Here is a 144179-nt window from a genome sequence, read left to right as displayed (position 1 = left end):
ACAGTGTTACAGTATTTACTTTGGAGCTGATGTCATCAATATTCTCTGGGGGTGTGATGCTAACTATAGGCACTGCTCAGTCTGAGGCTTTGTCAGACTTTCATCAGAGCTTTGTTTTAACGCAGTCTGAACAGAAAGAGCTGGTCAGACTCGTGTTAAACAAGTCCCTCTCAAACAACATTACAGGCACAAGCTAGCTAGCATTAGCCAACAGCTTTTCACTTAGTCACTCTCACCTTTTAGCTAAAAATCAAACTCCAGGACCATGAACGCTCGGATTGATCACAGGCTCCTGAAAATCTGCTGTTTAAATCCATTTTGTATTTCTTCTTGAGTTTTACACTTTTTAAAACTGTTTTTTTCAACGTTTGCTAATTTTGTGTCACCATGGTAACTGCTGAACATTTGGCTAATAGAGATACACCCCCAGCATGATGTCACTGCAAAGTATCAATGCAAAATATTGACTTAAAAGTCTCGAGTAGTTTGAGCCCAAATATGAGTGAAATCAATCAGAGAATGGAGTGAAGATGTGGAGTGTGGTGACCTCTAAAGGTCAGAGCCAAAACACCACAAAACATCAATATTTCACAGTGTCAATATGAACCAAATGCCATTTTGAACCATGATGTAGGATATAATGAACTCTAACATCTACTTGAGACGTGCAGATGCAGTTCTGGAAGAATACTTTGAAAAGTATTTAGTGACAGAATACTGAATATCTGCTTTAAAGTGCATTTTGTAAGTATTGCGTCAATGGTCCAATCAGAGTACTGCATTCTGAATACTTAGAATACTTTTACATTAAGTTGCATTATATTATAGTGAAAATTCCAGCTTGATTTTTGTTGTTCTGTTTGTTATGGATACATTTATGACATTTTAGAGAGTTTAAAAGTAGTAAAAGTGCTATACTTAAGTAAAAGTATTATGTATCTGTAATTTACTTAAATACATTTTAAAGTGGATACTTTTTACTTTTACTTCACTATATTTAAGAGGAGTATTTGTACTTTCTACTCCACTACATTTTTGAACTGGACTAAAAAGTTAAAGTATTTTTTATTATTGTCTGAGAGCTGCTGAAAAGTCTGAAGGTTTATTATAATAAAAACGACTGATTCAATTGTTTCTGTTGAATATTATTCAGCATCTTCTTCATCAAAATCACCACATTTGAAGCTTATAAGACTCAAAATATACAAGAAATACTTTTACTTTTTACTCTTTATGTACATTTCTAAACCTGATGCTCATACTTTTGCTTTTACTTGAGTATGTTTGTGCTCCTTTATCTGTACTTTTACTTAAGTAACACAATTGAGTACATCTTCCACCACTGTCAATACCTTGCAGTTCAAAGCCAAAACTGCGTGATCAAGTACTGCCAAGTATTTCTTTGATTTAAGTAAGTAACTGTACTCCAAATACCGCCAAAAGAAAAAGTAACTGTACCAGAATACAAGTACTCAAAATTAGTATTCTGAATATGTATTTTGGGTCTATTCAGTTACTTCCCAACCCCGTCAGAGTGATTCATGGCGTTGGCTCGTTGTGATGTGTGGCTCTTGTCTTACACAGTCGTTAACTCCCACAGCAGCAGACATAAGGACCCTGGCTCTCGTTCAAGGATCTCACAGCTCGCATCAGTCTGCAGCACATTTATATTCACTCATAAACAGGGACATGAAACCAAGAGCCAAAAAAGTCAAACGCATCACGGACAAGCTATCTGTCAGCGCCACAGACTGTATAAAGAAGTGGACTAAGTGAGTGTGACCCACAGCGTTCGGCTCCAGTCAAATGAAGCTCATCGAGGCTAGAGCAGTTATAGCGGCCGATTTGGAGCAGAGGTACGTATTTAAAATTCTGACCATTAGTATCAAAGCAACCAAAGAGCCAATCCGGAGCGATGCTGTTGAAGGTAACGCCCCCTCCCACCCGCACTACTGGTTTAGCAGGGAGCGCTCACTTAGCAACACCTTCAATCAAACCTGTTGCTGACGCTAGCGGGAGCAACCTCAGGGAAAGATGGCACCTGATTTGTCTGTTAAAAATTACACAATAGTGAAATAAAAACACCAGGATCATGTAGAGCGGGTTAATATGAACATCTTAAGACCGAAATGATGAATCTGACAGCAGCAGTTACAGACAGAGGGGGCACAGTTTTTCAGTGTAAAGTGAATTGGAGCCAGAGTCGATGAGCCGGAAGTGCGCCCATGATCACTTCCTGTTTGGAACACAGCGGCAAATGGGTTAGCTATGTCCATTTGTATATACAGTCTATGGTTTCACACCCTCTTATTCAGTTTTTTTTTTTTTTTTTTTTACTACTTTCTTCATTTTATATACACACAGAAGACATCAAATATATGACGCAAGATATACATGAAATAATATAGTAAAGAAAAAAATGTAAATAAAATATTTTTCGACAAAGCAAAGGGTGGATACTTTGAGGATTTTACCAGGGGTGTAGCAACGAATAAATGATGTCTGACAGCAGCAGTTCCAGAGAGAGGCGACAGCGCTTCTATCTGCTTCATTCAGTTGTGTCATGTCCAGTTAAAGACCTGAAACTGCCCACTGTTGTTTTTCCGACTCTCACAGTGCATCGTGGTCTATATTGACCAGTTTAATGACCATCAGTGCCCACTACTTTTCAAAGTGCATAGTGGGAAACTTTGAGTGCACTACTTTTTCATTCAGACACCACTAAAAATAGCATGACCCTTAAATAGCTCCCCCTGTAGGGAGTAGTGTGCACATTCGGAAACAGCCCCCATTTCCGCAGTTACTAAACAGAAAGAACAAACAAATAACAGAATTTCCGTTTTAATTATTTTCGATTTTTTGTGGCCATGCAATTTAAATTCTGCTTGTTCCATTGATTTGGTTTAAAAAAATATTAGATCCAACATTTGATTCATTTCTTTATTTTATGAAGAGAATGACGTCATACTTATTTTGAACTTTTTACACAGCGTTCCCTCTTTGTGTTTTCGAAATTGCATTGCATTGTTTGCGTTTAATTTGCGAAAGCGGATTCATTTGAAGGACACAATTTTCCTTATTTTTCCTCAATGACTTGGACCAACTAGAAGCAGAACTATCTGTTTTCCTGACAGAGCCGGAGCAGAGCGACCTCAAAGCTGCAGGTCGTGTTTTTCCCTCGTCCGTTTCCCCAAATGAGACTGCCTCTGGTCATTAGCGAAACCCACATTTACAAAATACAGAAAAACAAGGAGCTACGGGGCCATTAAAGATGCCATCGACTTTTTAATTAAGTCTCATAAAGGAGCCATCAGCGCCGGGGAGGTAATGTACGGCACCCAAAGCCAATTCAAATCTCGTGTTCTTTAACTGATCTGTTCTCATTTCACACTATTAAACCAGGTCTGCAAAGCTTCACGTCTTAAAGCCACGGCGACGCCAGGACCAATCTCTCATCTTGTTCCGTAATCCAGTTTCCATTTTATACAGCCCATTTTGTGCATTAATCAGCCTAAAGGAACAAGGGATGAAGTCTATGAGGTTAGTTTAAAGTACTTTGAATTAATAAGGGTCAAGCCGGAGTCATCAAGGCCTAAGTCCACCACCTAAAAGACGATCAAGGGGTGGAGTCACTATGTTTTTTATATATTGCATGTGTTATGTTATATGCACTACCTGTCAAAGGTTTGGACACGCCCTCTTATTCAATTTAATTCTACCTCAATAACATACTTGTCCCTCGAGGTCACACAATTCACCGTATAAAGAAGTGGACTAAGTGAATGTGACGTCACCCACAGCGTTCGGCTCCAATCAAATGAATCTCATCGAGGCTAGAGCAGTTATAGGAGCCAATTTAGTACAGAGTTCCATATTTGGAATTCCGACTGCGAGTATCATAGCAACCAAAGAGCCAATCTGGAGTGAGGCTGTTGAATATAATGGCCCTTGCCACGGGCACTTAGCAACGCCATTAATCAAATCTGTTGCTAACACTAGCAGGTGCCATCCTGGGTAAAGAAGGCGTCTGATTTGTCTGTTATTAATGTTCATATCTTGATTTACAGACACAAAAATAGCAAAATAAAAAACACAGGATAATGTAGAGCAGGTTAATACAAACATTTAAGACCAAAATGACGAGTTTGACAGCAACAGTTACAGAGAGAGGGGACACAGTTTTTCAATGTAAAGTGAATTGAAGTCAGAATCGATGGAGATGGAAGTGCACTCATGATCACTTCTTGTTTGGAGTGCAGCCACTAGCAGGTTAGCTATGTCCATTTATATATACAGTCTGTGATTTAAACACACCCTCTCATTCAATGTTTTTTGTCTCATTCAGTCTGAAGCCCTTGGATTTGAACATAAAATATAGGGGGAAAAAATTGTAGTTACTTACCTTTTTTTCTTTGCTATATGATTCCATGTCTTTCTTCATATATTTGATATCTTCTGTGTGCATAAAATATAGAAAGTAGTAAAAATAAAGCCAAAAACAAGCATTGAACGAGAGGGAGTGTCCAAACTTTTGACTGGTAGCATATATCTAAATAAACAGGCATTCAGTATTGAACAGCACAAGCTCTCGGTTTAAAATATCCTTTAACTGTCAGGTTTTGTGCGCGATAACACACTCGGTTTCACAGATCTATGTCTGTCGAGGTCACACGCCGCTGAGTCCAGTCACCTTCACCCAAAAGAAGATTTGAAAACTTCCCTCCAGTTCAAATTATAATATGTTGCCAGTGGTGGACGGTAATGAAGTACAAGTACTGTACTTAAGTAGACTTTTTAGGTATTTAGGTATTTTAGGTATTTCAGTAAGTGGATACTTTTTACTTTTACTTCACTACATTTGAGAGCAGTATCTGTACTTTCTAATCTAAAGAAAACATTTAAAGGTTCAATATTACACAAAACTGACTCTTGTGAGATTTAATCCATGTTATAATGTTGTTCCCTCCTCAAAAACAGACCTGGAGTTGTGTTTTGTTTCATTCACACATGTTTGAGTAACACTTTATTATTAGTCCGTCTATATCTCCAAAGCTCAAAATGCTCTGTTCCACCTTGTGATGTCATGAAGTGGTAGTTTTCAAGTTAACAGCTCCTTTTACCCTTTAGTTCAGTAGAGATTGACAAATTCAAAAGCTGAAATGATCCAAAAGATTCTAGTGAAGGTGTGTGGAGTTTAAAAACACAATGGAGCACTTCCTGTATTACCACATGATGACATCACAAGGTGGAACAGAGTGTTTTCAGTTTGAGAGAAGAACTCAGCCTAAATATGCAGGTTTGTGTGTTAAACATGTGTGAATGAAACAAAACACAACTCCAGGTCTGTTTGTGACGAGGAAACATTATAACATAGATCAGAAAATAACGAAATACAGCCCCTTTAAAACAATAATATTTAAATTTGCCGTGACCTGAAAGAGTTCATCATCTTAGCCGTACTTTTTTTCGTTTCACAGTGGTGACTATACAAGGATAAGACACATAAATATAAGCAAGAGGAAGGTCAAAAATGTATGATCTGGCCCAAGTCCTTAAGAGCAGACTGCGGCCCAATAGAGTCCTTTGAATCCCACTGTAAAAGAACCGGAGGAATCTGGAGCCGCTTCACTGCCCGGCCACACGGGGCAGGACACACTGACCCAAAAAACACACAAGTTATGAGCAGAAGAAGATGAAGAACCAACTACTCTCAGTACTTTTACGGTAAGTAACTGAATACATGTTCACAAAATATGAATACTACTTGAGTAACTGTATTCTGGTACAGTTACTCTTTCATTTAGTTGTTCTCAGATTACGGTTACCTTTCTAAAATCTAAGGGATATTTTGCAGTATTTGATTACATAATTTAGGCTTCAAACTGCACAGAATCAGTGAGAAAAGCTCTTGTGGTGAGTCTGGTGTGATTTTTACTGTAGTGTTGGAAATGCAGAACAAACAGTGAAACAAGCATTAAACTGTTTTTGATCCTATGTTGCGTCTTTACCATAGACTGTATATATAAATGGACATAGCTAACCTGCTAGCCGCTGTGTTCCAAATAGGAAGTGAACATGGGTGCACTTCCTGCTCCATCGACTCTGGCTCCAATTCACTTTCTAGTTTGGAGATTTGTTGCATAAACAGTTACTCTGTCGTAGAGTCTGGCTCCTGCCCTTAAACTGAAGCGAGTAAAAGTTCGACAGGCAGAATGTTACTTCACACCTCAGGTAATGGCACAAAGACGAGAATATCCGGTGTAAACGTGCTGTTGACGCGCTAAACGAAATGAAAGCTGCTCATGTGATTCAGTGACAGTATTTATAAAAAGAAGCAGCAGATGTCCCTCGGCGAGGGGGTAACTCACGGGAGCAGCTAAAGGAGACAGGCTTCTACAGAAATCGGCTTGAATAGTTTCATTCATAAAAGTACATTGTTTTAAGCATAGTTTCAAGGTGTCCAGAGAGTATGGATGAACATTTACCTTGTGGTGAAATATGGTGCATTTTCAAACAAATAAATTCATGAATAAAGACTTTTTTTTTTTTTTTTTAATGGTCCAATTCGCCTCTCAGGTTCTGGACATAAAATGGGCGACAGTGGCTCAATTGGTGGAGTGTTATCATTGCGATTCCAGCTCTCACAGATGATTACTGTCGTTGTGTCCTCTGGCAAGACACTTAACTAAGCTCTATGTAAAAATAGGACCATCAAAGTGTATTTCTGAAAGTTTAGTTACAACATTAACCCCATTTTTCATTGATTGACTTGATAAAAATGCAGATTTTTGTTGCAGTTCAGCAGGTTTTGGGTCTTATCAATATTAATACATAAATGTCATGAAAATATAATGTAATCAATAGGACAGCTCCCGTCCCCGATCTGGGATTATGACATCATCACAGTTTTCTGAAAAATATTCTTCACACAAACAACCCGAGTATCACTGGTCTCATCCTGGTGTTCACTGAAGGTCCTGTATTACACAAAATGAACTCCCGTGAGCTTTAAGTCATGTTCTAACGCTGTTCCCTTCTCAAAAACAGGCCTGGAGTTGTGTTTTGTTTCATTCACACATGTTTGAGTAACACTTTATTATTAGTCTGTCTACATCTCCAAAGCTCAAAATGCTCTGTTCCACCTAGTGATGTCATAAAGTGGTAGTTTTCATGTTCACAGCTACCTTTTACCTTTTGTTCAGTAAAGATTGGCAATTCCAGGGCTACATTTATCCACATTGGTCTAGTGAAGGTGTATGGAGTTTAAAAACACACTGGAGCACTTCCTATATTACCACATGATGACATCACAAGATGGAACAGAGTGTTTTATGAGAGTTTGAGAGAAGAACTAAGCCTAAATATGCAGGGTTGGTGTGTTAAACATGATTGAAACAAAACACAACTCCAGGTCTGAAGTGTGTTTGTGATGAGGAAACAACATTATAACAGCTCAGAGAATAGCGTGATATGGCCCCTTTAATTAATGCTAATGAACTTTCCAGTAAACACGGTGATTGTGGCACACGCGTCGCTTTGCATACGATTCACATGTATGTGGGCTACCGCACAGAATACATCATTTTCAAAAGCATAAATTTAAAAACTCGGTCATGACCTTTGACCTCTCTGCTTTTAATTAGATGCTGTTTTCCTGCAAAATACTGTGCAATTACTATGCAAATACATGTGAGGTGCTTTGATAGCGACGTACACTTCGCCTTAACATTAGCCAGGAGAGAGCTGATGTGTTTAAAGAGATTTGTAGAGGCTCCTTTTTCAACAATCTGTGCTCTCATCAAAGACTTCCAAGTTATTATCTCTAACCAATTGCGAAACAGACCCAAGGAAGGAGGTAATGAGGTTAGCCATATAAATCAGCGCTGAAGCAACTCTATTATTGGTAAAGTAATGGGGAACGACGCTGTTTGTAAGCTTCAGCTGTTTGCCTCATTCAAGATCTACTAGCAACATTGCTTTTCATTTAAATATGCAAATGTGCTGCGGGCCGACAGAGCTGTTCTTGGCAGCGCTCGTGTTTGCCTGCAGCGGGAGTGAGAAAAAAAGTGTGGAGAAGAAGACGGAGAAAAGATAAACAAACAGATGGAAGCTGAAATGGAAAAAGGGAGATGGTTTGAGAAGAAGAGATGAGCTGAGACACGAGCAGAGCGCTGGGGTGAAGTGGAGCCCTGGTCGGAGTCAAAAGCAAATGTCAAAAAGTAGTTGTAGACGGACGAGAATAAGCGCTTTTCAAGGGGTCAGAGCGGTCACCTCACAGCAAGAAGGTACTGGATTTAAAGGGCCCATGTCACGCCGTTTTCTGATCTATGTTCTAATGTTGTTTCTGCGTCACAAACAGACCTGGAGTTATGTGTTGCTTCATTCACATGTTTGAGTGACACTTTATTATTAGTCTGTCTACATCTCCAAAGCTCAAAATGCTCTGTTCCACCTTATGATGTCATGAAGTGGTAGTTTCCAAGTGAACAGCTCCTTTTACCTTTAGTTCAGTAAAGATTGCAAATTCAAGGTGTATGGAGTTTAAAAACACAGTGGAGCACTTCCTGTATTATCACATGATGACATCACAAGGTGGTACAGAGTGTTTTCAGTTTGAGAGAAGAACTCAGCCTAAATATACAGGGTTTGTCCGTTAAACATGTGTGAATGAAACAAAACACAACTCCAGGTCTGTTTGTGATGAGGAAACAAAATAGTCTAATATGGGCACATTAAAGATTACAAGTGGAAGAGTCTTTTCTGATTTTAGTTTTGAAAAACCTTTAGATTTTTTGCAGAGCTACTGAGCAAAAACCATGGTAACAGGTTACAGCACATGATTAGCTTCATTGTTGGTCAGTCTGCAAACATTTCCCTTGACTGTGTTTAAGATTACATCACAACGTTCTATAGTGTTTTACAGGACAAGAGAGACGTTAAAATCACAATACAACAAATCAAAACATAAATAATCATCATAAAATGAACATTAAAAGAGAAGAGACAAAATGAAAACCTTTCAGTCACATACACAGCTAAACAGAACCATTTTGAGCCTGGATTTACACATTGTCAATGTAGAGGCCTGTCTCACATCTTCAGGAAGACTGTTCCAGGTTTTAACTGCACAAAACTGAAACACTGATTCTCCATGTTTAGTCCTGGTTTAGTCCTGGTTTAGTCCTGGTTCAGTCCTGGTTTAGTCCTGGTTTAGTCCTCAGAGTGTGAGATGGTTCTTGTGGCTCTAACATGTGGGAGATGTTCTTTGGTGCTGGTCCATGGAGAGACTTGTCTCAAGCAGAGCTGCTTTAAAGTCTATTCTCTGAGCCACAGGAGCCAGAGACCTGAGCACAGGACACATGTGTGAAGTACTTCCTGGTTCTAGTCAGGACCTGAGCAGCAGTGTTCTGGATGTACTGCAGCTGTATTAAGGCTCGTTTGGAGAGGCCAGTGAGCAGGTTGTTACAGTGGTTTATGTGGATATTTCATGCCAAAACACCCGTCTGGGAGTATGACATCATCACATTGCAGAATCTGAAAACCACCAATCGTCAACTGTAAAATCATTTCTTGTGCTTACAACAAAGATTTAATCAGTTTTGTTCAGATTTAGGGAAAATTATATTGACTAAAGACGAGTGTACATTCCTTTACCTGATTTTGATTTTCGAGTTTACTGCACTGTCTTTGTAATAAACCAAAATCTGCCACATGGACCAGATTAAAAACACTGGATTACTAAATTAGCTGTCAATAAAATTAATAATCATTCATTGTGAGTGAGAGTACGGTGATGCCAGTGGGTTAAACCAGTTTGCTGGAGGACAGGTGCACGTCCCCTTAGGGTTCATTTCTGCTACTTTGAAGGACTCACACCCCCTCCACAGTCTAGAGCGCAGATGTTCCAGTGCCAGAGACGGTAATGTGCTGGCATTAGTGGCGCTGCGTGTTACTAATTCACATAGACAGGTAGAGACAGGAGGAGCATCTCCCTAGTGCTTTGGCTCCTCCTGACGCTGTGTCATGAGCTAGCGTGGAAACTGGGTATGCACCGCAAAAATGGCATGTTTAGACGGGTTTACGTGAGTTACACAGCACACACCCTGGATATTCATTTCTGAAGTTTTCACTATTGTAGATTTATTTAGTTCAAGATATTTCTGAATGGTTTTGATATATTTAGAGTCAAGTTATTTGCCATTGGGGCATAGACTGTGTATCTGTATATATAAATGGACATAGCTAACCTGCTAGCCACTGTGTTCCAAACAGGAAGTGATCATGGGCGCACTTCAGGCTCCATCAACTCTGGCTCTAATTCACTTTCTATTGTAAAACTGTCCCCTCTCTCTATGTAACTGCTGTTGTCAGACTCGTCATTTTGGTCTTAAAATGTTCATATTAACCCCCTCTTTCCAGTCTGTGCTCTGGAGTGAGTAAAATTTGACTTCCCCCATCTGCAAATATTTTAAACTAAAGTCTACTAAAGTCAGCATATGAAAATAAAGCACATCTTGCATTTCATTAGTGTTTTTATTGCTCAAAAATATCTTAAAAACACACATGAGCTCACATCTCCACTGATCTGACCTGTAACCAGTGGAGTTCCCTGCAGTCTCCATGGTGATAGATAAGTTTAACGCTATACTGCCAAAGAATCTAGCTCCCATTAGAAAGTTACAAAGTGCACTATTAAATATAACCAGTGGTGGAAGTGAAAGTATTAAAGTACCTGTTTAAAAATGGACTTAAAGAGTAAAAATTAAAAGTATTTCACACAGATTTTGACTTTATTACTACTACCAAACCAGACTGCCCTACTGAAATCAGGCCGTTTTAAACAAAGCCTTAGGAGTATAAATATTTGCCGTGTAGTGGCACGAGAGCCCAAAACGAGAGACGGGATTAAATCCAGACATGGTTTGATCTGAGAAAGACGGTAAACACTGGAACAAGCTAACACGGGAACAGGGAGACAAGAACAGGGTCAAAGTTCAAATTAACCAACGGAAAATATTGTTGGGAGAAAAAAAACAAACTATGTGGAGTCTCCATTTGTCCAATTATATCAATGAAGGAGCTGCAAGAGACAACATTTAAGTGAGTCTATTCCCAGGCCATGAATATACATCAGCCAGAGCAATCACTCACAGTCTCTGCTTTACACGCACCACTCCGGGCCTGGGTCTGTGCAAATTTACTGCACAGATACACACCAACAATGAATGAAAGAATAAACAGAGGAGTGGAATCATGATGGCGCCTAAATGTGTTTAAAACGGCGGTGATGCAAAGACTTGGTGAGGCCACAGTTTAAAGCAGCTGCAGATCTGATTTACTGCATTTGACAGATATTATGTTGTTTTCTGTGGTTACTCTGATGTTTTTACTTTTATCTTGAATCATATGTGCCACGATTTTACATGTTGATCATAAATTGTACGTTATTTTAAATTTAAACCATAAAACTGAGCTGGAAATAACATAAATTGGTTATGTGGCCTGATCTCGTCAGACCTCACAAGCTAAACAGGGCTGGGTCTGGTTAGGACTTGGATGGGAGACTGCTGGGAATACCAGGTGCCACAGGGGGGCGCTAGTGGCAAAAACTGTTGTTGTGTCCTTAGGCAAGACACTTTACCCACATTGTCTAGAATGGTGTAATCGTCCAGATAGGAACCTTTGTGGTTTTACGAGGAACAGAACAGAGCTGAGACGATTTGTCCAGTTCAGACCCAAGTGCATTTATTTCTAAACAAAGATGAATATTTACAAAAATAACAACAAAATTTAAATGAAGCATGCACATAACAGCCTGCGCACGTAACAGCCCGCGCACACAAACAAAAGCCCGTGCACACAAACAACAGCCCACGCAACACAACAGCCCGTGCAACACAACAGCCCATGCACACAAACAACAGCCCATGCACACAAACAACAGCCCGCGCACACAAACAACAGCCCGTGCACACAAACAACAGCCCACGCAACACAACAGCCCGCACAACACAACAGCCCGCGCAACACAACAGCCCACGCACACAAACAACAACCCGCGCACAACAGCCTCACTTTGAGTTGATTGAGGTTGGCTCCTTTTATACAGCTCCTCTCACAATCGGTTACTCCCACACTGCAGCACAGGTAAATTCCAGCAAATCCAATAGTATCATTAAAAGTTATCTTTAGCAAAACAGTGTTAATCTTTATTCAATCAAATCTGTTCTTAAAATAGAGCTTTATATTAATTTATCAGTCTTAACTGTAGAAAATGAAGTAGACACAAAAAGCTAAAATATCTGGACACCCCTCCTCCTCAGCACACAGTGGACTGCCCCAGAAACTTCTTTAGGTGCTCCAGCTGCCCGGGGGACTCACTGGCCAGAACACCTAAGATGGCAGACAACAGAGGTAAGTAGAAATTCAAACAATTCAATTTCAATTAATTAGCTGATGCACTTACTTATGTTTTTTGTTTGCGTACTGTCATTTTTACCTGTTAGCTTTAAATTTAGTCTATGTAATGGACGAGTCACGTGACAGATGGAGTGCTGGGGATGATCAGAGGCGCTGATGGTGCAGATTGGCAGCATAGTTTCTGTCAGGCTGTCCCAGGGCATCTGTGGCTACACTTTAAAGCACCTTCGAGTGTCCAGAAAAGCTCTATATAAATCCAATGTGTTATTTGTATTGTTACTATTTAACTTCTGGTCCAAAACTACAGAATATATGTTTAGTATATGCTTATGTTTTGCATCAGATGCCCTCCCTGACATGCCTCTTCATATATCCTCACATGACTACACGCAGTAATAGCTCTCCCTCTGGCTTGATTCCCCGTCAAATCGTTTACAGGTATCACGAGCAGCCCTCCCTCCATCTGTAGTACTGCGTGTGAATATAAACATGTTCAAGTGCAAATGGATTTACAGTAAAAAACTAAACCTGAGGGTATGTTAATTTTTATCAGTGAATTCATTATAAGCCCTAAACCTGCTGTGTGGGCTCCATATTATGAAACAATGCATTTGTAAAACAGCAAGAAGACATGAGTCACTATAACTCTACCAAAAAACAAAGATATAGATACAAAATACAAGAAATAAAAAACAAAATACAAGTTTGATAATGAGACGTTGAACATTAAGAGGCATATATTAGCTCAGTATTGTACGCACAATTTAACTTTGTGAGGAAGAGTTTGGAAACAGTACAAGGCCTTTGAACTGAACTGGACTAATCAGCTTGTTCGGTAACTTAACAGAACAATGTGGTAATGGTAAAGGGTCACATTTTTATATAGTGCGGTGGTTTGTTTTCGTTTTATGTGTCCCTTAGTTTTGTTACTCATTTTAATAGGCCTACTGTACGTGACCAGTTATTTGTTAGACTTCTTTTTTGGTTTCTTAGTTTAGGTTCTTTTGTTTTATATATTTACCTACATATTTTAATCTACTTTTGTTACTTTGCCCTTTTACAACCCCGTACACTAAATTACTACTTTATTTTAACATTTTTACATCTTGTTTTTTTGTTATCTCCCTAACCCTAGACAAGCTGGGTCGTAACAAGCACTTTAACATGTTCAAGGTCTAACTAGCAACCTCGCTTCAGATTGGCTCTTTGGTTGCTATGATACTCGAGGTCGGAATTCTAAATATGGATCTCGGCTCTAAATTGTCCGCTATAATTGCTCTATCCTCGATGAGCTTCATTTGACTGGAGCTGAACGCTGTGGGTGACGTCTGTGGTGTACACCGACACTGGGGGAGAGGTGGGTAAAGTGTTTTGCCTAAAGACACAACAGTCGTGTCCCAATTCAAGGACTGCACCGAGCCCGGCCGATGAAGGGTGCTCCTCCATGCAGCCTCCGTGGACTGCAAAGGCCATGCCGAAATGGGAGTGTACGTCAACCGCTGTCTGTGCACTTACGCTACGTCATCTAGCAACCGTGACGACTGTTTTTTATTCAAATTTTAACAGTTTCATGTAGCGCTGCTGTAGGTGACGTAAACCAGTACTTACATTTAAAAGTGTGTTTACCGCAGTGTCCGCAGATTCCATTTTCTCCCGTAAAAGACGTGACACACAGTGCATGATGGGATATAGAAGGGCGTGAAGTCTGCTTGGATGTACTCTTCGTTCACGGCCGATCTCCATGGAAACGCAGGGCACATTTGTTGGCCGCATTCGTCGGCTGCGTGAAACGGGACAGGCTTTGTCGCACCGAAAGTGATGTAATTGCTCTTCAAACGCAGCTGACGAAGTGTGCAACCGTTGAAGTAGGACACGGTTAACGGCAGCAATCTTTTGTGGGAGCAGGAATCGCGTCGCCAACCTGTGGGTCACTGCTTGGATCTGACCGCTCAACCGATGATGTCTATGTCGAATGAGGGTTTCGAATCGCCAACCTTCAGATCAGTGGGCAAATGCTCTACCAGCTGAGCCACCATCACTCCAATATAACTTTTGGAGCTGGTTTATACCGTTATCTACCGTCCTACAGCTAAATGTGCGAATCTATATAGAGTGTGCCGCCGTGTGCCACAGTGATCCTGCCATACTTGTATAAAAAGGCCTAATCCCATTGCAGCTTATTGCCTCCATTTGTCTGCAGTATTATCATTAACGGGGGTGATTGGCAGTCCCACGAGACGTTTTTGGCAAGGTCCTCTAGTTTTTGAACAAGAAAAGCGTGAAGCGAGAGCCTTTTTAGCACCAATACGTTCTGATCATCTGTTATCTCCCCGTGAACATATTTGATTTTTGATTAGTAGCGCATGGCTTTTTCAGGCATTCAAAGACCATGCAGCCCCGATGTTACCTGGGAGAATGAAAACGGAGCATTTTTAGCAACGCAGCATATGGCAACATGATCTATTTTGTAATTACTGTAATGTAAATAAAGAATTATAGTTATGATTTGGAGCAGTGGCGTGTTACTGATGATAAAGTCTTCTATGGTGGAGTTGTGTAAGTGTCTGATGCAGATGTGTGGACCTGGTTTAGAGTTAATATCTCTGTAGTTACTGGGCCTATCCACATGACCCAAAAACTGGCACAAGCTAATCTAATGATGGTTCTAATGATGTATAAAATGTACTACTTGATAAACTGCCTGAATATGTCACTTGTTTGTAAATGGTAAACGGTCACATTTTTATATAGCGCTTTTTCAACTTCAAGAAACTCAAACCGCTTTAGATCAAGGGACACCTCACCCATTTGCACACACATTCATACACCAGTGTACATAGAGGTGTTGTCTTGCCCAAGGACACTACGACAGCATTCATCTGTGGGAGCTGGAATCGCACCGCCAACCTGTGGGTCAGACCAACTGAGCCACTGTCGCCCCAATACAAGGTAAAAGTTCTCATGATTGTCTCCGTCTAAAAACTGGACGCACTAGAACTGAAATGGGGGAAAAAAAGCTTTTAGTTATTTTGCCTTCCAAAAAATAAAAAAACATTTCAAGGACATGTAAAACTGGATAGATTGGTGCCACTGCAGCACTTTAATAATGTGGAGATAAACATTTATTATCACACCTGCTCCTGTTTTTAATATTTTAAATGGACCTACGCAGTTGTTTTTGTTTGTATTGTTCTGTATTTTAACCATATACTGTATACAATAATGGGCATAGCTAACCTGCTAGTCACTGCGTGCCAGACAAGCATGGACACGCTTCCGGCTCCATCAACTCTGGCTCCAATTCACTTTCTATTGAAAAACTGTGTCCCCTCTCTCTGTACCTGCTGCTGTCAGACTCGTCATTTTGGTCTTAAATGTCCGTATTAACCCACTGTACATGATCCTGCTGTTTTTATTTTGCTATTTTGTCTATGATTCAAGATGTGAACATTAATAACAGACAAATCAGGCGCCATCTTTCCCCAGGTTGATCTCATTGGCGTTAGCAACAGGTTTGATTGACAGCGTTGCTAAGCGTCCGGTCAGTCCACTTCTGTATACAGTCTATGGTTTTGCTCTCATTGGGCTCTGTGTAGAAATAAAGACAAATGAAATGAAAATGAACAAATGAAACAGTATTTTGCATCACTAAATCTTTTGCATGAAGGACCTACAAAGAGTGTTACTTCTAATTTCCATGAGACCACTCCATGCCAACTCATAGGCAGTTAGATCCAAGATACTTAAAACATTACAAAACAATGAGCCAACAAACTCGCACATATATAAAACTATAGAGACTTGTACAAACACAAGGGACTGACGTGAAGAGAAACGTGAGGCGTAATGGAGCCATCAGAACTTTTATGGCTCCTCCACAGAGCAGAGGAATACAGCCAGGAGAATGCTCTCTGCAGGCCCATACACACATCAACAACAGCTCTATGTGTTTCAATGTGTATTTGATTATTTTTTCCATCATTTGGCAAATAAATCCACCTACTTTCCTCACGGGGGACTTGGCAGAAATGGCAACATGAAGGAGGGGAGAGAGAGTTGATTTATATAATTGGCCTTAAAGGAGATTGGTTTGGTTGAGAGGCGGAGAGTGACAGGTTGAAATGACACATTCATAAACTTAGACTGTATAAAGAAGTGGACTGAGTGAGTGTGACGTCACCCACAGCGTTCGGCTCCAGTCAAATGAAGCTCATCGATGCTAGCAGTTATAGCGGACAATTTGGAGCTGAGTTCCGTATTTGGAATTCTGACCGCGAGCATCATAGCAACCAAAGAGCCAATCTGGAGCGAGGCTGTTGAAGGTAATGCCCCTTCCTGCCCACACCACTGGTTTAGCAGGGAATGGGCGCTTAGCAATGCTGTCAATCACCTGTTGTTAATGCTAGCAGGAGCGACCTCGGGGGAAGAAAGCACCTGATTTGTCTGTTATTAATGTTCATATCTTGATTCACGGACAAAATAGCAAAATAAAAATACCAGGATCATGTAGAGTGGGTTAATATGAACATTTTAAGACAAAAATGACGAGCCTGACAGCAGCAGTTAGAGAAAGGAGTGACAGTTTTTCAATAGAAAGTGAATTGGAGCCAGAGTCAATAGAGGTGGAAGTGCGCACATCACTTCTTATTTGGGATGCGGTGGCCAGCAGGTTAGCTATGTCCATTTATATAAACAGTCTATACACACAACTGACACTGAGAGCGATGCTATCTGAATGGATTTGATTGAATTCAAATAAATATTTTTCTTGTTAAACACGTAAAGAACAAACATTATGGATTGTTTGTCTTTTTATTGGCCTTTAAATGTGGTCTGCAGTATCTTTACTTTGGAGTTTCATGGAACTTGAAACAATGCCTAATTAAGAAGAAAAAATAAATAATTTCACAGCCTCAGCGCTAGGTATACTCTCATATGGTGCAGCATGCCATCTACTGGCAGCAGAGGGAATTAGCACAGCGAAAACACCACCACCAACACCAGCTTCAAGGCACTGAGAGCACTTTACATCAATTCACACACACATTCATACACCAGTGTATACAGACAGGTTAAGGACACAACGACAGCATTCATCTGTGGGAGCTGGAATTGCACCACCAACCTGTGGATCAGTGAATCCGACCACTCAACTAATGATGTTTATGTCGAGAATGGGACTCAAACAGCCAATATCAAGACATTATGGGTTTGCTAAGTACTTGCTGACCAAAGTGATAATGTAACTCTAACTGTAAATGGCAGCTGGAGATAGTCCTGGACACATCTGCAGCTGCCTGTCCTGATTTAGTCCTGGTTTAGTCCTGATTTAGTCCTGGTTTAGTCCTGATTTAGTCCTGGTTTTAATCCTGATTTTAGTCCTGCTTTAGTTTTATTTATTTTTTTATTTTTTTATTTTTGAGTTTTTCCTTACAGAGAAGGCAGGTCTAAGGTCAGAGGATGTTCTCGGACACTTCTCCATTTCCTTGTTTTCTGCTGATTAATTTGTTTGTCTGTTTCTGTTTCATTTCTCATGTTCAGCCCTTAGAGGCGACTGCTGTTGTGATTTTAGGCTTTACAAAAATACACTGAATTGAACTGAAATATGAAGCCTTTGATTAGAGATTAAATATAACCACTTATAAATCCCACTATAATTTCAGAACATGAAACATCTAGAGTTGGCTGGTCAGTCCCGTGGTCCTGAGGGGCCTCTCCTCTTTGACAGAACAATAATAATCCTTTGGTGATCTATGCGCCACAATCAAAGGGTCAGATAAGCCGAGCGCTGGACCATCGCTGTGACCTTTCCTTCACCGTTTCACTGATAAATCCATGTGTGCTGCTTTTAAAGAGCCACCAGGACCTCATTAAGGACGTGTATAACGACTGCAGCCGCCCACTCCTGCAGTCCGGCCTATTAACCTACGGCTCACTGTTTATCACTGTGCTCTTAAACTGAGAGAACACTGTTTATTTTATTTTATATTTTTATTTTATATTTTTATTTCTTCTTTATTTACCAGGTAGTATACATAGCTACATGGGGCGACAGTAGCAAGTGATTTCAGTGTTTGTCCTCTGATCTGAAGGTTGGTGTGGTCCGAATCCAGATCTTGACATAAAGGTCTGATCCACTGACCCACAAGTTGCGAGTGTGGCGTCACCCACAGCGCTCGGCTCTAGTCAAATGTAGCTCCTCGAGGCTAGAGCAGTTATACGAACATTTTAAGACCAAAATGACGACTCTGACAGCAGCAGTTACAGAGAGAGGGGACACAGTTTTTCAATGGAAAGTGAATTGGAGTCAAAGTCGAAAGTGCACCCATGATCACCTATTTGGAAAGTGGGGGCTAGCAGGTTAGCTATGTCCATTTATAAATACAGTCTATGGCTTAATTTACAGTTACATTACTAGATTAATTTAGCTTATTAAGATGCACATTACACAAGATGATTTCCTAAAAATACCCGCAAGTTCATACAAATATTTAAAAAACTTATGTGCTAGTTTATACAGTGAATATTACAAAAATTTCACTTCACTGGAGTTGTGTTTTGTTTCATTCACACGTTTAACACACAAACCCTGCATATTTAGGCTGAGTTCTTCTTTCAAACTGAAAACACTCTGTTCCACCTTGTGATGTCATCATGTGGTAATACAGGAAGTGCTCCACTGTGTTTTTTTAAACTCCACACACCTTCATTAGAATCATCTGGATGATTTCACCTCTGGAATTGTCAATATCTACTGAACTAAAATTAAAAGGAGCTGTTAACTTGAAAACTTCCCACTTCATGACATCACAAGGTGGAACAGAGCATTTTGAGCTTTAGAAATGTAGACAGACTAATTACAAGGTGTTACTCAAAATGTGTGAATGAAACAAAACACAACTCCATGTCTGTTTTTGAGGTGGAAACAACATTAGAACATGGATTAAAGCTACAAGAGTCTGTTTCGTGTAATATAGGACCTTTAAGTGCAACAACTGTTTTTAGTTCCTCTGTTTTGCCCGTCATTTTCCCAAAGGAACATTTAGACACATTAATGGACCTTTTCACAATGGAAATTTATCCTCGTAGCACAACGCAGGCTGTGTTCTGTTATAACCCTGTTCCCAAAGTGGATATTGATTTGAACTGGAGACGGTTGTAAACAGTGACATTGGTCTGGAGACAAATGGATTGGATTATTAAAAATGAATTAGACATGAACAAAGACATTAACTTACGTACTTATGTAGCAACAGTGGAACAGTGTTTTAAATAAACGATTGTATAGTGTTACAACTGTAGCTGGAAGAGGGAAAGTTCATGTTAATACTAAAATACAATCATTTTGCTGAATTGTCAAAAATCACAGAAAATATTTGTTTTTTTATTCATATGAATTACCATATTTCAGAGTGTTATATCATTGCCGCAATAATAATAATAATTAGCATCATAATCATAATATTTGTCTTATACAGTGTCTTTCCAGATACTCAAAATCACGTTACAGTTTGGTGCATTATTTATTCATTCCACACTTGATGGTGGTACGATACTAATGTAGCTACAGCTGCCCTGGGACAGACGGACAGGAGTGAGGCCGCCAATCTCTGACCACCACCAACACCAAGCCCCTGGGCCTAAACATGCTGCTAGTTTAGCCTGTAGTGGCTAGGTACATCTGCTCCTGACCATGGACACTGCGCATTTGAGCTACGCCCCATGAGACTTTGAGCGACGATAATATTTAAATTATAAATGCTAATGTTTGTGCTTCCAGGAGCTTCTAAGCCACGTTCTAAACCTGCAGCTCGTTCATGACAGTTGGGCTCGTTCACGTCGCTCACATGCTCGATCATGTCATACCATGTGACCGCTCTAACCAATCAGAGCTTGAGCTTAGCTAGAGCCGACGTAGAGCATAGCAATTAAAAAGTGGTGGATTTTGAGCTGAAAAAAAGTTTATGATCTGAAAATAGGTCAAAATCGCCACAAAATTCAACCTTTGTGAAGCTGTAGATTCCCTGTCAGTCCCTGTCAGCCGAACATCAACAGTTTGTGATTACATTGCACTTCATGAGAAAGGAGTTTGTTTGTTTTTTTCGTTGTGATACCAATGAGTGGCCACTAGTCCAACTCAAGACAGCTCTAAGCAGCAATATCGTGTCCAGTGATTCACGTACCACAGTCATACTACACAATTTGGATGAAGCGTCTTGCCTCAGGACACAACAACGGTCTCTAATCCAAGTCCTAACCAGGCCCTGCTTAGCTTCTGAGATTTGACCAGACTTGGACAGGGTTATGTTAATATTCTTCTGCCCCATGTTTTTGTAAAATGCAAATAACTGGTGGACATTTGCCCGCAGCTGAGACAGACAGGACTCTCCCATTATGACCAAACATGAAATGAATCTATTGGGACCAATTTTGTGCCAAATAATCAAGACATTTTCATTCATAGCTCAGTTGGAAGTCTGGAGGTCTGAGCGTGTGGAGACGTCGTAATGAAACAGGGTGATAGGGGGCGCACAGGAGCAGTTGGAGGCTCTGCTGGGATCTGCGCTCAACTGCGTCACTGGGACCAATATGGCCACTCCAAAATTAAACCTGCCATCCCCCCTCAAGTAAAACTGGAAATGTTTGTAAGAACGTCAATAAAGTTTTGTTTTTTTGTTTTTTTTACGTGTCACATTTATCGACTTTATGACAAAAAGTATACGCTGTTTTTTGTGTTTTTCATAAAAACCAAATGGCATATTGAGTCCAAAAGTATTGACTTTATGACTAAAGGGACATGTTTTGTGATACTGGGACTTTATTTTTTTTGTAGAAGTAGCAACAAGAAAGTAATATATTCTTTTTTCTTTCTTTTTTTATCTTTCAAAATATTAATATCACTGTATACTGTCAAGTCCATGTATTTATTATTATTATTATTATTATTATTATTATTATTATTATTATTATTATTATTATTATTATTATTATTATTATTATTATGAGTGATGTAGGGCTGCGGTGGGGTAGAAGTGGAGTCAGGGTGGGGTGAGGTGGGGTCAGGGTGGGGTGAGGTGGGGTCAGTAGAGGTGAAGTAGTGATGGAGTCGGGGTGTGGTGAGGTAGGGTAGTGGTGGGGTAGTGGTGGGGGTGGGGTCGAGGTGGGGTAGAGGTGGAGTCGGGGTGGGGTGAGGTGGGGTAGAGGGGGTAGTGGTGGGGTCGGGGTGGTGGGGGATCGGGGTGGGATGAGGTGGGGTAGAGGTGGGATAGTGGTGGAGGGTCGGGGTGGGGTGAGGTGGTGTAGAGGTAGGGTAGAGGTGGGGTCAGGGTGAGGTCACGGTGCGGTGAGGTAGTGGTGGAGTCATGGAGAGGTCGGGGTGGGGTGAGGTGAGATGGAGTAGAGGTGGGGTGGGGTAGGAGTGAGCTGAGGTGGGGCAGTGGTGAAGTGGGATAATGGTGGAGTGGGGTAGGGTAGTGGTGGGGGTGGAGTAGGGGTGGGGTAGTGGTGACGTAGTGGTGGGGGACGCAACATTTACTTTATATCCAGACTCATTTTAAATATATAAATTATGTAAATGTGATTGATAATCATGATTTATTTATTTATTTGATTGGGACAGTCCATGTTAATGAACAGACATGATACAGCATGAATGTAAACACCCCAGATTACAGCTAAAGGATCATTTACATCTGTTGTCCCAAAGGGCTGGGGTCACAAAAGGGCCAAAATAAAACTTTCACATTCCACTCATTGCACTGTCCCCATTATTATTATTATTATTATTATTATTATTATTATTATTATTATTATTATTATTATTATTATTATTATTATTATTATTATTATTATTAGCGTTCTTATCAGAGGCTGTTTTTTAAAATCATTTATTTATGTATTTTTATGTTTTATTATATTAAAGCACAATTTCATATTTCATTCTTTTACACATTTAAATAAAAATGTGATAGTTTCAATATAAATAAGAAAAAATAAATTGTCTTGTAAAACACAGAGACTATTTTAACTTATAAAATCATTTAAATTATGTCTCTTATGCTGCATTCTGCTCATCTCCATGTAATTGATAATATTTCTTTGCATTTAATATTCCAAAGTATGGCATTTAAGTTATTTATCCAGAGACAATAGTTGACATCGCCAGGCAGATCTGTGGAGAGACAACCCAGCTCACAGAAACAATCTCCATGGAGACAGTATCTTACACAGTGCACCTTTAATGTCATGTCTGTTGGTTCATGTTTAGTGTCATTTCTTCCGTGTTTTTCCGCCGTGTGTTTTTCTCGTTTGCAGCAGAGATGGGTCTCGTCTCTCGTCTCCGCTCTCGTCAGCCGTTGGCGGAGGGGCGGGTCCTTTTGGTTTGAAGTTTAATGATGCCAGCTGCAGCTACACCGGCCCGCCACCTTTTTGTGCATCTGCCGCAAATGGCACTTTGTCATCGCAAGTGAGCCGGCTCAAGGATCAGTGTGGTTTTGTGAGAACAGAAGTTTGGCGACAGCTCTCTTAAAAATATCAGCCCTTGAAGAATGAAATGGGAGCAGAATCAGAGCTGGAGGAGGAAGAGTACATAGCCCAAAATGTTTCTCAATATTGTTACTTCAAAATGGCATCTTTCCTACACTGGTGGATTGCAAGAAGTCTATGGTAGTGTCACGATAGTAAAATTTCAAACTTGATTTCGATTCAAAGGACTAGACTCGTATAGTTAAAGAAAACCTGGCCAAAAATAAAAGTCGCTACCTGGATTTAACTAAGCAAATATGTTGTGGTTGCTGCAGTTGGTCAGGTCTAGGTTCAGCAACAGTCTGTGTTCAAAGAATGAGGTCAGCTGACACCTGAATATACTGAATGACCAGGTTATTCCATCAATGCATTTTTTCTTCCCTGATGGCACGAGTATATTCCAAAATGACAATGCCAGGATTCATCAAGCTCAAATTGTGACAGAGTGGATCAGGGAGAATAAGACGTCATTTTCACACATGGATTGTCCACCACAGAGTCCAGACCTTAACCCCATTGAGAATCTTTGGGATGCGCTGGAGAAGCTTTGTGCAGCGTCAGACTCTAACATCATCAATGCAAGATCTGGGTGAAAAATGAATGCAACAATGGATGGAAATAAGTCTTGTGACGTTGCAGAAGCGAAATCGAAACAATGCCACAGCAAATGAGTGCTGTAATCAAAGATAAAGGTGGAACAACAAAATATTAGAGTGTGTGACCTTTTTTGGTGGCAACTTTTGTTACAATTTGCACAGTTTAAATCACAATATTCATCTAAAACGACATAATAAAAGAAACATGTCTGCTGATGGTGCCCAGTGGGAGCTGACGTTGCCGTAAACATCATAACAAAGTGCCGCATGCTGTCGACGCCCCCTATGCTGCACATCACACTAGCAGGTAACTGATTTTTAAAAACCTGTACCAAAATGACGACGCGATTAAGAAAATAAAACTGGAGAAGGAAGTGTGTACGTCACAGTGGGAGAGTCCTGTGAGGAGAGGAAGGAGGGATGAGGGAGAAGAGAAGGTAAAGGTAAAGTTGAGAGAGAGGAGGAAAGATGAGAGGAAAGAGATGAGAGAGCAAGACGGAGGAGGGGAAAGAGAAAGGGGAGGTATACTGAGAGAGGAAGGAGGTAAAAGAATCGGGAGAAAGAGAAAGGAGGGAGGAAAAAGAAAGGAAAGAGGAGGAATAGAGGCAAGATGAGGAGAGGGGGAGGAAAGAATGAGTGTGAAGGAATGTAAGGAGAGAAATGAGAGCGATTGGAGGGGAAGAGAGGAAAGAGAAAGGAGAAAAGTGCTCGGTGGTCCAGGTTGGTTCCATAGTGGTCCATGGCTGTATACTAGTCTATGTGAGGAGAGGAAGGAGGGATGAGGATGGAGAGAGAGGAGGAAAAATGAGATGAGAGAAAGAGTGATGGAGGAAGAGAAGAGAGAGAAAGGGGAGGTAAACTAGGAGAGGAAGGAGGTGAAAGAATGGGGAGAAAGAGAGTGGAGGTGGGTTCCATAGCGGTCCATGGGAGTACACTCTGGTCTTACTGGAGTCTGGATGTAATTTTCCCTCCGCTGTGTGCTTTTCTGTGTGTTTTTCTGTGTGTTTTTCTTGTTTGCGCAGCAGAGATGGGTCTCGTCTCAGCTCTCGTCAGCTGTTGGCAGAGGGGCGAGCGCTCCGTCCTGTGGCGATACCCCGAGTCCTTTTGGTGTTTGAAGTTTAATGATGCCAGCTGCAGCTACACCAGCCTGCGCACGCTAACGAGCTGGCACCCGCACGTACGGGACCACCGCAGCACCTGCCAATGTAGCACACGTTTGGGGGGCGGGGCTCCGTGGAGACTGGCAGGCCTGTATGTACTCAGGACAGTACCGCCAGGCCTCTGTCTCTTTGAAGAACGTCCCAATTTCCATTTTTCATTACGCATTGCTGACTGACAAGACCCAGCCAGATGTTCTATTTTCAGCTATTTAAATTTTGACCTGCTTTGCTAACGTGACTGCAATGAAAAACAAAAAAAACACACAAGACAGATGCCAATGCTGAGGGGAGAAGCAGACATGTCACCTATGTTATGTATTATATCTCACCATAGACTGTGTAAAGAAGTGGACTAAGTGAGTGCGACGTCACCCTCAGCGTTCAGCTCCAGTCAAATGAAGCTCATCGATGCTAACAGTTATAGCGGCTAATTTGGAGCAGAGTTCCATATTTTGAATTCCAACTTCGAGTGCCATATCATAGCATAGAGCGAGGCTGTTGAAGGTAACGCCTTTTCCTGCTCACACCACTGGTTCAGCATGGAGCAGGCGCTTAGTAACACTCAGTCAAACCTGTTGCTAACGCTAGCAGAAGCGACCTCGGGGAAAGAAGGCACCTGATTTGTCTATTATTAATGTTCATATCTTGATTTACAGACACAATAGTGAAATAAAAACACCAGGATCATGTAAAGTAGGTTAATACGAACATTTAAGACCAAAATGACGAGCCTGATGTGGGGTGAGGGGTGACAATTTTTCAATGTAAAGTGAATTAGAGACAAAATGAATGGAGAGCCCATGATCAAGATATGAACATTAATAACAGACAAATCAGGTGCCTTCTTTACTCAAGGTCGCTCCTGCTAGATTTGTTTGACAGCGTTGCTAAGCACCTGCAACACTGGTTTACCAAGGAGCTGGAAGCCTCGCTCTGGATTGGCTCTTTGGTTGCTATGATACTTGCAGAATTCCAAATATGGAACTCAGCTCAAGATTGACCGCTATAACTGCTCTAGCCTCGATGAGCTTCATTTGGAGCTGAGCGCTGTGAGCGACATCACACTCACTTAGTCGACTTCTTTACACAGTCTGTGGTTTCCACCCTTCTTTCTGGCATCTATGGCATCTAAAATAATGTCATGTAATGGAGGTGTGTTATTTTTGTTCCCCTTTGAAACTCAAATGCACCTCAATCTGCTCCGCACCGGGGCCTGTACTGAGGTAATGACCTACAGTAAAGAAAAGAATGACATCACACAACCCTCTGGGGCACTAAATGCTTCTTCATACAGATGAGGCCAGGTGAAATAAATACTGTTCAAATGCAGATTTTTGTTATAATCCTGGGATCAACTCAGTAATAAAATTTAGGGATATCGGCTTCAAAATTTCAATTTGGTCGATATCCTGGTTGAACCATAGAATTTATAAGGAAGTGGTCTAAGTGAGTGTGACGTCACCCACAGTGTTTGGCTCCAGCCAAATGAAGCTCATCAATGCTAACGGTTTTAGGGGCTAATTTAGAGCAGAGTTCCATATTTGGAATTTCGACCATGAGTATCATAGCAACCAAAGAGCCAATCCGGAGGGAGGCTGTTGAAGGTACAGAGCAGGTGCTTAGCAACACTGTCAATCAAAGCTGTTGCTAACACTGGAGGGACTATGTCTCTCAGCTGGGAGAGAGACCAAAGGAGCTGGAGGAAGTGTCTGGGGTGAGGTAGGTCTGGGAGGATGGATGAATGAATGGAACTTTCAAATACAATAGAAGGCTCAGACTCACTACTACAGTCACTTCACCTCAATACAACACATTAAAGAGACTCACTGCAGAAGTATGTTAGAAATGTCAGGCTGCTTATTTAATTTTTGCTTGAAGGAAATAAATCCTGGTTTCAGTCTCTTCTCTAGTCCCCGTCGATATCCGGTATCGGCAGACACTCCAAGCTGCAGCATTGAAATCAGTATCGGAACTGAAAAAGCCGGATCACTGCATCCCTGATATAAACGATCAGGCTCATTTTGCAAATTTACCGTTTCGATAATACGAAGTAATCAAGAGGAAACACTGTCTCTTGCCCCCCCTTCTGGCAGCATCATTCATCACATTCTAAAATCAGAAAAATAAAAAAAAACACCACTACCGTCATTTCGTCAAACTTCAAAGCTTCAAACATTTCCCCGACAGTGTAACGGCGCCGGGCAGAAGGACACTTTCATCAGACGCTTGTTTTTGGGCTCCGAGCTGTGGACCTTGTATTTATGACGGCGGGCCTCTGAGTTTCCGCCGCTCAATGGGCTCCTAACTGACTGATGCACGGCCCCGAACGCCACATAAAGCACCTCTCCGCCGTACCGTCCCTGAGCCTTCTCCCATGATTCATTCGGGCGGTATTCCTGCTGAAACGCTTGCTAAATTGCCACGATCCAGCTCAATCTCTCATGCAAAAACACATCGACAACCGTGACCTTTTTGTGCATCTGCCGCAAATGGCACTTTGTCATCGCAAGTGAGCCGGCTCAAGGATCAGAGTGGTTTTGTGAGGACGAAACTTTGGCGACAACTCTCTTTTCGTGGCCGAGTGCATCAGTTCATGTCTGGCCTTCATGGGAAATAAAAATATCAGACCTTGAAGAATGAGATGGGAACGAAATCGGAGACGGAGGAGGGAGAGAGCGTGAGACAAAATGTTTCTACATATTGTTACTTCCAAATGTCCTGTTTCTCAGACTTTTCGATTTGAAGGACTTGTAGTAGACTTGATAATGATTCCGATGCCACGATCATCATAAAAAAACACAATGTATTTAGACGATATGTGAATGAATGTGATTTTCCACATTAAATGTTTGATTTCTGCTCCCATGTGGCCTTATATCTGTGGAGAGAGGAGGAGAAAGGAGGAAAGATGAGAGGAAAGAAGAGATGAGAGCGACAGGGAGAAAGGGGAGGTATAGTGGGAGAGGAAGGAGGTTAAAAATGGGGGGGGGGGGGGGGAGAGAAGGGAGGGAGAAGAGAGGAAAGAGGAGGAATAGAGGTTTAGTCCTGCGTTAGTCCTGGTTTGGTCCTGGTTTGGTCCTGGTTTAACTCTGCTTTAGTCCTGGTTTAGCCCTGCCTTACTCCTGTTTTAGTCCTATTTTAGCCCTGGTTTAGTCCTGGTTTAGTCCTAGTTTAGTCCTACTTACTCCTATTTTAGTCCTGGTTTGGTCCTGGTTTAGTCCTGCTTTAGTCCCGTAGGTTCAATAGTGGTCCATGGGCGTATACTAGTCTGTGTCTTATACTTGTTCTGATACAGCTCAAGATCATTCTAAAGATGTTCAGGAAAGGTCCATGTTTGTCCTGTGAATGTGACTTTCAGTATCGATACTTGCGAAAAATGAGTGTGTAGTTTTGATATGAGTTTTTGCATCGATTAGTATATGATTTTCGATACTTTTTTAAAAGTACAGGGCAGAGAGTAACAGAGCTGAGGACATGTCTTTATAGAAATTAACAGACCTGGAGTTGTGTTTTGTTTCATTCACACATGTTTAAAGAGCTGTTAACTTGAAAACTGCCACTTCATGACATCACAAGGTGGAACAGAGCATTTTGAGCTTTGGAGATGTAGACAGACTAATAACAAAGAGTTACTCAGATTTAGGCTGAGTTCTTCTCAGATTTTGTGTGTTAAACATGTGTGAATGAAACAAAACACAGCTCCAGGTCTGTTTGTGACGAGGAAACATTAGAACAGATCAGAAAACTGTGTAGCATGGGCCCTTTAAAACAACACCATGTAACTTTCTGGAAGGGGTAACTCCTGATTACATGGAAATTGAATATTAGAGCCAAAAGAACAAAATGTCCATGGAAAAAAGTTGGAACAGACTCTCAGACAGAGTCAGGTTTGTGGAGATATGAGATGCTGTAAAAACATTTTCTTTTGGCTCAGTTGGTAGAGCGTTTGTCCACTGATCTGAAGGTTGCTGGTTCAAACCCCGCTCTCGACATAAACATCATTGGCTCAGCGGTGTATCGGTGAGTAGTTCCTTCAGGTAAACCGTGAGCATTTTCCCTTTGCCATTTTTTTTAGCTCAAAAGTTACACAGTGGAGCTTTAAAATAACTAGATATTTACAGTTTAGGAGCATTAGTGATAATAACACTGGTATAATGTTGCCAGGTTGTAATTATGTTTTTCTCAATAATGTTCGACATATTCTGCCCGACTGCGACACGTTCTCCTCCACTACCACCTCCTCCTCCTGCCTCTCCTCTTCCTCCTCCTCCCTCTCTTCCTCTTCCTCCTCAGTCTTCTTCTCCTCTTCCTCCTACACCTTCTTCTTGTCCCCTTCCCCATCCTCTTCTTCCTCCTCCTCCCTCTTCTCCTCTTCCCCCTCCTTCTTCACTTCCTCCTCCTTCTTCTTCACCTCTTCCTCCTACTCCACCTCCTTCTTTTTCTCCTCTTTCTCCTCCTCTTCCTTCTCCTCCTCCTCCACCTCCACCTCTTCCTCATCCTCCCCCACGTCTTCCTCCTCCCCTCCCTCCTAATCCTTCTCCTCCTCCTCTTTAGTGCATTTTAATATGATCCATGTGCTCTTGAAACTTAAGCAGTGTGATTATTATTACCTCCTCCTCCCTCTCCTCCTCCCTCCCCTCCTCCTCCTCCTCCTCCTCCTCCTCCTCTTCATCCACCTCCTCCTCTTCCTCTTTAGTGCATTTTAATGTGATCCGTGTGAGACTTGAGCAGTGTGATTATGCAGCAGTACGGATGACATTTAGCTCCGTGGATTTATCGCTTTTAATCATTTGTGAAATTCTAGCTTTCGGCGCAGCATTTTTATGGAACTGCTCCCCCCTCGAGTGATGTTAGCGGCTTTAAGCTCAGGCTCGGCAGCTTTGGGGGACATTTGGTGCGTTTAAGAGTAAGAGTACATCAGCTATGAGAGAAAGGTACTCGCGAGGTTCTAAGTCTTCTATTAATTTGCCATATGACCTTTTATGACTGCCCTGTTTTACTCCTGGAAATATAAAGAAAATACAGAACACGACCAGGTAAAAGTTTGGACACGCCCTCTCATTCATACAAACAGAAGACATCAAATATATGAAGTAAGATATATGTAAGGAATTATGTAGTATTTGTATTACTTACATTTGCAGCTGAACAATTTGCTCACATGGAACAGGCTGTATCGAAATGAGATATATTTGTTGTAATTCGTGTTTTAAAGGGCCCATATTACGCTATTTTCTGTTCTAGTGTTTGCTCATCACAAACAGACCTGGAGTTGTGTTTTGTTTCATTCACAAATGTTCGAGTAACACTTTATTATTAGTCTGTCTACATCTCCAAATCTCAAAATGCTCCATTCCACCTTGTGATGTCATGAAGTGGTAGTTTTCAAGTTAACAGCTCCTTTTACCTTTAGTTCAGTAGAAATCAGCAATTCTAGGACTGAAATGATCCAAATGATTCTCGTGAAGGTGTGTGGAGTTTAAAAACACAGTGGAGCACTTCCTGTATTACCACACGATGACATCACAAGGTGGAACAGAGTGTTTTGAGAGAAGAACTGAGCCTAAAATCTCAATTATATAGAGTCTATTCCAGGTTAATTATTCAGTGTCAAATATACGTAAAGAAAAAAAAATCTGTCAAAAGTCTGAACACATCGTCTCATTCAGTTTTTTAACATTGCGATATCTTGCTGAACGAGATCTGGTCCAAAACTTGAATTTTGACCAGAAGAATCTTGTAATAAGCTTCATAAGACTGTGGACTTTGACTCGGCGGCCCAGCATGTTTGTGATGTTGTGCGTTTTGTCTGTTTGAATAGCGTAGCATCATTTGTACTCTCCTGTTTGACCTTTGCCATGACCTTCACGAGGCAATTTGCGGCAGCGGCAATCACGTCGCGCCGCACCTCCCGTCATTCCCACCCTCATTATTTTTGTGTGGTACCTTTAGTGTTGAGGCTGGAAGAGGCCTGGGGTCAAAGGTCAGACAGAGGAGGCTAAAGACGCAGGTCAGATTGGCTTTACCGTCGCATCTTGTTTTGTCCCTGGAGGATTGAACTCTGGATGCCCTCGCTGTCCATCAGAAAACGACCCACGCTCGCGGCTTGGCACCTGGGCTGGAATTGGATCATAAATAAAGTGGCAAAGTAGCATTATTTTGACCTGCGTTAGCTTGTGTTGCGCTAGTTTAGGTTGATGTTAACATGGACTTATCACGTGTGATTTGTAAATATTTTAAAACTGATATTATCTTAAATATTCAACCTGCTTTTTTCATGCAAATAAAATATAAAGTTAAGCTCCAGTGGAACTTGAGAGATGCAACTTATAAATTGGCTGTGTGTAGACAACAGCGCCCTCTACCTCACTGTTAGCATCACTACTTCCTGTCCAGTTTTGTCTCTGTGGTTTTTACTGAACCATGCTCGGTATTTAAAGATTAGGCAGGGGACAGGGAGCTGCAGGTGTGTTAGGGGTCAGAGGTCAGAGGTTAGGATGGTAGGGTCAGACGATGGACAGGGAGAGGTGGGTGGAGGTCACTGACAACATGTTAATCACAAATAAAATGAATACTTCACCATAGACACTTCTGCGTCTCAATGCTAATGCTAATGCTAATTTTGAAGTATTCTATAAATAAAATAATTAGGTCGTCTTTATTTTAATTAATTTGGATTTTAATAGGTTGTTTATTTTATGTTTTCCAATTTTTGATAAAAGTGGATATTAGTTTAGAGAGTTAGCTAACAGTGAGTTAGCTAACACAGAGCATAGACTGAGTAAAGAGGTGGACTAAGTGAGTGTGACGTCACATACAGTGTTCAGCTCCAGTCATAACACTGTCAGTCAAACCTGTTGCTAACGCTATCAGGAGTGAGCTTGGGGAAAGAAGGCGCCTGATTGGTCTGTTTTTAATGTTCATATCTTGATTTACAGTCACAAAAGTGAAATAAAAACCTCAGGATCATGTAGAGCAGGTTAATATGAACATTTAAGACCAAAATGACAAGTCTGACAGCAGCAGTTACAGAGAGAAGGGACACAGTTTTTCAGCGTAAAGTGAATTAGAGGCAGTGTCAAAAGAGCCGGAAGTGCACACATGATCACTTCCTATTTGTAACGCAGAGGCTAGCAGGTTAGGTATGTTCATTTATATAGTCTATGGCACAGAAAATCCTTGTTATAACAAAGCTGTATCTGAACTACACTGAGCCCTAAGACGATATCACAAATATGAAGTAATTTATAGAGCTCAAAATAAATCTACAAAAAGATTCCACAATGAAACTTTAATTTTACACGAGTCCACCATTTAGAGGGCATTTCATGATGTATTTTATGTATAATGTTTTATGTCCTTCTTGTTTTCAGTAAACATAAGAGTCTGCGTGCGGTGTAAACAGTAGACCTGCCAACTTTTGACAAATTACATTCATTTTACATATTAAACACTTCATTACTGATGTATAAAAGACTCAAAAAAGAACGCACATCCATCTGAGTAATTGTCAAGTTGTTTTATTTCAGGTTTAGAGCTACAAAACCAACAAGAGGTTAGAAAAAAGGCTTGTTTTTAATCAGAAAATAGGTAGAAAGTCTCTGGGAATACCGTGATTTAACAGTCTATGCTACGTTATAAAGGCCTTAAAGTTGTAAACAGACGGATTTCACATTCAGAGTAGTGCTACTTCACTGATTCACTAAAACAGAAACCTGTTATGGCTAGGACTTCACTGTAGTACATTTGCATTGGTTTTCTGCTGTATATGTTTCCAGTATCTGTGTCTTGTGTCAGTGTTTCCTCTTGAACTCAGCCTCACAATGGGTCAACTACTTTCTGATTGTTCCCAATGGAGAAAATGGCAGGTTTCACAGCAAACTTTGTGAAATGGGCATTGTTCAGGCTGAACGCTGTCATTTTGTTGTGGTAAAAACAGTGCTACGATGCCAAAGGAGTGACATCAAGAACGACTGAAAACCAGAGGTGGAAGGTGAGGAAATACAAGTATCTGATACCTGAAAATTGTACTTAAGTAAATTTTAGAGTGGATACTTTTAACTTTTACTTCACTACATTTGAGAGCAGTATCTGTACTTTCTACTCCACTATATTTTTGAGATCAGCTGAAAAGTAAAAAGTACTTTTCATTTGATTTGAGGGGTTATTTTTACAATGTTCGTGGAAACATCCTGACTAAAGTTTTCGATTTCAAGCTTCGACTTTGAGCAAAAAAATAAATACACAAAATTCATAAGAAAAATGAAAAAAAAAAAATCTGTATCATTTTATACATATAGCTTTAAAACAAAATCTCTGAGAAATACTTTAAAAATTGACATAAAGAGTAAAAAATTAAACAGTTAAATACTTTTAAGTAGATTTTTCCATATGCTACTTTTACTTGAGTATTTTCTCCTTCTGTATCTGTACTTTTACTTAATCAACTAAAACTCTGAGAAATACTTAAACTTTTTACTCTTTAAGTGCATTTTAACTGGTACTTTAATACTTTTACTTAAGCAGATTTTTTCATGTGATACTTTTACTTGAGTATTTTTTCCCCTCTGTATCTGTACTTTTACTTCAGCAACAAAATCTCATCTCTCAACTTCTTCCACTGCTCAAAACACAGTCCCAGTGATGTAACGTCTTGTGACAACAGCAGTAGTTCATTTTGAGTTCTCAGGGCTGAACCATATGAAAGTGTGTACTCTGGTTGTAGAGGGCTATTTAAGACGTGAGCTTCTATTCAAATACGCCGGTCTCCTTGACATTTGCAGCACGGTGGCGGCGGCGGCTCGTCACATTCCTCCGAGCAGCACAAGGGAAGCGGAGCCCTGTTGACATTTACAACACTATCTCTGTGAGAGCAATTGTATTCTATATGAAGAAACATCGCCCATCGCCTTTGTCCTGGAGGCGTGACAAAAGCTGCCAATTATAGAGTCATTAGTCTGAAGAAAAGCAAAGGGAATCGGATTTTTGTAAAAGGCGGAGTTGTAGAGGTGGTCAAGAGTGAGCAACGGGTGGGACAATACAGAATAAGACTCAAGTATCACATGAAATAATCTACTTAAGTAAAAGTATTTAAGAACCTGTTTAAAAATGCACTTAAAGAGTAAAAAGTTTAAGTATTTCATGCAGATTTTGAGGTCTAGTGAAGCTTCAGATATGATTTTGATAGATTTTGTTCAGCAGAAATAATTTATATTTTCTGTTTTTAATTGTATATTTTTGTATTTCTCAAATTATGAACGTGTTAAAAATCAACCCTCAGTTTTTCAGTAATGTTTAAACAATCAAAAAAATACTCTTTTCAGAGCAGTTCAAAAATGTAGTGGAGTAGAAAGTACAAATACTGCTCTCAAATGAAGTGTAGTAAAAAGGTATTCATTTTAAATCTACTTAAGTACAGATATACAAATTTACAGTACAAGTACAGTACTTTAACTTTCTTACCTTCCATTGCTGTCCCTTCTATTTATTAAAGCAAAGATTAAAATTCTCATACATTTTGCGTCTCAAAGTAGGAGGTTTTCAGCTCGTCTCCAGGTAACGTGGACCAATATGTGATGACCCTTTTTAACAGTTGCTTCCAGATAATGATGTACATGCTGCTGCAGATAGAAAAGTAAAACTTGTGACATGCATTTGAGTATTTTGTGTTATGTGAAAAAAAAATGTTTGAATGTCACTGGAGAAACCCCATTGTTATGACACAGCCTAGCTAAGCAATAACCCAATCCAACTGATAAGGCTCTGGACAAAGGCCAAGAGCAGAACAGAAGTGAAGTTCCTTGGCAGCTGGGTGAAAACAGGACGAGGGTGATCTGAGGCAAGAGGAACCATAACAGAAGCATGACAACAGCTGTAAACAGAAACACGTGCTCATGCAGGATAAACTGATGTGATGGTGAAATAAAATTAAACATGCAGCAAATTATGAGAGGTCACAACGTTTATTGACAAACTCCCAAACAAAATGGAGGTAAGGGACATGACGTCAATGAGGTTAAATGACCTTAAATTAAATAAAACATTTGTGCGGATGAGCCTGGTTTGTTCAGAACCTTTGTGGTTTTGCCATTAGGAGCTGTGTGCATAAGCTCAAATTTAAAGTCCAGTTTTGGTCCAGAATGATGAAACATTTTAGAAGTCAGGGCGGTTCTTCTCGAGTTTACTGTAGTCCATGTTGACAGCAAAAAGCTAAAATAAAGCATAAACAATTGTTAGAAAAAAATAAAAAAATAACTACACAAGATAGTCAGCTTGTTAAATGTTCTACAATTACTCTCAGGAAAGGAAATCGGATTTGCTTCCACAAGAGAGCCTTAACAAGATTACACCATGCAATTAATCCAACTCTAGTAGAACTAATCCACTCAAACTTTGGCAAAGGTAAATAAATGACATCATAACGAAACACACCTTGTACTGGTAATTTGGACTCAGTTTATTCCAGGGCTCGGGGTTGTTCTTGCGGTCCCAGCTGTAGCATGAGAAACACATTAATAAGAGAACCCTATACTGCTGCTATCTAGACATTCCATTATAGTTTATCATTATAATTAAGAACTAATTTTGGAAGTTACCAGACATCAGGGTTTCTCAAGCCCAGACGAGCGAGGTAAATCATGGACATGGCAGTACCACCCCCGATGAAGATGAACAAGGGGATGAGCTGGAAGAGACATTAAATGAATCACAATCGCACACAAAATGCATATACAAAACTATACTTAAGTGTAACACTAACCCAGCAAAATAATATATTGACATCTCTCACTGATCTAGAGAACACAAAAAGTCAAACTGAAGTACAGTTGTCCCTTACTATAACGCAGTTCACCTTTCGCGGCCTCGCTGTTTAGCAGATTTTTTTTGTGCAATTTTGCATGCTTTTTTTTTTTTTTTTTTTTTAAAGATTATGAGCGTGCATTGTGTTTTGCATCCTGATGGGCTGAGGGACTCTAGACATTGTCAGTCTCCTCAGTGCTATGTCTCCTGTACAGTACAGAATGTGTTCAGACAAATTTACATAAATGTTGGATCACAGTGTGACTCTGAAGTGCTGTATGTTTGCAACTTTTCTCCCCGACAAAACCCATAATGTCGATGAAACGTTCTGCACCGACAAAGATTTGAACTTTGAGAGAGTTTATACACTTTTCTTACATTTGCATTAACATTTTCTCACATTTCTCTCTTGTTTAAAGTGTGCGGTGAGGGGGTTTACAGCCTTAAAACATATATTATAAATTGTAAAAAATAAAGCTGACTACTTCAGGGATTTCGATGGTTATTTTTAGAACGCAACTCCCACAATAAACTAATGCGAGCTAGGGAGTGGTACTAAATAACATGCCATCTTCTACTGAACTGTTGCAAGCTCACCTCCAAAACCAGTGATGGAAATGCACAAATTTGTTACTTAAGTAAAACTACAGATACCGGGGCAAAAAAATACTCAAGTAAAAATATTGAGTATATCTTTGTACCAGAGGCAGCTCAAATGCCATAAAACACAATACAAGCCAAAAGATTATGAACCAGTACAGCCAAGGCGTTTTTATTTGTATTTGCTCAAACTACAAATGTGTTAAAAAATAAACCCTCAGCCTTTTCAGCAATTTTCAAACAATAAAACATTTATTTTTCAGTCAAGTTAAAAAATGTAGTGGAGTAGAAAGTACAGATACTGCTCTGAAATGTAGTGAAGTAAAAGTATCCACTGAAAAATCTACTTGAGTGTAAAGTGCATTATATATATATATATATATATATATATATATATATATATATAGTGTATGTGTTTAAAGTCCCATCACAATATTGCACAATTAAAACAAACAAAACAAAAATGGTCATAATGAACAGAATATAGTTAATATAGTAACTGAAAGTATACGGAGCAAAATTTTACTTAAACATAATAAAACATAATACTGAGAATCTGCAGTCAGTATGGAAAAATACATGGCAGGTGCCTGTTGGCGTCACCTGAGCAGCTACAGAAGTTAGCCACATTTCTTGCTAACTAGACGCTCAACAGACTGCAGTGTCCTCAGATGACTCCAAACTCCAACTATCAGGACCACAGTCCCCGTGTCCATGTTTTTATCTATATTGTACTTTTGTAGTTTTAAATAATTACTAAACACCGTTATAATATCAGTAAATATTGTCAAAGTCAGTGCGGTCAAAGTCGAACTAGCGTCACTACTGCTAACTAGTGATGCTATGCTAACTACTGATGCTATGCTAAGTTAGCCTCAAAAATGATGCAGATAGTGACAAGTGAAATCAAACGTTTCTGTGTCAATTTCGACAAAGTATTTCTAATGTACTTACAGCCGGGTGACTTTTGAGCTGTTTCCGGACCATAGCCAGCATTTTGACTTGTTTTGGAGAGGGATTTATCGGAATTTGTACAGAAATAACCGGATTACCAAGAGCTGAGCCAAACGCTTCGCAGTTTATACGAGGGAAAAGGCGGAAGAGGGCCACAAGAAGCTAATTTAGGATGCTAACCAGAGCGCCTGAGCTAACGGCTTTAGATGAGCAAAAATATGCAAAAAATACCCAAAATAAATTATATTACACAGGCGGATAGATAGAACATTTGTTATTTTGTTGCTTGGTTCAGACTTTGAGTAAAAAAATCATTTTGGGGGGAAATAATAATTTTAATGATCATTTTAACCTGGCAAATATTTGAAGACCAAATTTAGACCAAAACAGAGTTGGCACGAGTGCAGCTGTTTAGTCACCCTCTCACGCCCATGCTTTTTTTTTTTTTTTTTTTGCATTTAGAGACAAGTGTAATGAAGCTTAGTACGCACTGAAACGTGCGTTTCAGTTCTTATGGTGTATCAATACACAAAACAATGAGAGGAGACCACAAGACAAGAGAATAAACAGCTAAACTGCACAGAACAGCAGGGTTTTGGGATGGATGACAATGGTCGTTTTTTCTGTGATGTAAATATTGAATCGACAGTCTAAAGCCTTTTGGGACGATATACAGATATACTGGCTTTTCCCCAAATTTAATTTATGTTACTCTTATGCATGGCTAAAAATATGATATGATTCTAAATGTAATCTTTGTGCAAGTGCAGGTTCATAAAACAAACCATCCTTCCTCAGAAAGAACTTTTTTTCTCATCTGTAAATTTTCTGGAAAAGAAAGACGCTATAACTTAAACATGTAATATATGATCTAAATCTTATGAATAATCCCTAGTATTGTGCATAGATGTGTATATATATATATATATATGGTTATATAATTTATTATTCTTTAAATTTTTTATATTATGTATTTATTAATTTAATTTTTTTTTTCCCTCATCTACATTCCTTTGTAATACTGTGTGTGTTTTGTTAATTGTGGAACTTTTCTACTTTGCCACAAATGTTGTAAAATTATTATTATTAATTTAATTATTAATAAAAACAAAAAGAAAACCAGCACATAGCAACGCTCGTTGGTCTGAATAACTAAACTAATACAAGAATCACATGCTTTTTATATTTAGGTGTGTGTTTTATAGACTACATACAAAACATGTGGCAGCCCTAAGACCCCGTTTTTGTGAACCACTGCACTATTCCAACAACACTGAAAGCTACTCAGGCTACTCGGTGCTGTCATGGTCATTGTGTTAAATATTTACATATTTTCATGATTCCCCTCCCCGAACCGCCACCTTAACGTGGTGGAGGGGTTTGAGCACCCGAATGATCCTGGGAGCTATGTTGTCGGGGGCTTCATGCCCCTGGTAGGGTCACCCATGGCAAACAGGTCCTCGGAGACGGGTCTGACTAAGAGCGGTTCAGAAGCCCTTCATGAAGAAAAATACAACAAGGCAGTTTACGTCGCCCGGACTGGCGTTACCGGGGCCCCACCCTGGAGCCAGGCCTGGGGTGGGTGCTCGGCAGCGAGCGCCTGGTGGCCGGGCCTTTCCCCACGGGGCCCGGTCGGGCCCAGCCCGAAGAAACGACGTGGGGCCGTCCTCCCGTGGACCCACCACCTGCGGGAGGAGCCATGAGGGGCGGGTGCGGAGAGATCCGGGTAGCAGTCGAAGGCGGGGACCTCGACGACCGGATCTCCGGACATGGAGACTAGCTCTGGGGACATGGAATGTCACCTCGCTGGGGGGGAAGGAGCCTGAGCTTGTGCGGGAGGTTGAGCGTTACCGGCTAGATATAGTCGGCCTCACCTCCACGCACAGCTTGGGCTCTGGAACCCATCTTCTTGAGAGGGGTTGGACTCTCCATTTCTCTGGCGTTGCCCGCGGGGAGCGGCGGCGAGCTGGTGTGGGCTTGCTCATTGCCCCACAGCTCAGCCACTGCGTGTTGGGGTTCACTCCGGTGAACGAGAGGGTCGCGTCCCTGCGCCTTCGGGTCGGGGACAGGTCTCTCACTGTTGTGTCGGCCTACGGGCCAAACAGCAGTGCAGAGTACCCGGCCTTCTTGGAGTCCCTGGGAGGGGTACTAGACAGTGCACCAACCGGGGACTCCGTTGTTCTCCTGGGGGACTTCAACGCCCATGTGGGTAACGACAGTGACACTTGGAGGGGCGTGATTGGGAGGAACGGCCTCCCCGATCTGAACCCGAGCGGTGTTTTGTTATTGGACTTCTGTGCTAGTCACAGCTTGTCCATAACAAACACCATGTTCGAGCACAAGGGTGTCCATCGGTGCACATGGCACCAGGACACTCTAGGTCGGAGGTCGATGATCGACTTTGTTGTCGTGTCATCTGACCTCCGACCGCGTGTCTTGGACACTCGGGTGAAGAGAGGGGCTGAGCTGTCAACTGATCACCACCTGGTGGTGAGTTGGATCCGCTGGCGGAGGAGGAAGCCGGACAGACCTGGCAGGCCCAAGCGTATTGTGAGGGTCTGCTGGGAACGTCTGGCGGAGCCCTCTGTCAGGGGGGTCTTCAACTCCCGCCTCCGGGAGAGCTTCTCCCTGATCCCGGGGGAGGTTGGAGACATGGACTCCGAGTGGGCCATGTTCTCCACCTCTATTGTTGATGCGGCTGCTCGTAGCTGTGGTCGTAAGGTCTGTGGTGCTTGTCGCGGCGGCAATCCCCGAACCCGGTGGTGGACACCGGAAGTAAGGGATGCCGTCAAGCTGAAGAAGGAGTCCTATCGAGCCTTGTTGGCTCGTGGGACTCCTGAGGCAGCTGATGAGTACCGGCAGGCCAAGCGTGCCGCGGCTCGGGCAGTCACAGAGGCAAAAACTCGGGGTTGGGAGGAGTTCGGGGAGGCCATGGAGGAGGACTATCGGACGGCCTCAAAGAGATTCTGGCAAACCGTCCGACGCCTCAGGAGGGGAAAGCAGTGCTTCACCAACACTGTTTACAGTGCAGGTGGAGAGCTGCTGACCTCGACTGGGGATGTTGTCGGGCGGTGGAAGGAATACTTTGAGGATCTCCTCAATCCCACTGTCACGTCTTCCGAGGAGGAAGCGGAAACTGGGGACCCAGAGGCGGACTCGTCCATCACCCTGGCTGAAGTCACTGAGGTGGTTGGCAAGCTCCTCGGTGGCAAGGCTCCGGGGGTGGATGAGATCCGTCCTGAGTACCTCAAGTCTCTGGATGTTGTGGGACTGTCTTGGCTGACACGTCTCTGCAACATCGCGTGGCGGTCGGGGACAGTACCTGTGGAATGGCAGACCGGGGTGGTGGTCCCTCTGTATAAAAAGGGGGACCGGAGGGTGTGTTCCAATTACAGGGGAATCACACTCCTCAGCCTTCCCGGTAAGGTCTATTCCAGGGTGCTGGAGAGGAGAATCCGACCGATAGTCGAACCTCGGATTCAGGAAGAGCAGTGTGGTTTTCGTCCTGGTCGTGGAACACTGGACCAGCTCTATACTCTCCATCGGGTCCTCGAGGGCTCATGGGAGTATGCCCAACCAGTCCACATATGTTTTGTGGATCTGGAGAAGGCATTCGACCGTGTCCCTCGTGGTGTCCTTTGGGGGGTGCTCTGGGAGTATGGGGTCCAGGGCTCTTTGCTAAGGGCTGTCCGGTCCCTGTATGACCGGAGCAGGAGCTGTGTTCGCATTGCCGGCAGTAAGTCAGACCTGTTCCCAGTGCATGTTGGACTCCGCCAGGGCTGCCCTTTGTCACCGGTTCTGTTCATTATATTTATGGACAGAATTTCTAGGCGCAGTCAGGGGCCGGAGGGGGCCTGGTTTGGGAACCACAGGATTTCATCTCTGCTGTTTGCGGATGATGTTGTCCTGATGGCTTCTTCGAGCCAGGACCTGCAGCAGGCACTGGGGCGGTTTGCAGCCGAGTGTGAAGCGGCTGGGATGAGAATCAGCTCTTCCAAATCCGAGGCCATGGTTCTCGACCGGAAAAAGGTGGTTTGCTCTCTCCGGGTGGGTGGTGAGTCTCTGCCCCAAGTGGAGGAGTTCAAGTATCTCGGGGTCTTGTTCACGAGTGAGGGAAGGATGGAGCGTGAGATTGACAGGCGGATCGGTGCAGCGTCTGCAGTGATGCGGTCGCTGTATCGGTCCGTTGTGGTAAAGAAGGAGCTAAGCCGGAAGGCGAAGCTCTCGATTTACCGGTCAATCTACGTTCCTACCCTCACCTATGGTCATGAGCTTTGGGTAATGACCGAAAGGACAAGATCGCGGATACAAGCGGCTGAAATGGGCTTCCTCCGCAGAGTGGCCGGGCGCACCCTTAGGGATAGGGTGAGGAGCTCGGTCACACGGGAGGAGCTCGGAGTAGAGCCGCTGCTCCTACACGTTGAGAGGAACCAGCTGAGGTGGCTCGGGCATCTGCTCAGGATGCCTCCTGGACGCCTCCCTAGGGAGGTGTTCTGGGCATGTCCCACCGGGAGGAGGCCCCGGGGAAGACCCAGGACACGCTGGAGGGACTATGTCTCTCGGCTGGCCTGGGAACGCCTTGGGGTCCCACCGGAGGAGCTGGAGGACGTGTCCGGGGTGAGGGAAGTCTGGGAGTCCCTGCTTAGACTGCTGCCCCCGCGACCCGGCCCCGGATGAGCGGAAGAAAATGGATGGATGGATGGATGGATTTTCATGATTAGCCAAAAACGTGTCTGTTCTGTATTTTTATAAATGACATTTTTGTGAGGACAGTTTTGAACTCAAACTACAACATGAAACATTTGTAAACCATTTACTGGCCATCCACAGGCCTCTGAGCACATTTATTAGTTAAATGCTGGGAATAATTTAGGCCATGTTGGGTTTAATATTTACTTTACATAGATGAGCTGGTAGTAGAAAAAATACATTGAATAAGTACAGTATCTTGTGTTGTGTCATGCAGCAGGGACAAGATTGTCCTTGAGAAATGTGTAGTCATATGTAATGATGTTACAGCTTCTTTTTAAGACAAAAGCCAGAGTAAAAATGTCCGTTCAGCAGCAGCCGAACACGATTGTGGACGGAGTTCATGTGGAGGACTCCTAAATTCACTACAGAGCTCAAATCCACCCAAATCCGCTCACAGGGCTTCAATGCTTCTTGGGACCTTTGCCAAATTTTGCATCCAATCCGAGACCTGAAACAAAACAACATTAAAATATTGAGGAAAAAAAACACAAGTAAGACAACTGTTTGCATTTTACATTTGCATTTACAATTCGGTCTTTTACTGAATCCCCTAAAGCTACATTGCAATAGAGCCAGCTTGAGTGTAAAACGTTCCCCAAACAGTAACAGAATTCTGTCTTAAAATAAACACTGAAAGTAACTGTCCCTGTTTAGTAAGGTTAAGGCTCTGGAAGTAAAAGGCCAAAACTGTACAAGCAGTGAAGCAATGGTTTTCTTGTTTACACTTGTCTCCAAATGATAAGAAAAGAGGTAATAGAATTCAGATAAAGCTGAAATATTATCAAAGTGACATTTTTTGTTTTATAAAATACAAGTTTTATCTATAGCTCTAGTTTGGTATGTTTTAGCTTCCGAGGTCAAACTTAGGAAAAAAATGTCATTCACAGCCTGTTTCTCAATCCAAATGATTAATGGGTTGATAAAAAATATATAATTTAAATAATCACTAGTAAAATAATTGTTAGATGCTCATGTTAACTGTTGATTTTGTGTCTATCTTTCTGATGTTGCAAACTCCACATAAAACTGTGATATTCAGCAGACCCTATGTGTTTTTCTATGACAGTGGCTTCAAACTGATTGTGATTTAATAGTTTGAGCAGAGCAGACGTCACCAGCACAGTCCTGTAACTACAAACACACCAATATCATCCCCTTTTTGCTCGCTGAGACCAAAGCAGAGAGAGGGGCACACAACATCATCCAGAAAGTTTTTTTTTTCTTCAAACTCTATAAACATTAATTTATCTCACCTAAGAAGACTAGGACGGTGCCGACCCACTGCATGGAGGTTAGGACGTTTCCAAACAGAATAACAGAGCCAAGGATGGTGAAGAACTTTCTTGTGGTGGTCACGATGGAGCAGGTCAAAGGGCCAAAGTAGACCACTGTCATAAAGATGAATGTCTAAAAGAGGACGAGAAGTGAAAGTTAAATAGAGCGGTAGAGGAACAGAAATTCAGTGGGATTATGTGGATATATGGCTTTACTAGTATTATGTCAAGGAGATGTCGTGACATTAAAGGTCCTATATAATGTAAAACTGACTCTTGTGAGGTTTAAGTCATGTTCTAACGCTGTTACCTCATCAAAAACAGACCTGGAGTTGTGTTTTGTTTCATTCACACATGTTTGAGTAACACTTTATTATTAGTCTGTCTACATCTCCAAAGCTCAAAATGCTCTGTTGCATCTTGTGATGTCATGAAGTGGTAGTTTTCAAGTTAACAGCTCCCTTTACTTTTAGTTCAGTAGAGATTAGCAAATCCAGGGCTGAAATGATCTAAATGATTCTAGTGAAGGTGTATGGTGGAGTTTAAAAACACAGTGGAGCATCAGCCCCTCTGACCACCACCAATCATTCACACACACACACACACACCACTTTCATACTAGGCAATGTGGCTGAAGCATCTTGCCTAAACACAACGACAGAACTTGGTCCGAGCGGGACTCAAACTGCCGACCTTCGGGTTGGGGGACCAACACTCTAACCACTGAGCCACCACATGATGACATCAGAAGGTGGAACAGAGAAGAACTCAGCCTAAATATGCGGGTTTGTGTGTTAAACCTCTGTTAATGAAATAAAACACAACTCTAGGTTTGTTTGTAATGAGGAAACAACATAAGAACAGATCAGAGAATAGTGTAATATGGACTCACAATGTTCAAAGACAAACAAAAGCCACCGGCTCTTATAAAACTCAACACTTAAATTTGTTATTCCTATACCAACAATCCAAAACACTAAAGAGCTCTAAGTATATCTCTAAAGGTTATACTGCCACCTTCTGGGCACAAAAATAGCAGTTCTTTATTTTACGCCATTAAATCCATTTACTTTGTGTCTCAATGCTAAAATCTTTGCTCTTCAAAAGGTTAATAATGTTAAATGGTAAACGGTCACATTTTTATATAGCGCTTTTCCACCTTCACGACACTCAAAGCACTTTACATCAAGGAACCTCTCACTCATTCACACACACTCATTCATACACCAGTGTACACAGACACTGGGGGTGAGGTGGGTTAAGTGTCTTGCCCAAGGACACAACATCAGCATTCATCTGTGGGAGCTGGAATCGCACCGCCAACCTGTGGGTCAGTGGATTTGACCTCTCAATCAATGACGCTTATGACGAGAGCAGGATTAGAAACACCAACCTTTTGGATCAGAGGACAAATACTCTATACCTCTATACCTTATGGACAGATTTTCAGTTTGACTACACTCAGTCCCTTGAGCCAGTTTGATCAGTTTATGTATAAATGAATTAATCACTACGCAAGTCATGTTTTAGTTACCGTATTTTCCGGAGTATAAGTCGCACCAGCCAAAAAATGCATAACAATGAAGAAAAAAGAAACATATTTCACATAAAAATCACATCTGAGTATAAGTCGCACCCCCGGCCAAACTATTAAAAAAAGTGCAACTTATATTCTGGAAAATACAGCACATTTGTTAACCCTCTTTGAAAGCCCTGAAAGCACTACATCAACAAATTCATTATAAAAAAAAATATTATTGTTCCCTTCCCAGTTGTGGAAACTATTTTAACTAACATTACAGCATAAGGTCAGACATATATTTTATTAGTTATTTACACCAACTAAACCATTTCAAGCACCGTCATTGTGGCCAGTTTAAACTAGCGATGCCAGATATCAACTGATACCAGAGCGGAGACGAAAAACGGCATGTACTTCCTTAAAACAAAAATAAAAGAACTGTTCCAAATGTGTTATTAATTGAGCGATAAGTAACAGCTACATGACAGAAAAGCTTAAATAAATAAAAATTCAAACATTATGAGACTTTCCGGGCCAACTATGACCAGTGAAAAGTCTTATTACATCAAATTAATACAAAAGGCAGACATTTTTGGTGGGAGGAGCTAAGGGGGGGACTAAGATCTTCAATGTGGGTGCTCACTTAACATGTTAAGTGAGCATGTTAACCCCCCATTTATAAATCACTACAAAGGGCTAATATGGAATAAGTTTTTTACTGAACTTTCATTTTGAACATTTTTAGTCAAGATTAGATGCTATGAAAGTGGAGCAAACATCTTTGGGCGAGCTATAGGGGAGCATTGACTATTCTAGGGATCAATAGTCCTCCTCAAGTATCGCATTGGAGCCTCTCTACTTAAAACCCTAATTGGCACGTTTACTCCGCTCTGCTCACCTGTCCCAGAGCGCTGGTCAGCCCAAAGAGGAGAATGTTGTAGACAATGCTCGGGTGGCGTTCGGTGAAACTCAAAAAGTCCCACACCTCACCGGTCCACATCACAGCTACAAGTAAAAAAACAAACAAAAACAAAAGACATTTAAAAAACAGTAGATCTTAATGTTCCAAAACTTGTCTATTCCTTCACAATCAAGTGTCAAGTGTATTTATACGTTTAGTGGGTAAATAGCACCATCATGTGGCCAAAATCCCACACAGCGTCTCTCACAAAGCAAAAACCCGTAAACCACAAAATTATCAAAGAAACACAACCAATTCTGACCAGTGTCTAGTGATATTTTTTGCTGCAAAAAACTAAAACAAGTGAAAAGTTTTGCCTCTGTATAACTTTGTAAAGTAAAGGTATTTAAAAGACTTGCAGGAGGAGAGTACATATAACAGATAGGAGGCACAGCCAATTAGCTTGTTATATGAATGCTAACAATCTCTCAGTTCTTGAATTGGCTTTGACCTGTTGATCCTCATTTCGGGGCCCATTAGAGCCCGGCCTCAGAAAGCGTCTCATTATATCGCATTTGTTTTATGTGCCTTACTCTTTAGCGCGTTATCCTCACACACCAACACTTTGAGCTTCAGGATTCCTTATCTCAAACTATAACATTGAACACTTTGGCTTAACTGAATTAATGAGACGCTGGCTCCTGAGGGGGCTCTGAGGGGCCTTGAACACTGAACACTTTGTATTTCTTGACTGTTGTGTTTTCTTGTCAGCGGCGGCATCACCGTTCTCATTTGCCCTGTCTCTTTATGGAGAGCTTCTGTTTGAAAAGTTAAGTTTGTTGAAGCATCAAGGTGCGTCTCAGGAAATGCAACACACCAACTTACATAACATAATTAAATATATGAAAGTGCTAAAGCCATAGTGTGGAGTTTTTCCCCCCCAAATTAGACTGAAATAAAAGCATGTTTTTTTCATTATGGGTGTGTTTATGTAGGGCCAAGTTATACACTGCATAACTGTAACAGTGGTTGCAAACACACAATGTGTTTTGCAAATATGCAAAATTATTTGTATAAATGTTTTTTGATATTGACACCTAAATCCGTACAAGGGCCTCCTGCTGTTAGTTTCCAAGGAAATGTTGTTACTTTGGCTATAATGTTCCACAGAATGACATGAAACTTATCTCCATAAAGAATACTCTGAAGTATGGCTTTAACTTTCTATTTCTATAGAAACATGCAGTTGACTTTCCACCTTCAGAAAGTGACACACTTTAAACTTAATATACTTGTGTATATTTAGATATATTTATATTTTAGTCAGTATAATCCCCCACTCAGGAGTGGTTCATGGTCCAAAACTTTAAAGAATGCAAACATTAAAAATAATTAAAATCTGTGCATTTAATGTTCATACAGGCTAATGCTCTGCAGCTTTTTACCGTCTAAAAACCTTACAAAAATCAAAGGTATACTGTCAAAATGAGACTCAAGAGAGATTTATCCATGCATTTGTCTCCAGTAGATTAGACTGTAACGTCCTGTTCACTGGCCTCTCCAAACGAGCCTTAAGATGGCTGCAGTACATCCAGAACACTGCTGCTCGGGTCCTGACTAGAACCAGGAAGTACTTCACACATGTGTCCTGTGCTCAGGTCTCTGGCTCCTGTGGCTCAGAGAATAGACTTTAAAGCAGCTCTGCTTGAGACAAGTCTCTCCATGGACCAGCACCAAAGAACATCTCCCACATGTTAGAGCCACATGAGCCATCTCACACTCTGAGGACTAAACGAGGACTAAACGAGGACTAAACGAGGACTAAACGAGGACTGAACCAGGACTGAACCAGGACTAAACCAGGACTAAACCAGGACTAAACCAGGACTAAACCAGGACTAAACCAGGACTAAACCAGGACTAAACCAGGACTAAACCAGGAGAATCATGAATCTAAAACCTGGGACAGTCTTCCTGAAGCTGTGAAACAGAACCATTTGGAGCTTGGATTTAAATATTGTCAGAGTAGAGACCTGTTTAGTTGGGCATATAACTGAAGGGTTTTATTCTGCCTCTTCTCTTTTAAAGCCAATTTTATGATGATTATTTAAGTGATTTTAATGTTGTTCTAATTCTGTAAAGCACTGAAATACCTTGTGTATAAATTGTCCTATACAAATAAACTTGCCTTGTCTTGTTATTGTTCAAATCCTCCATCTACATTTTTACATAATATGCGTAACTCAAAGATGTTTGCTTTCTAGTGTGGAACAGTGTGAACCCAGATAAATGGTTCCTTTGAGCCAGTGTCTTTTATCACATTTTGGCAGAGCCTCAGTTTGCAGCTCAAGGTGATGTGGCTCATTATGCTCCTCTCTCCTCAGTCCTGGCGGCTGCTGTGGCCTGTGATGTGGTTGGTTGGAGGGGGACCCCAGTAGTTCCTGGCACTGCACTTGTGTTTATTTTCATTTGTGAGTTTGGCAAAGGGACAGTGAACCTACCTAGTCCAAGCACCAGAGTAGACCACAGATTTATATTCAACATCATGTAGTTGGCCGTGGTCTGGAAACGAGCCTTCATGTGATCCTGAGCCACTCCGGTCAGACCGTCCAGCGTCAGGGAGAGCAGCTGAGGCAAAACAAAACAAGTGTTACTTTAAGGCAGTTTTGAAAAATTTGGAGAATTCAGGGCTTTTTTTTTTTTTTTTTGAAGATGGTGAGTGTGGGTGAAGTCTCTGATGTGTTTGAGCAGGGAGGTCCAGAGGGTGTGGGCTGGGAGGAAGTAGTGGAGGAGGCCTTGGTCCCTCCAGGTCTTATGTTTTGTGCTGATGGGCGGCTGATGGACAGTACGGGTGTGTGTGTGGTGGTGGGGGTGCTCACAGAGGTGAGTGGGGGCCAGAAGGCAGAGGTGCAGGTAAGGAGGAAGAGTTGGGGCGAGGAGGCGAACTGCGGGGCGAGGAGGCGGACTGCGGGGCGAGGAGGCGGACTTGCGGGGCGAAGAGGCGGACTTGCGGGGCGAAGAGGCGGACTTGCGGGGCGAAGAGGCGGACTTGCGGGGCGAAGAGGCGGACTTGCGGGGCGAGGAGGCGGACTTGCGGGGCGAGGAGGCGGACTTGCGGGGCGAGGAGGCGGACTTGCGGGGCGAGGAGGCGGACTTGCGGGGCGAGGAGGCGGACTTGCGGGGCGAGGAGGCGGACTTGCGGGGCGAAGAGGCGGACTTGCGGGGCGAGGAGGCGGACTTGCGGGGCGAGGAGGCGGACTTGCGGGGCGAAGAGGCGGACTTGCGGGGCGAGGAGGCGGACTTGCGGGGCGAGGAGTATGAGTAGCGGGCGAGGAGGACCAGTAGCGGGCGAGGAGGACCAGTAGCGGGGGCGAGGAGGACCAGTAGCGGGGCGAGGAGGACCAGTAGCGGGGCGAGGAGGACCAGTAGCGGGGCGAGGGGGGCGAGCATCGGGCGAGGAGGGCGAGTTCCGGGTGAGGAGAAGGAGGTGCATGATATAATAATGAGAGTAAAGCACATACCAAGAGCATTTCACCAAAGCCAAAGACGTGGTCGTCGGCCACAGTGGAGCTCTTGTTTGGTTTGTAGAGGAACAGGGCCACACCCGTCACGATCAGGAGCACACACAGGTACTTGGCAATCGGATACTTCTTCCTCAATATTGTTACTCCAAGAATCATGACTGAAACAAGACAAAACTACTTCAGACATTTTGTTTACGAGCCAAAACGGAGCCAATGTTAGGTTGACAATTATCGTTTGTGGGACATTTTATATAGTTGTGATAATCGCCAATAAAGATCGAGGGGAACCATGTGAGGCTTTTTACCCCAGGCCCCCAAATTTCAGTGGACGGCACTGCTTATCCATAATATTCTCTGTTAAAGTTATAATTATTCATAACAACTGTAATCATTATTGTGATATAATCGTTAATCACAATTATTTTGGCCATGCTAATCGTCACACGAAATTTCAATATCGTCCCATGCCTTTTTATGAGTAATCAGTGCTTCCTAAAAATACACACACGACCAGGTAAAAGTTTGGCCACGTCCACCACATTTCATTCAACGATTTGATGATATACGGCTAAAATGAATAAGAGATTATAGCAACAAAAAAACGTGACTAGGATAAAAAATGAAGAGTATTTACCTGGTATGGGCTTACATGACTTTCCCAGCACCTGAAATAACAACAAAGTTGTTTATTTTAGTTCTCACCAGTCGTTATTTTCAAAGGGCCCATATTACGCCATTTTCTGATCTGATCTGACTCACCTGTGTGGGGTAGTTGACAAACAGGAGGGCGGAGTTACTGGACACCATGGCCCCGACATAAGACAGTGAACACAAAGCATACAGCCAGTTTGTAGTGAGATCAGGTTTGGGCCCTTCAAATAACTGGATTACTGTTAAAAGGAGAGAGAGAAAAGGGACAAATATTGAGACATAAGAATAAGAGGTAAGCGATACTGACTAAAATTTAAAACAACTTTTGATGATGAATGATGTTTTTTTCATAATGATGGTGTTCTGATGAAATTCCAAAGATATTCCAACAATCTAAAACAAACTCAAATTCACAGTGGACCAAAATTAAAAACTGACAGATTCACAGGCCAAACTCAATATTTATTGGAAAAATTGACTGCACCTGATATGTAACATTTAACCTTTTCATATGGAAACAAATTAAATTAAACATGCAAAACAAATTTTACTAAACACAAAATCTGGAACAACTCAAGTTTGATATTACAAATATATGAGAAATTAAGTTTCTCATAAAACAAATCCACACTGAAAAAACACTACACCATCTCTGATTCATCTTCCAGAAAATAAAAGCCAAAAGTAAAATCTGTCGACTGGACAAAACGTTGTAGGAGTGAAGACGTTTGGCTGCTCATCCGCTTCTTCAGTTTTGGTCAGATTACTGCTGGACACTGCCTTATATCTGTCTGAAAGGAGGAGCTTTACACAGCCGCCTTCCAGATCTTACTCTGCTTCCATGATCTTAAAACAATCACAGAAATGACAAAAGGGACACTTACATATTCTGGCAAATAAAGCATTGATGATGCACTGGATGAAGACTAAAGTTCGGGCAAATCTGAACTTCTCTCCATGGCCATAGTCTCCTCGTGTGCTGAAAGAAGAAAACACTGTTATTAAGATTTACAGATGACATAACACGGCAGGATTATTACATGAAACGACTGAACTGAACACATTTGAAGAACAAAAGCAGCAAAGTTCTGCCCAAAGAGACTCAACATTATGTCTTTACCCATGTGTAGATTTCTTAAAAGAGAAAACAGACTGTGCCCAAAGCCAGGCTCAAGACCAGAACCTGTGGCAGCGCCCAGACTAAGGAACAGCGCCCTCTACCTGTCAGATCCTCTCAGTCTTTAACACAGTTTAAGACCAGACTGAAAACCCCAATGGAACCTTACCTGGGCAGAGCTACAGTATTTGTTAATTACAGGGCACTCCTTGTAACATCATCATTTTGCCTTTGTTTCCACAGAAGCGGTCAGACAATAAATGTATTTCTATCCATTACAAAACATCACCAGACACAAACCACCGCCTCTTTAAAGGCCCCACATTACACAAAATGACTCTTGTGAGGTTTAAGTCATGTTATAATGTTGTTTCCTCCTCAAAAACATACCTGAAGATGCATGTTTTTGAGGATTCTTTCATTCACACATGTTTGAGTAACAATTTATTATTAGTCTGTCTACATCTCCAAAGCTCAAAATGCTCTGTTTCACCTTGTGATGTCATGAAGTGGTAGTTTTCAATGGTTTAACAGCTCTTTTGACCTTTACTTCAGTAGAGATTGGCATTTCCAGGGCTGAGATGATCCAAATGATTCTAATGAAGGTGTGTGGAGTTTAAAAACACAGTGGAGCACTTCCTGTATTGCCACATGATGACATCACAAGGTGGAACAGAGTGTTTTCAGTTTGAGAGAAGAACTCAGCCTAAATATGCAGGGTTTGTGTGTTAAACATGTGTGAATGAAACAAAGCACATCTTCAGGTCTGTTTGTGATGAGGAAACTATATTAGAACAGAGATCAGAAAATCGTGTAATATGGACCATTTAGTGTAACATGGCCCCTTTAAGGTTTGACAAAATACTTTAGTGTGTTGTGGAGTTATTTATCTTTTCATTCTAAAAACACACAAAAAAGAGCTGCTCTGACCCTGAGCTGATAAAGTGAGATGTAAACTTTTGTGTTGGGACTGGCATATTCAGATATCAGTATTTTGTCCTCTGGTGTCTAGAGAAGCTCCTAGCGTTGTGCAACACTGTAAGTATCTCCGAGGGTGCACCAAAGTTTCTTCAGGCATTATAAATCTAGGCATTATTATTCACTAGTATTTCTACACAGGGGAGTCGACAGAGGAGGTCAAAGGGGTCTGTTTCCTAGGCCCTAGAATTAGAACCTCTACTTATTAGTATTGGAGGGGGACCCACGTGACCCATGCCTTCTTACCCCAGGCTCTCAAAATTTCTGTTGACGGGCCTGGTTCTATATTACCAATTGTAAATATATTTTCTAGATTTAATGAGATAACTACAACGACTACTATTATTATTTATTATGCAGAAACAATTCTTAAGGATAGAACATGCAAAGAACATTTTTATAGTCAAATAATATTCATTTACAGCTGGTTGGGAAACACTGCTCTATGTCACTGTGGTATGACATCACCAACCACATGTTTGCTCAGAGGACTCAGAGACTCCCACATGTTAGAGCCACATGAACCATTTCACACTCTGAGGACTAAACCAGGGCTACACCAGGGCTACACCAGGGCTACACCAGGGCTACACCAGGGCTACACCAGGGCTAAACATGGACTAAACATGGACTAAACATGGACTAAACATGGACTAAACATGGACTAAACATGGTGAATCGGTGTTTCAGTTTTGTGCAGTTAAAACCTGGAACAGTCTTCCTAAAGATGTGAGACAGGCCTCTACTTTGACAATGTTTAAATCCAGGCTCAAATAGTTCCGTTTATCTGTGCATATGACTGAAAGGGTTTTATTCTGCCTCTTCTCTTTTAATGTTAAATTTCTGATGATTATTTATGTTTTGATTTGTTTTATTGTGATTTTAATGTCTTTCTTATTCTGTAAAACACTTTGAATTACTTTGTGCCTTGCCTGAAACCAGAAGTAATCAGGCGTGCTTCCTTACAACGGACCGCTACAATATTTTAAAGGTTTATGGGCCTAAAGATCAGGTTGGCTGTTATCATCAAGAATCATTTTATTGTTAAAAGACAGTGGTGGAACATAAAGTACAAGTAGTAAAGTACTGTCCTTAAGTAAAGTACAGATACCTGAAAATTTTACTTCAGTACATTTTACAGTGTGTACATTTTACTTTCACTTCAGTACATTTGATCCACTACATTTCTGAACAGGACTGAAAAGTAAAAGTAGTTTTCATATGATTTGAGGGGTTATTTTTACCACGTTTGTGGAAACATCCTGACTAAAGTTTTGGAGTTCAAGCTTCGGCTTTGAGCAAAACAAAAATAAATACACAAAATTCAGAAGAAAAGTGAAGACATTGATTTGTTTTGCTACTGTGACCAAAATATGTCTCATTGTTAATCTATATCACTACATTTACACTTTAAGAAAGGAACAACGCTGTGTGAAAAACTTACTTTTTACTCTTAAAGCACGTTTTTAAATGGGTATTTAAATACTTTTACTTAATTAGCTTTAATTTAAAGCATTGTTTCCCTATTTATCTGAACTTTTACTTAAGTAGATTTAATTTAAAGTAGGTTTTTTCCCTCTGCATTTGTACTTTTACTTAAGTAACACCACTGAGCACTTCATCCACCACTGTTGGGTTTATTTGTTGCCATTATGTAATTTTCCATAAGGTTATGCTCGACTTTTGAAATTCAATCCTCCACAACAACAACAACAACTGGGAAACATAGCAGCTGGGTCATCCTCATGTTCTGTACTAATCCCTGAAATGCAGATCCGGTTTATAAAAAGGCGCTGACATTTACAGCTGAAACACTGACATAAGCCCTGATTTAAACAAAAGAACAAAAGGTTTAGGGGCACAGCTCTTTAAAATCATTATTACACAAACAGCCCATGGCCCATTCATGAAGAGTACACCTCTGGAACAAAATTACGCAACTCACATTGTCTCCTGGAGGATCCCGTAGTAAAAGTAACAGACAAACACCCCGAAAAAGCAGATGATGAAGCGTATCCTCATATTGTCCCATAAAGAGGAGTGTCTGGGGGCTCCTTTTCCCGCAGCCATGCCTCCAGCGTCCTCAACCAGCACGGACACGGCTCCACCGACCCCCGCAGTCCGAGCGCACACGTCCCGCTCCACCACTGCGGTGACGAGCCCGGAAGTGCTCTCCTGTTTCACTCTAGCGCTTTTTTTTTGCGCGTGTGTTCGTTTAAATACCCCTCAAACCTGCTGCTATTTGCATGTGCAGTTTTGGCACGACAGATCCAGATGGCAGCGATTCCTGGTCATGATTTATTGCGCTCGCGTTGTGTTTTTACGCGCGGTGCAGCTCAAACGCGCATCTTCCCCTGTGGAATTAAAAGCAGCTCTGTGATGAGTGTTTTCATTCAGACCCAAATGTATCAGATAAATCAAATAAATATAGAAATGTCGTCACAAAAGCGCAAGAGGCTTAGGTCCTTTTAGCTTTACGCACTGACGCCAGAGTGCATTCATGGATAAACTGCAGATTTTACGCATTCCACAGTCTTTCTGAACACAATTAGACTAGCCATGATTATTGTGTGGGTAATATTTGATTATTCTGGTTTATATGTATCAATTTTCTATTTAAACAAACATTCACGTTTCTTTTATTAGCCTGGCACGTGTAAAGTCGCCTAGTTTGTAAAATATAGGTCCTCTTTTGGAAATGTCGACGTCCCTTTTGACGTATATACATGTGGACTGTTCTCATTGGTCCATGTAAGGGTTTAATTACAGGTTAGGGCCAGTCACATGCTAGAGTTAGATAAAAGGGGTGGAACTTATATTTAAAAAACTGTTTCCACGTGTCATAACACAACTTAACAATAGATGGAATCAGACGTTTCAAAAGAGCTGGGACAAAGCCTTTTTATTTTTCCAGACAAGGCAAGTTTATTTGTATAGCACAGTTTATACACAAAGTAATTTAAAGTATTTTACAGAATAAAAAATACATTAAAATCACAATACAACAAATCGAAATATGAATAGTTACAAATAATCATCTTAAAATTTAAAGAGAAGAGGCAGAATAAAACCCTTTCAGTCACATGCACAGATAAACAGAACCATGTGGAGCCTGGATTTAAACATTGTCAAAGTAGAGGCCTGTCTCACAACTTCAGGAAGACTGTTCCAGGTTTTAACTGCACAAAACTGAAACACTGATTCACCATGTTTAGTCCTGGTTTAGTCCTGGTTTAGTCCTGATTTAGTCCTGGTTCAGTCTTGGTTTAGTCCTCGTTTAGTCCTGGTTTAGTCCTCGTTTAGTCCTGGTTTAGTCCTGGTTTAGTCCTGGTTTAGTCCTGGTTTAGTCCTGGTTTAGTCCTGGTTTAGTCTTGGTTTAGTCCTCAGAGTGTGAGATGGTTCTTGTGGCTCTAACATGTGGGAGATGTTCTTTGGTGCTGGTCCATGGAGAGACTTGTCTCAAGCAGAGCTGCTTTAAAGTCTATTCTCTGAGCCACAGGAGCCAGAGACCTGAGCACAGGACACATGTGTGAAGTACTTCCTGGTTCTAGTCAGGACCCGAGCAGCAGTGTTCTGGATGTACTGTTCTGTCTTAAGGGTCATTCCATAGTCAACAGTTTGGTTATAACAGGGGTGTCCAAACTTTTCTCATTAAGGGCCACATATAAAGCACAGACAAAGTTAAGGGCCGATTGAGGGCAATAGACTCGTCGCCAATACAGTGAATTCTTCAAATCTGCAATATTATTACAAGTTAGACTGAACCACTAGACCTTTATTCATGCTTATATCCTCAATGGGACAGTTTAAATATTTGATATGGGCTTGTTAAAGTAGATTTTCAGAAATGTACAGTAAAAAGTACAGTTTAAGGTAATATGGGCCAATTCACCTGGAAGCTTGAGGGCCAAGAAAAATTGGTCTGAAGGTCGCATTTGGCCCCCGGGCCAGAGTTTGGGCATGCCTGGGTTATAACCTGAAAAATACACGATCACCAAAATGAATTAGGTCTTGTTGAAGATCGTGCTCAAAGTTTATCAAGTAAAGCATCACGTGGGGCAAAAAGGATTTAAAGATGAAATACAAGCAATAATCCGCATTTATAATCCTTAATTAGATAAAATTATTCAAATACAACTTCTGAGAAACGATGTGCACATATTGCTGCTCTTTACCTGTGACAGGGCTATAGATTAAATCGTTAAGCTGTTTACGTCTGTCTCTATAACGTTGCCGTGTTACGCCTGTGACTGACGACCATAGACTTGGCTGTTTCCATGGTTACATCATCTCTGTGTGTTTGTGTTCACTCTAAATGACATTTTTAGACTTATTTTAAGACCAATGAGACCGGTGCAGGGAATTACCTGAAAACATGTACAGAAAATACATATTCTGAATACTAATTTTGAGTAACAGTGTAGTTTGTGGTGCGTTAAGGAGCCATGGGACACAGTGGGAACTTTTGGAGGCACGCTCAGTTTAATCTGGTTCACAATAATAATTATAGATACAAATAAAGGCAAAAATAATAACAAAAGGGACACTTAAAACATGGGATTAAAACAGATGACCAACGTCGTCCCAATACAGGTTTACAAAGGGAAGAGGCAGCGGTCAAACTAGGAGTTTATACCAAGGGCAAGGTGAAGGCCACATGAAGAAACAAAAATACAGAATACAGCTGGAGGACCAAGGCTGGACAGTAAAACACACACCAGGTATGAGCAAAACTGGAATAAACAAAAGCACCAGTTTGTGTAATTATACTTGTAGTGTAACTGGGTCATATATATATATATATATATATATATATATATATATATATATATATATATATATATATATATATATATATATATATATATATATATATATATATATATATATATATATATATATATATATATATATATATATATATGACCCAGTTACACTTTTCCCAAAATCAATGGAATTTCATGTCATTTTGATTCTGAATTGCACAGTATTAGTGAGAATAAAGAAGCACAGCTCTTATGGCGAGGCATAAGAGCTGTGCTTTTGTGCTTTTGTCTTTTGTGTGATTTTTTTGTCTCAAATATGGTAAATCGTCATTTTTATACAGTGCTTTTCCACCTTCAAGGCTCAAAGTTCTTTACACCAAGGAACCACACACCCATTCACACACACATTCATACACCAGTGTGCTTGGACCTAGGCCATGGAGAGACTTATACACAAGCAGAGCTGCTTTAAAGTCTATTCTTTGAGCTACAGGAAGCCAGTGCAGAGACCTGACCACAGGACTTATGTGCTCGTACTTCCTGGTACTAGTCAGAACAAGAGCAGCAGTGTTCTGGATGTACTGCAGCTGTCTTAAGGCTTATTTGGAGAGCTCAGTGAGCAGGCGTTACAGTAGTCTAACCTACTGGAGACAAATGCATGGATAAGTCTCTCTAAGTCTGGCTTTGATAGTATACCTTTGATTTTTGCAATGTTTGTTAGATGATAAAAAGCTGCCGATGTTATTGATTTGATTTGGCTGTTAAAGTTCAAGTCTGAGTCCATTATTACCCCTAGATTTCAAGCCTAAGTTGAAGGTTTTAGAGAGAGAGACTGGAGGTGACTGCTGACTCTTTCTCTATGTTTCTGTGGGCCAAAGATGATGACTTCAGTCTTGTCTGAGTTTAGCTGGAGAAAGTTGTTTTGCATCCACACACTGATCTGTTGGATGCAGTGGCAGAGTGAATCCACTGGTCCATATTCACCTGCTGCCAGTGAGACATAGATCTGAGTGTCATCTGCATAGTTGTAGTAGGACACATTATTGCTGCGTATTAACTGGCTTAACGGCAGCATGTAGAGATGGAACAGCAGGGGTCCCAGGATTGACCCCTGGGGCACCCCACCGATCAGGGACATTTTATCTGAGACACATTTTCCAATTTCAACAAAGTACTACCTGTTTTCTAGATAGAACTTGAACCAGTTTAGTGCCGTACCAGAGATGCCCACCCAGTCCTCCAGTCTCTGTAAGAGGATCCCATGATCAACAGTGTCAAAGGCAGCACTCAGATCTAACGGGATCAAGACTGAGACTTTGCCTGCATCAGTGTTTAGGTGGATGTCGTTTGTGACCTTGATAAGAGCAGTCTCAGTGCTGTGGTGGGGTCTAAAACCTGATTGGAAGACATCAAAGGAGCTGTTAATTTGGAGAAAGTTAATAAGCTGTTGGTAAACAACTTTTTCAAGAACTTTGCCAAGAAACGGCAGATTAGAGATTGGTCGGTAATTGTTCAATATTGCGGCATCAAGACTGCTCTTCTTTAGGAGAGGCTTGATAACCACAGTTTTCAAAGCTCTTGGGAATGTTCCAGATTGAAGTGACATATTAACTATGTGAGTGAGTGGTGACAGCAAATTGTTGAGCACAGACTTTAGAAATTTAGTGGGTAGCACATCGAGGCAGCATGTAGATGAACTCAGAGTGGTGACCATCACTTGGACAGTTTTGTCAGTTACAGGTGCAAAGTGAGTCAGCTCTAAGTGTCTAGGTGGCTGCTGGGTTGTTATTTGCGTCGTGAAATTGATGGCATTTTTAATGTTCTGAACCTTGTCATTAAAGAATACTGCAAACTCATTGCACTTAGATGTGGAAATTATTTCTAACGGCAGAAGAGCTGGGGGATTTGTTAATCTGTTTACTGTTGCAAATAGGACACGAGAGGTGTTACTACAACTTCCAATAATGTCAGAAAAATACTTTTGCCTTGTTCTACATAAACTGTGGTTGTACATGTGCATTTTTTCTCTGAAAATCTCATAATGAACCTGGAGCTTTGACTTGTGCCTTTCCCGCTCGGCCCTCTGGCACTCCCTTTTCTGTGCCCTGACCGAGTCATCATTCCCCCATTGCGCTTCTGCTTATCTTTAACCATTTTAACCTTCATTGGGGCAACGGTGAGGTAAAAGTAAAAAGTATTGTGGGGAAGCTGTCCGATGTGGTCAAAGTCGACATTTACCAGACAGAATTTTTTTTTTAAATGACTCCACCGGAGGAGCTGGAGGAAGCGTCTGGGGCGGGCATCCCTGTTTGTCTGGACCATGAGGTCAGCATCAAGTGTGTGCATTTAACTGAATATAGTATAACTCAAATGAACAGTTTTACCCAAATAAAATCCCTTTAAAGCAATGGAGGAACATAACCAAGTAAAAGTAGTAAAGTACTGTACTTAAGTATACATTTTAGGTACTTGTACTTTACGTACAGTTTGTTACTTGTTGTGTTCTATTATATTTTTGCATGTTTTGTTTATAAAGATTGCGCTTTATATTGCACAGCACTTTGGGCAGCGGTGTTGGTTTTTAAATGTGCTTTATAAATAAATTCGACTTGAACTGAATACATTTTGCAGTGGATACTTTTTACTTTTACTACACTACATTTGAGAGCAGTATCTGTACTTTCTATTCCACTACATTTTTTAACTTGTGCAAATTAAAAGTATTTTTTTATTAATGTGTGAGATCTGCTGAAAAGGCTGAGGGTTTATCTTAACACAATCATAATTTGAACAAACAAAAATATACAAATAAAAACAGATCGATTGAGTTGCTTGTGTTGAACAAAATTCTGCTCAAATCTTTATCAAAATCACCACATTTGAAGCTTTATGAGACTCAAAATCTACTTTCTTTTTACTCTTAAAGAACATTAAAAACATTTTTAAATGGGTACTGTAATACTTTTACTCATGTAGATTTATTCAAGTAGTATTTTTTTGCTCCAATATATGTACTTTTATTTCTTCCATCACTGCATTAAAGTAACTTGTGTATGTGTGATATTTAAATTAAAGCTGAAGTGTAACTAAACAAAGACTAAACAAAACTAACCCTGGATTGTTGGCCTGGCAACAATATTTTTTGGGGGTCAATATTTATCATGGGGATATTTTTGGTGATTTTTTTTGCAATATGATTCGAGGAGTAGAAGTTTGGATAAATAACAAGCTAATTTTTAAAAGTGGTGTATTCTGCTCTTTAATTATTTCAGCTCTATATATATATATATATATATATATATATATATATATATATATATATATATATATATATATATATATATATATATATATATATATATATATATAGTACGTTTAGAATCATTTTTGGGGGAGAAAATTCCGGCTTATGTTTGGATTTCAATATTATCATTTATCATCTATATTTACGTCAACAAAATATCACACTTTAAAATGTTCCTCAGCAAAGTACAGATACCTCATATGTATATGTAAGTGCAGTACTTTACTACTTTTACTACTACTGTGTTGCGTTCCACCACTGGATTTGATGCATTAGAGGTAAGACTGAATTAAAATAAGAATCTGGCACATTTGCATTTCAGTTCAGAGCATGTTTTCGTACAGAATCATAGTCTGTGTGATTTGCATTTTGCCTTGAGTGAAACTGTGGTTAAACCTGCAGCCTCATAAACGTGTCTGAACCTTACACCATGTTCCATCAACAGATTCTGTACTTGTCTTTCTAGGCTTATTTCTATAGCACACATAAAACAACTTCAGCTGACCACATAAAAGTCAACAAAAACAGATATACAGATAACGCGACACACAGGAAACAATAAAACACCTGTATATCCTGTCTAGTATTAAATGCCAAAAACTATTCCAAAGCTACAATATTGTTAAAAACCATGAGCTAAAATAAATAATAAACAGCAGAATGAAACGCTTTAGTCCTTAGTTTGAGTCTGTAATGAGTCAGACAAGATATTTATTCAAATTTTGATGGCTCAAATCTTATCATAAAGCCAAAAAATAACCACAAATTTCCGAGTAATGCAAGGTAAGTAAGTACACACGATAAATACTGGCCCCAAAAATATTGTTCCAACTTTCATATACTGAATGAGATGTAGTAATTAAGGTGACAGGCCTATATGTATTCAGTTACTTCCTTGCTAGCATGTGCAACACTGCTAGCATGTGCGTAACTGGGTGAACTATAAAATATGCTCCACTTTGTTCATCAGGTTTATTTTTAAAATGTTTGGAATGATAACCTAAGTATTTCCTTGTTCCTTGTAGAAATTATAAGCTTATTACCTGTGCAGTTATTTGCAGCTGTTTGGGCTAAATTTACATGTGGGTGTGATAAGCTTCTTCAGGAAATGTTGTGAATCTGGTTTTATTTGATTTATTTTTATTGGCCGCACATACACTTTATCTCATTTATGTAACTTAATTATCTATGCTATCAATTATTACACAGTCTGAAAAGTTAATTTTAGTTCTAAGACTCCAGAACTAAAACTAATGACTGAGCATAAATGGACATAGCTAACCCGCTAGCCACTGCGTTCCAAACAGGAAGTGATCATGAGCACACTTCCAGCTCCATCGACTCTGGCTCCAATTCACTTTCTATTGAAAAATTTTGGCCCCGCTCTGCTGTTGTCAGACTTGTCATTTTGGTCTTAAAATGTTCTTATTAACCCACTCTACATGATCCAGAGGTGTCTGTAAATCAAGATCCGAACATTGTTAACAGACAAATCAGCTGCCTTCTTTCTCCAAGGTTGCTCCCTCTAGTGTTAACAACCGATTTGATTGACAGCGTTGCTAAGCGCCCGATTGGCTCTTTGGTTGCTATGAAACTTGTGGACGGACTTCCAAATATGGAACTCTGCTCCAAATTGGCCTGTATCTGCTCTAGCCTCGATGAGCTTCATTTGACTGGAGCCGAACGTTGTGGGTGACGTCGCACTCACTGTGGCAGTATGGAAGAGGCCAGGTTTGGACTAATTTTAAATCTGATCTATTCTGTAAAATTGACTCTTCAGAATTTATAACGTGTTCTAGTCGTTTCTTCTCATTGAGCCTCTGAAGTTGTATTTGGAGTGATTCAAGTTTGAGAAATATTTAATTGCTTATTTTCAAGGCGCCATATTGCTGATCAACCCCTGTTAACTTTGTTTACTTACTCAATAAAGTCATACCAAAAAAAAAAAAAAGTCTCACTATGTTAGAATTTAATGGGATAACCCGCTGTGCGCATTTAACTATGTGGAAATGGTAAATGTTTAGTGTCTTTACTGTAAAGGAGAAACATATATTTTTAACACAAACGCAATAAAAAAAAGAGGTAGAGTTGGAACAAAAGATCCCGCCCTCGTGATGGCCCGAGCTGTACAGTAATAATAACCGCGGTGGAGGAGTCTGGCTCCCGGATTAAATCTGAAAAACGTTAAAACTGCAGTGGCCCGTCTCGGACTGGCTCCGCTGTTCCAGCTCACACTTCCGCGTTACGTCCTCAGACCACTTCCGTGTTTGCGTGACGTGTCCACGCCCCCTCGCGCTGTCGACAGATATCAGAAGAAGCTGCGAACCCCAAACGCGCCTCGCGACAGTCCTGCGTGGACTTTATGTATGTGTGGCTGCGTATGTCGCTTCCTCTCCTTCTCTAGTTTGCTCCATTTACCTCCCCTGCTCTCCTCCAGCCCCGGCGGCAGCGGAATGGCGACGGCGGCCCCCAACCCGGAGGACGCGGCCCGGAGCAGCGGCGGTATCAGCGGCGGCGGCGGCACACCCAGCGCTCTCGCTGCGGAGGGAGAAGCGGAAGAGGCCGAGGACTTCAGCTCGTCCTCGCACTGCTCGGAGCTGGCCCGCAGACAGAACGAGCAGCGAAAACAGGGCTTGTTTTGCGACGTGACGCTGGCCTTTTCCAGCGGATCCGCCTCGGGGATGGTCCACAGCTGCGAGTTCTCTGCGCACCGCTCCGTCCTGGCCGCGGCCACGGATTACTTCAGCCCGCTGCTCGGGGGACAGTTCTCAGAGTCCATTTCAGGACGGGTCGAGATGAAGGAGTGGAGCTCGGAGCAGGGGCCTGACCCGGACACGGTGGAGAGTGTGATCCAGTACATGTACACCGGGGAGATCCGCGTGAGCACCTGCAACGTGCACGAGGTCCTGGAGCTGGCGGACAGGTAAGAGCTGTCAAACAAACAAACACACACAAAAACAAACAAACTGTCATGCACAAGGTCCTGGAGCTGGCGGACAGGTTAGAGCCGTCATGCAAATAAACAAACAAACAAACAACAAACTGACACTAGTGCATGAAGTCCTGGAGGTGGCGAACAGGTAAGAGGTGTCACACGCACGCACACCCACACGCACGCACGCACACGCATACAGATACACATACACATACACATGCACATACACATGCACACAGACACTCCTGTTTGTAATCCTAATCCCAGTAGAAAGAGGCTGACATGTGTCATAACAGTCACAACCACAGCAGCATGTACACACTGGGGTGTACTGTTTGAATGACCAGTGTTTACATTTATTGGCTGAGCTGGACAGTCTGTGCTGCCATTGGACTATTGAGCAGAGGTCAAAGGATCAGGAATACAGATTTGCAGGTGGCTATGGAGTTCAACAGCATGTGTGTGTGAATGTGAGAAGAGAAGAGCGAATTGATTCTAAGCACTAAGTGGTCAATTATAATTAGAAAACGAATACCTGCATAGGTCCATTTAAAACATTAAAAACAGGAGCAGGTGTGATTATAAATGTTTATCACCAGATTATTAAAGTGCTGCAGAGGCACCAATCTATCCACTTCGAGAAGTAAAAAATCATGAGATTTTGTACTAAAAGTTCCCGTGTCAAAGTTCAACAAACACGTGAGATATTCAGGCATCTATCAAGTAGTCCCTTTATAACTATTTAAACACATTTAAAATATTTTACTTATTTTGCATTTGTTTCTTTCTTTACATCCTGAATCTGTTGTTTGCTTTTAATGTCATGTGTTTTTGCTCCTATATGCACTTTTTTACACTTGCTGTCATGAAGAGCTGTGTAAATACTCAAAATAAATAAATGGAAGAAGAACAAGCAAATGACAAAGAACGGGTCACTCTCCATGAATAACAAAAATAAATAAATAAAAATGAAGCTAACATGATGGTAACAGATTTGACAGGTAAAGAGAAAGTTGTCAAATGAAAATAAAATCTAAGAAATTGTTCGAGCAAACTTTTCTGGCTGTATTAGTTTATGTGGATATAACATACATACAGACTTCAGCCTCTGCTTTGAAACGTTTAGATTCACTCATTCACGCAGCTCTTTGTTTCATAACAGGTGATGAATTTAAAACTGTGCCACTAATGCACTTTAACAATCTGGAGATAAACATTTATAATCATAACTGTTTCTGTTTTTAATGTTTTAAACAGACAACAGTTTGCTCAAATTTCACCCTGCTGCCAAGGTGTGTTCTTAGTTTGTGAATTTTTGTTTGCCAATTGAGTTACAATTAAAATGCACACATGGGATGGGGCACTATTTATTAAATTTTGGTTCTTTCTTTGTAAAAAGGGAAGAGCCAATCCCAAATAATTGTTTTGTTTGAACTGAAGCACCTAGTCTTATCTTGTTTGAAATAACCCTGTGTTTTCTTTCCATATTAGGTTCCTCTTGGTGCAGCTGAAGGATTTCTGTGGAGAATTCCTGAAGAAGAAACTGAGTCTGACCAACTGTGTGGCCGTACATAGCTTGGCGCACATGTACACTTTGGACCAACTGGCTCTACGGGCAGCTGATATGATCCGACGCAACTTCCATAAGGTTATCCAAGATGAGGAATTCTACACGCTTCCCTTTCACCTGGTCAGAGACTGGCTTTCCGACGCGGAGATTACTGTAGATTCGGAGGAAGTTTTATTCGAAGCCGTGGTGAAATGGGTACAGAAAAACTCAGAGGAAAGAAGCCGGTATTTCGAAGAGCTTTTCCGACTTCTAAGGCTACCGCAGATAAAACCGACGTATTTGACGAGAGTGGTAAAAAATGAACGGCTTGTAGCGTCCAATGAGGCTTGTTTAAGGTTGGTGTCTGAAGCGGTGGAGGGGCACGCAATCCGGTTTGAGAATCTTAAATCGGCCGATATGGAGCTGTGGTCGTCACACATGGCGTCTTTCCAGCCTCGCTTTGGACAAAACATGGATGTTATAATGGTAGTGGGTGGAGTTTCGGAAGGAGGGGACTATTTGAGTGAATGCGTTGGCTATTTCATATATGAAGACAGGTGGGTCAACTTGCCGCACATACACAATCATTTGGATGGGCACGCCATTGCTGCAACCGAATCCCACGTGTATGTCGCTGGGTCGATGGAGCCCGGGTTTGCAAAGACAGTGGAAAGATACAACCCAAATCGTAATACCTGGGAGCAGGTTAGCAATTTGACCACTCGAAAGCATTCGTTTGGGCTAACTTGCATCAAAGATATCTTGTATAGCATTGGCGGGCATGGGAACTTCAGCCCTGGTTTCAAAGATGTTAGCGTTTACGAACCAGAGCAAGATAAGTGGCATAATCTGGAATCTGCACCTAAAATACTACGCGATGTTAAAGCTATAAGCGTCGAAGACCGTTTTGTTTACGTCACGGCTCGCACACCAGTCGACACGGACAACGAAGATGGACTTAAAACGGTGACGACGCGCTATGATACCGAAAGTCGTCAGTGGCAAGATGTCGACTCATTGCCGCTAATCGACAACTACTGCCTTTTCCAGATGGCGGTGGCGTCTACCAACTTCTACCACACGGCTTCCTGTTGTCCAAAAAGCTACACCGTACGCGACGAAATGGCAAGACAAAAAATAAGCGTCCGCATTTCAGATGAGATTTTGGAAAGCTTGCCGCCTGAGGTGACCAGCATCGAAGGAGCGGCCATTTGCCACTTTGACGAAGATGTTTTTATCATTGGGGGATGGAAGAACAGCGACGACGTAGACAAGCAGTATCGCAAAGAGGCCTATCGATACTGCGCAGAAAGGAAGCGATGGATGCTTTTGCCCCCAATGCCCCAGCCGAGGTGCAGAGCCACGGCTTGCCACGTCAGAATACCCTACCGCTTTCTCTACGGGTGCCAGCGCTACCCCATGCCCCAAAACCTGGCACGGCAACGAGACAGAATGCAACAAATGCAGCAGCTTCACAGGCGTACGCTGACCCTACGACGCCAGCTCCAATCTCAAATCGAGTGTTAAATATTCCATTGTAACATTAGGCCTGTCACCATAACAGTTTGATGCGATATTCCATAACTGTTAAAATATGACAAGAATATGTTATCGCAATGCAAAACAATTTTTGGCACAAGGATTTCAGTTAAATAGAAAATATATACATACATACATACACTACCAGGCAGAGGCTTGGAAACGCCTCATTCTGTGTATTTTTTATTTCATTACTACTTTCTACATTTTAGATGCATTCAGAAAACATCAAATATATGATATAAGGAATTTATGTAGAAAATACAAAAATGACTCAAAAAAATTGTTTTTATTTTCCTTTACTACACCTAAAATGCATCTAAAAATGTAGGAAGTAGTAAAAATAAAGAAAAAAAGAGGGTGTGTCCTAACTTTTGACTGGTAGTATGTGTGTATATATATATATATATATATATATATATACACACACACACACACACACGCCTTTCAAATTGTGTCAAAATAAAAACTTGGCACTAACTAAACTAACACCAAATGAGGCAAATCATTTCTAAAGTCTACCTTTGGGTCCAGTTTATTTTCAAAAAACACCACATTTCTGTAACATGGAGAACTCTGCATTGATGTGCTATCAGTTATCGTCTCAGCCGATATTGAGCTATCAATATTTCCACGATATTTTGTGCAACCCTGTTTTGACTTGCAATAAAGAAAGTATAGACGATAAACGATAATACTGAAACTAGTTTCATGCCACTGACACAATCACCCAAAAGCAGGACTAGTCCCAAAAATATTCAAAATGCACATTATCATTACAAGACTGACACATTTTAGTTATTTTGTACGTATGATTATTTATTCAGCCCTGTCAAACCTTACCATAGAACAGAAAAAAACAACAAAATTCTCCAGTGTTCCAAAGAAAAAGTTCCTGATACAAAAATGACTGTTCAAACTATAAGCTGATGTAGTGATTCTAGTGACAGGCCTCTATGTAACAAGCAGAACAGAGCTGCTTTTGTGTCTTTCATTCCAGTATAAATGTTTGTATTATGCCTCTGGTTCAAAAGCCATGAGTTTATGGGTCAGTTTGAAAGAAAAGGTGAATGTAAACATGTGAATAACAACTGTACATAAATCGGCCAACAGCAACGCTAAATGTGTTGGTAAATGTCTCATTTGTTTGTACATATGGTATAAAAGCTATATATGTAAAAAATTTATATATTAAAAAAAAACATTCCATTATTTTATGCTTGTATTCGGAAGGACTATCGCAGTGTCTCTCACTCTGTGAAATGGCTGTACACAATGCCAGTCGTGAAGATTGAACCACCAATCTCTGTGTTAGTGGGTGAAGTAACTCTACCAGTTGAGAAGCTAGCACCCCAGAACCATCACCAAAACAATCGTTAACTCATTGTGTAGTCGTAGCCTACAAAATCAGAAATTAAGATAAAATAAAACAAAAAACTGTAAAGTTGAGCTACTTGTGAATATCATTTTTTGAAGAATCTTGCGTACCCCCATTGGAACATGCACCGCAGTTTGAGAAACACTGGTCTCGTATCAATATCCTGCATTCCTGTATTTAATTATAAAAAAGTTAAAACTCAAGAGTCATTCCATAGTAGTAACACACTGACAATCTTAACTGGTGTAGGTCTGGAGTAGTTCTAACTGTACTTCATATCAAAAATACAACATGTGCTTTAACTTTGCAGTCTTACCACATCAACATATGCATATAAGTCTTAAAATACTGCGTACTTTCAAATTGTACAGTTCTGTAACTTGTTTCTGTGTACAATCTAACATGTTTAGTTTAGCTGAGGCTTCAAATAAGAAAATGAAAGGGAGAGTAATTTACAGACGGGCTCTTAATATAATATATGTAATGTAATGATCCCTTTTAATAACATCACTAGGCTGTTTGGCCATTGAATAGACTCTGTGCACAACAGCGCCCTCTACCTCACTGTTAGCGTCACTACTTCCTGTTCAGTTTTATCTCTATGAGGTTTTTGCTGAGTCAGGATAAAATGAATTAATATTTAGAGATCAGGCAGTGAACAGGGAGCTGTGGGTGGGTTAGGGGTCAGAGGTCAAAGGTTAGGGTCAGACAGTGAACAGGAAGCTGTGGGTGGGTTAGGGGTTTAGGGTCAGACAGTGGACAGGGAGGTGCGGGTGGATGTCACTGACAAAATGTTAAACATGACACAAAAAAAAAAAAAAAAAAAAGAATACTTCACCAAAGACACTTGTATTTAGAAAGAGACATGTTTGTGTTTCAATGCTAGTTCTAATGCTATTTGTGAAGCGTAATAAATATAAACACAACACCACAAACTGAAGTATTCTACATATAAAAATAATTGTGTAGTCTTTAGATTGGATTTGGATTTGAATACGTTGTTTATTTTAAGTTTTCCGATAAGTTTTTAATAAAAGTGACACAGTGAGCTAGCTTGCGTGCTGCTGTGGACAGAGCCTATTAAACGCCAATCATAGACAATGACTTATTTGTTTTCATTCCATTTGCACTTTGGGACGTTTTTGCTCAGAAAGATGCTACGGCGTGTGCTCAAGTCTGTATATGCCACAAATCGTGATGGCGGCTTTACGAAATGCACTTTGTGACGGCTAATCGTTTGTGAAGTCTTAAAGGAGAAATAGAGATGTTATGTTGCCACAGCACTTTTTAACTTTAACTTAAAGGGCCCATATTACGCCATTTTCTGATCTGTGTTATAATGTTGTTTCCTCGTCACAAACGGACCTGGAGTTGTGTTTTGTTTTGTTCACACATGTTTAGCACACAAATATTTAGGCGGGGTTCTTCTCTCAAACTGAAAACACTCTGTTCCACCTTGTGATGTCACCATGTGGTAATACAGGAAGTGCTCCACTGTGTTTTTAAACTCCACACACCTTCACTAGAATCATTTGGATGGTCATCATTTGAATGTTTCAGTCCTGAAATTGCTAATCTCTACTAAAGTTAAAAGGAGCTGTTAACTTGAAAACTACCTCTTCATGACATCACAAGGTGGAACAGAACATTTTGAGCTTTGGAGATGTAGACAGACTAATAATAAAAAGTTACTCAAACATGTGTGAATGAAACAAAACACAACTCCAGGTCTGTTTTTAGGAGGGAACAACATTATAACATGACTTAAAGCTCACACGAGTCCATTTTGCGTAATATATGACCTTTAATCCAATTCTTGCATATCAGACAAAATGATTGTATGCATTGTTTTGTCCGGGTTCTAGTCTGTCATTTTCTTGCACAGTGTTTTATTTACAAACAGGTGTAGCGTACAGTAGTGGCGTTGGTGTTCTTCAGTCTTGCCCTCCAAAGATATGACCAGAAAGGAAGCAGATGGACTAAAGGGACATGTACCAGTGAATAGTTCAAATAGTTAATACAGAAATTAGACTGTGTGTTAGTTTCCATTTTCCGACCAGTTCACCCACATTGCGAAAGACTGTGGAATAAGCTATGTACTTTGCTTTGCATGTGATAGTCTGACATCATGTCCTACTATTAGATGTAAGAAAAGTTATGTTGTCATATTTCTCGCAAATAAAGATGTTTTTAAGATTGAGATCTGATGTACAAGTGCATTATTTGATTCTATTTGTGTAATCTAGTGTAGGGGAGCACCAATTCTTACCTTGTGCATTTCTGTAGAAGCTTTAGATGCAGTCAGTGGTGGATAAATTACTTAAGTAAAAGTACAGGTACAAAGGTAAAAAGTTGCTCAAGTAAAACTATCACACGAACAAACTGACTTAAGTAAAAGTATTTAAGTACCTGTTTAAAAATGTAGGGCTACTTAAAGGATAAAAAGTAAAAATATTTCACACAAGTATTAATGTATTAAAGTGTACATTATTTTTATACGTATTTTGGTCAGTAGTGGTAATACAAATCAATTTCTTCATTTTTCTTATGAATTTTGTGTATTTATTTTTGTTTGGTTAAGTCCAAAGCTTGAACTTGAAAACTTTAGTCAGGAATATGGTAAAAATAATCCCTCAAATCATGAAAAGTACTTTTTACTTTCCAGACCAGTTAAAAAATGTAGTGGACTAGAAAGTACAGACACTGCTCTCAGATGTAGTGAAGTAAAAGTAAAAAGTATCCACAGTGAAGTACAGACACCTAAACCACTTCCACCAGTGGATGTAGTTCAGTGTTCAAAACATTATGAAAAGGACTATTTTTACATTTAGTCACATAATAATTGGACAACTTACTTGAAACCTTTCAGTTTAAGAGGTACTTTAGTCCGGGGGTGGGACTTAACCTTCTGTTGTAACCATGGCAACCCACATTTAACAGTGCTGTTGTATTCACCTGAAACGCCAGGTCTAAAAAAACTGACAAGACAAAGCAAATTTAAGCTTCAAATTATAATAAAACACATCTTACTGTTCTTTCACTTTCTGCTGATGCATCAGTGGCACCATTTTCAGTCACTTTGTGTGGTTAGGCTCGCACAAGTAGATTTTTGTTGATATATTTTTAAATTTAGGGTTTTTGATTAGGTCTGCTTCCTTTTCTTATTAGTGATAGGAAATGCATAACAAACCGTGTAACAAACATGAAGCTGTTTTTAATCCAATGAAAATGTATGTTGCCTTTTGGGACAGTATACAGATATACTGGCTCTCCAGGATTCCAAATTTAAAAGACTTTACCAACAACAACATAATTTTTGTTACTCTTATGCATGGCCAAAAATGTGACATGATTTTAAATGTAATCTTTGTTATGGGTCTTGTTTCTGTGTAGACTCTGCACACCTGACTGGGCGACAGGTGCGTAGGAAAAAAAGCACCTCTTTGTTATGGGTAAATTCTTTTTCCACAAGTGTAGACTCTTAAAAACCAAACATCCTTCCTCAAGTTTCATAAAGAACTTTGTTTTTTTCCTCATCTGTAAGTTCTATGGAAAAAAAAGATGCTATAAAACTTAAATATGTAATACATGATCTAAATCTTATGGACAACCCCTAGTATTGTGCACAGATGTTTTTATATTACTATATAATGTATTATTATCCTTTCTTAAAGTCTTGTATTACTATGTACTTATTCATTTAATTTTTTTTCCTCATCTGCATTCCTAAGTAATACTTTGTCTGATCAATTTATTCTGTAACTTTTCTACTTTGCCACAAATGCTCTAAAATTATTATTATCATTAAAAAAAAAAAAAAGTTTTTACACTCTAATTTCATTGTGACTCAGTGTAAAAGTATTCTAAGTATTCAGAAGTCAAGACTAAGTCAACATGTTACAAAACACATTTTAACACTAACACACTAAAAACGTTTTCAATGTGTTTTTCCATCACTGCCCCACACCTGAACTTATGCAAGAAACAGTGCTGCTGCCTTCAGTGTCAGGCAAAAGCTTGTATAAATGGATTGGAGCATAATAGACATAAAATTAACGTATAAAAATTTAATTCATCTTATAGAAATGATAATAAGCACTATGTCCCATGTCAAAAGTTGGTAACTGATTTTTATTTCTCATGTTGTTTGCGTTACGGTCAAAAAGAAATTACTAAATCCCAGTTTGACAATAGCCTGTGAACGCGTTGGCTGTGGATGATTTCCGCCTCAAAACAGCAGCGCGTTTACGGACTCGGATGTAACTAACAGCATTCATTCACTGATCTACAACAAATATCAACAAAATGGTAACAGAAATAACTTAAGAAAGACTTATTGGTGATGTAACTACTTCAAATAATGTACAGGAGTTGCACAAATGCTAGCTGGCTAACCAAGGGTTCTGTTAGCCCAGTGATATAAGCTAGCCTGATTTGTCCCAGCAGCTTAAGTTAGCCTGATGTGTTACTGTTATCCCAGTGGTGTAAAATAGCCCGATTTGTTGTTGTTTGAATTGTAGGCGTTTACTGTGACATTTTTAAAACGGTTATTGCATACAACTTTACCTTGCCAATTGCTTTAATTGCATGGAAACTGTTGAATGCATTTTGACCCGTGTTATTGAGATGTTTATAATGCACTAACCAGCATCAGTACTAGTGAACCACCACCGCTTCACTTCCTTCTAATAATGGAGATATTTTTAGTTGAGATTAACAGTTGCAAAATGCCTTGTTGAGGTTGGATCTTTATGGTATTAACGTTTTTATTTCTATGGCAGGTGATCCCTCAGTTGTCCAACACTTCGGTGTGTATGAAGGACCCACAGAGAGTTCGGGACATTCTCGAGTCTATGCAAAAGGCAGGATCCAACACACTCCAGGTCAGAGCTGGAGAACACTATGTCTTCTCTCTCTTTTCAGATTATGTAACTGGTACTTTGCAGCTGATGTGGCGCTATATAAACATATGACTGTTTTACTGTTTATTATGTCATCAACATTCCCTGGGGGTGTGATACTAACTGTAGGTACTGCTCTGTCTGAAGTTTTGTTATTCAAATTAGACTTTAATCTGAGCTTTGTTTTAACACAATCTGGCCATAAACAACTGAGCTGGAACTTCCACAGGTGAGCTGATTTGTGCTGTTAAACAAATAAACAAATAACATTATAGTCCCAAGCATGAGCCAACAGTTTTTCAGTTACTTTCAGCTTTTTGTTGAAAATCAAACTTCTAAACAGGACCATGAATGCTTGTATTGATCACAGGCTCCTGAAAATGTGCTGTTTCAATCTATGTTGTATTTTTCATTAAATGTTTAGACCAGTGGTTCTTAACCTTGTTGGAGATACTGAACCCCACCAGTTTCATATGCACATTCACCGAACCCTTCTTTATTGAAAAATAAAATATGATTTTTTTCAAATTCAAGACACATGTATGTTTTACTGGTGCACAAAATGAACTGTGCATTAACATCACTGTGTTCAAAGAATAAATACAATGCATGAACTTACAACAAATTACATACATACCTTTTCACAAAGACGTGACCTTTTTTAATGCTACCACACTGAAATTATTTAAATTTTTAATCTTATGTATTCCAATAATGAACTTAATGGATTTATGCTATTTATTATTTTTAACATTTTAACACACACTGTAACTCCACAACCAGTTGTGCTCTCATGTAAATTCATGTCAAAGCAGAGGCATGGGGCTCTGCATTTGTCAAATTGGGACACGGCCAGCGTCTGGAGACACTCGCAGTCCGCGAGTCGGATGCGTGTCTTGACCTCCGCCGAACCCCTGAGACTGACTCACCGAACCCCTAGGGTTCGATCGAACCCAGGTTAGGAACCACTGATTTAGACTATTAAAAAAAATGTGTTTGCTAATGTGTGTCTGCATGGTAACTACTGAACATACCACTATAGTTAGTAGATAGATAGTTTTTCCAGAACGATTTGAATTGACTGAGGGAATACCATAGACTTTATAAAGAAGTGAACTATGGAAGTGTGACATCACCCATAAGTGATCAGCTCCTGTCAGATGAAGCTCATCGAGGCTAGTAGTTATAGGGGACAATTTTGAGTCGAGTTCCATATTTGGAATTCTGACTGTGAGTGTTATGGCAACCAAAGAGCCAATTCAGAGCGAGGCTGATGAACGTAATGCTCCCGTCCACACTGCTGGTTTAGCACAGAGTGGTCGCTTAGCAACGCTGTCAATCAAACCTCTTGCTAAAGCTTGTGGGAGTGACCTTGGGGAAAGGGAAGGCACTTGATTTGTCTGTTATTAATGTTCATATCTTGATTTATGGACACAATAGCAAAATAAAAACACCAGGATCATGTAGAGCGGGTTAATACAAACATATAAGACCAAAATGATGAGTCTGACAGCAGCAGTTACAGAGAGAAGGGTGACAATTTCTCAATGTAAAGTGAATTTGAGCCAGAGTCGATGGAGCCGAAAGCACGCCCACACTCACTTCCTTTTTGGAACATGGCGGCTAGCAGGTTAACTATTTCCAATTATATATACAGTCTATGTGGATTACGCAGATGCCACCATAGAGATACATGTAGAACATCCCCAGCGTGATTTCACTGTAAAATATCTGTTATCTCATATGTATTCACTATGTGTCCAACTGTATTTAAACCAGGTGATCTCAGACTTTGACATGACTCTAACCAGATTTGCATTCAATGGAAAACGCTGTCCTACTTGTCACAGTAAGTCCAACCTCACTGCACATTACATTTTACTTCTACGATGTCTTAAATGTTCATGTGTAACTATGCATATTTTTCAGATATACTTGACAATAGCAGACTCATCAATGACGAATGTAAACTAAAGGTGGGTGTTCTTAAAAGTAGCATTAGAAATCACTTTCACTATCAAAATATAGACCAGAGCTAAACCATGACTAGACCAAGCCTTGTCTACATCAGGACCAGGCTCAAACCTCAACACTATAAACTCATGCCTTCATTGTATAGAGGTTATGCAAAGACATTATTTTATTTGAAAAAATGCCCCTCACCTAGGCTTGTCACGACAATCACTGTATCGACTTTTCGTTCAGTATATGAAAGCTAGAACTGTATATTTTTGGGGTCAGTGTTTATAGTGTGTACATTTTATTTAGTGTAGCGGGACTGTTTTGGGTTATTTTTGGCAATATGATCAGATTCAAGCCATAAAAGTTTGAATAAATAACTTGTCTGACTCATTACAGATGCAAACTAACGTGTTTCATTCTGCTGTTTACAGTTCATGATTTTTAACAGTATTGTAGACTTAGAATATTTTATGTGGTTAAAATCTGCTCTTGGGTTTTTGTGTCAGTTGTGTAAATTTGTTTGAATATTATCGTTTATTGTCTTATATTTAGCGATATATTGAACTTCAAAATGTGACAGGCCTTCCCTCAGCGCAGCTTAACTGACAAATTTGATCCAAACTCTGCATCAGTGATAAATGTGAGTGTGTCTGTGGTTTACCTGTTTTCTGGTTTTATACTGTTGACTTTTCTTGATTTAGAGCCCGGTACAAACTAAATATTTTGCAGAGTTGTAGATTTTTATATCTGTTTTTAAACTGTAGCAGAAGAAAAGTCATTATGCACCACTGACCCTCATGTACCTTTGCCACTCACTAAGAAAGATACAAAGGCTGTGATGGCATGTGGCTCAGTTGGTAGAGCGTTGAGATTCCAGCTCCCAGAGATGAATGCTATTGTCATGTCCTCGGGCAAGACACTTAACTCACCTTATCCCCCAGTGTCTGTGGTGTGTGAATGTGTGTGTGTGAATGAGTGATGTCAAGTGCTTTGAGGAACTTTAAGGTGGAAAAGCGCTTTAAAAAAATTTGACACTTTACCATTTACCATTGACATAACCTTGATTTTTCTGCCCTCAATACTGTTGCCGTTCACAGCTAAAGGAACTACTGAACACGTACTACCCCATAGAGATCGACTCCACTCGGTCAGTGGAGGAGAAGCTTCCCCTCATGGTGGAGTGGTGAGTGCACAGCTGAAAAACACTGCATCTATCCATCCATTCATTTTCTTCCACTTCTCTGGGGCCGGGTCATGGGGGCACCTCTCATTTTTAATTATTACTATAATTATCTACTTTTGTTATTACCACAAACTTCTCTCTGTATAACTGTCTTTATTTCTGTTGTTATTTTAGGTGGACAAAAGCTCATGAACTTTTAATTGAGCAAAAAATAAAGAAAGATGCTCTGGCCTTAGCGGTGCGGGAGTCTGAAGCAATGCTCAGGTGAGACTTTTCCATCATCAAATAACAGGGGATTTTTAAATCAGATCTATCCTGCAAAACCTTTCAGGACTTTCAACCATGTTCTAGTCGTTTCTTCTCATTGAGCCTCTGAAGTTGTATTTGGAGTGATTCACGTTTGACTAATCTTTAATTGACTATTTTCAAAGTGCCATTCTGCCAGTCTACCCCCATTCACCTCCACTGGTACACGCCCACTGTGACGTACGCACTTCGTTCTCCAGTTTTATTTTCTTAAGCGGTGATACTTGTAGGTCGTGTTGCGTAATAATTTTGATGCAAATGAAAAAAATCACTAGGGTCATGTGTGGCTATCCGTTCGAGGGGCCGACATGGCGCTTTGTTGTGATGACGTTTACTGCAACGTCAGCTCCCATCACAGATGTCGGCTGACTTGTTTTTTTATTAAGTGGTTTTAGGTGAATATTGTGATTTAAAATGTGTAAATTATAACAAAATGATCCACAGGTGTCAGAGATGAGAACTATAGACACACAAGCATAATAGGTCTGATTTAAAGGTGCACTATGTAACCTTTCTGGTGGAGGGTCCACAACCTGCTCGTCTCCATGGAGAGGTTATTGCCTTGCATGGAATGTGCCACAGTATAGCATTAAACTTCTGAATCTCAGTGGAGGCACACAGGTGACGCCACCAGGCCAAGTTATAGATCTGATCTGTGGAAAGGTGACCCCGCTCACAGTAACAATGCATGTTTTAGTATATATGCATCAGAGTACTGCATTCTGAATACTTAGAATACTCTTATACTGAGTTACATTATATTACCATGTAAAAACAGGACATAATCACAAACAGCTTTGTTTTTGTTGCCCTGTTTGCTCTGCAGTTTTAACGTACAAATGCAGATGATGTACTGTCATGTATCAAGTAACTGTACTCTAAATACCATCAAACGAAAGAGTAACTGTACCACAATACAGTTACTCAATGAGTATTCAGAATATGTATTTTCTTTGCATGTATTGTTACTTCCCAGCACTGTTCCAGGTGCTGTAGAAACCTCTCCAAGAGACAAGGGGGGAGGACGACTGTCACAAGAATCACTGTATCATCTTATCGTTCAGTATATGAAAGCTGGAACATTAGATTTTGGGGCTCAATATTTATGGTGTGTATAATTTCTTTGCAAAGCTGGGGAAATTTGGAGTGTTTTTGTTGTAATACGATAAGATTTTAGCTGCAGAGGGTTAAAAAGTGACTTCTGTGGCTCATTATTGCTTCGTTCTGCTGTTTGTGTTGCAGCTCAGGCCACATAATGAAACTGTCTGTTCAAAATGGTTCACTGGGATGATCCAGCTTTATTGTTATTGTGTCAGTGGCGTAAAATAGTTTCAATATTATTATTTATCACAGTGTAGCATTACATCATGCTTCAAAACGTGTCATCGTGCCAGCTCCAGAGGGAGGGGTCGACAGAGGTGTTGCCGGGATAGGCTTATAATAAAAAGGGCTTCTGGGTAATTACAGGTGTGGTTGAGGTGAGCTGTGAGAGGAGCAGGACGAGGTTGAGGCGTGGTCCTGCTCCTGGATCTGTCAATCATATCGACTCCATAAAATTAATTCTAACGTTTTGACAGGGACGGATACGAGTTTTTCTTTAACCACCTGCACGAGCACAGCATCCCCCTCCTCATCTTCTCAGCCGGGATAGGAGACATTTTGGAAGAAGTGATTCGTCAGGCTGGGGTCTTCCACTCCAACGTCAACGTCTTCTCCAATTACATGGACTTTGACGAACTCGTGAGTAGCAGCTCCCACACCTCCATTTGTCCAGGCGTGGTTCAGTCTTCTCCACCTTTTAATTGGGGATTAACTAAATGTAGACGATGTTTGAATGACAGGGTGTGTCCAGACGTTTAACTGGGAGTGTAATTAATGTTTTTTTTTATTTTTATTTTACAACTACATTTTATATACACACAGAAGGGATGAAATATATAAAGTGAGATATATGGAATTATATAGTAAAGAAAAAAGTGAAATTACTCAAATTACTTTTTTTTTTCCAAATCCTCACAAAAACATTTAGCATTTATTTAACTAAAATTCAAATCCTGAAAGTTGCCACCCTTTACCTTGTCAAAAATATTTAGTTGACTTTTTTTCTTTGTTACATAATTCCATATATCTTACTTCAGATATTTGTAGTAAAGAAAAAAGTCTATTAAATATTTTTCAAAGCGAAGGGCGGATACTTAGATTTTAATATAAAATGTTTTTTTTTTTTTTATGTATTTTTTTTGCGACATAATTCTATATATCTTACACCATATATTTGTCTTCTGCGTGTAAATGTCTGTCCAAACTTGTGTATTAACGTCATGGCACTAAAGATGATCTTGTGAGGAGGCCGTACTGTCTGAAATAGTGTCAGAAGAACTTGTAGTGGAATTTCTTCTTATATAAAAGCAGATTTAATTTTTCATGAGGTCACAGTGACAAGTGTTTTCAGGAGACGTTTGGATGAGGAACTTGATCGTGTGTGACTTGCACATCCCAATCTTAAATAAATAGTTTAAATATCACATGGTGTTTGTGTTAGTGACACCTCTCTCTCAGTATTTATGTAACAGTATTATTCATTCATTCATTTCATGCGTAATTTCTACAGGGAGAGCCCAATGAGAGGACTAGACTCACCCTGTTCAAATACAGAACAATACAAACAAAAAACAAACCCATAACTGCACTAACCCATTTAAAACATTAAAAACAAGACAAGGTGCGATTATAAATGTGGCACTAGGCCTGTCATGATAATAACTAAATGCACTTATCGTGCAGTATATGAAGCTTGAACTATATTTTTGGGGGTCAGTGTTTCCTTGTGTTATGTTTTCTTTGCACTACTGGGACATTTTTGGTTATTTTTTGCTGTATCAGATTTAAGCCATAAAAGTTTGAATAAGTAACTTATCTGACTCATTACAGATGAAAACTAATGACTAAAGTGTTTCATTCTGCTGTTCTGCAGCTCATGATTTTTTTTTTAATATTGTAGATTTAGAAGAGTTTTTGTGGTTTAAATCTGCTCTTGAGTTTTTGTGTCAGTGGCGTAAATTTGTTTCAGTATTATCGTTTATCATCTATATTTACTTCAGCGATATATCAAACTTGAAAATGTGTTATCGTGACACATCTACCAGTGTGTCCACTTCTGCATGTCCTTGAAATGTATTCCATTTTTGTTAAAAGCACATGTTATCGTTGTACAGCAGCTCTATCTATTGTTCTCGTCGCAGGGAGTGCTGCAGGCGTTCAAAGGGGAGCTCATCCACATCTACAACAAGAGAGAGGGGGCGCTGTTGAACACGGGACACTTCCGGGAGCTGAGGGCGCGACCGAATGTGCTGCTGCTCGGAGACTCTCTGGGGGACCTGACCATGGCCGACGGGGTCCAGGACATGGAGAATATTCTGAAGATCGGATTTCTCAATGACAAGGTAAAAAGCCGTCCTTTGTGCAGCTGTAATGTGACTGTGGTGGTGTTGTTTAAGTGATTATAACACATTGAGCTCAAATTTTCTATTCATTTTTCCCGTAGCTATTTGGAAAAATTCAGATATTAAGGATGTGTCCAAATGTCTCCCCCAGCCCCAAACTCCTCTTTCACTACACAACCCTGCACTCTTTAGTGGACTCTGTAGAGCCTCAGTCACAGATCGATTCAGATAAACAGCTCACTACTTTCAGATCATGTGGAAAAACTGCTAAACTCTAATAAAATTAGATTTCATAACTAATTATGATCAGATTGGACTGGCACAAGTTTTTATGGACTAATAATTATCATACACTGTCAAGCTGGATTTCACATGAGCGGACTGGATTTTTAAAAGTTCTGTCTGAGATGTGGAAATGATCGCTCTTTTACAGCTGGAGCTAAAGTAAACGGTTAACGCTAGCAACTTTACACAGCAGCCGTTTATTTAAGAGTGTTTTATTCATAATCAGGATCAAGTGTGATAAACCAGCGCTTCTATCTGCATCATTCAGTCGTGTTGTGTCCAGTTAAAGACCTGTTGCTGTCCACTGTTGTTTTTCCCGACGCAGTGCATTATGGACCGCTCTAGTGGCCACAGATGCACACTACTTTTTAAGGGGCATTGTGGAAAATTTTAAATGCACTACGTTATCACCAACTGGACATTCAGACACCACTAAAAATGGTGTAACCCCTAAACTGCACCCCCTGTAGGGAAGAGTGTGGACATTCGGACACAGCCTAAGAGTTCAAAGACCAGCTACGTGCTAAGGATTGTCCATAACGTGGTCATTTTAAATCCAAAACGCACATTTAGAACACAAGATTTGGTGAAATGCTTTACTAATTTGGCAGTTTATAAAGTTTCAAAGACAGATTTTAAATAAAACTATAGGTCTTGTGGTCCACAGAGCTGATTAGCCTTGAGCTTGCAAACTTTTAATACGTTTTTTTGGAATGTCTATAAGAAAAAAGATAATTTTACATCCGGAACCAGGGGGCAGGCGGTAACTGCTGAGCTCCTTTTGAATGCTTTGAATAGGCTTTTCAAAAACTATACCACAAAAACTGTAAAAGATCTTACCTGGACAACTGAGGGATTCCACAGAGATACAGCATGAAAAAAAGTACTTGGACTGAAACCCCTGACGCAGCACTGAACCATAGACTGTTTACATAAATGGACATAACCTGCTAGCCGCCGCGTTCCAAATTGGAAGTGATCAAGGGTGCACTTCTGGCTCCATCAACTCTGGCTCAAGTTCTTTCTGTGTAAAAACTGTCCCCTCTCTCTTTAACTGCTGCTGTCACACTCATTATTTTGGTTTTAAAATGTCCTGGAAAATAGCTGCAGTAGTGATAAATTTCTATGATAAAAATCAACTTGCCAACTACTCCAACTAGACAACAATTGGTCCAGTTCAGATTTAAACTTCATCTTTTGCTATGGATCAGAACTGGACAACTGAGGGATTACACAGACATAATAAAGATGTAACATGTGCCATTCTCTGCAGGTGGAGGACAGGAGGCAGTCGTACTTGGACTCTTACGACATCGTCTTGATCAAAGATGAAACCTTAGAAGTTCCAAATGCCATTGTTCGCTTCCTCACTGGAAACGAGTGACCTCGCCTCTTCCCTGATTTATCCCGGGAATTCTTTGGTTACATTGACCTTCACTGCAAAACCTGCTCAGAATGTTTTTATCGTTTTAAACTGTTATTTGACTTTTACCTTTCATAAACGCACAAACCAGAAAAATCTCCTCCTCTTCCTTGTTTCCATCACTGTAAAAAGGTCATAGAGGTCATAGTGCAGCCTGTAACTAGTTTGGTTCAATGTTGTTTACAAGAGACTGTCGTGGCCATGAGCTTTCCAACTTTTACAATAAAAAGTCCTTTCGGTTTGGACCAGACTATTTTATTGAGTTCTAATTGTTTTTAAAGCTGCACTATGTCACTTTTCTGGCAAAGGGTCAGATCTGTGGAGATGCGAGCACACGCACAGAAAAAATTAAAATGCTGGTTGGAGAGGGAATTGAAAATAGCAACTTGGTCCTGTATTACACAAAAATAATCCATGTTCTAATGCTGTTACCTCCTCAGACCTGGAGTTGTGTTTTGTTTCATTCACACATGTCAGAGTAACACCTTTATTAGTCTGTCTACATGTCAAAAGCTCAGAATTGTCTGTTCCACCTTGTGATGTCATGAAGTGGTAGTTTTTAAGTTTTTGGTTGTTGTTTTTTTGTGTGTCTTTTTTCAAGCGTTTATCTTTTGTTTAATAGAGATGAGCAAATCCAGGGCTGAAATTATCCAAATGATTCTAGTGAAGGTGTATGGAGTTTATTACCACATGATGACATCACAAGGTGATGTTTTCAGTTTGAGAAAAGAACTCAGCCTAAATATGCAGAAATTGTGTGTTAAACATCTGTGAATAAAACAACTCCAGGTCTGTTTGTGATGAGGAAACATTAGAACAGATCAGAAAATGTAACTTTTGAGCTACTGTTGTCCAAATAAAAGTGGAGCATCTTTCCTTTTTACAATAAAACATGTTTGTATTTTATATTAACATTCAAGTAACATACATTTGCTTAATAATCTCACAAATGTAGAATTCACAACAGACTCAGTTCAACTTGACATCAGTTTAAAGGAATGTCCAAAGGTCCAGCCCAGTTTATAAAAGGTAAATGTAATGAGGGCAGGGCCTGTATTATTCTAATGAAAATTCACTGTTTTTGTAAAGAAATATCCATAATGGTAAAAAAAAAAAAAAAACATACACAAAATATGTGCATTTTTGTTAAAAAGGCAAATTGTGTTACAGGTGACATTTTGAGAACTTCTCAGCATTCAAGAGATATAATATTTAGCTTTAAATTGTTCATTTCTATGGCATCTCATCATTCTGAAACCCACTGTGTAAATTTTGCCCCCCTCCATGTTAGTTTTCTTTATGTGTCGTTCATTTGGAAGGATAAAGATAATTCATTTTTATTACTTCAGTTTGTTCTGCATTTCATCTCACTGATTAAAGAAAAAATGCACTCTCCATCTCGATTTTTCTCTCTAGTTATGTGCTGTTTCAATCTTAAATTTTGTGATCAAGTACCACCATGTATTCCTTTGAATTTTAAAGTAACTCTATTCTGAATACCACCAAATGAAAGAGTAACTGTACCGACATCATAGACTGTATATATAAATGGACATAGCTAACCTGCTAGCCGTCGCGTTTCAGACAGGAAGTGAATATGAGCGCACTTCTGGCTCCATCGACTCCTGGGGTTTTAATTTTACTATTGTGTCTGTAACTCAAGATATGAACATTAATAACAGACAAATCAGCTGCCTTCTTTCCCCGAGGTCGATCTGGCTAGTGTTAGCAACGGTGTCACTCAAACCTGTTGCTAAGCGCTCACACCCTTCCAGGAAGGGGCGGGTGTTATCTTCAACAGCTTCACTCCAGATTGGCTCTTTGGAACTATAACTATAACTGCTAGCCTCGAACTGAACGCTGTGGGTGACGTCACACTCACTCCGTCCACTTCTTTATACAGACTATGACTGGAGTACACTCAGAATATGTACTCAGAATACACATTTACTGTATTCAGTTACTTCCTCACACTCTCCGTGGTATAGTTTGGCCACATCTCGACCGGTCCAAGTTCCAACAAGACTTCATCTTTTGTCCATTTTCTGAAATCTTTTAAAACTCGTCTCTCTGTGGGACTGTGTCGTCTTTGAGTTGTACCTCCTCCTCTAGAATTTTGCCGTCTCTGTTGCTGTCCTGATTATAAAACATGTCCCTTATAATACTTTCTTGGTCCACTCCCGGTCGCAGACGGCCTTTGCCCTCCTGAACTTGGAGTTTGATGAATTCTGAAAACTAAAAATACAAAAAAAAAACAACAACATTAAGAGACTTGAATCCCCTCCAGATTTACACACACATTCACTCATGGGGTTCTGCGTCCTGCTATCTGTGACATTTTGAGAACACTTCACCATTCAGTGATTCAAGATAGTTTGTTTCATATTGCTATGGTAACGGCCCTAGTTTTTCATCAATCTGAAACCCATAAATAAGACCATATACTGTAGTCCACAAATCCACTTATTATTTTCACATTTTTCAAGTAAAATATCAAAGTTGCATTTCGTACTTTTTCCTTGTGGGGGTCTGCCACCAGCTTGTCTCAGTGGTGATGCTATTACTTTGCCAAGAATGTTACATAGTGTGGCATTAAACGTATCTCCACAGATGTGCTAACTTTTTTTTTTTTTAGGAATTCCATACAATACAAAAAATAACCCAAACTATTCCTCATCTAAACCACATGCTCGTACGACTGGCTGTAGACCTCTCGGTTAAAAAGACCAAAGCACATCACAGACATTAATAACAGACAAATCAGGCGCCTACTTTCTCCAAGGTTGCTCCTGCTAGGGTTAGCAATAGGTTTGACTGGCAGCGTGGCTTAGTACCCAGGGGAAAGGCCGTTACATTCAACAGCTTCGCTCCAGATTGGCTCTTTGGTTGCTGTGATACTCATGGATACTCGTGGCTGGAATTCCAAATATGGAACTCTGCTCCAAATTGGCCCCTATAACTCCTTGCCTCCATGAGCTTCATTTGACTAGAGCCGAACACTGTGGGTGACGTCACACTCACTTAGTCCACTTTTTTTATACAGTCTACACTCCTCACCTCTTCTAAAGGCACCTGCTTGTCTCCGTTCAGGTCCATTGCAGGAAACAGAGGATCCGGGCCCCCGTCATCCAGCCACACAAACATGAATCCATCAGGAACTCCCTTCTGTAGCTTCACCAGCTCCAACTCAAACAGCAGCACCGCACTTCCTGGGACCCCCGATGCTGCAGGGAGGGAGGGAGAGAGGAGGATGGTTATAGGTTCAGTCTGATCTGTACTGACTTATTTAAACTACTGAGAGTCCAAAAATGTCTGTAGGACAGTGACTTCATTCTGTACAGGACTGGCATCTGCAACGTCAATTTGAACAGCTGCAGCTTTGACAAAGATAACGAGTGAGATTTGAAAATGTTTTACAATACACATTGGACCATTAGCAGAAGAGAAATATGAAATGAACCTAGGCCTTGTTTGTGTTTTGAATCAGTTCTATTCTGCAAACTGTTCTGTTCAGATCTTTAACCGTGTTCTAGTTGTTTCTTCTCGTTGAGCCTCTGAAGTTGTGTTTGGAGTGATTCATGTTTGAGTAATCTTTAAATCGACTATTTTCAAGACGCCATTTTGGCGATCGACCCTCCACCAATAACTAGCAGTTGGAAACTAGCTGTATAGCTAATACTGGCGCATTTACAGAAATGTCGATTAATGTGCATTGTCCCTATTCAAATAAACTAATAAATAAATAAATAAATAAAATACACGCCCACTGTGATGTACGCACTTTCTTCTCCAGTTTTATTTAATGAGTGATAATTGTAGGATTCTGCAGCGTCATGTAGTCACTTTGGTACAAATGAAAAAAAAAAAGTGCTGCTCTAGTGTGATGTGCAGCTATCCATAGGGGGCGCTGACAGCATGCCGCGCTTTGTTGTGACAACGTTTACAGTGACGTCAGCTCCCATCAGTGGACTTGTTTCTTTTATTAAGTTGTTTTAGATGAATATTGCGATATAAAATGTGCAAATTATAACATAATGATCCACAGGGGTCAGAGATGAGAACTTTACAGCTTTTGACAGGTTAATATGTTTCTTTAGTTCTGACTTGGTTTGGTGCATAGAACTTGTACTAAACTTTAATCATCGTTTTACATCAGTTCAGTGTCAGTTTGTGAAGAAAAGTCATAAAATACAGGAGGCAGCAGTGAGTTCTTCCTCTACCTATGTCACTACATTTACACTTTAACAAGTGAACAACAGTTGTGCAAAATATTTTGACTTTTTACTCTTAAACATATACTTTAATACTTTTATTTTTTTTTCCTGTGATTGTTTTACTTTTACTTGAGTAACTTTTTCCCTCTGTATCTGTACTTTTACTTAACAATATTGCATACTTCTTCCACCATTGTCCTTACCTCCATTTTCCCCGTGGGCCCAGTGAGGGGGGATGACCACCTCCCTCCTCTCCCCCACACACATCCCACTCAGGCCGGTCTCCAGCCCCGAAATCACCGCATTCACCCCCAGAGTCGTAACCGAGGGAGAGTCATACTGCTCTCTGCAAACAGACAGAAAACGAATCAGGAAATACACAAGAAATACAAACAAAATGAGAGAATGAAGTTTAGCCATGCAGAGCTACACCCAGACAAAAGTTTGGACGCACCCTCTCATTCAGTGTTTTTTTTTTTTTTTTTTTTTTTTTTTTTTAAAGATTTCTACATTTGATATAAACACAGAACACATCAAATATATGAAGTAAGATATATTGAAAACAAGTTTAATAACTCTACTAAATATTTTTTGACCAAGCAAAGGGAGGAGACTTTGATGGTTTGAATATGAGATTTTAAAAGTGATTTGATTTTTTTGCTACATGATTCCATATATGTCTGTGTAAACCCTCAGTCGTCCAGGTCTGAGCCATAGTATACGTCCAATTCAATTTTGGACAAAAAGTTGTAGGAGTGAAGACATTTCACCGCTTCTTCAGTTCTGGTCAGATTACTGCTGGACACTGCCTTATATCTGTCTGAAGGGAGGAGCTAACTACACTGACGCTAACACACCTGTTTGTTTACAGTTTCTGTTTGTAGGCTAGGGCTAAGTGTGAACTGTGCTTGAGTCATATTTTGCATAATCATTCAGGCCTCTAATGGCTGCTCTCACACCTATTAGCCTACTGTCTATTAGCATACTGGCTAGCACTATTGCTTTCCTTGTTTTGATTTAGGTCTGAGGATGGAGTTATAAATAGCAGATATGATGTCTAAGGCCTCCAATCCTGTTAGAAGATGGACTGTCAAAAATTGCCTTTTTAACTCCCCTGTCTCCTCGCAATTTTTGTTTGGGGGCCTTAGACATCATCTTTCCTCCATCTGTAACTCAACCTCGGACCCAAAGCAAACAAAGAGAACAATAGAGCTAGCTCCTCCCTTCAGACAGATATAAGGCAGTGTCCAGCAGTAATCTGACCAGAACTGAAGAAGCCGCTTGGATGAGCAGCCAGACGCCTTCACTCCTACAACTTTTTGTCCAGTTAGAGATTTTACTTTTGGCTTGTACTGTAGATCAGACCTGTACGACTGAGGGATTACACAGGCATAGTCTTTCCCAACAAAAATGTCCTCTTTAACTCCCCTCTCAAAAATGTACTTTCTTTGGTTAAGATCTGTACCTCTCTAATTCCATACATCTGGCTTCATATATCTTCTGTATGTATATAAAATGTAGAAAGTAGTTTAAAAAAAAAAAAAAAAAAAAAAAGAGTGTGCGTCCACACTTTTGACTGGTCAAGTACGTGCCTTTGCCCGGACCCTGCTGTACTAAAGAGATGGGGGCATTAGCGTAAAAAAGCACCAAATGTGATGATCTTGTAGTGTAATATTTTGTTTACACAGAGACTTAAATTGGTCCAGATCATTAGGCATTTCTGGATTTTCCAGACATTCAGAGTCAAGTACAGTATTCATTCACTCCTGGGACAGACTGACTGATGTGAGGCTGCCAATCTGACACCAAACACCATATTCATACGAGGCAATGTGGGGGAAGTGTCTTGCCTAAGGACACAATGGCCCACTGTGGAACATGGTATTCCAGATTAGGCTTTGACAAACAATTTTGGCCACTAAGATCATAATTTAGTAGTAATAATAATAATAATAATTCACAAAAGGACAACGCCATCAGTATCGACACTGTCCACTGATCTGAGAGTTGATAGTTCGAATCCCACTCTTGACATATATACATCATTTGTTGAGCCTTAAAGGTGGAAAAGTGCTGCATAAAAATTTGACCAACATGTTCTACACCTCCCTTAAATGTCTGCACAGGTTTCTAGGCCTATTTACGAGGGAAAATTGTGTCAAAGAAAAAGCAAGCTATGATTATTACATGCAAGAAAGAGGTCGAGGATGCATTTGTGCAGAGTGAACAGCAGAGGGCGCTCACGAGGAGTAGAGCAGGGTCCCGTCCATCAGAGAGCAGTTGTAGCGATACTGGATCCAGTCGTTGGCCTCGCTGGTCTCTTTACAGTTCGGAGGCTTCAGTACAGTCCGAATCTCCACTGAGTCTTTGGGATTATGGAAGTCGATGACGTGAATGTCAAAAACCAGGACGGTCCAACTGGGAATGAGGTTTTCTGTTGTGAAGAAAAGGAGGAGGACACAGCTGTGTCAGGATCAAGACATGACAAAAGTGCAAACAGGGTCCAAAGCAAAGGGTGAAGGATTGTTTCAAAACTATCAAATCTAAATCAAGTTTGGAGTTGTTTTCAGTTTAGTTTTGTTTACTTCGTTACACATGTATCACTCGTAGTTTTAATGCTTCAGTGAGAGTCTACAGTGTAAAATAATCCTGGACATAACGAAGAAATGTCACGGAAAAAGTGTGTCCAAACTTTTAACTGCTTGTGTATCTCCATGGAAACAAGCAGATGATGCCACCAGGCCATGTTTGCAGAAAGGCGACCTCGCTCACAGCAAGATGTATTTACTCACCATAAAAACACCTGTAGCAAAATAAAGTGGGCTCGCATCTCCATAAACCTGACTTATTTGGTCTTCTTTTGCCATTGAATCAACCAGGTGACCTACCATCTCCACAAAGTTGTTTTAAGAGATGTTAGCTACTGTTTATTTCTTATCTAAACCCAGAGGTGGAACGTAACGAAGTAAAAGTAGTAAAGTACTTTACTTATGTACAAAGTTTAGGTATATGTACTTGAGTACATTTTTAAGTGGTTACTGTTTGGGCCAAAGTTTAGTCTTGAAGCTAAATGTATTTTTGTTAATTACCACTAGAGAGCACCGATGTACTTTATGTAGAAGCAGGGCAAACTCTCGCTTTAGTTGGCAGTTTAAATGTGGAGATGTAGTTTATCCAGCCTTTTGTGAATAGATTTACCTGTATTTTTGTCTGTGCTCCAACAAAGCAAGAAAAATACAATTTTACACATGTTTTATACACATATCGATCAAAGCTGCAAACCCAGTTTGGCCCATACAGATACTTTTTACTTTTAGTTCTCTATATTTGAGAGCAGTATCTGTACTTATTACTCCACTACATTTTTAACAGGAAAAGTATTTATTTTTATTTTTAGCACTTTCATAATTTGAGCAAAACAAAAATATGCAAATAAAAAGAGCTAGACAAAAATACTGATTCAGTTGTTTCTGTTGAACAAAATTCAGCTCAAATCTTTTGTCAAAATCACCACATTTGGAGCTTTATAAGATCTCAACATCTGAGAGAAATACTTTTACTTTTTAAGTACATTTTTAAACAGGTACTTTTATACGTTTACTTAAGTAGATGTTTTCATGTGATACTTTTATTTTTGTATTTTTTTGCTCTAGTGTCTGTACTTTTACTTAAGTAACAAAACGTAAGTAAGTACTTCTTCCATCACTGACTAAACCAAAGTGAACCAAACACATGAGAAAAATGCCATGTTTGCAACTGCAAACAGAATACTTATGTTAAAAGAAATACAAAAAATATCCTGCTGTATTCCTTTCTATTTCTGAATAAAATGAAGTACAAGTAATAGAGTAAACAGGTTAATGCAGTGTAACTGACCCACTCCGCTCTCTCCATAAGCCAGATGAGGAGGGATGACGACTCTTCTTTTCTCTCCACAGCACAGACCCTGGAGCGCCTGGTCCATGCCTCTGATCACGTAGCCCAGTCCAATGTACGTGTTGTAAGTGCTGTTTCTCCGGTAACTGTAAAAACAGACATTCTTAAATCTGGATTTCGAGTTACCATTTACAAGCACTTCTACATTTTTTCTCAGCTGCTTTGAAAAATTCAGTTCTTGTCCAAAAAATGTTCCAAAGTTTGAAGTGCATTTGTCAAAACAGGTCGTACAACCATCAAAACCCATTGTATTAACCGGTATATTGTTTTTTCAAAATCTTTATTAAAATTCACACGAGTAGTGTTGTTAATGACCATGTCCCTCAGAACGCTCAGACCTCTGCAGCGTCTGTGGAATTGGCATAAAAAAAATACTTCACAGTGTTTCAGATCATGCACAATATAAATATATGAGACTGCAGAGGTTGCTGTCGTTCTGCCTCCACTGGTAGCAACACAGCGACAAAACCTGTTTAATCAGCTGACCAGACCATCGACTGTGTAATGAAGTGGACTAAGTGAGTGTGACATCACCCACAGCATGGGACTGCGAGTATCATAGCAACCAAAGAGCCAATCCGGAGTGAGGCAAGGAAGGTAACGCTCTGCACCACTGGATTAGCTGGAGCAGGCACTTACCGACGCTGTCAATCAAACCTGTTGCCAATGCTAGCGGGACCAAACTCAGGGAAAGAAGACATCTTTCTGATGTTCATATCTTGATTTACAGACACAACAGTGAAATAAAACCCCAAGGATCATGTAGAGCAGGTTAATACAAACATTTAAGACCAAAATTACGAGTCTGACAGCAGCAGTTACAGAGAGAGGGGACACAGTTTTTAAATGGAAAGTGAATTGGACTTGCTGTTTGGAACGCACAGCCAGCAGGTTAGGAATGTCCACTTACACACACAGTCTATGATTCAATGCAGCGTCATACCATGAAAAAGTATTCTGACTGAAAACCATATTTCCTTGGAATCCCTCAGTCGTGCAGAAGGGGGGCAAGAGGGAGAAAGAGTGTGGGTTGGAGAAGGGGAGAGAGAGAGTATGAAGGAGAGAGGGAGAGAGAAAGTATGGGGAGAGAGCGGGAGAGAGAGTATGCAGGAGAGAGAGTATGGGGGAGAGAGAAAGTATGGGGGAGAGAGAAAGTATGGGGGAGAGAGGGGGAGAAAAAGTATGCAGGAGAGAGGGAGGGAAAGAGTGTGGGGGAGAGAGGGGGAGAGAAAGTATGGGAAGAGAGGAAGAGAATATGCAGGAGAGAGAGTAAATAAATAAATACATTTCAAAAATAATCTTTACCTTGAGTCAAAGGGGGTCCCGTCCTGAAACGTCCCGTTGTAGTGGTATCGGATGAAGTCTCCAGTCTTGGTTCTTCGGCTGCAGTGCTCTGGGACGTCCGTCGCTGTTATAGTGACATTATCTTTGGAGTTAAACACATCGATCATCAGCACCTCATACACCAGAGTGGCCTGAGGGGGCACTGTGGTTCCTGTAACAACAGAACACGAGACACAAGGGAATAAGAGGAATGACGAGTGGTGGAAGAAGTACTCAACTTTGTTACTTAAATAAAAGTACAGATACTGAGGGAAAAAGTGTCACACGAAAAAGGTTACTTAAGTAAAAGTATTTAAGTACCTGTTTAACAATGTATGTAGGCCTACTTAGTGTAAATGTAGTATAATATTGATTCAAACATATGACACATATTTTGTTCAACAGTAACAACATGATTTCTTAATTTTTCTTATGAATTTTGTGTGTTTATTTTTGTTTTATTCAAATTCGAAGCTTGAACTCGAAAACTTTAGTCAGGATGTTTCCACGAACATGGTAAAAATAACCCATCAAATCATATGAAAAGTACATTTTTCTTTCAGTCCAGTTCAAAAATGTAATGGAGTTAAAGTAAAAGTAAAAAGTATACACTGTAAAGTGCTTGGGTAAAATTTTTAGGCATCTGTTTTTTTTTCCATTTATTTATTTGATTTATTTTCATTTCAATTATGTATTTATTTCAACACATTTCATTTGTTCTTTACTTAAGTACAGTACTTTACTACTTTTACTTCATTACCTTCCCCCTCTGATCCTGACTAAATAAACTTGAGTAGTAGCTCATACAATAGTATTAATATACATACAATCAAAAGATGATATAATTTAGGTGTTAAACCTCATTGTAACTCAGAGCCATAACTTGGTTCTGTGACATCTACCCATGAAATTTATATAAAAAAAAGTATTAGAGCTGTATTGTTTTGAAATAAAATACTTGAGTGAGTCATTTATAACTTTACACTTTACAAATATACTGGACGTGGGAAATATATATACATACGTCATGTTACGCTGTTTTCTTGTTCTAATGTTGTTTCCTCATCACAAACAGACCTGGAGTTGTGTTTTGTTTCATTCACACATGTTTAACACATAAACCGTGCATATTTAGGCTGAGTTCTTCTCTCAAACTGAAAACACTCTGTTCCACCTCGTGATGTCAATACAGGAAGTGCTCCACTGTATTTTTAAACTCCATACACCTTCACTAGAATCATTTGGATCATTTCAGCTTTTGAATTTGTCAATCTCTACTGAACTAAAGGGTAAAAAGGAGCTGTTAACTTGAAAGCTTCATGACATCACAGGGTGGAACAGAGCATTTTGAGCTTTGGAGATGTAGACAGACTAATAATAATAAAGTGTTACTCAAACATGTGTGAACGAAACAAAACACAACTCCAGGTCTGTTTTTGAGGAGGTAAGAGCATTAGAACATGACTTAAAGCTCACGAGAATCACTTTTGCGTAATATAGGACCTTTAACAAATTTTACTCAAAGTTACAAACTAATCTCAAATGGCTTTTTTCCCACTGTATAAAAATAATTTGGCATCACATATTTACCAGAAACATTTTCTCCATATCCCAGAAAAGGAGGCACAATGACCACCCTCCTCTCGCCCACACACATCCCCAGAAGCCCCTCCTCCATGCCGGGGATGAGCTCGCCCTGTCCCAAGTAAGTGTCATAGGTCGCATTCCTCCGGTGACTACAAAACACAAAAACACAGCACAATATGATGAAAGATAGACTACAGACTGTGTTAAGAAGTGGACTAAGTGACATGGACAGTGTGACATTACCCACAGAGTTCGGCTCCAAATGAACATCGAGGCGAGAGGAGTTATATAGCGAGTATCATAACAACTAAAGAGCCAATCTGGAGCGAGGCTGTTTAAACTAACGCCCCTTCCCGCCCACTTAGCAACACTGTCAATCAAACCTGTTGCTAACGCTAGCAGGAGTGACCTTGGGGAACAAAGGTGCCTGATTTGTCCGTTATTAATGTTCATATCTTGACTTACAGACACAATAATGAAATAAAAACTGCAGGATCATGTAGAGCAGGTTAATACAAACATTTAAGACCAAAATAATGAGTCTGACAGCAGCAGTTAGAGAGAAAGGGGACACAGTTTTTCAATAGAAAGTGAATAGGAGCCACAGTTGATAGAGCCGGAAGTGCGCCCATGATCGCTTCCTATTTCGAACGTAGCTGCTAGCAGGTTAGCTATGTTCATTATATAAACAGCTGAGACTCTCTTTACTCCTATGACCTCACCTGTTCTTACCTGGAGTCAAACGCTTGTCCCGTCAGGAGCGTCCCGTTGTAATGGTAACGCACAAAGTCTGAGGTGGCCGAGGCTCGGACGCACTTTTCCGGTTTGTATAAAGTTCGGATCTGAACGGTATCGTCCGTGCTCCAGATGTCCAGAAGGAGGACGTCATAGACCAGCGTGGCATTGGGAGGGATCACGCCGCCTGAACACATCGTCACAAAACTGATTAAAGATCGTAAATGTAACACAACTGGATGTTATAAATGCTGTTTGTGTTTGTATAAGCAGTAAAAGAAGAACTCAGTGTTGTTACATAAAAGTACAGACACATGGGCAAAGAAATACTCAAGTAAAAGTATCACATGAAAAAAATCTACTTAAGTAAAAAGTATTAAAATACCTGTTTGAAATATACTTAAAGAGTAGAAAGTACAGATACTGCTCTCAGATGTAGTGAAGTAAAAGTAAAAACTATCAACTATAAAATGTACTTAAGTAAAGTACAGATACATAATATTTATACTCAGGTACTTCACTACTTTTTTTGTTATGTTCCACCTGTTTATGAGTCATTTCATACTGAGAGAGTGAATATTTGACTGAAACTACATTTATTTGATTTGTCCAATTTACCTTTGAGAGGGAGAAAAGAGACAGAGAGAGAAATAAAAGAGGCAGGGAGAGAGAAAATGTATAGAAGAGGGGGGAAAGAGAGAGAGCAAAAGAAGAAACAGAAAGAAAGGAGAAAAGAAAGGAAGAGAGAGAGGGAAAGAGCGAGAACGAGAGAGGGAGAAGAGAGGGAGAGAGAAAACAGAGAGAGAGAAAGAAAATGGAGAGAGGAGAAAAGGGACAGGAGAGGAGGAGCGACGGAGAGAGAAAAGGGAGCGAACGAGAGAGCGAGAGAGAGAGAGACCTAAACACATTTGGTCTGACAGCAGCAGTTACAGAGGGAGGGGCCATATTTTTTTCCAATAGAAAGTAAATTGGAGCCAGAGTCGATGGACCCGGAAGTGCGTCCATGATCACTTCCTGTTTGGACAGCGGCTAGCAGGTTAGCTTTGTCCACTTATATAAACAGTCTATGATCATGGCCGATATAACTGCGATAACAATTAAAGCTGCTGACACTTACAATAATTATAATGTTGTGAATAAGTTCTATGTTGAAACAAAATTTACATAAATGTGCTTTGTTATCAGTGAAAACAATGACAATCGAGTGGAGAACATGATGGATGAGCAGGCCCGTCGACAGAAATTTGGCGGCCCAGGGCAAGAGGGCTCACATGGTCCCCCCTAATATAAATGAATAGGAAGAGGGTCCCCAAGAAGATTGTTTTGTGTTGTATGTTTCTTTTCTTCTTTTCTCATCTTTGTGAATGATTAAAGTTGGGTTGAGTTTGAGTAAACCTGCTCCGACTGTCCCGAAGGCCAGATGAGGAGGGACAAAGATGTGCCTCCGCTCGTTCACACACATGCCCTGAAGTCCTCTGTCCAGACCCGTCAGCAGGTTTCCAGAGCCCACCTGGGACACAATGGCTGTACTTCTGTCATGACTGAGGAGAGGAGAGGGATGGAGAGAGAGAGAGAGGAGGGGGGGAGGGAGAGAAAGAGGAGAGAGGGAGAGGAGGATAAGGAGGGGAGGGAGAGAGAGAAAGAGAGGAGAGGGAGGGAAAGAGAGAGAGAGAGGAAGAGGAGAGAGGGAGAGGAGGATAAGGAGGGAACGCAAGGAGAGGAGAGGGAAAGACAGAGAGAGAGAGGAAGAGAAGAGTGGAGGAGAGGGACAGAAAGAGATAGGGAGAGAAGGGGAGGGGGCAGAAATAGAGAGAGGAGAAGGAGAGGGCGGGAAAGAGGGAGAGGAGAGAGAAGAGAAGGAGGGAAAGAGAGAGGAGAGGGACGGAAAGAGATAGGGAGAAAAGGAGAGGGAGGGAAAGAGAGGAGAGGGGAGAGCGGGGTAGAGAGAGAAAGAGGGAGAGAAGTGGTGAGAGGAGAAGGGGGGACAGAGCGAGAGGGAGAGGAGAGACAAAGAGGAGGAGAGGAGAGACAAAGAAGGAGAGAAGAGGGTGTGAGAGAAGCAGAGGAGAGGGTGGGAAAGAGAGAGGTAGAGGGGGTTGGAAAGAGAGAGAGAGGAGGAGAGAAAAGCAGAAGAGAGGGGAAGGAGAGGGGGTAGAGAGAGAGAAGAGAGGGGGAGAAAGAAGGAGAGGAGAGGGGGCAGGAGAGAGAAGGGGAGAAAGGGAGAAAAAAGAGAGAGTGGAGGGAGAGAGAGATGGAGAAAAGGGGGAAATAAAGAGAAAGGCAGAAAGAGAGCGAGGCAAAGACAGACAAACATCGATGGAGGAAGAAAGAGCGATAGAGAGAGGGGGAGATAGAGAGATAGATAAATAGATAGGTGACAAAGAACGGGGAAAGAAAGATGAGATGGTGAGATAGAGGGAGAGGAGGGGAAGAACGAGTGAGAGGAGAGAAAGAGCAATGAAACGTTATAGTATCATAAAGTATAGTGTTTCCACCACATCAGCAGCATATAGCACCGTTTAGTCACAAAACGACACTACACACATTCTTTCCACTGCAATTAGGCTCACGGCCAATACTGCCACAAGGCTCGAACAAGGTGACGATTTTAAAGCCCTCGAAACCCAAAGACGAGGTTTATGGCAGTGTGAAGGGAACACGCCTTCAACCAATCATTACTGTCATATAATCTCGTCTTTATGTAACAATCACAACCCTAAAAGAGCCCAGATTACTACACAAATCTGACTCTTGTGAGATTCAGTCCATCATTGTTTATGAACTGGCAAACAAACTTAACATTATATTGTAGCCAATTTATAACAAAATGAAAACAAAAACACACCCAACTCTGCTTTTACTTTCTTTCGATGCATCAGGATGGCACCATTTTCCTCCAAACACAGTTGTGCCAAACAAGAGCCACTTTGGCCCTTTTCACAAGTTTAATTTAAGAGTTTAATTCCTGACTCAGTTATCTTACTCAGACAGGGCCAAATTTGAGTGGCCGTTTCAGAAAAAAGGTTTGGAGGAGAACTAGACCACCCATAGTCTGATCATTTTGAGTTTAGTTGAGGAGAAAAGCCACAATCAACGGATCAGAGAAAAGAGGATTCACTATGGCAACGGTAAACCAGAGGAGGCGGCCATTTCAAGGGATTAGCTTGATTATATTTTCATGATTTTACTCTCCAGAAACAGTTAAAATGTTATCTGTCGGTTGAAACCTTAGTTCGCCATTCATTTAAATTAAATAGAGTCCAGAAAGAAAGTTTCATAAAAGGTTTATTTTTAGAAAAACACTGGTAAAATCCGGTATTGCTGTAATCACAAAACATATGAAATATTCCTCAGATCAGCGCCTGAATGTTTCTCTGCTCTTATCTGTTTGTTTGGGCTTTTTAGCAGTTAAAGGTGCTGTTAACACGAACATTGGACACAGATTTAACTTAAAAATGAATATATTTTAAGAATAATAAAACACAGGCAGCATAATACATGTAGTTTGTGTAGTAAATGTTGCCGTAGTAACTGACAAGTATCTGGGCATGCGCAGATCGAACTTTGACGCAAATTGGGCAGTGACAGTCCTCACCTAGAGTCGAACTTCTTCCCGTCCGCCTGCAGAGTCCCGTTGAAGTGGTACCGGACAAAATCCTCGCTCTGGACCTCTCTGGGACACCGCGTGGGCATGAAGTAGCGGTCCACTTTCACGTCCACGAACGCGTCCGGATCTGTGTCACAGTTTACGGAGAAAAGATGCAGTAGGAATGAAAGAAGAGACAGAAACAGATCCATTTGGGGACTGCGGAAGAAAAGCTCACGAGACAACAGCGGAACAGGAGCACGAGAGGAGTAACACGTGGACCCAAAGTTTGGAACAGAAACGTGTCAAGTTTGTGTAAAGGACAAGACAACTTCCGGTTTGTGAAGGCAAAATGAATGTGTCCCATCCTCTTCCTTGTAGTTAATCTTATTATTTCATTATGTTCAGTAAATTAAATCTACACACACACACAGCTTTTTTCTTTACTACATAAATCCATACATCTTGATTCATATATTTGATGTCTTTCGTCTTGATCTATAATGTACAGAGTAGTAAAAATAAATAAAAATAAACCTAGAATGGGTGTCCAACCTTTGTATGATGAAATTTATCGTGCATATTTAACAGCTCATCTTTGGGAACCTGAAGCATGGACTGAAAACATTTGACCAGTGCAATACTTTATTTTGACGCACCAAACGTCCGCTGCTCTTTGCGTCACTTTGGATATCTTGACGTTTGTTGTTGGCGTTTCTTCTGCGGTGCTTCGCCACTCCACCCCGCCCACTTTTGAATGGAATCTGTAAACGTGTAAAGTCTGGCCCAGTCACAGAGGGACCTGAGGATAACAGGGCCTCCACATCATCTGTGAACTCCACTACAATCTCTGTCTAGATAAACACTAATTTACACAATTACACTGCACTGTCTTTGAAACTTTAAGATTTAACTTTAAGATGAGTCTTATTTTTACACATGCTGGATAATTATTCATGTTTCAAGATATATTTGCTTATTTTTAACCTTTGACATTGTCATTGTGCTTGTTTTAAGCTTGTGTCAATACCAGTGGTAGAAGGTAATGAAGTACAAGTAGTAAAGTAATGTATTTGAGTATACATTTTAAAGTGGATACGTTTTACTTTTACTTCACTACATTTGAGAGCAATATCTGTACTTTCTACTCCACTACAGTTTTGAACAGGACTGAAAAGTAAAAAGCACTTTTCATATGATTTGAGGGGTTATTTTTACCATGTTCGTGGAAACACCCTGACTAAAGTTTTCAAGTTGAAGCTTCAGCTTTGAGCAAAAGAAAAATAAATACACAAAATTCATGAGAAAATTAAATAAAATGTATTTGTATTGTTACTGTGATCAAAATATGTATAATTTTAATCACTATAACTATGTTTACTCTTTAACAAATTAATACGTGTGTGAAATATTTTTACTTTTAACTCTAACTTTTACATTTTTAAACAGGCACTAATACTTTTATTTAAGTAGATTTTTTCATGTGATACTTTTACATTGAGCATTTCTGTTGGAGACAAGGTCCATTCTTCCACTGTATTTATCCACAGCACATACATCTGGACATCTGGAAGGGCATCTGACACTCAGGGATGTAGAAGGATGACAGGGCAGGGCACAGCAGCCCCTTCCTCTGATGTTTCAGGAAACACTCGTTCTGCATTTCCTCAAGTTCACCTCAACATCTTCAACCCCTCAACAGTTTGCTTCAGCACAGGTCAGTGTTGCTCGACCCTTTACTACTACTACTACTACTACTACTACTACTACTACTACTACTACTACTACTACTACTACTACTACTACTATTACCAAACCTCTCCCCGGCTCATGCACACTACTCTACTATTAATGTTGTTGTTTAATATGACTAAAGCTAAAACATGTACTGCTGTACATTCTGTTGTTTATGTAATAACTTATTTGGTTTAATTCAACATTAGTTTTTCTCAAACAGACGAGGAAGTGCAAACCACTGTTTTACTTTCACTTTTCAAGGTGTCTCCCCTTATATAATATAATGACTCATTATATGAATCAGAAGCTGCCAACCCTCTGCAACGATTTGCCCAGCTGACAGATTTAAACTTCGTCTTTTGCTAACTAACCCTCAGATGCCCTCCTTGTGTGTCAGATGCCCTCCCTTTGTATCCACTGGGTGTTATTCTGTGTAAAAGCGGCTCACCCTGTAGTTTAGATCTCTCCTGTGTCCTGCAGTATCACAGCAGCCTCCAGGGGGAGCCTGAGCCTCTCTCTGCTCTATATCCTCTAGAACATCTTCTATTTGAAGTAAAAGTCTGTACATTTCAGAGCCAGCTGGTTAGCATAGCTAGCTTCATGCTGGGTTGTCATGGATATAGCTGCTGAAATCATACATAACCTCTGTCCTGTGAACTGCACAAGCTGCACTTAGTTGATCAAAATCCCAAAATGTTAAAAAATGCAAGATAAAAATGTAAAGAATTTAAAAACTGCTCAGTGTGTCAGTCAGTCACAAGAGCATCCGACCACAACTATGGCAACTACATAAGTATGAAAACCAGAGGTGGGTAGTACTCAGTTACATTTACTTGAGTAACTTACTTTTCAGAGTACTTTTCCAGCAGCACTTTTACTCCTACTCAAGTTATATGTTTATTGAAGTAACAGTACTCTTACTTGAGTAAAAGCTGTGGTTCCTCTTCTCACTGTGAGTAAGTCTACAAGTGACTTGAGCTTTATGTCGACAATATGAAATTATTTGAACACATGTTTCTTGTATTTCCTTCAGATATGATGTAATTTTTAAAATGTTTGTGTACATCCTTTGAAAATACCAGATTTTGTTCATTATTTAAAGTTTTGTCCTTCAAATTACAGCAACTTCAAATTATGAATCAGATGTTACGCTCCGACAGTTACTCTTTAAGTTACTCTAACTTCAGTAGTACTTTTTACAAATACTCTTTTTACTCGAGTAATTTCTTAGACCACTACTTTGTACTTATACTTGAGTAGGCCTAATGTTATTTTGAAGTAACGTTACTCTTATTTAAGTACAATTTGTGGCTACCTACTCACCTCTGAACTAATTTAAAGCCATAGCATGGAACTTTTTAGCCAAAACTAGACTAGAGTCAAGGCATGTTGTTTCATTTTGGTTATGTTTATTGCGGTGTTACTCTGATCTTGAATCTCCACAGACCTGAATCTTATCACCCAGATAATAATAATAATAATAATAATAATAATAATAATAACAATTTTATGTGGTTACTGAAAGTCAACTGTGGATCCAACCGAACCACCACGTTAGTGACTGAGGAGGAGAAAGTGATGACTGAGGGAGGGTGTCAACAAGGAGGGCCTCGGTTTTACTACTGTTACTATTACTGTTTATCTGAACGAAGCTGTTGTTCAGCCATACCTTTACCTCCTCAAGCCATGCAGTGAGTCATGACAGAGCTTCAGAGCGGCTTGGTGCAGTTCTGATCTACAGCTGGGTGTCATCAGCATAACAGTGGAAGGACAACCCATGTCTGCAGATGACATCACCGAGGGGTAGCATGTAGATGGTAAAAAGGATGGGGGTGAGAACCAACCCCTGCGGAACACCGCATGTGACAGGGATAAGCCTGGACTTACTTCCACCCAACAGAACACAATCAGTCCTGTCAGACAAGTAGGACTGGACCCACTGTAATACAGTTCCAAACAAGCCAATGGTGTTGTGGAGGTGATCCAGGAGAATGATAGGTTCCACTGTGTCAAACGCTGCTGTCAGGTCGAGGAGAATGAGCAGAGATGGTGAACCTGCATCAGCTGTCATCAGTAGGTCATTCGTTACCCTGAGCAGAGCTGTTTCCATGCTGTGGGCTGAACGAAAGCCTGACTAGAACCTCGCAAACAAGCTGTTACGCTTGAGATAGTTCTGAAGTTGGGAGGCTGCTACCTTCTCTAGGACCTTTGACAGAAAGGTGAGATTTGAAATAGGCCCGTAGTTAGCAAGCGCCTCTGGGTCTAATGAGGGCTTCTTTAGGATGGGACAAATGACAACAGTTTTAAGGGAGGATTTAAGCAACACCCAGACCAGTAGCTGGGGATAGAGGGAGGTTGGGAGGAAAGGCCAGGCATTGATGAGTGGATATTGTTGACTTTAGGTTAAAAAAAAAAGTCAATGAAGCTGTTGCATCACTCCTGAGTGGCTCCTGTGGAGGAAGACTGCTGTGGTTCCAGGAGATAATTTATGGTAGCAAAAAGCTGCTTCAAGTTTCCAATGTTTTTATTGATTTGATTAGAATAAAACTGACACTGTGTATCCCAGAGACTTATAGTAGGTCCTTTGATGGTCTTGGAAGGCAAGTTTGAAAACAGTAGGCCCAGAGTTTCTAAAATGGTGTTCCAAGGCACGACCAGCCGTTTTCATTTGCCCTATTTTCCATGTGTACCAGGGAGCAGAGCATTTAAAACTCACTTGTATACTGATAGGGGTATGCAGGTCAAAGACTGCTCAAGGATGCACTGTCATGTTCTACCAGTTCATCCAATGTTGTGATGACAGGGCAGGTGATTTTCTGGAGGATCTGCAGCCGTGGTGGTTAGATCAATGCAATTCCAGTTCTGGAAAGATATTTGGCGCTTAGGTCTATTGTTAGGCAGTTGGAACATAAAGGCCATAGAGACCACTTGTGGTCAGATTCACCCAGATCATAGACCTCTAAGCCTTTAATGGGGGCTGAGACCAGGTCTAAGGTGTGCCCCCTAGTGTGTGTGTGTGTGGGCCTTCACATGCTGCTGGAGGCTAAGAGAATCTAGTAGACTCAGAAACTCTGTTACAAGGTTATAGGATGGATTGTCAACATGGATATTTACATCACCAACCATGACAATTTGGTTGACATACATGACTTACTGTAAGTAAGTCATGTATTTCAGTAATAATGAGGAATGTGGTTTGAGGGGGGCGATATATGAGCATATCGAGGTTTGCATTTGAAGGCTAAACACTCAGAGGCAAAATCAGGCAGTGGCAGGGGAGAAAGTTTTAGTTCAGCTCAATGGATGATGCCAAACCACCCCCACGTCCAGAGCTGCAGGCTTTACTCATGTAATTGTATCCCTGGGGGCAGGCTTCATTTAGCACTGAATAATCCCCTGTTTTGTGCCAAATTTCAACCAAACACATAAAATCCAGTCTTTGATCGAAAATGTGGTTATAAATAAGAAAGGATTTATTAATAAAGGATTGTGTGTTAAATAATTCCATAGTAATAGGAGAAAGATCTGACAGTGCAAGTCTCTGTAGGCCCTGCAATACACTGTAGTCCACCCCGCCAATTTCATTTCGCCCAGCAGTAGATGCTCTCGGAAGGCGATGTAATCCAGGTGTGCCAGTGCTCTGATGACGTCTCACTGGTGCAACACGCGCAGTCGAGGACCAGATGGAGGGGATTGTAGCAGCACCAAGAAGGAGATAAACAACCTTTTTGCGAAATCTTCTGTGGATATATTGGGGTCGCCAGAGGAGTCCAAGTTGTTTAATGACTAGGATGAAGGGTGGAGGTAGCCACCAATTAAGACAGCAGCTAAGAGATGGGGTATTTGAACATAATGCCAGGCACCGTTGTAGTTAGCCCAGCACTAGCTATGGCTACTCAGCGGGTGTTTGTCTTCACAGTTGAGTTCGCAAACGAGCAGAAGCAATCCCTTCCCCAAAACAGACACCAAAGTGTCCGTATGCAGACCAGCAGGACAAAACGATCAGCTAGGCATCCAAAGTGATGGTAACAGGCAGCATACACCTAGCAAGTACTAGATCAGAAAAGGAGAACGAGCGGCGAACAATCAATGCCTGCATCCTTTCCCCCGCCATCAAGTACCAAGATACTTGTAATACCAACTAATCGCAAGTACCACAACTTAAAGAAGACCTGGCTCTGAAAAAATACAAGATAAAAAGTGACGTTTTCTGAATACTTCTAGTTAGAATAGTTACAACAATGTAATATTCAGCACATTACCATGTTTTTGAGCTGAAATGACATTCTATTATCTAAAAGAAATATTGTTTTTATTGTCATCATGGTAACATTAAGTACGCAGTTTTTCCTAAAACTGTGTTTGATATTAGTCACCACCAAACAGTCTACGGTCACAACATTGACTTCATATTCTGCCTCACCACATCCTCCTGAAACCTTACAAAATAAAAGCTCTCAACCTCTTTCCTGTCACAATAAGGGTTTTCACTTTTAAAAGACTTTAGTTTGATAGTAACTATTGTTGTTATGTGTCAGACATGTCCTTCACCAGTGAAAGGAGCTCTGAGGAGACGTTCCTATGCTCCATCTGTCTGGAGGTGTTCTCTGAGCCAGTGACCACTTCATGTGGACACAACTTCTGCCGACGCTGCATCTCTCAGGTCTGGGACACTGATGGACCGTGCACATGTCCTCTGTGTAAAAAGGTGTTCCACAGCAGACCACAGCTCAAGGTCAACACACTCCTGAAGGAGGTGGCCTCAGGGTTTAACCTGGAGAAGAACAGGAGCAGGTCTACAGATGAGATGCCCGACTTTAAAGAGGTGCAGTGTGACATGTGAGTAAATGTAAAAGTATTTTGTGCAGAGTTTGAGATCTAATGAAGCTGTTTTTATTTCTATATTTGTGTTTGTTTACATTAGGAATGTGTTCAAAATAAACCCTCAGCTTTTTCAGCAGGTCTCAGACAATAATAAAAAATTATTGTACTTTTCAGTCCAGTTCAAAAATGTAGTGGAGTAGAAAGTACAGATACTTCTCTGAAATGTAGTGAGAGAAGGTACCTTTGCTCCCCATGTTAAGTCACTCCCCCTACATCAGTTTACGCAAGTTGTTGTATACAGTTTTGTATCATGTTTTTGTATATTTATGGAGAATTGTCGTGTGGGAGCATGGTTAACGTAGGCTTGTAGGCAGAGTCTTGTACAGGCTTTACTGTGTATACTTTTCACTCTATATTTTGAATTGGACTGACCTACGTTTATCTCCTTATAGTTTGGAATCTTAGTTATTTTAAGGACAATAAGAATTCACAGTTTACTGGTAATGTTCATCTGAATCTCTACAGTGATGTAAATAAAAACTTATATGGCAACTCTGTCTCACTGTATGTTATTTTTGATCACGTTTCATACCTACTTTTATGTATGTTTTATGTCTGGTCCTGGTTCAGTCCTGGTTCAGTCCTGGTTTAGTTCTAGTTTGAGCCCAGTTTAGACCTAATGTAGACTTGGTTTGGTGCTGGTCTAGTCTTATTTTGGTCCTGGTGTAGTTCTGTTTTGGTCCTGGTCCTAATATAGACTTGGTTCTGTCCTTGTCTAGAGTTTATTATGTGCACATTTTTAAATAACATGAAAGATCAGACTGATTAAACTCTACAACACTGATCTATAGAAGACCTAAGACTGTCCCCTCTGTTCCGGAGTGAGATCGACTAGTGGCCACTCCAAGTACTGCAGCTCCCAGGAGTTTGGGTCCGGAAAGAATTCTCCCATAGAGCACAGTGTAACAGAGGGTTAGTGCACCTGACCTCTGACCTCTGACCTGACCACAGACCACAATGCATTTGTGTAATTCAATCTGCCCATGTTCTGACAGGACATCCAGCTTTCACAAATGGATGATTTTTTGGAGATTATTCTCTATTTTTCACAACCTGAATTTAAAAAAAATAATAAAAAGTAATCCTCAAAGCACCACCACCACCTGCACATGTGTGTGGACAGAGACACTTCACCTGTACATGTGTGTGGACAGAGACACTTCACCTGTACATGTGTGTGGACAGAGACACTTCACCTGTACATGAGTGTGGACAGGGACACTTCACCTGTACATGAGTGTGGACAGAGACACTTCACCTGTACATGTGTGTGGACAGGGACACTTCACCTGTACATGAGTGTGGACAGAGACACTTCACCTGTACATGTGTGTGGACAGATGGGAAATGGGAGGGCATCTAACAGGGATATACTGCAGGAGGATGGGAGGGCATCTGATACACAGAGATAGAGAGGAATAACAGGGCAGGACACTGCAGGCCCCTCCCTCTGCTATTATAAGAAAATCAGACTAAAACAGTATGTACTCGCTCTGCATTTGCTCAAGGGCACCTCAGCGGCTTCAAACCCTCAAAAGTCTTCTCCAGCACAGGTCAGTGTTGCTACACCTTTTACTACTACTACTACTACTACTACTACTACTACTACTACTACTACTACTACTACTACTACTACTACTACTACTACTACTACTACTACTACTACTACTGCTACTGCTACTAGCACTACTGCTGCTAGTGCCAAACCTGTCCTTAGTTCATGCACACTACTCTACTATTAGTGTTGTTGTTGTTTCCGAGGCGTCTCCCCTGAGTTTTTTGCAGAGTCACACTAAAATGAGTGAATATTTACAGATAAGGCAGTGGACAGGGGGCTGCGGGTGGATGTCACTGATAACATGTTGAACACTACACAAGTAAAATCTATAGTTCACTGGTGTTAAAAATTTAAAATAAAAATGTAAAACGTTTAAACACTGCTCAGTTAGCCACAAGAGCAGATGACCACAACCATAGCAGCCACAGACTTTTATAAGTATGAAAGCCAGAGGTGGGTAGTACTCAGTTACATTTACTTGTTTAACTTTTTATAGACATTGTACCTTTCCAGCAGCACTTTACTCCTGCTTGAGTCATATTGTTATTGAAGTACCAGTTCTTTAGAAGGCCAGTTTGTTCTCCTTGGCCTCTTCCCGTGTTAACTTGATGTTAGGATCCACAGCAATAATATGTACAGTAAAGGGTACCTTCTTAGATTGTGCAGGAACAATAGGAGAGGACCAGTGTCTCCAAGTAGAAGTCTTCAGGAAACCCACACACACTGACCATTACCTGCTGTTTGATTCACACCATCCACTACAGCACAAACTCTGAGGTATCCATACTCTACAACACAGAGCTCAAGTGGTGCCTACAAACACAGAGTCAAAAGTGAAGGAGGAGCAACATGTGGAGAAAGCCCTCTCTGCTTGTGGATATCCAAAATGGGCCTTCAGTTGATCTAAGAGAGCCAAAAAACAGGACAACAAGGAATCTGAACCTAGAAGGAAAGGTGTAACTATTCCTTACAGAGCGGGTGTGGCTGAAAAACTTCAGAGAATTTTCAGACAGTACGACATTCCAGTCTATTTCAAACCCACAAACACTTTAAGACAGAAACTGGTTTACCCAAAAGACAAAACCCTGAGTGATAAACAAAGTAATATAGTCTACTCCATTTAGTGCAATGAAAGTGCAGTGAGCGTTACATTGGAGAAACTAAACAGCTACTTCATAAGAGGATCTACCAAGACCGCTGTGAGAGTTCCTCTGGACCCCAGTCTGCTGTGCATCTCCATCTCAAAGACACTAACCACTCCTTTGAAGATAGTGAAGTTCAGATCTTAGGCAAAGAAAATAAATGGTTTGAGAGGGGAGTTAAAGAAGCTATTTTTGTTAGGAAAGACAATCCTTCCTTCAGCAGGAATGGAGGCCTGATACATATCTCTCACAGATCTACAACTCTATCCTCTGACCCAAAACAAACATGAAATAAAGAGAACAATAGGTGGTCATTACAGGTTGAATAGGGTTGTTAAGGCTGAAACTGGAGACAATAGCTGTTTACAATTTCAGTGTAGTTAGCAGTGTCCAGCAGTAATCTGACCACAACTGGAGAAGCGGCCAAATGTCTTCACTCCTACAATGGTTTGTCCAGTTGACAGATTTAATTTCGTGTTTTGCTTTGAATCAGACCTGGATGACTGAAGGATTACACGAGAGATACTTTGGAGATTAACAGTACGTTCAGTGAGTATTACATGTAACTGTATACTTCCTAGTCCAATGGGAATTAGCTAGTTTCTGACAACTTTTTTAGTAAGCTTAGTCTGCCCACTACTGCTGAGGAATCAACTCAAGAATATGAAAGACCCTTCTCAAAAAAAATATTTTTAAGGCAGTTACATCGATGCAAATTGGGAAATTACCACGACCAGAGAGCTGTCCAAGTGTATTTTTCAAAACATTTTCTAATGACCTAGCCCCTATCCTGCTTTTAGTTTATGTAGAGTCGTCAATTTCTTGCTTGCTCCCAGAAACTATGAGACAGGCTGTTATATCTTTGATTCACAAAAAACATAAAAATAAATTGGAATATGGCTCGTACCGACTATGTAGATAGTAACATTTTTGCCTGACATGTTGGAAACCATTTTACCTTCCGTTATTGCTGATAATCAAACAAGGTTTATTAAGAATCGCTACTCATTCCATGACATCCGTAGACTCCTAAACATTCTTCAGCATCCCACTTCACCTGACACATCAGAAATAGTTTTATCACGATGCTGATAAAGCATTTTTAACCGGTGAATTGGGATCGTTTTTTGTATACAAAATGTGGCTTTGGTTTAAAGTTTATTTCATACACACTTTGTATTCCTCCCCTGTTGTAGCTGTCCACACAAATGATAATCTGTCATCCTTTTTTAACCTAGAACACGGAACAAGGCAAGGCTGCCCCATCTCCCTTGTTATGTTCTTTGGTCAGTGAACGTTTGGTAATTGCAATACGTAGTGATATTTCTATTGAAGGTATCCAGAGGGGGGATTCTGAACAAAAAGTGGCTTTTTATTCAGACGACACCCTTTTATATGTTTCAGAGCCACTGCAAAGTCTGCTCATTTGCTTACTCTACTGAATGAGAAAATCTCAGGTTACAAAGTGAAGATGCAAAAGAGTGTACTGATGCCTATAAATTCAATAGCACCACATTAAGTAAGAAAAATGTGAGTACCTAGGAGTATGGGTTACTAATAATCATAAACACCTGTATAAAACAAATTTTGTTCCATTATTACACTAAATAAAACTTGACTTTGAACATTGGCATCTATTACCATTATACCTGGGGGGCAGAATAAACATTAATAAAATTAATATTTTACCCAAATTTCTATATCTTTTTCAATTGGTTCCTATCTTTTTGACGAAATTGTTGTTGTTTTTTTTTACTTAGATAAACTGGTATCATCATTTATATGGAATGGGGAAAATGCACACATCTGCAAAAAATATTTTATAATACCATAGAGATCATGGAGGACTAATTTCCAATATTATCACTGGGCTGCCAATATTTGTGCAATGTTGCAATGGTCAGAGTCTGTACATAAAGGGTTTCTACATGGTTGCACCTTGAGAATGTGTGTCAGTCTCTCTCTTTGCAGTCTCTGCTTTGTTCAGAGTTTTCTTTATCTCAATCATTAGATACATTTTCCTTAAACTCAGTGGTTAAACATTCATTTAAAATCTTGGTCTTAAAATTATGTCAATATTTGCCTTAACTGTGTAAAACCACATTTACTCCCTCAGTCATTAATGACTCTTTTACACTTTGGGCTACAAATGGTCAAGGACACTGAAGGACCTGTTTATTGAAGGTCTTTTTTTCTCATTTGATGAAGTACATATCCCTGACTCTTATTTCTTCAAGTATCTTCAACTTCACAGCTTTGTGTCTACCTCATTTAACCTCTTTAAAATGAATTAGGAAGAGGAACTGGATACAAAATCCTCTGAAGATGTATGGCAATCTGTTTCAGATAATATTCACGCGTCCTCAATCTGCTTAAGACAAAGAGTTTAATACAATTTAAAGTCATCCATGGACTACATTGGTCCAAAGTAAAGCTAGCTAAGATTAAACCGGAACTTGATGTTAATTGTGATTGTTGTGAAACTGAACTAGGGACACGTATATATATTCTAGTTTTGTTCAAAGCCAAAAAACGTTTGGCAGTCCATTTTTTTATTTCTTTCTGAAGCATTAGGGCCCTATGTTGAACCTGAAGCCATAACCGCAATATTTGGTATATCACTGAAATCTGTGCACCTTCATAAATATAATAAAAATATAATTGCTTTTGCCACACTCCTGGCTCAAAGATTAATACTGCTCAAGTGGAAAGATAAACAACCCCCAACCTTTAGATTGTGGATGACTTTATACATCATCTAACATTAGAGGAAATTTGATTTTCTATAAGAGGCTATACTAGTAAGTTTTTCAGCTCTTGGCAACCTGTTTTGAATAAGATCAGAGATCTTGATCCCTCACTTATCTAACAGGAGTAGCAGTGATATTACTTTGTGGGTAATCATATTTGTATATATTTTTATGGTGCAACAAGGTGAATTTGTTCTTGGGTTTGGGTGTAAAAAATATATTGTAATGTGTCTGAAATTGTATTTCTAACTGAAAGCTTAATAAAATCACTGAACAAATTACATCAGCTTCAAATCGTGAATCAGATGTTATGCCCTGACAGTTTTGAAGTTACTCTTACTTTAGTCTTACTTTATTTCACAATTAGTCACAATTACAAATACTTTTTTTACTCTTACTTGAGTAATTTCCTGGACCAGTACTTCATACTTATACTTGAATAGGTCTAATATTATTTTGAAGTAACATTACTTGAGTACTACTTCTCTTTTATTATTTTGAAGGGACTTTTGAAGTTACTCTTGAGTACAATATTTGGCTACTCTACTCATCTCTGAACTAATTTAAAGCCACTGAACAAACACATGGACAGGATAAAAAGTGACCTTTTCTGAATACTTCTAGTTAGAATAGTTACAACAGTGTGATATTTTGGACACTACCATGTTTTTGAGCTCAAATGACATTCTACTCCTACTACTGTCTAAAAGAAATATTGTTTTTATTGTCGTCATGGTAACATTGAGTACCCAGCATTTTCCTAAAACCCTGGTCAATATTTTATCACTACCAAACAATCTACAGTCACAACCCCCACATATTCTTCTAGTCCAGTCTTCCTCACCACATCCTCCTGAAGCCTTACAAAATAAAAGCTCTTAAAATTTAGTCTTAGACTTTAGTTTGATAGTAACTATTGTTGTTATGTTTCAGACATGTCCTCCATCAGTGAAAGGAGCTCCGAGGAGACGTTCCAATGCTCCATCTGTCTGGAGGTGTTCTCTGAGCCAGTGTCCACTCCATGTGGACACAACTTCTGCCGACGCTGCATCTCTCAGACCTGGGACACTGATGGGCTGACATGTCCTCTGTGTAACAGGAGCTACAGCACAAGACCTGAGCTCAGTGTGAATACTCTGCTCCTGGAGATGGTTTCTCAGTTTAAACTAGAGGCTGAAAAGTTGAAGTCACAAGTGTCCAAACCTGGAGAGGTGCAGTGTGACATGTGCTCTGAGCCCAAGCTGAAGGCCCTCAAGTCCTGCCTGGTGTGTCTGTCCTCCTTCTGTGAGAGCCACCTCCAGCCTCATCTCGCAGTCTCTGGGCTGAAAAGACACCAGCTGATGGAGCCAGTGGAAAACCTGGAAGACAGGATGTGTCCCACACACCAGCGCCCCCTGGAGCTCTTCTGTGCCACTGACCGAAGCTGCGTCTGTACTGTGTGTGTCCTAGAGCACAAGAACCATGAGTTCTTGTCTCTGGAGGAGGCGTGTGAGCGCAGGAGGTCCTCTCTGCTGCAGACTCAGGCTCAGAGTCAGCACATGGTGGAGCAGAGGAGGCAGAAGATCCAGGAGATCCAGATCCTCCTGGAGCTGAGTGAGACAGAGACCCTCAGAGAGAGGGCTGTGGGGCTGCAGGCCTTCACTGCTCTTATGCAGTCTGTTCAGAGTCGTATGGACCTCTTCTTAGTGGAGCTCCAGGAGAAGCAGAGCCGGAGCCACAGACGAGCCCAGGATCTGGTGCAGCGGCTGAAGCAGGAGATCTGTGATCTGGAGCAGAGCAGCACTGAGGCCGAACGTCTCTCACGCTCTCATGACCCCCTCCACTTTCTACACCACTGCCCTGCACCCACGCCCCCTGCTGGGCTTAAGGAGTGGAGCAGTGTGAGCTTTGAGCCTGAGACGTGTGAGGGCAGTGTGACCCGGGCTCTGTCTGAGCTGGAGAACAGTCTCTCTCAGGAGTTTAACAAACAGTTTAAAGAACTGGCCTCAGAGTTTAACAAAACTGAGCTGAGGAGAGTGCAGCAGTGTGCAGTGGAGGTCACTTTGGGTCCAGACACAGCTCATCCTGAACTCGTTCTGTCTGAAGATCTCAAACAGGTTCATCACACTGATGTGAGGAAACAGCTCCCAGACTCTCCTCTGAGGTTTGATCAATGTCCTTCTCTTTTAGGAAAACAAAGTTTCTCTTCAGGCAGGTTTTACTTTGAGGTTCAGGTCAAAGGGAAAACAAACTGGGATTTAGGAGTGGCCCAAGAGTCCATCAACAGGAAGGGAAACATCACTGCATGTCCTGAACATGGGCTGTGGTGCATTGTCTTAAGAAACAAAGATGAATACAAAGCTTGCTCTTCTCCTCCTGTCCCTCTGTCCCCTCAGAGAGCTCCTGAGAAGGTGGGGGTGTTTGTGGACTATGGAAAGGGTCTGGTCTCCTTTTATGATGCACATTCTGGAGATCTCCTCTACTCCTTCACAGACTGTTGCTTCAGGGAGAAGCTGTTTCCATTTTTCAGTCCCAGTTTAAATGAAGGAGGATCAAACTCTGCTCCTCTGGTCCTCACTGCAGTGGAGACTTTGAGCAGTGACAAAGTACAAAAGTAAAAGTACTGTACTTAAAGAGGGGGATTACACTTTTATGGGGTATATACTGTTAACCAGTGGTGGAAGAAGTACTCATTTTTGTTACTTAAGCAAAAGTATTTAAGTATCTGTTTAAAAATGTACTTAGAGTAAAAAGTAAAAGTATTTTGTACAGAGTTTGAGATATAATAAAGCTTCAAATGTAGTCATTTTAATAAAGATTTGTGCTGAATTACTGAATTAACTGTTTTTATTTATATATTTTTGTTTGTTCAAATTATGAATGTGTTAAAAATAAAGCCTCAGCCTTTTCAGCAGGTCTTAGACAATAATACTTTTTTTTTTTTTTTCAATCCAGTTCACAAATGTAGTGGAGTAGAAAGTGCAGATACTTTTCTCAAATGTTGTGAGAGAAGGTATCTTTGCTCCCCACACTAAGTCACTCCCCCTTCACAGATCTATCACAACGCAATCACTGTGCATCCCACTAATGAAGCAACTGCACATCAGATCAGGATTGTGATGTTGTTGTGTACAATTTTGTATCATGTTTTTAATAACAGATCGCATGACCAAAACTGTGGCTTCACCAAAATGGGACTCCAAAGAAAAGCTCATTTTAGTGACACAATTGCAAATAATCTGGTAACAAACTTTTATACGCACACCTGCACCTGTTTGTAATGTTTTATTTAGACTTGTTGGATTGCTTTGCTCGTGTTTATGCTGGTATTGTATTTTAAACAAGGCGCCCATAAAAAAAGAGCTCAAGTGCTCTCTCGTGTGGTTCCCCTAACTGTAAGCAGGGTTTGAATAAGGCCTCTGAGAGATCACTAGATTACTCAAACATGCACGGACAACATCTACAACCTCTTCAGTCCTGTTTCTGATGAAGGAACAACATTATAACATGGGAGAAAGTTTAAAAAGTTGATTTTGCATAATGACCCCTCTTTAAGTATAATTCTGAGGTATCTGTACTTTATTTATGTACATTTTACTGTGTATAGTTTTTACTCTATATTTTACACTGGACTGAAAAGTACCACGTTTGTTTATTGACCTGAGTTGTTTTAAGGACAATAAAAATTCACAGTGTACTAGTAATGTTCATCTGAATCTCTACAGTGATGTAAATAAACACTTATATGGCAACTCTGTCTCACTGTGTCCCTGTGTGCCAGATGCCCTCTCATCTTTTTTGTCCCTTGTGTGTTCAGATGCCCTCCTGTCCTCCTGCAAAATGTTCGTATTAACCCGCTCTACATGATTCTGGTGTTTTTATTTCGTTATTGTGCCTGTAACTCAAGATATGAACATTAATAAGAAACAAATCAGGCACATTATTTTCCCCTGAAGTGAGGTCACTAGCGTTAGCAACAGGTTTGATTGACAGCGTTCAGTTCAGGTCAACTACAGCAATATACATCAGGAGGATGGGAGGGCATCTGACACACAAGATTATAGTAGGATGTCAGCCCCTCCCTCTGCTGTTTCAAGGAAATCAGATAGAACCAGGAAACACTTGCTTTGCATTTGCTCAAGTTCACCTCAACAGCTTCTAACCCTCAACAGTCTGCTCCAGCACAGGTCAGTGTTGCCCGCCCCTTTACTACTACATATACTTTAGTTTGATAGTAACTATTGTTATGTTTCAGACATGTCCTCCACCAGTGAAAGGAGCTCTGAGGAGACGTTCCTATGCGCCATCTGTCTGGAGGTGTTCTCTGAGCCAGTGACCACTCCATGTGGACACAACTTCTGCCGACGCTGCATCTCTCAGGCCTCAGACACTGATGGGCTGACATGTCCTCTGTGTAAAGAGGTGTTCCACAGCAGACCGCAGCTCAGTGTCAGTATGCTCCTGAAGGAGGTGGCCTCAGGGTTTAACCTGGAGAGGAACAAAAGAAAATCTATGGATCAGATGCCCGTCTTGAAAGAGGTGCAGTGTGACGTGTGCTCTGAGCCCAGGCTGAAGGCCATCAAGTCCTGCCTGGTGTGTCAGACCTCCTTCTGTGAGAGCCACATCCAGCGTCATCTCACAGTCTCTGGGCTGAAAAGACACCACTTGATGGAGCCAGTGGAAAACCTGGAAGACAGGACGTGTCCCACACACCAGCGCCCCCTGGAGCTCTTCTGTGCCACTGATGAGAAGAGCATTTGTGTGATATGCTCCATTTTAGAGCATAAGAACCATGAGTTCTTGTCTCTGGAGGAGGCGTGTGAGCACAGGAGGTCCTCTCTGCTGCAGACTCAGGCTCAGAACCAGCACATGGTGGAGCAGAGGAGGCAGAAGATCCAGGAGATCCAGATCCTCCTGGAGCTGAGTGAGACAGAGGCCCTCAGAGAGAGGGCTGCAGGGCTGCAGGCCTTCACTGCTCTCATGCAGTCTGTTCAGAGGCGTATGGACCTCTTCTTAGTCGAGCTCCAGGAGAAGCAGAGCCGGAGCCACAGACGAGCCCAGGATCTGGTGCAGCGGCTGAAGCAGGTAATCTGCGATCTGGAGCAGAGCAGCACTGAGGCTGAATGTCTCTCGCGCTCTCATGACCCCCTCCACATGGGACGTGAGTGCACTGCACTCACACCCCCTGCTGGGCTTAAGGAGTGGAGCAGCGTGAGCTTTGAGCCTGAGACGTGTCAAGGCTGTGCATCCCGGGCTCTGTCTGAGCTGGAGAACAGTCTCTCTCAGGAGTTTAAACAGTTTAAAAAAGCCGAGCTGAGGAGAGTGCAGCAGTGTGCAGTGGAGGTGACTCTGGATCCAGACACGGCTCAACCTACACTCGTTCTGTCTGAAGATCTCAAACAGGTTCATTGTGGAAATGTGAGGAAACAGCTCCCAGACTCTCCTCAGAGGTTTGATCAATATGTTTGTGTTTTAGGAAAACAGAGTTTCTTTTCAGGCGGGTTTTACTTTGAGGTTCAGGTCAAAGGGAAAACAAACTGGGATTTAGGAGTGGCCCAAGAGTCCATCAACAGGAAGGGAAACATCACTGCATGTCCTGAACATGGACTGTGGTGCATTGTCTTAAGAAACAAAGATGAATACAAAGCTTGCTCTTCTCCTCCTGTCCCTCTGTCCCCTCAGAGAGCTCCTGAGAAGGTGGGGGTGTTTGTGGACTATGGAAAGGGTCTGGTCTCCTTTTATGATGCACATTCTGCAGATCTCCTCTACTCCTTCACAGACTGCTGCTTCAGGGAGAAGCTGTTTCCATTTTTCTGTCCCTGTAATAACGCTGAGGGGTCAAACTCTGCTCCTCTGGTCCTCACTGCAGTGGAGACTTTGATTAGTGACAAAGTACAAAAGTAAAAGTACTGTACTTAAAGAGGGGTCTTACCCTTTTACGGGGTATTAACTGTTAACCTTTGATGGAAGAAATACTTACTTTTGTTACTTAAGTAAAAGAATTAAAGTACCTGTTTAAAAACATACTTAAAAAAGAGTAAAAAGTGAAAGTATTTTGGACAGAGTTTGACATCTTATATGTAAAATATCTTGATTTTGATATAGATTTGTGCTGAATTAACTCAAAACTGTTTTTATTTGTATATTGTTGTTGTTCAAATTATGAACGTGTTAAAAATAAACCCTCAATCTTTTCAGCAGGTCTTAGACAATAATACAAAATAGCAAGTACAGATACTGCTCTCAAATGTAGTGATCACTCCGCCTTCAGAGCACTGTCACAACATAATCAGCTGCATTCCACTAATGAAACAATTGCACATCAGATCAGGTTCGTGAAGTTGTTGTGTACAATTTCAGTATCATGTTTTTGTATATTTATGGAGAAATGTCATATGTCATGGGTGACGTGGCTTGTGGGTGGAGTCTTGTTCAAACTCCTATTGCTAATTGTAAGCAGGGTTTGAATGGGGCCTGGGAGAGATTGCAAGATTACTTAAACATGCATGGACGACATCTACAACCTCTTCAGGAATGTTTTGATGAAGGAACAATGTTATAACATGGGCGATAGCAAAGAAAAGTTGATTTTGTACAATAACCCCTCTTTAAGTATAATTTGAGGTAGCCGTATTTCATTTATGCATATTTGACTGTGTATACTTTTTACTCTATATTTTGAATTGGACTGAAAAATACCAAGTTTGTCTCCTTAAGGTTTATGGAGTTATTTTAAGGACAATAAGAATTCACAGTGTACTAGTAACGTTCATCTGAATCTCTACAGTGATGTAAATAAATAAACTCTATCTCACTGTATCCCTGTGTGTCAGATGCCCTTCCATCCTCCCTGTGTGTCAGATGTCTAATTGAAAATGCCAGAACTGATGGTTAAATGAGTTTTCATGTTTCCATGCCATCTCATAGAACCAATGTAAAATCTATCTATCTATCTATCTATCTATCTATCTATCTATCTATCTATCTATCTATCTATCTATCTATCTATCTATCTATCTATCTATCTATCTATCTATCTATCTATCTATCTATCTATCTATCTATCTATCTATCTATCTATCTATCTATCTATCTATTTATCTATCTATCTATCTATTACATTAGTATAACTGTTATTCACACTTTACCCTTCATTTTATAAGTACAAATGTCAAGTTGCTCAGATACACACGATGTCAGAGGTTGAATTGTTGATAAAGGTTTTGAAAAAGAACATAGATTTTGTTTTGCTAATGTTCAGGCAAATACAGGATTGATCAAGCCCTTCAGCCACGTCTTTCATTTACAAATGCAAATGTCCCTTTTCCCACAATAGCCTTGGAGAGTTTTTCAGCTGCCAGGTGACTAGTTTTAGCATGAGTGTATAAAACTGTGTCATCAGCGTAAAGTTGAAATTCTACGCCCTTGCAGTGCTGTATAAAGTCATTGGTATAAGAGACTGAATAGCAAAGGGGCCTAATACAGACCCCTGGGGCACTCCTGTTTTGCATTACAAGTAGCACGAGTTTGACTTTAACACACTGCATCATGCTGGACAAATATGAAGAGTCAGAGAGAGTTTTTACAGAGAAACCAAATTTAGAACGTTTTGAAAATTGAAGTATTATGGTGAACTAAATCAGAAGCTTTAGGCAAATCTAAAAAGTCAGCCCCAACCACTCCTCCTCTATCAAGTCTTGATTTTATTTGCTCAATCAGGTGCAGAATGGAGCTTTCAGTAGAATTTTTTATTTTTTTTTCTTGAAACCAAACTGTAGAGGGCACAGTCCATTGGTGTTTGAACTTATGTGTGTGGTAATTTTATCATAAATAATTATCATAAGTGATTTTTGAATTTACAGGTAAAATGCTGATGGGCCTATAATTATTTGTGTCATTGTACTGTAATCTCCAGCTTTGTGAATTGGAATAATGACATTTCCCATTTCCAAATTGCAGGAGAGATATCGTGGGTGACTGAGAGGGTAATTAAATGAGACCAAAGTGTCAGAGTGTTTTTTGATTAATGAAGCATCAAGCTTGGAGACATCTTTTCATTTAGAGTTTTTTTTTTGTACTTGACTTTCACAAACAAGCTGCAAGTCATATCCTTGATTTGATTCTTTAAAGTCCTTTCTAACCAAGTCCAAATGTGAGAAACGTTTTCAATCTCTTGGACGGACCCAATGAAATAAGAGTTAAATACCTTTTACTTCTGAGCCTTCTGACTTCTGACTAACTTTACTATTAAGTATCATAAACTGAATGTTAAGTATGTGAGAGCTGACTTGACCTTCACAATAACTTTTCTGAGATTGGCCGACGATGCAAATGTGGATGAGTTTACAACGACTCTACGAGGGATGGCACACATGATATCGAGTTTGTTGTTTACCAGGTTCACTTAACACTTGTTGGTGCACTAAAGGTTAGCAACATTTGGCTTAACATGCAGAAACTTGATTAGTACAGAATAAAACCAGCACATCAGTACATATAAACATCATGTCTTTGACCTGATATGAAGCGTGCTCTGCAAATACCAACATTGTTTTGTCTTTGCACTCTCTGTCCATTGTGATGCATACCTTACATATTGTATTAAATCTGGGGAAATAACTTCAAGCTTCAACCTATGTGTGTCTCTGTGTGTCTCTGTGTTTTTGTGTGAGTGTCTGTGTGTGTCTGTGTGTTTATGTCTGTGTGGAGTCAAACTGTGGAACCGCCTGAGGAGCAACAGAAGCAAAGCACAAATATTCACAAATGTAAGAATAACCATGAAAACCTCATATTTTCTCAATGTAGAAGCGAGCTGCTTTAAGGGTCTTTACGCTTTAGTTATTTCATTATTATTATCACCAGTGCTGTAACTGCTGTGTGTTGGACATGTAATTGGAGTCTTTGTGAATATTAATATTATGAGATTTGTGTGACTTTATAAAGCATGTACAGGAAGAACACTAGTATTTTACCTGCAGAACAAGTATTACTTCATCCCACTCTATTTTTGTTGACACATTCAAAGTGTATTCATGTATATTTTCTATCTTCACACTCACTTCACACAGGTACGTACCCTTAATTTAAAAAAACATATTAAAAAGGTTTGTAATGTCTTGAAATTCAACATCGCTAACTTCCAACACATTAGAAGCTCATTATCATTAGAAGCCGCAAAATCTTATCTCAATGCTATGATTATATCTCACATTTTGTATTGTATTTCCTCATGGTCTCAAACCAAAATAACAGTACTAAATCCACTTAGATCATTGCATAATCAGGCGTTGAAAATCCTCGATAAAAAGCCCAGACGTTATCATCATTGCTACATATTGGACAAATTTAAAATATTAAGCTTTGACAACTTGATCAGGTACTCTGATATTCGCCTGGTACATAAAATCTTGCATGCCCCACCTTGCATGCCTCGCTGCCCCACCCCCACTAAAGACCTATGTACAGCCTCGCTCTCAACTAACAAGTAGAGTGTTAAGGTCCATGTCTAGAGGTGACTGCAATGTTCCTACAAGAAAGTCAGTTCTCTCTCAATCTGCCTTCTCTTTTAAAGCCATCAAGGAATGGAACGGGCTTCCAGAAAATCTTAAGAACATAGCAGATTATCACAGCTTTCCATGGGCTGTTAAAAACTGGCTTCTTGACCATCAGTCCTGCCCACACTAACTATACCAGACGGGTATTCGGCCATCAGATGTTACCCTTGTGGGTACCATCTGATGGCCACTAGATTACCAGATCATGAGTGTCATATTACTGTCTTGTTTACATTTATAATACCAATAAGGTACAGAGCTATCAGATGCTACCCTCGTGGGTATCATCTGACAGCGACTACACTGTATTTATTCTGATATTTGTCTTGCACTTTAATAACTTGTAGTTTGCACTATGTATTGAAAATTTTGCACACTTGTACATTGTCTTTTGTATTGAACTTTTTATATGTGAATTGTTTTCTAATGTTTGTGACACCAAGGACTACAGATGGAAATTTGCATTTTGCTAAATCTGGTGCAGCCATCTTTTTAATGTATCTGCACATTGTCCTTCAAATTTAAATAAATAAAATAAAAAATAAATAAATAAGTACAGACAAGTTTAACAATATCTTAAAAAAGTTAGCCACAGCAAAACAGTGATAGCCACTGTTCCCTCCAAGCTGCGCGCGTGTGCAATAACACGGTCTCCATGCACAGAAAATCTGTGCTGCGCACAAAAAAATCGAACCGGAATTGAAAATAAAATAAACACACAATTCATTCTGCGCTATTTTTCAATGTGAGTCAGTGAGTGTCACCGGTGACTCGCTACTCCAGCCAATTATGTGATTCACATATGTATTTGCGCAGCTTATCAACATCATTGACAGGCATCCTCATGCGCCAAACTGTATGACGCAGGAATTGGGGGCAGAATGTTTAACTGGATTAAGAGCTTCCTGAGTGGACGGAGTATACAGGTCCGAGTTGGGGGATGTTTTTCTGGAATTTATAGTGTGGCTAATGGGACCCCACAGGGTAGTGTAATCAGTCCTATCTTATTTAATATAATGATAAATGACATGTTTAGTGCTTTGGGAGGCGGGTTTGGGAGGTCCCTGTTTGCCGATGACGGTGCCCTTTGGAAGAGGGGAAGGAACACAAAGTTCTTCTTTAGTCAGATGCAGTCAGCACTTGATAAAGTCCAGGGATGGGCAGATAGATGGGGGTTTAGACTGTCAATTGCTAAGTCCAAATTTGTCATTTTTGGAAGGAAAAAGAATATTGGGTGCCATAATTTGAAATTGTATGGGGAGCCTGTTGAGAGAGTGCGAGTGTTTAAATTTCTTGGTGTATGGATGGATGAAAAATTGACATATGGGGAACATATTCAGAGAATGGTGGATAAATGCTGCAAGGTGATAAACATAATGAGGTGCCTTACCGGCACAACCTGGGGTGCAGGAAGGGATGCTGATTATGGGATGTTTGATTATGGATGTGTAGTATATGGGTCTGTAGCCCAGTCGACATTGGCAAAGTTGGATGTAGTGCAGGCAAGAGCACTTCGATTGTGCACCGGGGCCATGAGAACGACATCAATTTCTGCACTGTTGGCAGAGGCAGGTGAAATACCTTTGACCCTGCGACGCAAAAAATTGGCTCTCAATCATTTAGTGAAATTAAAAGGGGCTGAAAAATCACTGCTATCCACCCGAGTGCTGGAAGAAAGCTGGGAGTTTAGCCAGAGTGCAAGCAGAATTAATAGATATAGCTTTATACAACGTGTAGAGGGAGGTTTTAGGGAACTAGGAGTTAAAAGCAGTGAAATTGTGGCTCCGGTGCAGTGGCCTGTGATTCCACCGTGGCTGTGGCATGAACCTATAATTGACCTATCAATAAAGAAGCTAGCCAAAAGTGGATGTAAGGGAAATCTGGCGCCCTATGTGAGAGATTATCTTGGGAACCAGTGGGAGGGGGTCACCCAAATATACACAGATGGGTCTAGAGACCCCGAACATAGTAAAGTGGGGTTTGGCTTCTGGGTTCCCCAGTTCTGTATCCAGCAAAGTCATCGGCTCCCAGATGATATGTCTATTTTTTCTGCTGAACTGATCGCAATCCTGTGGGCACTGTGGTGGCTGGAGGAAGCAGGAGTTAAGAGGTCAGTAGTATGCACTGATTCACTGTCAGCGTTGATGGCCTTGGAAGGGGGCGAAGGAAGTAAGGGACGTCCGGATGTGGTGAATGAAATTTTAATAATGGTGTATAAACTTGAACTAGCTGGATATGATGTGGGGTTTTTATGGGTCCCGGCTCATGCTGGTCTTGAGGGAAACGATGTTGCAGACAGTCTTGCTAAGGCTAGTCTAAAGAAGCCAGAAATACACCTCCAGTGTCGATCTATTATACAGGCCAGTATTAAAAAGCAGTGGCAACAAAAGTGGGATGATGAAACAAAGGGGAGACAGATGCACAGCATAGTTTCAACAGTTAATGACCCTTCTAGGCCTGCTCTCTCACGCCAGGATGACACTAAACTAACACGCCTCCAATTAGGCCACTATGGTTTGGCTAGTGGGCTATTCCTCATTGGGAAACATGACAATGGCTGTTGTGAGTGGTGTGGAGTCTCTGAGACCCTGGTGCATGTTATGCTGCACTGTCCAGTATATGGTGCTCAGAGAAGTGACATGTTTAGGGGGTTATCTAAGATAGGACTCAACAACTTTTCCCTGAGGACAATACTAGGACATGGAGCTTACCCCAAGGAGAGGGCTCGGTTGGTGACCCGATTTTATAATTCAAACAGGGGTGTATTATAGACTTTAGGGAAGAGCAGCTGTAACGTTCTTTTCCTTAGGCGAGCACTCGCCACGCAGTAAAATCCACATGAAATCTCCTGACCAGTGGAGGGCAGCAATGCACTAACTGTGCCCAGTCTGCCGGAAATAACCACAACAACAACAACATCCTCATGCGCCGCTACCAGAGTTTTAGCCGATGTGGCCGATGTGGGCCGTGTCCCAATTTGCAAAACTGGCCTTAGAATCACCATTGGAAGTGTGCGTCGAAGGGCAGTTACGTAATTTCCGGCGTGACAAGGGCTGTCCCATTTCAACGCACCTTACTGAATACGCCTGACAAACCTGCCCTTACCTTTTCACCGTTTCCATGGAGATCGGACGTAACCGAAGCGTGCATCCGTGCACACTTCACGCACTTCTATATCCCATCATGCACCGCGACTACGCAAAAAAGAGAAGAAAATGGAGTCCGCTGCGCAATACACATTCAAATGTTTGTACTGGTTTACCTCATCTACAACAGAGCAACATGAAACTGTTAAATCTGAATAAAGATCTGTACAGGCCGTGTGTTTGATGATTAAAAATGAGGGGAGTTACATGGAATAAAGGAATGTGCAGTTATTGCTAGACAATAAGAGACATTATCATGAGAAATTATTACTGCAATAAGAATAATGTAAGAATGTTCGTTTCTATTGTAAGCGTCAAAGACCAAGAGTAACATAAAGTCATAAGAGTTTAATGATCCACACAGCTAATGTGAACAATGAAGCAACGGACTCTCAGGAAAAGACAGAACAGAGTCCTGAGACGTGCACAAAATCTCCATGTGTTCCGGTACATTCCATAGGTCTGCGCCCATTTGGTGGCACGTGTCATTTACTTTCGTGTTAGTAAATCAAGATATTAGTTTGATGTACCGCTGCACTGCTAGAAAATCCCTCACAATAATAAGATGGAAAGAACTGGCACGGCATAGAAAGGAAACAGCACCCTCTACTGTTATTAAAGTGGTGTAGCCACTGGCCAAAATACCGAATTGTTAAACTGCAATATCCCACTTTATGTGCAACTAATCAGTGTTCTCTGGTTTATAGACTATGAATGTGAAAATGATATTGTTACCTCTGTCTCTGTCCGTACGTTTTCACAAGATATATTTTGTTAACCCTTTAAAGTTATGAAGTAGTTACAATTGAAAAAAAAAAAAAAAAAAATCACCTTTAACATTATATTTGCCTATTGATATTCAATCTAAAACGACTAGAAACGGCTGTGACGATGACATCTTGACTTTTCTTCTATTAAATAATAAATAATTAAAAATAACGTACGTAATGTACGTATCCTACGCTCAAAGACAGTGGTGGAAGTGCGGTCTGTGGTGTAGTCCTGTCCCACTTCAGCAAGATGGAGGCTACACTGAGGAGGGCAGATTCTCGACTGGAACCTTCAAACTACACTTTGAAGAGTACTTCAATGGGACCCTTCAAAAGGTGCCTTTGGCGAATTGAGACACGGCTGTGGAGTGAAGACTCGCTAATGATGCTAAGTGTTTAACCCCTTAACGTTCTGACGGCCCGCCCTTTTAATCATGAAGAAACTTATAAAACAAAGGAAGTACGCGTCCGAGGACACTGTGGATGTTTGTACAAGTTAAACTAGAGGCATCTTGGACCCGGAGCGGTTTGTGGAATCGAGTGAAGATCTCATGGTGGACTCAGGAGCAGAGGACCTTATGATTTGATGGACTGGATGCTGTTCCTGATCGGTAAGCGTGGTTTATTCTGCTATTGACTTAATTGTGGGTCAAATGTGTATCATGTGTAATCATTAGCATTAGCTAATGCCAATCTGCGGCCCCCGACCATCACCAATCATCACGCACACACCACTTGGGTGAAGTGTCTTGCCTAAGGACACAATGACAGAAGTTGGTCCGAGCGGAAACTCGATCCTCCAACCTCTGTCACAGAATGTCACACTGTCACATGTACAGTGTATTTTTAGTTTCCAGTGTGTTTGTTTACATTTTGAAGTGTGTGTGTGTTTGTTCACTGTTTGCAGTGTGTGGTTTGTTAATATATATTTATTTTGACCCATAGCACTTGTTTTGAATATATTTTATATACAAATACACATTATATATTGTGTTTTGATATGTTATGTAAATGTACCGTAATAGAGCAGCTGGGTGTGCAGATACAGATTCCTCTCAGTGTGTATTGGTCATTATTTTTGTAACGCCCAAAATCACAACAACAGTTGTCTCGAAGGGCGTTCATGTTTTGGTTGATGGGGTACCATCAACCAAAAGTACCCGGAGGAAACCCATCTAGACACGGGGAGAAACATTCAAAACTCCACACAGAAAGGCCTGGGTGACCCGGGGATCGAACCAAACCTTCTTGCTGTGAGGCATGAGTGTTGCCACTCAGCCACCGTGCTGCCTACACAGAAAAACAAACAGGAAAATTAAATTTCAACATTGGAGTTTACATTTGGCTTGGTTTGGTTGGGAGCTCATGTTTTGCCATAGTTAAAATTAAATATTTATACTTCCAATAGCATTAACATACTACACAGGTCATGAGCAAGATTTTTGTCATTTTCATTGTATAAGTGGCTAAAGCACTTAGTTAAAAGTCTTATAACAGAAATGTAAATTTGATTCTTTTAATAAACCATTTAACTTGGATGGATGTGATGCAGCATGACCACAGTGTGCACGTCTGATGTCGCTCACAGTGGTCCATGGGACCGCTCAGGGAGTTTGTGTGTTTGCTCAGACTCGTGAAAAATTTGAGGGAACAATGGTGATAGCATTTATTGAATCAAATTAAATTACAAAACAGAGCTTTTTATTATTTTAGCAGTGTACCATGTAGAAAACGGACTAGGCCTAAAAAGCTAAAATATGTGGACACCCCTCCTCGTCAGCACACAACCGACTGCCCCGGAACCTTAAGGTGCTCCAGCTCCCCAGGGACTCTTTTGGGATGAGGTTGTAATAACAAGACTGTGGCTGGGACATTGTGTGCTCATCAGTACAATGTGTCTGACAGGGAAAGCATTGGGCCGGGTCCGTGTGAGGCGTGTCAGGAGGGGCAGAAGACAGTGAAACATGTGTTGTTATGATGTAGGGGCTGTAACGTGGAACGGGCAGTGTTGAAGAAAAGGCTGAGGGATTCGGGGATGAAGGAATGCACTTTGAGAAATGTCTTGGGTTGTGGTACTAGAGGTCAAGTGGGGGAAATTGTACAATTTTTAAAGCGGACAGGTGCTTTTCACAGGATAAAGATAGATTTTCTACCTTTTATTTTATTTCATTTTTATTATCATTTTAAGTGCACTGTTTTATTTTTGAGCTTACTGTTTGACCCATTCTCTGAAGTAGGTGGAGGTAATGCTCCTTTAAGACTGTTGCCAACTGCAGGGAAACAACAAAAAGAAGAAGAGACTCTTTTGGCCGGAACACCTAAGATAGAAGACACAAGAGGCAGATAAATCTCCAAGACCCAATTTCAATCAATACACATTTTAAAACTTTGTCTTTTTCACCTGTTTGTTTCCAGCTTCCAGTTTGTTTCCAGGAAAAGGGTTTATCGGTCATTTCCAGACGAGCAACTATGAACAGTACCCGCTGCTCACAGCTTCTGAGGAACGCTGCAAATTGTACTGTTGTATGGCTGGACACTTAAAGCTACGGTGTGTTTAAAAATGTTTAGAGGCACTCGAGTGGACCTGCAGCTCAGTGGCATGCAGGGAGATGGAGCTCCACAATGAAAAAGGGAGTTTATAATATTAATAACGTGGCGCATTGAAGTCACCTCAATTAAAACTGCACTAAAGTTCGTTCAATCTCAGCGGGGACACATTTTCAGTTATTTGCTGTTGTATAGACTATTGTCAAAAAATGCAAATGATCTGTTTACTTTATTTTCAGATAATAGTTAGTTTTGTTATTGTCTGTTTGGTGTCTTATATGAAACAGCAACATTGCGCAGTTTATTAGACAGACTTGCTCACATAGCGTAATTTTGGTGGCATTTTCTTTGGCATCTTTAAATCGCATTTTTATTTTATTTTTTTGTCAGTATCTGTGAACTTAGTTTCCTACTCTTAATTGTGAATGCAATGCTGCTTATTGGTTTTAAATGGTCCTGAAATTAAATGTTGCTTGACTAGCCTGTTTTGAGGTGATGTTGTAGTGTGTAAGTGGGACCCAAGGGTGAAATGCACGGCCTGCTACTGAATTCATAACAGGTGATGAATTTAAACCCATCACTGTTCCCTCTATGAAAAAGTAGGTTGGCCATCACCGTCTGACATTTAATCATCATCATCATCATCATCATCATCATGGTAAATTTCAACGGTTAATTCAAATGTTATACACTGCTAGCTTCTGTTGTTACCTCCATCCTACTTTAAGCTTGGTAATGTGTTCAGACTTATATTTTTCTGACACAAACATATATTTTGTGTTGTGTAACATATCCAAATGTACATTTAATAAGGTCAGGGTAATTGTGCATTAATATCTATGTAACAAGGTACAAGTTTATGTACAACAGTTTTATTTCCATGTACTTACACATACACTGACTGTACAGTTTGTTAATGACATTTGTGTGTGTTTTGTTACAGTTTTACAATATTACAAAGAGACAAGTGTGGAGACACTTCAGTAAAGTAAACACTTTTCTACATGGTCGTGTGGACTCTCTTTTTTGTTCTCTGTCTGACTCTAGCCCCAGTAGTGACATCATAGTGAGGAAACAATAATACTATGAATCAACAGCTCAATCATACACTTACACTTTAGTAACAGTGAGTGATCAAAGAAATAGCACCTGTGCATGTGTGTGTGGACAGAGAGCATGGCAGGCCCCTCCCTCTGCTCTTATAAGAAACCAGGAAACACTCGCTCTGCATTTGCTCAAGGGCTTCTCAGAGGCTTCAAACTAACAACTGTCTGCTCCAGCACAGGTCAGTGTTGCTACACCCTTTACTACTACTACTACTACTACTACTGCTGCTACTACTGCTACTACTACTACTACTACTACTCCTACTATTACTACTACTGCTGCTGCTGCTAGTACCAAACCTCTCCCCGGCTCATGCACACTACTCTACTATTAATGTTGTTGTTTAATATGACTAAAGCTAAAACATGTACTGCTGTACATTCTGTTGTTTATGTAATAACTTATTTGGTTTAATTCAACATTAGTTTTTCTCAAACAGACGAGGAAGTGCAAACCACTGTTTTACTTTCACTTTTCAAGGAGTCTCCCTTTTTCAGATTTTATTCATAAGATAATCTGTTTATATATAAGATTAACATTAATGCATTATTATTGAGTTACTGTTAATTACAATGTAAATGGTCACATTTAGCACAGTAGTTATTTAAGCAAGTAACATCTGCAAACTACACAGTAATGACTCATTATGTAAAACAAAAGCTGCTAACCCTGTAGTTTAGACCTCTACAAAATGTTCTGGTGAGTCTCTGTGTGCCAGATGCCTTCCATGTGTCTCCATGGGGTCTTATTCTGTGTAAAAGCCACTAACCCTGTAGTTTAGATCTCTGGAAATAAATTAGATTGTTGGATTACTTTAGCAGCTCATATCTTATCTTGTCTCAAGCATTTCTGCTCCTGGGCGTGTTTAAAATGTGAACTCTGAACAAAATCCTTCTATTAAAACATAAAAGCAAATCTAATCTCACTGTCACAAAGATTATGATTTGATATTCCCCCAAATGTTTCAGCTGTACACATCCTCTGCTGTGTCCTGAATCAGAACAGTGCCATCTAAAATATCACCCAGTCAGATACCACTTCATTTATCCATCAGTATCACTGTTTGTCCCCGAGAGGCAGTTTAAACTGAGCAGGAACATCAGTGCAGCTCAACAGGTAACGCTAAGGTCATCAGACCCAAGGTCAGGGCTGTCTGAGATGTCCTCAGGACAAAAGTGTCCCTTTTCTGTGTCCTTTGTGTCCTGCAATATCACAGCAGCCTCCAGGGGAAGCCAGGTGAGCTCTGGAGACACAACAGTAAGCCTCTCTCTGCTCTGTTGTTTCGGTCAATGGTGAGACAGGACAGGACACTCCCTCAGAGTGTTACCTCTGGAACATCTTCTGCCATATTTGGTCTAAAAACTCTGTAGCATTTCAGTGCTAGCTGGTTAGCATAGCTAGCTTCATGCAGGGTTGTCATGGATACAGGAAAAACAAGCTGCTCAAATCACACATTCCAATAGTCCTTAACCTCTGACCTTTGAACTGCACAAGCTGCACTTAGTTGATCAAAATCCCCAAATAATTAAGTAAAAAATGTAAGATAAAAATTTTAAACATTTAAAAACTGCTCTGTATGCCAGTCATCCAGCTACAAGAGCACTCAGTTACATTTCCTTGAGCAACTTTTTATAGAAATTGTACTTTTAAGAGTACTTTTCCAGCAGCACTTTTACTCCTACTCCTCATATTTTTATTGAAGTACCAGTACTCTTACTTGAGTGAAAGTTGTGGCTAATCTTCCCACTGTGAGGCAAGGCAAGTTTATTTGTATAGCACAATTCAAAGTGCTTTACAGAATAAAAAAGGACATTGAAATCACACAAATCAAAACATAAATAATCACAAAAAAATCACCATAAAATTTACATTAAAACAGAAGTGCAGAATAAAACATTTTCAGTCATATGCACAGCTAAACAGACCTGTTTTGAGCCTGAATTTAAACATTGTCAAAGTAGAGGCCTGTCTCACATCTTCAGGAAGACTGTCCCAGGTTTTAGCTGCATAAAACTTAAACTCTGATTCCCCATCTTTAGTCCTGACACTGGGCATGGTCCCTGAAGTCCTCAGAGTGTGAGATTCACCTGCTGCCAGTGAGACATACACTCATCTGAAGGATTATTAGGAACACCATACTAATACGGTGTTTGACCCCCTTTCGCCTTCAGAACTGCCTTAATTCTACGTGGCATTGATTCAACAAGGTGCTGATTCATTCTTTAGAAATGTTGGCCCATATTGATAGGAGCATCTTGCAGTTGATGGAGATTTGTGGGATGCACATCCGGGGCACGAAGCTCCCGTTCCACCACATCCCAAAGATGCTCTATGGGGTTGAGATCTGGTGACTGTGGGGGCCATTGTAATACAGTGAACTCATTGTCATGTTCAAGAAACCAATTTGAAATGAAGCTTTTAGCGCAACAACTGCTTTCCTATCAGGATTTTCAATATATACCTACGGACAAGCTTATTAGTGTGTCATGAGGGACAGGTGAAAGTTACGTTGGAGAAGATGATGTCGTTGATAAATTATTTACTGTTTTTGTGCTGTCCGGTAGCAGATGTGTAATGGACGGGTACCTGTCCCCGGTGAAGTGCCACAGAGACTTCTGCTCCTGAACCTCTGCACACACGTCTGCAAATCGGGGCTGTATCTTTGCGCAGGACTATAAGCTGTAGTCTGTGAGGCGTATAATATAATATAATTTTGTTTAAATACTTCAAGACCACAGTAATCTTCCAATTTAAACTACAATTTAAAACATAACTAACACAAATAAAATACACTTCAATTAAATACTTTTCACAAGCAATGTGGAGCTGCAGTATAAGGCTGAAAGAGCCGCAGGTTGCCGTCTATGGTCACAACACGAACATGTTCTTCTAGTCCAGCCTTACGAAATAAAAGCTCTTAACCTCTTTCCTGTCACAGTAAGGGTTTTCACTTTTAAAAGACTTTAATTTGATAGTAACTATTGTTATGTTTCAGACATGTCCTCCACCAGTGAAAGGAGCTCTGAGGAGACGTTCCTATGCTCCATCTGTCTGGAGGTGTTCTCTGAGCCAGTGACCACTCCATGTGGACACAACTTCTGCCGACACTGCATCTCTCAGGTCTGGGACACTGATGGACCGTGCACATGTCCTCTATGTAAAGAGGTGTTCCACAGCAGACCACAGCTCAAGGTCAACACGCTCCTGAAGGAGGTGGCCTCAGGGTTTAACCTGGAGAAGAACAGGAGCAGGTCTATGGATGAGATTCCCGACTTTAAAGAGGTGCAGTGTGATGTGTGCTCTGAGCCCAAGCTGAAGGCCCTCAAGTCCTGCCTGGTGTGTCTTTGCTCCTTCTGTGAGAGCCACCTCCAGCCTCATCTCACAGTGTCTAGGCTGAAAAGACACCAGCTGATGGAGCCAGTGGAAAACCTGGAAGACAGGATGTGTCCCACACACCAGCGCCCCCTGGAGCTCTTCTGTGCCACTGATGAGAAGAGCATTTGTGTGATATGCTCCATTGTAGAGCACAAGAACCATGAGTTCTTCTCTCTGGAGGAGGCGTGTGAGCACAAGAGGTCCTCTCTGCTGCAGACTCAGGCTCAGAGCCAGCACATGGTGGAGCAGAGGAGGCAGAAGATCCAGGAGATTCAGAGCCTCCTGGAGCTGAGTGAGACAGAGGCCCTCAGAGAGAGGGCTGTGGGGCTGCAGGCCTTCACTGCTCTTATGCAGTCTGTTCAGAGTCGTATGGACCTCTTTTTAGTGGAGCTCCAGGAGAAGCAGAGCCGGAGCCACAGACGAGCCCAGGATCTGGTGCAGCGGCTGAAGCAGGAGATCTGTGATCTGGAGCAGAGCAGCGCTGAGGCCAAACGTCTCTCACGCTCTCATGACCCCCTCGACTTTCTACAGCGCTGCCCTGCACCCACGCCCCCTGCTGGGCTTAAGGAGTGGAGCAGTGTGAGCTTTGAGCCTGAGACGTGTGAGGGCAGTGCGACCCGGGCTCTATCTGAGCTGGAGAACAGTCTCTCTCAGGAGTTTAACAAACAGTTTAAAGAACTGGCCTCAGAGATTAACAAAGCTGAGCTGAGGAGAGTGCAGCAGTGTGCAGTGGAGGTGGATCTGGATCCAGACACTGCTCATCCTCGACTCGTTCTGTCTGAAGATCTTAAACAGGTTCATGACACTGATGTGAGAAAACAGCTCCCAGACTCTCCTCTGAGGTTTAATAAATGTGTTTCTGTTTTAGGAAAACAAAGTTTCTCTTCTGGCAGGTTTTACTTTGAGGTTCAGGTCAAAGGGAAAACAAACTGGGATTTAGGAGTGGCCCAAGAGTCCATTAATAGGAAGGGAGATGTCATTCTAAGACCCAAACATGGACTATGGTGCATCGTCTTAAGAAACAAAGATGAGTACAGTGCTTGTACTGGCCCTTGGATCTGTCTGTCCCCTCAGAGAGCTCCTCAGAAGGTGGGGGTGTTTGTGGACTATGGAAAGGGTCTGGTCTCTTTTTATGATGCACATTCTGCAGATCTCCTCTACTCCTTCACAAACTGCTGCTTCAAGGAGAAGCTTTTTCCATTTTTCTGTCCCTATTTAAATGAAGGAGGATCAAACTCTGCTCCTCTGGTCCTCACTGCAGTGGAGACTTTGAGCAGTGACAAAGTACAAAAGTAAAAGTACTGTACTTAAAGAGGGGGATTACAGTTCTATGGGGTATTAACTGTTAACCAGTGATGGAAGAAGTACAATTTTTTTTTACTTAAGTAAAAGTATTAGAGTACCTGTTTAAAAATGTACTTAAAGAGTAAAAATAAAAGTATTTTGTGCAGAATTTGAGATCTAATAAAGCTTCAAATGTAGTGATTTTAATAAAGATTTGTGCTGGATTAATGTTTTTCATAATTGTTTTTACCTATGGTCATGAGCTCTGGGTAATGACCGAAAGGACAAGATCGCGGATACAAGCGGCTGAAATGGGTTTCCTCTGCAGGGTGGCTGGGCGCACCCTTAGAGATCGGGTGAGGCGCTCGGTCACACGGGAGGAGCTTGGAGTAGAGCTGCTGCTCCTACACGTTGAGAGGAACCAGTTGAGGTGGCTCGGGCATCTGCTCAGGATGCCTCCTGGACTCCTCCCTAGGGAGGTGTTCTGGGCATGTCCCACGGGGAGGTGGCTTGAGGGAAGACCCAGGACATGCTGGAGGGACTATGTCTCTCGACTGGCCTGGAAACGCCTTGGGGTCCCACCGGAGGAGCTGGAGGACGTGTCTGGGGTGAGGGATGTCTGGGAGTCCCTGCTAAGACTGTTGCCCCTGCGACCCGGCCCCGGATAAGCGGAAGGAAATGGATGGATGGATTTTTATTTGTATTTTTTTGTTTGTTCAAATTATGAACGTGTTAAGAATAAACTCTCACCTTTTCAGCAGGTCTCAGACAATAATATGCTTTTACTTTTTAGTCCAATTCAAAAATGTAGTGGAGTATAAAGCACAGATCCTGCTCTGAAATGTAGTGAGAGAATATGTGTCATAAAGCAGGCAAAATGGGACCAAGAGATGCAAGACTTTGTTGTTTATTTACAGGTTGTGAGTAAAAGTACAATAACGTGGGTTGATCAGGCAGGAAGCAGGGGACGAGGAGTGAGCCGGAGCAGGGGACTGAATGCGAGCCAGGGTCTGGAGTCGTGGAGAGAAGGAACGGGGGGCGACCAGAGGCAGATTGAGGAGCAGGGTGCAGGGCAGGGTCCAGAGACGTAGAGTGTGGAGAACAAGATGAGACAAGACTATACCAGCACTGGGAAGCGGTGTCGGAGCAGAGCTGGGAGCGCGGGAGCTGTGATGGTCCAGAGTGCAGGATCTGAAGGGTAGCATAAAATTCCAATGAGCAGGATACAAGGAGCAAAAATACAAAAAGACAAGACAAGCTAGATATTCACGTGGACACGCGGACGATCTGGCACCGAGTGTCTTCTCTTATCCATGGCAGGTGGTGGTAATTGCGCGGATGGGCTGCAGGTGCGTGCGGGAGGAGCCAGGGGCTCAACCCAGCTCTGACTCCGGCAGGTGGGGGAGGGAAGAGACAGGACAGGAGGCAAAACATGGAGCAGAATAGTACGGATCATGACAATATGATAGTAAAATTGTTTTTAAAAATCTGAATGCGTAAATGATGATTGGCAAATATAACAACTGAAGATGGCAGGGGGCGGGGCTAGAGGGGACCGGGGTTGCTGTGGCAACGGCTAAACTGGTTGACATACAGTAAAATAGCTAACCCAAATTCAGACAGTACGTCACCTTTATGTGATATTATGATGTGCATTATTATTGTTCATTTATTCTGTAGTAACTATAGACTGCAGAATAAATAAACATGTAAATGTCAAGGGCAGAATATAGAAGTGAAATGGAAACATCCTCTTGCATTTGTACTGTATTTTGAAATAAAAGTCTTCAACTTATTTTCAGATTTCCATATTGTTCAAATAATAATCAAATGGACAATAGATTGACAATAGCTCACAAAACATATACAGAAGATTTTGAACATGACTTTAATAAATCCAGTTAGGTCAGCAAAGGTTTGTGAAAAAGGCTATTGCAATTCTAGTTACATTTTCTATGTATATTTACACAGTATATTCCACTCAGTTTATTTACAACACACTCTCTATGTTGGGAACACCACATCTGCAAGGATTAGTAAGAGCGTGTGTTCTCTGTGTGTAGAAGTCTCTGCTCTTAAGTTTCTTAAGGTGTTTGTTCTTCTTACTGTTCTATAATGTTTCTGTGACCATGAAGCATCACTGGCTCCTCTTCAAGATAAAGCATAAGAACATGTTCATACATCTTACCCACCGTGGCTTGGGGACTACTGGGGACTCCCCCTGCTGCATTTTGTCCTTTTTTTCAGCCTAAAGAAGAAAGCCAAACGTTCAAAACATGAAAACTTCTTAATCCATGAGGAAAATAACAAGGGCTGTCTCCTAATGTGTCACTCAGCCCCTAACCCTTCATTCACTACACAGCCCTGCACTCTTTAGTGGACTCTGTAGAGCTTCAGTCCCAGATCGATTCAGACAAACGGCTCACTACTTCCAGAACATGTGAAAAACTGCTTGATTTTCTGTCATAACTAATTATGATCAGATTGGACTGACACAAGTATTTATGGACTAATAATAATCATACATTGTCAAGCTGGATCTCACATAAGCGGACTGGATTTTTAAAAGTTCTGTCTGAGATGTGTAAATGATCGCTCTTTTACAACTCGAGCTAAAGTAAACGGTTAATGCTAACAACTTTACACAGCAGTGGTTTATTTAAGAGTGTTTTATTCATAATCAGGATCAACATGTCATAACGGTGGGTGTAGCGGACCAAAGAGTGCAGACTCGGGGCAGATTTACAGTGTTTATTGTACAGATGGAGACAAGATACAAAACTGAGGGTTGATCTGATGGTGAGCGGGAAGCCAGGTGAGGGCCAGGATCCAGGAACGTGGAGTGCAGGGAAAAACCAAGACAGTACCAGGGCTGAGAAGCAGGGTCGGAGCAGGGTCGGAGCAGGGCTGAAGGCACAAATAGGATCCGGCACCAAACGCAGATAATCCAGTACAGAACAGGGTGAAGCAACACAGAGCAACGCAGGCACGACAGGAACACAGGAACACAGGGAATGACAGGAATGAAGGGAACGACAGCACAGACAGGGTGAGAACACGCAGACAATCTCGCGCCAAGTGTCTAGTCCTGGCTCCTCTTATACACAGCAGGTGGGGGTGATTGCGCTGATGGGCTGCAGGTGTGCGCAGGAGGAGCCAGGAGAGCTCTGCCCAGCTCCGTGTTCAGGCAGGTGCGGGAGGGGGAAGAGCACACAGTGAGACAAAACAGGAACAGAAATACACACATCATGACACAACATTGAGATAAACCAGCGCTTCTATCTTCTTCATTCAATCGTGTTGTGTCCAGTTAAAGACCTGTTGCTGCGCGGTTGTTTTTCCAACACTACTTTTCAAGGGGCATTGTGGGAAATTGTGAGTGCACTACTTTTTCATCTGTAATGAAAAACTGGTCATTTGGACACCACTAAAAATAGCGTGACCCCTAAATAGTGCCGTAAGTAGGGAGTAGTGTGGACATTCAGACACAGCCTTGGACACATCCATCCATTTTCTTCCGCATATCCAGGGCAGGGTCGCAGGGGCAGTAGTCTCAGCAGGGACTTTCGGTCATTACCCAGAGCTCATGACCATAGGTGAGGGTAGGAATGTAGATTGACCTGTAAATCAAGAGCTTTGTCTTTTGACACAGCTCCTTCTTTACCACGACAGTCCGATACAGCGACCACATCACTGCAGACGCTGCACTGATCCGCCTGTCATTCTACACCCTGGCAGTGCTGTAGGTTGTTGCTATAGAGATGGAATAAAAGGGGCCTGATGCAGACCCCTGGGGCACTCCCATTTTGCATTACAAATAGGTCAAGCAGATTTGGCACTCTCCAAAATGATAACAGAGACAGGATCCTTTTTCAGTTTGTTACTTTTGCGAAGCAGTCCTGTTGGCCAAACAAAAATATCAAACCAACCTCTTTATGACCTCATTCTCAAACATCCTTGCTCGAGTTCCCCAATATCACCTGATCAGCACACTCTCCTTCCAGTTAAAGACTTCTGTCCTAGTCTGTGTGTCCCAAAAAGGCGCCAACATCCATCTCAAAAGGAAACATCCACTTTTCACTTCCAGTTGAGCAGACAGATCTTATCCTGTGCAGTCCTGGGAGATCAGCAGAAGGAGCAGTGGACCGGGACATGTTTTCGATACTGGTAGGTCCTCTCATCATAGAGCATCACTGGGAGAAGATGTTAATAACTGTCGATCAAGCTTATGGAATAACAACCCTACAATGGAACTCAGCAGTCCTAACAATGTAGTACGTAGCCCAAATGGCCACCCGGAATCTTCACAATATCAGGGACGATGCCACACTTTGGACAGCCAGTTCCAGAGAAGTCATTCTGAAGTGGAGCGTATAGACCTCAGGCAGGAAAGAGTGCACAGTTTATGTCAGGTGTAACGTGGCTTGGTCTCCCTATTGACCAGTCCTACACTACAAAGTGCCCCTCAACATCAAAGCCAAGTGTGACTCCTGAGCCGTCCAATGCTCCCAGAAAAACACCAGATGCACAAACCAGTAAGCACCATGAGCTCATCTCTGTCAAAGACACACCTTTAAACTGCATATGACAGGTGACACGATTCACTAAAATGAAGTTAACAAGATTATATTTAAGATTTTACTTATATGAGCAAAAGTTAACAATTTTCCCTCCTGGTTGGACATGGGCAGCAAATGTGACATATAAAGAGGTAATTCCATAACTGTTATCTACCAGCCCAACAGTAAACAAGGGTCAAAGTTACACTGTAGTTATGATTGAATGACTAAAACACGTGCCAACACTTATTTTGCAAGAATATGTTTCAACTTTCTGAAAATTATAGTCCTTGCTCATAAATTGTCCCTGAATTCATAAACTTCACAAACTGCAACTTGACTCGTGTGAAACTATGGTAAATATTTATCATTGGTGCTACCTCAATCTCCAAATGATGTAATAATCAGAATCTCTGTGCACTTTAAATTAACTGTGTCCTATATTTGTGTTTAGGAGCTGAGACGAGACATTCAGAGACAAGCACAGGCCCAAGAGGACAGGCAAAGACATGTAGCAGATGAGCATGACCTTCACATGTCCCAGCTGCTGGCAGAGCAAGAGAGAGAACAACAGCGCCTCCTGCTGGTGATTACATTATACACTGTACATGCTTGTGACATACTGTACTGGTATTATCCATTTGTTATTAAGTGAAAACTATAAAACTACAACTGAAGTTTCACATGATAAAAACTACCTTTCTGATAGCCTATATAACCTGAGCAAAATAATGTTACCTCTTTGTCTCTAATACATAACAGGTACAGTATGTGTGTATGTGTCCAGGAGCGAGAGCATGTGGAGAAGAGGCTGAATCAGCAGTGGTCCAGGCCACCTCTTAGTGCACATGTCAATGGGTGGAGCCTCACCTGTCCCATCATCAGCCCCTCCTGCCCCACCTCAGCCCCGTCCACAACAACTGAGCAACTCTGGGATTATTTAACCTCTGGAGTCTTGCACTTCACCACCAGGTCACCTTATTCTATTTATTAATATGTTTCAAGTCAATATTCCATGTTGTGAGAAGTAAAGCTAACTGGAGGCACTGTTAGCTCTGTTAGACCTAGTTTGAACTGCAGCACATGAGCTGATTTAAAAAGTTCCTCTTAAATAACATTAAAGTCACATTCATCATTGTCATAGCAATTGACAATAAATAAAACAGAATGATCATAAATGGCGAGTATAACAAGAAAATTTAAACCCATAACTAGTATTGATTGCCATACTGTGTAATTATTATTATTATGAGTATACATTATTTTTTATTATTTATTAAGGTTTTCCAAATCCTGCAATATCTCCATCTGTCCTGTCACCAGTTACCACATGAGGACCAAACTGGACTAGTAGCAAATCTCAGACAAGACTCAGTGAGGTATATGATCATAATGTTTTTCTCTAAGGTAATGACACCATAACAACAAAGAACCTACTCCCACATTAATGCTCTAACACGTGGCTTTTTCACTCGGCAACTGCTAAAAAACTGAAAAAACTCAAACAGCTGCAGCAAACTGTTGTGGTAAGAATAATACTGCAAAACATTTTATGAACTGTTTTTTATGAAGCACATGAAATAGTTTACATATTTATCTTTACTGTGATATTAAAACTGTACAGTTGGTAAACACTATACTTTTCAAATAATATATAAACAGCAATTACCAATACTACCACTACTTCAAATAAGTTTGGGTGTCAAGCCCACTGTAATTAGTTATATTTGCTGACAGTCTGGTATCAGGCAAATTAGGTCATAAAAACTACCAAATATATGGGTTACAGGGGCATAGATGAGTGATAGTACAATAATCTTCAAAGAGAGGAATGTGTCGATAATAAACTTTGATTATGATATTTCCAAGGACACACAAGCACTCATTCACTCTCTCCAAACTGAAACCTCTCAACATAAAGTGTCCTACACATCACAAGACCTTTTTCTGCAGGAGAGAGTCAGAGCTCAGGTATGTGCAGTGACTTTGTATCACCACTAGGGGGCGGTCTTCATATTTTTTAGATGTCTTCTGATTTTTCATAGTTGCGTGCAGCCCTTTGACATCGATGACATCTTCTTTCAAATACCTCTGCTGAGAGACATAAAGTTACAATAATACAGTATCTCTACATTTTACAAAACATGTCATGAATTATTTCAAAAACATATGGATGTGTAGTATTAGTACCAAACATTGAATACAGTCAGTCGTGTCAGCATTAAGTAATCATGCTATAAACTACTCACTATAAGCTTTCAGTCTGTCTTCATGCCTCAATTATTATTATTTTTTTCAAGGAAAAGACAAAGTGTTCTAAAGATAAAGTTCTCTCTGCTACACAGAGGTCAACAGGCAGAAAGAAAAGGTAAAACTTCAGTGTTAGTAATAATTTATTGGTTCATATAAATGGTTTCATTTTATGTTTATTTTAGGGTGGGTGAGTCTCCAGCCCAGACCAACAGAAACCAAAAAGTCCTACCACAAACCGGTTGGATTTCTTTTGTTATGAATGATAGTTTCATTTTGCTTGTTTGAATAACAACAATTACTTTTGTAGAGTTTCGAAACCAAGCCAGGGCCAAAATTCACCTGCCATGAGGCAACTGATTATTATCCATGTAGTTATAAAACTTCTACATTGCAACTTTATTCTTTGAGGTTATGTGTTTATTAATATAGAAGACCCCAGAGGAGAGGGTGAGGTGAGCGGACAGCCTGAAGAAGCAGCACTCTCTGGGTTGAGACCTGTGACCTTTGAACTTGAACTCATTTATGCGCTGCTGGCAAAATGATTGTTGAAATGTAACAAAACAACAAAAACATGTCTAAATCATCGACAGAAATGCATATTTACTTATTTGTAATGTATTTATTTATTTGTTTTACACTATGTACTTTTTTTAACAACTTGCCTTTGTTTGCATGTAGTTTGTTGTAAACAAATCGTCCTTTCACAGTCTTACATCACATGATGCAGATGCCATAAACTATGGATTTAAACAGTGCATTTTTGTTTAAGGGCTCTGTTAGCCTCTGTTTGTTTACATGGCGGTGCTGAGCAGCCTTAATATACACAAATAAAGGTTTTGAATGCCACAAATATTTGTAGCAGGGCTTTTTTAATCCACTACATTTTCAGAAATTAATTTCTTTCTACAGACAAAAAGCAGGCTCACTGCTTAGAACGTATGTGTTTCACATCATAATCATAATATTTTTTGGTTTAACTTTATTAATCATAAGACTTTACATTAAATAATGTTAAAGCCAAGACATTTGAGCTGTTACCAGCTTTTATTTATGCTTTGTTTAGATGGATGCAGGTTTTGCAGATCGGTATCACTGGAGGTGTGTATTGTTTAAGGTTGACCTCATGTGACTGTGTTACAGTAATCCCAATGTGAGACTCAAGATGAATGTAATTAAGCTGTTATTAAAGAGAGTTTAAGGATATAATTAACCCATTAATAAGTCAGTTTGATTCATGGATCTTTCATTTTACACAATCCTGCTTACAGCACTGAGCACTTTAAAGACAAAGCAGTTACACTATATTAAAAATAAGACAAAACATAAAACAATATAACAAAAACAAGGACAACATTGCACAATTTAGTGGCAGAAAAGGCTCAAGCAGAATCAATGCTTAACACCCTCCTATTTCAAACTTGGAAAAAAAGGAAGAAAAGCATTAAGAAAAAGAAATAAAACACAGCAAAAAAAAGACACTTTTTCAACAGCTTCTTGGAACAAATAACCCCCCCAACAGGAATGACCAGTAACTTTCATGTAAACCTGGAAGGGGCACAATCCAACCACTGACATACACACATTCACTTTTTATATTATGGATGTAAAATGCTCTAAGCTCTTCAGTCAACTTCCCTTTGACAAAAATCTGTTAGTTATCTGTTAGAACTATCTGATAGTTCCATGTTTAGCTCCCTGAACTGATGTCAAACATTTTGACCACAATGACTTGACAGACATGGCCCGTGGATGGAAGTTTAACTTCAAGTGAATTTCTCCATAGCTCCCATTATTCAGTTTAACGGTGCATTTTGTTTTGTCAGTGGCTTTACTGTTGGCACAATGGTAAAGTCTGTCTCCATTTTTAAAGCACTCATAAGCTCTTACATGAACAGTGTTATCAGTTTGTTAAAGTCGCTTAAGACAAATGATCTGAGGTGGTTAGGTATATGCTGCCAGATACTAAACATCTTCTCAATACCCTCAGGATCTGTAATTACACCACGAAGCAGAACCTGTACATTTTTATTGTTTTTTTCAAAGCCCAGGGCAGATGTGGCACAAAGGGGGGCCCAGTTCTGAACACTATCACATAAATGGATGAGCTGGTGGCAGTTGAAAGTGACATGTTCTTTACCATAAAGTACAGCCATCTCTTTAACAAAGTCCTCCAGGTAAACGTGTGCACACTTCAGACTCTCTGCGGTTATGGAGTCTTGGAGGAGAATGTGGACACTACAGGACAGCACATAAAAATGATGGAGATACTGAGGTGCTAAGTGTGGCTTGAGAACATAGAAAACCATAGAATAAAAGAAATGCCTGCCAATCTACAGCTTTCCAGTTGTCCCTACACTTCAGAGAAATTGAAGATCGGGTTATGTTTAAAGCTTCCCTAAGACTGAGGAGACGTGTATCTAATTCATCTTCCCTATTACCTATGCACCAAGGCTCTGGAGAATTCTTGTCCTCTAGCCAGAGAAAGACCATCTGTTTGGTCATACCAAGTAGAACTGTGTGTGTGTACTCTGGGACAAACCCCTGCACTATGTCAAAGCGTGGGAGTGCCTGCAGGACACTCTCTCCTTTTCCTCCATTGACTGGTTTTCCTGAGGCCTTTGCCTTGATGGTATCTGCTTGATACATTTTCTCACATCTTGCTCTCGGTTTGAGCAAGACACGGTTTTCTGCAATGACAAAACACATATAAAATATTGATTTCAAAACCTGACAACCACAAATAGTAGAGCGAAAGAGTAAATTTTGTTTTTGCTAAATCACAATTTTTCTTTTGTGCAGTTTTAACAAAATATCATGATCATGGTCCAGACCTACTAATATCTCCCTCGGACAACAGACTAATGTGGGTCAGATTTCTTTCTTAGATGTCCACCTGATGTGTTTTTTTCTATTATTAAAATTTTGTTTCATATCATTATATAATTTCTTTACAACAATTTATCAACACTGAACATTTTCAGCATTTAGATTTTTTTGTATCAGTATAACAGACCTTATGATGAAACTCCACATTTGTTTCCACATTTGTTTCCACATTTGTTTCCATCAGACTTTTCAGGCACATTTATTTTGTAAATTGCAGTGAGTGTAGTACATTGCTGCAAGATTTAAGGTTGCTTGTTTATATTCTTGTCGCCTTTTTCTAAACTTAACTCTGGGTCCAGTTTTTGGGATCAGGACTTTAAGGCGAGCTGAAGTGTCAGAACTTAAGAAAGTTTCATTGTTGATCTGTTCCTCTGGAAAAAGGTAATATACCCATTTAGATATAAAAACGATCTTTGACTTGTTTCTTTTATTAAGTAATTTTAGATGAATATTGCGATTTAAAATGTGTGAATTATAACATAACGATCCACGTGTGTCATAGATTATAACTATAGAGAGACACAAGCACAATCGGTCTTCTTTAAAGCACATTTTAAACAGCACCTACCAAGTATTCCATATGTATAGGGGGATTACTTTTGTTGTTTGCATATGTCTGTAGCAGAGGTCCACAGCATAAAACTGCAGTCGTATGTAAGCAGATTTTTGTGCCCACTTGTTGCTGTAGCTGTAAATTAGCAGGAGGTTTTTGTGGCATGTTTCTTGCGGGGAACAGTGGGAGACCAGAGTCTTGGTTCATGCCTTCAGTGGCTCTTATCATCCTCCTGTGGGTTAGATGGAGCAGCGGTCAGCCTCTCTGTATGTGCCTATGTAGTGGGGTTGTCTGCTTTCCCTTGCTGTCCTTGAAAGCACTACTGTGGGCTCCACCCTTGACCCTGCCCTCCTAGTTAGGAACTATTTAAGCCACCTGTTCCCAATATGGCAGTTTTTGCTGCTGCCACACTGTCTGCTGCGGTGCCTTGGCTTGGGTTGACTGCGAGGTAGGAAAGAAGCTCTTAATGTATGGCTTAAATTGTAAGTAAATCAAATTTTTTCATTAATATTTTCATTAGTCCTGCTCTGCACTGTTGGTCTGGGGGAGTCCAACCCATGGTAGATCTGTGACAGCGGGCTGGTTTAATTCCTGCTGGGCTTTGAAGGGTGGCTAAACCTGCTGCTGTTTTTGTACGGAGTTTTGCAAACTGTTTTTGCACCGTGTCTTGTAAACTGTTTTGCACTCAGTTTTGTACATTGTTTGTTTCCCAACTGGAGTCTAATTTTATTTTTTCAGTGATACTGGGTGCCCTCTGGTGGTTGGGCTGGGCACATTGGTGAGGTTCCCCCCTTTGCATGTGATTTAGTGCACTGGGATCACAGGTTTAGTTTTATGCACTTTTCATTTTGCTGTGCCGTTTGCTGTGTCCACTGAGGTGAGTATGTGGTAGCACCCCTGGGCACACCCAAGATGGTCTGCTCACCACTGGTGGCCCCAGCTAGCTTATTTTGTTTTTTGGTAATTTTAAACTGCTTTTGTTTTATTCCTAGGCCTATTTTAAGTACCAATTTAACTGTTAGCTTGTCTTTGAAAGAAAATTAACTTTCTACCTTTTTAACTGAATGTTGTAATATATTTTCCTAAATTTAGTTGTCTTGTTGACTTTATTTTGTTTTAGCCATAAATTAGAATTTGATTTAGAATATTTGAAATAACATGTGGAGGCTTGGGCTGTATAATGGTTTAGACAGAACAGAGACAAGACCTGATGTTTTTGAGGCAGACACCATTTTCTATTTCAAGATCTGGCCTTAATGCTAAAAAAAACCCCTATTATGTCTATCAACCAGTCATTTTAACGGCGCTGCAGCAGTGCACTCAGGTGGAAGTGTTTGTCTGCTGATCTAAAGGGTGGCAGTTCAAATCCTTCAACCCTCATTGGTTGAGCGGTCACATCCACTGACCCACAGGTTGGTGATGTGATTCCTCACAGATGAATACGGTCGTTCTGTCCTCGGGTAAGACCCTTGACCCACCTTGCCCCCAATGTCTGTGTGCACTGGTGTATGAATGGGTGAGTGGTTTAGATGTAGCGCTATGTAAAAATGTGACCATCTACCATTTTAAAGAATAACCAGAGTTTCTTTCGAAGCAGTACAATTGTAGACAGATCTGGAATGACGTGAGTGATCAGTCACATACCTTCAAACCGGTTAATTAACTCCCTGAGGTTCCACTCAATTTGTCCCGAGTGAATGAATGAGACTCCATTTACTCTGTAAAACATGTTTAGATTGTAATCACATGTGGCTGTCTCAGAATTTCTTCTGCTTGAATGAGGACAAAACTGAATACATTGTGTTTGCCCAGTGTCTCAGCTCCTGCTCTTATTGCTTTGGGCCCCCATCATTTTAATCCATCCATCCATTTTCTTCCACTTATCCGGGGCCGGGTCGCGGGGGCAGCAGTCTAAGCAGGGACTCCCAAACTTCCCTCACCCCAGACACATCCTCCAGCTCCTCCGGTGGGATCCCAAGGCGTTCCCAGGCCAGCCGAGAGACATAGTCCCTCCAGCGTGTCCTGGGTCTTCCCCGGGGCCTCCTCCCGGTGGGACATGCCCAGAACACCTCCCTAGGGAGGCATCCAGGAGGCATCCTGAGCAGATGCCCGAGCCACCTCATCATTTTAATCATGTCAAAAACTTGGGGGTGAAATTGGACAGTGATTTAAAATTTGACAAACAGACTGGTCAGAGCAAGCTTTTTTCAGCTCCACCTCCTGGCGAAAGTGAAACCTTTCTTGAGCCATGGTGACCTGGAGAAAGCCATCCATGCCTTTGTCAGCTCCCGCATAGACTATTGCAACGCTCTCTACGCAGGGATTAACCAAGCTGGACTTCACCGCTTACAGCTTGTGCAAAATGCTGCAGCTCGCCTCCTCACGAACAGTCGCAAACATGATCAAATCCCCCCTGTCCTGTACTCTTTGCACTGGCTCCCTGTCCACTTCAGAATTTTAAAATTGTAATGTTTGTTTTTAATGCACTAAATGGCCTTGCACCTTCTTATCTGTGTGACATTTTGACCCCTCACCAACCCAACAGAGCTCTATGATCTGCTGGGCAACATCTGCTGGAGGTCCCCCGGTCCCGGTGCAAACAGTGGGGCGATCGATCCTTTGCAGTGGCGGGTCCAAAACTCTGGAACTCATTGCCCAGAGTTGCGTTCCATCTCTGATCTGCCTCTGTTTAAAGCCAAACTGAAAACTTCTTTATTTAGAATGGCTTTCAGCACTTAGTGGCCCTGTTTTATCTGTGTTTATTTCCGAGAGTGCAAAAATTATGGTAGATCAATCGATGAGCCGGGAGCAGGGTGTTTGCTGTGGTCCAGGAACAGAGTGAGTAGCAGAGCCGAAAACGGGACAAACAGTACCAGTAAAGGAGAGCAGGGTCGGAGGCAGGAGAGCTGAGCAGGTCCAAGGAGCGGGATCTGGTGAGGAGCAAAAGTATCCAGGTTAGCAGAGTGAAAAACCATGAACTGAGCCAAGCAGGGAGTACCACAGACATATGCGGATGATCTAGCACCAAGTGTCAGGTCCTGGCTCCTCTTATCCTCCCCAGGTGCAGCTGATTGCAGATTAGCTCCAGGTGTGCACGGGAGGAGCCAAGATCTCCGGCCAGCTCCAGACTCAGACACAGAAGGAAGGGGAAAAAGACCAAAACAAAAGGCAGGAGAGACAGGGATCGTGACAACAGAGTAATTCAAAGTGCTTTACAGAATAAGAAAAACATTAAAATCACAAAAAATAATTGTACGTGTTGCGGGAATGTCATTTTTAACAGTTTTTTTGTATAGCACTTGCACTTTAATTATTTGTGTTCACTGTAAATAACAGTATCTCAGTATCTGGTCATTTACAACTAGCATTACTATTCATTGTTTTATTGTTGTAAATATTTATTTGGTTGCCCGGAAAACACGTGACCAGTTCCAAGGTAGAGCGTGGCAAATTTAAGCCGGCCTACTGAATCATAGTAGGTATGTGGAGAAGCAGCCATCAGACCTGTGTCTGTGCTGCTGTCGGGACGTTGATCGGTGTTATTACTGGCTCTTCTGTTATGACTTCACTGCACCCCCAATAAATGATGAAAAGGGATCTTTTCTCTGTGATCATTTTAAAGAGTGCAAAATACATGTGCATCTTTTCTCTGTAAATCTCATAATGAACCTGGTGCTTTAACTTGCTCCATTCCCGCTCGGCCCTCCGGCACTCCCTTTTCTGTGCTCTGACCGAGTCATCATTCCTCCATGGCGCTTTCTGCTTATCTTTAACCATTTTAACCTTCATCGGGGCAATGGTGTCCAGAACATTCAAAACACTTGAAGTCACAGAGTTCAACAAATCAATATTAGAAGAGGTATTTTCAAAATGTATCATTTCCATGAACAATTCAATTCATTTTATTTTTGTAACGTCCAAAATCACAACAACAGTTGTCTCGAGGGGGGGTTAATGTTTTGGTTGA

General features: G+C 40.8%; 8 protein-coding genes across 14 annotated transcripts; 5 read left to right on the top strand and 3 right to left on the bottom strand.

The window, feature by feature from the left end:
* Positions 1–34643: 34643 nt before the first annotated feature.
* On the bottom strand, positions 34644–37196 carry ndufa4a (NDUFA4 mitochondrial complex associated a). The gene is made up of 4 exons (XM_033970952.2): positions 37055–37196; positions 35296–35384; positions 35132–35192; positions 34644–34909 (listed from the first exon to the last, which is right to left on the bottom strand). The coding sequence occupies exons 1-4, from the start codon at positions 37094–37096 to the stop codon at positions 34853–34855; spliced, it is 249 nt and encodes an 82-aa protein (XP_033826843.1). The 5' UTR covers positions 37097–37196; the 3' UTR covers positions 34644–34852.
* A 4723-nt stretch (positions 37197–41919) lies between these two features.
* Positions 41920–54233, bottom strand: slc35b1 (solute carrier family 35 member B1). Its single transcript, XM_033971497.2, has 9 exons — positions 53719–54233; positions 50563–50657; positions 49787–49917; positions 49662–49692; positions 49025–49185; positions 48005–48131; positions 45501–45607; positions 43060–43213; positions 41920–42254 (listed from the first exon to the last, which is right to left on the bottom strand). Exons 1-9 carry the CDS (start codon positions 53841–53843, stop codon positions 42208–42210), a joined length of 978 nt encoding a protein of 325 aa, XP_033827388.1. The 5' UTR covers positions 53844–54233; the 3' UTR covers positions 41920–42207.
* A 7909-nt stretch (positions 54234–62142) lies between these two features.
* Positions 62143–69444, top strand: LOC117374860 (kelch-like protein 11). The gene is made up of 2 exons (XM_033971064.2): positions 62143–62766; positions 64270–69444. The coding sequence occupies exons 1-2, from the start codon at positions 62210–62212 to the stop codon at positions 65852–65854; spliced, it is 2142 nt and encodes a 713-aa protein (XP_033826955.1). The 5' UTR covers positions 62143–62209; the 3' UTR covers positions 65855–69444.
* Positions 69445–71438: 1994 nt separating this feature from the next.
* On the top strand, positions 71439–81578 carry LOC117374719 (cytosolic 5'-nucleotidase 3-like). Its single transcript, XM_033970908.2, has 9 exons — positions 71439–71552; positions 72026–72127; positions 73925–73994; positions 74075–74121; positions 75205–75290; positions 75465–75554; positions 77174–77336; positions 78839–79039; positions 80598–81578. The coding sequence occupies exons 1-9, from the start codon at positions 71550–71552 to the stop codon at positions 80706–80708; spliced, it is 873 nt and encodes a 290-aa protein (XP_033826799.1). The 5' UTR covers positions 71439–71549; the 3' UTR covers positions 80709–81578.
* A 41-nt stretch (positions 81579–81619) lies between these two features.
* LOC117374803 (peptidyl-prolyl cis-trans isomerase FKBP10-like) lies at positions 81620–96383 on the bottom strand. 3 transcript variants are annotated; one of them, XM_033970983.2, is made up of 10 exons: positions 96138–96383; positions 93938–94083; positions 92540–92729; positions 91811–91956; positions 90203–90392; positions 88838–88983; positions 87206–87395; positions 85165–85307; positions 83805–83971; positions 81620–82982 (listed from the first exon to the last, which is right to left on the bottom strand). In XM_033970983.2, exons 1-10 carry the CDS (start codon positions 96338–96340, stop codon positions 82803–82805), a joined length of 1701 nt encoding a protein of 566 aa, XP_033826874.1. In that variant the 5' UTR covers positions 96341–96383; the 3' UTR covers positions 81620–82802. The 3 variants fall into 3 exon arrangements, with proteins under 3 accessions (XP_033826874.1, XP_055079601.1, XP_055079600.1); XM_055223626.1 differs by lacking the exon at positions 93938–94083 and having other exon boundaries at positions 96138–96218; XM_055223625.1 differs by lacking the exons at positions 93938–94083; positions 96138–96383 and having other exon boundaries at positions 92530–92559.
* Positions 96384–102405: 6022 nt separating this feature from the next.
* On the top strand, positions 102406–111928 carry LOC117374471 (E3 ubiquitin-protein ligase TRIM39-like). Of its 3 annotated transcripts, none has more exons than XM_055223631.1 (2): positions 102406–102661; positions 109403–110853. In XM_055223631.1, the coding sequence occupies exons 1-2, from the start codon at positions 102406–102408 to the stop codon at positions 110794–110796; spliced, it is 1650 nt and encodes a 549-aa protein (XP_055079606.1). In that variant the 3' UTR covers positions 110797–110853. The 3 variants fall into 3 exon arrangements, with proteins under 3 accessions (XP_055079606.1, XP_033826490.1, XP_055079605.1); XM_033970599.2 differs by having other exon boundaries at positions 102406–102690; positions 109411–110853; XM_055223630.1 differs by lacking the exon at positions 102406–102661 and adding an exon at positions 104225–104302 and having other exon boundaries at positions 109133–111928.
* On the top strand, positions 104260–130028 carry LOC117374473 (E3 ubiquitin-protein ligase TRIM39-like). Of its 3 annotated transcripts, none has more exons than XM_055223628.1 (2): positions 104260–104302; positions 128298–130028. In XM_055223628.1, the coding sequence occupies exon 2, from the start codon at positions 128300–128302 to the stop codon at positions 129971–129973; it is 1674 nt and encodes a 557-aa protein (XP_055079603.1). In that variant the 5' UTR covers positions 104260–104302; positions 128298–128299; the 3' UTR covers positions 129974–130028. The 3 variants fall into 3 exon arrangements, with proteins under 3 accessions (XP_055079603.1, XP_055079604.1, XP_033826494.2); XM_055223629.1 differs by lacking the exon at positions 104260–104302 and adding an exon at positions 112344–112365; XM_033970603.2 differs by lacking the exon at positions 104260–104302 and adding an exon at positions 125409–125480.
* LOC117374472 (E3 ubiquitin-protein ligase TRIM39-like) lies at positions 112329–114082 on the top strand. Its single transcript, XM_033970602.2, has 2 exons — positions 112329–112365; positions 112434–114082. The coding sequence occupies exon 2, from the start codon at positions 112436–112438 to the stop codon at positions 114080–114082; it is 1647 nt and encodes a 548-aa protein (XP_033826493.1). The 5' UTR covers positions 112329–112365; positions 112434–112435.
* Positions 130029–144179: the final 14151 nt, after the last annotated feature.

This window comes from Periophthalmus magnuspinnatus, chromosome 8 (assembly GCF_009829125.3).
Source record: "Periophthalmus magnuspinnatus isolate fPerMag1 chromosome 8, fPerMag1.2.pri, whole genome shotgun sequence".
Taxonomy (NCBI): Eukaryota; Metazoa; Chordata; class Actinopteri; order Gobiiformes; family Gobiidae; genus Periophthalmus; species Periophthalmus magnuspinnatus.
The sequence above is the reverse complement of the archived record's forward strand: the minus strand, read 5'-3'. Positions and strand labels throughout refer to the sequence as shown.

Coding starts and splice junctions, on each gene's coding strand:
- LOC117374473 (XM_055223628.1), top strand. CDS start 128,300: ATGTCCTCCACCAGTGAAAGGAGCTCTGAGGAGACGTTCCTATGCTCC.
- LOC117374719 (XM_033970908.2), top strand. Junction 75,555..77,173: donor GAGTCTGAAGCAATGCTCAG/GTGAGACTTTTC, acceptor ACGTTTTGACAG/GGACGGATACGAGTTTTTCT. Junction 79,040..80,597: donor TCGGATTTCTCAATGACAAG/GTAAAAAGCCGT, acceptor CATTCTCTGCAG/GTGGAGGACAGGAGGCAGTC.
- LOC117374471 (XM_033970599.2), top strand. CDS start 102,406: ATGTCCTTCACCAGTGAAAGGAGCTCTGAGGAGACGTTCCTATGCTCC. Junction 102,691..109,410: donor AGATGCCCGACTTTAAAGAG/GTGCAGTGTGAC, acceptor AAACCTGGAGAG/GTGCAGTGTGACATGTGCTC.
- LOC117374472 (XM_033970602.2), top strand. CDS start 112,436: ATGTCCTCCACCAGTGAAAGGAGCTCTGAGGAGACGTTCCTATGCGCC.
- ndufa4a (XM_033970952.2), bottom strand. CDS start 37,096: ATGCTGGCTATGGTCCGGAAACAGCTCAAAAGTCACCCGGCT. Junction 35,385..37,054: donor AGCTCAAAAGTCACCCGGCT/GTAAGTACATTA, acceptor TGTCTCTTCCAG/CTCATCCCCTTGTTCATCTT. Junction 35,193..35,295: donor TTGAGAAACCCTGATGTCTG/GTAACTTCCAAA, acceptor CTCATGCTACAG/CTGGGACCGCAAGAACAACC.
- LOC117374803 (XM_033970983.2), bottom strand. CDS start 96,340: ATGGATCTGTTTCTGTCTCTTCTTTCATTCCTACTGCATCTTTTCTCC. Junction 91,957..92,539: donor GGACAAGCGTTTGACTCCAG/GTAAGAACAGGT, acceptor TGTGTTTTGTAG/TCACCGGAGGAATGCGACCT. Junction 88,984..90,202: donor GGGACCCCCTTTGACTCAAG/GTAAAGATTATT, acceptor CTGTTTTTACAG/TTACCGGAGAAACAGCACTT.
- slc35b1 (XM_033971497.2), bottom strand. CDS start 53,843: ATGGCTGCGGGAAAAGGAGCCCCCAGACACTCCTCTTTATGGGACAAT. Junction 49,186..49,661: donor GTCATGTAAGCCCATACCAG/GTAAATACTCTT, acceptor GTCTTGTTTCAG/TCATGATTCTTGGAGTAACA. Junction 43,214..45,500: donor TGACCAGCGCTCTGGGACAG/GTGAGCAGAGCG, acceptor GTCCTCTTTTAG/ACATTCATCTTTATGACAGT.
- LOC117374860 (XM_033971064.2), top strand. CDS start 62,210: ATGTGTGGCTGCGTATGTCGCTTCCTCTCCTTCTCTAGTTTGCTCCAT. Junction 62,767..64,269: donor GTCCTGGAGCTGGCGGACAG/GTAAGAGCTGTC, acceptor TTTCCATATTAG/GTTCCTCTTGGTGCAGCTGA.